The 134,399-nt window shown below is 43.1% G+C and overlaps 1 protein-coding gene and 91 non-coding genes across 92 annotated transcripts; 75 read left to right on the forward strand and 17 right to left on the reverse strand.

The window, feature by feature from the left end:
- Positions 1-312: 312 nt before the first annotated feature.
- trnar-ucu (transfer RNA arginine (anticodon UCU)) lies at positions 313-384 on the reverse strand. The gene has a single exon. It is a non-coding gene; the product is annotated as a tRNA-Arg (tRNA).
- Positions 385-14,816: 14,432 nt separating this feature from the next.
- On the forward strand, positions 14,817-17,676 carry LOC141326071 (uncharacterized). The gene is made up of 2 exons (XM_073834770.1): positions 14,817-15,883; positions 17,262-17,676. The coding sequence occupies exons 1-2, from the start codon at positions 14,817-14,819 to the stop codon at positions 17,674-17,676; spliced, it is 1,482 nt and encodes a 493-aa protein (XP_073690871.1).
- A 2,843-nt stretch (positions 17,677-20,519) lies between these two features.
- LOC141326999 (U4 spliceosomal RNA) lies at positions 20,520-20,660 on the forward strand. The gene has a single exon (XR_012354323.1). It is a non-coding gene; the product is annotated as a U4 spliceosomal RNA (small nuclear RNA).
- Positions 20,661-21,632: 972 nt separating this feature from the next.
- On the forward strand, positions 21,633-21,848 carry LOC141326938 (small nucleolar RNA U3). Its single transcript, XR_012354268.1, has one exon. It is a non-coding gene; the product is annotated as a small nucleolar RNA U3 (small nucleolar RNA).
- Positions 21,849-23,150: 1,302 nt separating this feature from the next.
- On the forward strand, positions 23,151-23,223 carry trnak-cuu (transfer RNA lysine (anticodon CUU)). The gene has a single exon. It is a non-coding gene; the product is annotated as a tRNA-Lys (tRNA).
- A 379-nt stretch (positions 23,224-23,602) lies between these two features.
- LOC141327070 (U4 spliceosomal RNA) lies at positions 23,603-23,742 on the forward strand. The gene has a single exon (XR_012354388.1). It is a non-coding gene; the product is annotated as a U4 spliceosomal RNA (small nuclear RNA).
- Positions 23,743-24,237: 495 nt separating this feature from the next.
- Positions 24,238-24,319, reverse strand: trnas-gcu (transfer RNA serine (anticodon GCU)). The gene has a single exon. It is a non-coding gene; the product is annotated as a tRNA-Ser (tRNA).
- Positions 24,320-24,811: 492 nt separating this feature from the next.
- On the forward strand, positions 24,812-24,952 carry LOC141327030 (U4 spliceosomal RNA). The gene has a single exon (XR_012354352.1). It is a non-coding gene; the product is annotated as a U4 spliceosomal RNA (small nuclear RNA).
- A 972-nt stretch (positions 24,953-25,924) lies between these two features.
- On the forward strand, positions 25,925-26,140 carry LOC141326946 (small nucleolar RNA U3). Its single transcript, XR_012354276.1, has one exon. It is a non-coding gene; the product is annotated as a small nucleolar RNA U3 (small nucleolar RNA).
- Positions 26,141-27,894: 1,754 nt separating this feature from the next.
- On the forward strand, positions 27,895-28,034 carry LOC141327071 (U4 spliceosomal RNA). The gene has a single exon (XR_012354389.1). It is a non-coding gene; the product is annotated as a U4 spliceosomal RNA (small nuclear RNA).
- A 495-nt stretch (positions 28,035-28,529) lies between these two features.
- trnas-gcu (transfer RNA serine (anticodon GCU)) lies at positions 28,530-28,611 on the reverse strand. Its single transcript has one exon. It is a non-coding gene; the product is annotated as a tRNA-Ser (tRNA).
- A 492-nt stretch (positions 28,612-29,103) lies between these two features.
- On the forward strand, positions 29,104-29,244 carry LOC141327031 (U4 spliceosomal RNA). The gene has a single exon (XR_012354353.1). It is a non-coding gene; the product is annotated as a U4 spliceosomal RNA (small nuclear RNA).
- A 972-nt stretch (positions 29,245-30,216) lies between these two features.
- On the forward strand, positions 30,217-30,432 carry LOC141326947 (small nucleolar RNA U3). The gene has a single exon (XR_012354277.1). It is a non-coding gene; the product is annotated as a small nucleolar RNA U3 (small nucleolar RNA).
- Positions 30,433-32,186: 1,754 nt separating this feature from the next.
- Positions 32,187-32,326, forward strand: LOC141327072 (U4 spliceosomal RNA). Its single transcript, XR_012354390.1, has one exon. It is a non-coding gene; the product is annotated as a U4 spliceosomal RNA (small nuclear RNA).
- Positions 32,327-32,821: 495 nt separating this feature from the next.
- trnas-gcu (transfer RNA serine (anticodon GCU)) lies at positions 32,822-32,903 on the reverse strand. Its single transcript has one exon. It is a non-coding gene; the product is annotated as a tRNA-Ser (tRNA).
- A 492-nt stretch (positions 32,904-33,395) lies between these two features.
- Positions 33,396-33,536, forward strand: LOC141327032 (U4 spliceosomal RNA). Its single transcript, XR_012354354.1, has one exon. It is a non-coding gene; the product is annotated as a U4 spliceosomal RNA (small nuclear RNA).
- A 972-nt stretch (positions 33,537-34,508) lies between these two features.
- On the forward strand, positions 34,509-34,724 carry LOC141326942 (small nucleolar RNA U3). Its single transcript, XR_012354272.1, has one exon. It is a non-coding gene; the product is annotated as a small nucleolar RNA U3 (small nucleolar RNA).
- A 1,298-nt stretch (positions 34,725-36,022) lies between these two features.
- Positions 36,023-36,095, forward strand: trnak-cuu (transfer RNA lysine (anticodon CUU)). Its single transcript has one exon. It is a non-coding gene; the product is annotated as a tRNA-Lys (tRNA).
- A 379-nt stretch (positions 36,096-36,474) lies between these two features.
- LOC141327073 (U4 spliceosomal RNA) lies at positions 36,475-36,614 on the forward strand. The gene has a single exon (XR_012354391.1). It is a non-coding gene; the product is annotated as a U4 spliceosomal RNA (small nuclear RNA).
- A 495-nt stretch (positions 36,615-37,109) lies between these two features.
- On the reverse strand, positions 37,110-37,191 carry trnas-gcu (transfer RNA serine (anticodon GCU)). The gene has a single exon. It is a non-coding gene; the product is annotated as a tRNA-Ser (tRNA).
- A 492-nt stretch (positions 37,192-37,683) lies between these two features.
- Positions 37,684-37,824, forward strand: LOC141327034 (U4 spliceosomal RNA). Its single transcript, XR_012354355.1, has one exon. It is a non-coding gene; the product is annotated as a U4 spliceosomal RNA (small nuclear RNA).
- A 972-nt stretch (positions 37,825-38,796) lies between these two features.
- LOC141326948 (small nucleolar RNA U3) lies at positions 38,797-39,012 on the forward strand. Its single transcript, XR_012354278.1, has one exon. It is a non-coding gene; the product is annotated as a small nucleolar RNA U3 (small nucleolar RNA).
- A 1,754-nt stretch (positions 39,013-40,766) lies between these two features.
- On the forward strand, positions 40,767-40,906 carry LOC141327075 (U4 spliceosomal RNA). The gene has a single exon (XR_012354393.1). It is a non-coding gene; the product is annotated as a U4 spliceosomal RNA (small nuclear RNA).
- A 495-nt stretch (positions 40,907-41,401) lies between these two features.
- On the reverse strand, positions 41,402-41,483 carry trnas-gcu (transfer RNA serine (anticodon GCU)). The gene has a single exon. It is a non-coding gene; the product is annotated as a tRNA-Ser (tRNA).
- Positions 41,484-41,975: 492 nt separating this feature from the next.
- Positions 41,976-42,116, forward strand: LOC141327035 (U4 spliceosomal RNA). The gene has a single exon (XR_012354356.1). It is a non-coding gene; the product is annotated as a U4 spliceosomal RNA (small nuclear RNA).
- Positions 42,117-43,088: 972 nt separating this feature from the next.
- LOC141326943 (small nucleolar RNA U3) lies at positions 43,089-43,304 on the forward strand. The gene has a single exon (XR_012354273.1). It is a non-coding gene; the product is annotated as a small nucleolar RNA U3 (small nucleolar RNA).
- A 1,298-nt stretch (positions 43,305-44,602) lies between these two features.
- On the forward strand, positions 44,603-44,675 carry trnak-cuu (transfer RNA lysine (anticodon CUU)). Its single transcript has one exon. It is a non-coding gene; the product is annotated as a tRNA-Lys (tRNA).
- A 379-nt stretch (positions 44,676-45,054) lies between these two features.
- On the forward strand, positions 45,055-45,194 carry LOC141327076 (U4 spliceosomal RNA). Its single transcript, XR_012354394.1, has one exon. It is a non-coding gene; the product is annotated as a U4 spliceosomal RNA (small nuclear RNA).
- A 1,069-nt stretch (positions 45,195-46,263) lies between these two features.
- LOC141327020 (U4 spliceosomal RNA) lies at positions 46,264-46,404 on the forward strand. The gene has a single exon (XR_012354342.1). It is a non-coding gene; the product is annotated as a U4 spliceosomal RNA (small nuclear RNA).
- A 972-nt stretch (positions 46,405-47,376) lies between these two features.
- LOC141326971 (small nucleolar RNA U3) lies at positions 47,377-47,592 on the forward strand. Its single transcript, XR_012354299.1, has one exon. It is a non-coding gene; the product is annotated as a small nucleolar RNA U3 (small nucleolar RNA).
- Positions 47,593-48,893: 1,301 nt separating this feature from the next.
- On the forward strand, positions 48,894-48,966 carry trnak-cuu (transfer RNA lysine (anticodon CUU)). Its single transcript has one exon. It is a non-coding gene; the product is annotated as a tRNA-Lys (tRNA).
- Positions 48,967-49,345: 379 nt separating this feature from the next.
- LOC141327077 (U4 spliceosomal RNA) lies at positions 49,346-49,485 on the forward strand. Its single transcript, XR_012354395.1, has one exon. It is a non-coding gene; the product is annotated as a U4 spliceosomal RNA (small nuclear RNA).
- A 495-nt stretch (positions 49,486-49,980) lies between these two features.
- On the reverse strand, positions 49,981-50,062 carry trnas-gcu (transfer RNA serine (anticodon GCU)). Its single transcript has one exon. It is a non-coding gene; the product is annotated as a tRNA-Ser (tRNA).
- Positions 50,063-50,554: 492 nt separating this feature from the next.
- LOC141327022 (U4 spliceosomal RNA) lies at positions 50,555-50,695 on the forward strand. The gene has a single exon (XR_012354344.1). It is a non-coding gene; the product is annotated as a U4 spliceosomal RNA (small nuclear RNA).
- Positions 50,696-51,667: 972 nt separating this feature from the next.
- On the forward strand, positions 51,668-51,883 carry LOC141326961 (small nucleolar RNA U3). Its single transcript, XR_012354290.1, has one exon. It is a non-coding gene; the product is annotated as a small nucleolar RNA U3 (small nucleolar RNA).
- A 1,302-nt stretch (positions 51,884-53,185) lies between these two features.
- Positions 53,186-53,258, forward strand: trnak-cuu (transfer RNA lysine (anticodon CUU)). Its single transcript has one exon. It is a non-coding gene; the product is annotated as a tRNA-Lys (tRNA).
- A 379-nt stretch (positions 53,259-53,637) lies between these two features.
- LOC141327078 (U4 spliceosomal RNA) lies at positions 53,638-53,777 on the forward strand. The gene has a single exon (XR_012354396.1). It is a non-coding gene; the product is annotated as a U4 spliceosomal RNA (small nuclear RNA).
- A 495-nt stretch (positions 53,778-54,272) lies between these two features.
- trnas-gcu (transfer RNA serine (anticodon GCU)) lies at positions 54,273-54,354 on the reverse strand. The gene has a single exon. It is a non-coding gene; the product is annotated as a tRNA-Ser (tRNA).
- Positions 54,355-54,846: 492 nt separating this feature from the next.
- LOC141327043 (U4 spliceosomal RNA) lies at positions 54,847-54,987 on the forward strand. The gene has a single exon (XR_012354364.1). It is a non-coding gene; the product is annotated as a U4 spliceosomal RNA (small nuclear RNA).
- A 972-nt stretch (positions 54,988-55,959) lies between these two features.
- LOC141326962 (small nucleolar RNA U3) lies at positions 55,960-56,175 on the forward strand. The gene has a single exon (XR_012354291.1). It is a non-coding gene; the product is annotated as a small nucleolar RNA U3 (small nucleolar RNA).
- A 1,753-nt stretch (positions 56,176-57,928) lies between these two features.
- Positions 57,929-58,068, forward strand: LOC141327079 (U4 spliceosomal RNA). Its single transcript, XR_012354397.1, has one exon. It is a non-coding gene; the product is annotated as a U4 spliceosomal RNA (small nuclear RNA).
- A 495-nt stretch (positions 58,069-58,563) lies between these two features.
- Positions 58,564-58,645, reverse strand: trnas-gcu (transfer RNA serine (anticodon GCU)). The gene has a single exon. It is a non-coding gene; the product is annotated as a tRNA-Ser (tRNA).
- A 492-nt stretch (positions 58,646-59,137) lies between these two features.
- LOC141327036 (U4 spliceosomal RNA) lies at positions 59,138-59,278 on the forward strand. The gene has a single exon (XR_012354357.1). It is a non-coding gene; the product is annotated as a U4 spliceosomal RNA (small nuclear RNA).
- A 972-nt stretch (positions 59,279-60,250) lies between these two features.
- Positions 60,251-60,466, forward strand: LOC141326945 (small nucleolar RNA U3). The gene has a single exon (XR_012354275.1). It is a non-coding gene; the product is annotated as a small nucleolar RNA U3 (small nucleolar RNA).
- Positions 60,467-61,764: 1,298 nt separating this feature from the next.
- Positions 61,765-61,837, forward strand: trnak-cuu (transfer RNA lysine (anticodon CUU)). The gene has a single exon. It is a non-coding gene; the product is annotated as a tRNA-Lys (tRNA).
- Positions 61,838-62,216: 379 nt separating this feature from the next.
- Positions 62,217-62,356, forward strand: LOC141327080 (U4 spliceosomal RNA). The gene has a single exon (XR_012354398.1). It is a non-coding gene; the product is annotated as a U4 spliceosomal RNA (small nuclear RNA).
- Positions 62,357-63,425: 1,069 nt separating this feature from the next.
- Positions 63,426-63,566, forward strand: LOC141327023 (U4 spliceosomal RNA). The gene has a single exon (XR_012354345.1). It is a non-coding gene; the product is annotated as a U4 spliceosomal RNA (small nuclear RNA).
- Positions 63,567-64,538: 972 nt separating this feature from the next.
- On the forward strand, positions 64,539-64,754 carry LOC141326972 (small nucleolar RNA U3). Its single transcript, XR_012354300.1, has one exon. It is a non-coding gene; the product is annotated as a small nucleolar RNA U3 (small nucleolar RNA).
- A 1,301-nt stretch (positions 64,755-66,055) lies between these two features.
- trnak-cuu (transfer RNA lysine (anticodon CUU)) lies at positions 66,056-66,128 on the forward strand. The gene has a single exon. It is a non-coding gene; the product is annotated as a tRNA-Lys (tRNA).
- Positions 66,129-66,507: 379 nt separating this feature from the next.
- LOC141327082 (U4 spliceosomal RNA) lies at positions 66,508-66,647 on the forward strand. The gene has a single exon (XR_012354399.1). It is a non-coding gene; the product is annotated as a U4 spliceosomal RNA (small nuclear RNA).
- Positions 66,648-67,142: 495 nt separating this feature from the next.
- Positions 67,143-67,224, reverse strand: trnas-gcu (transfer RNA serine (anticodon GCU)). The gene has a single exon. It is a non-coding gene; the product is annotated as a tRNA-Ser (tRNA).
- A 492-nt stretch (positions 67,225-67,716) lies between these two features.
- Positions 67,717-67,857, forward strand: LOC141327024 (U4 spliceosomal RNA). The gene has a single exon (XR_012354346.1). It is a non-coding gene; the product is annotated as a U4 spliceosomal RNA (small nuclear RNA).
- Positions 67,858-68,829: 972 nt separating this feature from the next.
- Positions 68,830-69,045, forward strand: LOC141326963 (small nucleolar RNA U3). Its single transcript, XR_012354292.1, has one exon. It is a non-coding gene; the product is annotated as a small nucleolar RNA U3 (small nucleolar RNA).
- A 1,302-nt stretch (positions 69,046-70,347) lies between these two features.
- Positions 70,348-70,420, forward strand: trnak-cuu (transfer RNA lysine (anticodon CUU)). Its single transcript has one exon. It is a non-coding gene; the product is annotated as a tRNA-Lys (tRNA).
- Positions 70,421-70,799: 379 nt separating this feature from the next.
- On the forward strand, positions 70,800-70,939 carry LOC141327083 (U4 spliceosomal RNA). The gene has a single exon (XR_012354400.1). It is a non-coding gene; the product is annotated as a U4 spliceosomal RNA (small nuclear RNA).
- Positions 70,940-71,434: 495 nt separating this feature from the next.
- Positions 71,435-71,516, reverse strand: trnas-gcu (transfer RNA serine (anticodon GCU)). The gene has a single exon. It is a non-coding gene; the product is annotated as a tRNA-Ser (tRNA).
- Positions 71,517-72,008: 492 nt separating this feature from the next.
- LOC141327044 (U4 spliceosomal RNA) lies at positions 72,009-72,149 on the forward strand. Its single transcript, XR_012354365.1, has one exon. It is a non-coding gene; the product is annotated as a U4 spliceosomal RNA (small nuclear RNA).
- A 972-nt stretch (positions 72,150-73,121) lies between these two features.
- On the forward strand, positions 73,122-73,337 carry LOC141326964 (small nucleolar RNA U3). The gene has a single exon (XR_012354293.1). It is a non-coding gene; the product is annotated as a small nucleolar RNA U3 (small nucleolar RNA).
- A 12,432-nt stretch (positions 73,338-85,769) lies between these two features.
- trnak-cuu (transfer RNA lysine (anticodon CUU)) lies at positions 85,770-85,842 on the forward strand. Its single transcript has one exon. It is a non-coding gene; the product is annotated as a tRNA-Lys (tRNA).
- A 379-nt stretch (positions 85,843-86,221) lies between these two features.
- On the forward strand, positions 86,222-86,361 carry LOC141327084 (U4 spliceosomal RNA). The gene has a single exon (XR_012354401.1). It is a non-coding gene; the product is annotated as a U4 spliceosomal RNA (small nuclear RNA).
- Positions 86,362-86,856: 495 nt separating this feature from the next.
- On the reverse strand, positions 86,857-86,938 carry trnas-gcu (transfer RNA serine (anticodon GCU)). The gene has a single exon. It is a non-coding gene; the product is annotated as a tRNA-Ser (tRNA).
- Positions 86,939-87,430: 492 nt separating this feature from the next.
- LOC141327025 (U4 spliceosomal RNA) lies at positions 87,431-87,571 on the forward strand. Its single transcript, XR_012354347.1, has one exon. It is a non-coding gene; the product is annotated as a U4 spliceosomal RNA (small nuclear RNA).
- A 972-nt stretch (positions 87,572-88,543) lies between these two features.
- LOC141326960 (small nucleolar RNA U3) lies at positions 88,544-88,759 on the forward strand. The gene has a single exon (XR_012354289.1). It is a non-coding gene; the product is annotated as a small nucleolar RNA U3 (small nucleolar RNA).
- A 1,737-nt stretch (positions 88,760-90,496) lies between these two features.
- LOC141327085 (U4 spliceosomal RNA) lies at positions 90,497-90,636 on the forward strand. Its single transcript, XR_012354402.1, has one exon. It is a non-coding gene; the product is annotated as a U4 spliceosomal RNA (small nuclear RNA).
- A 495-nt stretch (positions 90,637-91,131) lies between these two features.
- On the reverse strand, positions 91,132-91,213 carry trnas-gcu (transfer RNA serine (anticodon GCU)). The gene has a single exon. It is a non-coding gene; the product is annotated as a tRNA-Ser (tRNA).
- Positions 91,214-91,705: 492 nt separating this feature from the next.
- LOC141327048 (U4 spliceosomal RNA) lies at positions 91,706-91,846 on the forward strand. Its single transcript, XR_012354369.1, has one exon. It is a non-coding gene; the product is annotated as a U4 spliceosomal RNA (small nuclear RNA).
- Positions 91,847-92,818: 972 nt separating this feature from the next.
- On the forward strand, positions 92,819-93,034 carry LOC141326950 (small nucleolar RNA U3). Its single transcript, XR_012354280.1, has one exon. It is a non-coding gene; the product is annotated as a small nucleolar RNA U3 (small nucleolar RNA).
- Positions 93,035-94,335: 1,301 nt separating this feature from the next.
- On the forward strand, positions 94,336-94,408 carry trnak-cuu (transfer RNA lysine (anticodon CUU)). The gene has a single exon. It is a non-coding gene; the product is annotated as a tRNA-Lys (tRNA).
- Positions 94,409-94,787: 379 nt separating this feature from the next.
- LOC141327087 (U4 spliceosomal RNA) lies at positions 94,788-94,927 on the forward strand. Its single transcript, XR_012354404.1, has one exon. It is a non-coding gene; the product is annotated as a U4 spliceosomal RNA (small nuclear RNA).
- Positions 94,928-95,422: 495 nt separating this feature from the next.
- Positions 95,423-95,504, reverse strand: trnas-gcu (transfer RNA serine (anticodon GCU)). The gene has a single exon. It is a non-coding gene; the product is annotated as a tRNA-Ser (tRNA).
- A 492-nt stretch (positions 95,505-95,996) lies between these two features.
- On the forward strand, positions 95,997-96,137 carry LOC141327045 (U4 spliceosomal RNA). The gene has a single exon (XR_012354366.1). It is a non-coding gene; the product is annotated as a U4 spliceosomal RNA (small nuclear RNA).
- A 971-nt stretch (positions 96,138-97,108) lies between these two features.
- Positions 97,109-97,324, forward strand: LOC141326930 (small nucleolar RNA U3). Its single transcript, XR_012354261.1, has one exon. It is a non-coding gene; the product is annotated as a small nucleolar RNA U3 (small nucleolar RNA).
- Positions 97,325-99,061: 1,737 nt separating this feature from the next.
- LOC141327088 (U4 spliceosomal RNA) lies at positions 99,062-99,201 on the forward strand. The gene has a single exon (XR_012354405.1). It is a non-coding gene; the product is annotated as a U4 spliceosomal RNA (small nuclear RNA).
- A 495-nt stretch (positions 99,202-99,696) lies between these two features.
- Positions 99,697-99,778, reverse strand: trnas-gcu (transfer RNA serine (anticodon GCU)). Its single transcript has one exon. It is a non-coding gene; the product is annotated as a tRNA-Ser (tRNA).
- Positions 99,779-100,270: 492 nt separating this feature from the next.
- LOC141327050 (U4 spliceosomal RNA) lies at positions 100,271-100,411 on the forward strand. The gene has a single exon (XR_012354370.1). It is a non-coding gene; the product is annotated as a U4 spliceosomal RNA (small nuclear RNA).
- Positions 100,412-101,383: 972 nt separating this feature from the next.
- LOC141326951 (small nucleolar RNA U3) lies at positions 101,384-101,599 on the forward strand. The gene has a single exon (XR_012354281.1). It is a non-coding gene; the product is annotated as a small nucleolar RNA U3 (small nucleolar RNA).
- A 1,302-nt stretch (positions 101,600-102,901) lies between these two features.
- On the forward strand, positions 102,902-102,974 carry trnak-cuu (transfer RNA lysine (anticodon CUU)). The gene has a single exon. It is a non-coding gene; the product is annotated as a tRNA-Lys (tRNA).
- Positions 102,975-103,353: 379 nt separating this feature from the next.
- Positions 103,354-103,493, forward strand: LOC141327089 (U4 spliceosomal RNA). Its single transcript, XR_012354406.1, has one exon. It is a non-coding gene; the product is annotated as a U4 spliceosomal RNA (small nuclear RNA).
- A 495-nt stretch (positions 103,494-103,988) lies between these two features.
- On the reverse strand, positions 103,989-104,070 carry trnas-gcu (transfer RNA serine (anticodon GCU)). The gene has a single exon. It is a non-coding gene; the product is annotated as a tRNA-Ser (tRNA).
- Positions 104,071-104,562: 492 nt separating this feature from the next.
- Positions 104,563-104,703, forward strand: LOC141327046 (U4 spliceosomal RNA). The gene has a single exon (XR_012354367.1). It is a non-coding gene; the product is annotated as a U4 spliceosomal RNA (small nuclear RNA).
- Positions 104,704-105,674: 971 nt separating this feature from the next.
- On the forward strand, positions 105,675-105,890 carry LOC141326931 (small nucleolar RNA U3). The gene has a single exon (XR_012354262.1). It is a non-coding gene; the product is annotated as a small nucleolar RNA U3 (small nucleolar RNA).
- Positions 105,891-107,193: 1,303 nt separating this feature from the next.
- Positions 107,194-107,266, forward strand: trnak-cuu (transfer RNA lysine (anticodon CUU)). The gene has a single exon. It is a non-coding gene; the product is annotated as a tRNA-Lys (tRNA).
- Positions 107,267-107,645: 379 nt separating this feature from the next.
- Positions 107,646-107,785, forward strand: LOC141327090 (U4 spliceosomal RNA). The gene has a single exon (XR_012354407.1). It is a non-coding gene; the product is annotated as a U4 spliceosomal RNA (small nuclear RNA).
- Positions 107,786-108,280: 495 nt separating this feature from the next.
- On the reverse strand, positions 108,281-108,362 carry trnas-gcu (transfer RNA serine (anticodon GCU)). The gene has a single exon. It is a non-coding gene; the product is annotated as a tRNA-Ser (tRNA).
- Positions 108,363-108,854: 492 nt separating this feature from the next.
- On the forward strand, positions 108,855-108,995 carry LOC141327047 (U4 spliceosomal RNA). Its single transcript, XR_012354368.1, has one exon. It is a non-coding gene; the product is annotated as a U4 spliceosomal RNA (small nuclear RNA).
- Positions 108,996-109,967: 972 nt separating this feature from the next.
- On the forward strand, positions 109,968-110,183 carry LOC141326952 (small nucleolar RNA U3). Its single transcript, XR_012354282.1, has one exon. It is a non-coding gene; the product is annotated as a small nucleolar RNA U3 (small nucleolar RNA).
- A 1,294-nt stretch (positions 110,184-111,477) lies between these two features.
- trnak-cuu (transfer RNA lysine (anticodon CUU)) lies at positions 111,478-111,550 on the forward strand. Its single transcript has one exon. It is a non-coding gene; the product is annotated as a tRNA-Lys (tRNA).
- Positions 111,551-111,929: 379 nt separating this feature from the next.
- LOC141327099 (U4 spliceosomal RNA) lies at positions 111,930-112,069 on the forward strand. Its single transcript, XR_012354415.1, has one exon. It is a non-coding gene; the product is annotated as a U4 spliceosomal RNA (small nuclear RNA).
- Positions 112,070-112,662: 593 nt separating this feature from the next.
- Positions 112,663-112,736, forward strand: trnat-agu (transfer RNA threonine (anticodon AGU)). Its single transcript has one exon. It is a non-coding gene; the product is annotated as a tRNA-Thr (tRNA).
- A 602-nt stretch (positions 112,737-113,338) lies between these two features.
- Positions 113,339-113,428, forward strand: trnar-ucu (transfer RNA arginine (anticodon UCU)). Its single transcript is given in 2 exon segments — positions 113,339-113,375; positions 113,393-113,428. It is a non-coding gene; the product is annotated as a tRNA-Arg (tRNA).
- A 155-nt stretch (positions 113,429-113,583) lies between these two features.
- On the forward strand, positions 113,584-113,657 carry trnat-cgu (transfer RNA threonine (anticodon CGU)). Its single transcript has one exon. It is a non-coding gene; the product is annotated as a tRNA-Thr (tRNA).
- A 596-nt stretch (positions 113,658-114,253) lies between these two features.
- On the forward strand, positions 114,254-114,327 carry trnat-agu (transfer RNA threonine (anticodon AGU)). Its single transcript has one exon. It is a non-coding gene; the product is annotated as a tRNA-Thr (tRNA).
- The last annotated feature ends 20,072 nt before the right edge of the window (positions 114,328-134,399 follow it).

The raw sequence follows: 134,399 nt of genomic DNA on the forward strand, positions 1-134,399 counted from the left end.
ATGTGTAGCATTCAAGATATTGGGAGACTCAATAAGATCAAGGCAGGTTGATTTGGTTTTTTTTCATGGAGTAGTGGCTCCTTATGCTGATGTCGGTGAAGTCAAGTCGGCTGGGGGCGAAGAACAGTGGGTACAGCTTCTCGTTAGTATAGTGGACAGTATCTACGCCTGTCACGCGGAAGACCGGGGTTCAATTCCCCGAGGGGGAGAACAAGCTTTTTTCTGCTGTTGAACGACTCATCCAAAAGTGTTTGGTGCTGACAGAGGTCACAGAAGGAGTTCTGCTTCAACGTCAGCCAGAGCCAAAACTAATGCGTTGGCCGGGAATCGAAACCAGGTCAACTGCTTAGAAGGCAGCTATGCTCACCACTATACCACCAACGCAAGTGCCTGACTCCAGCTTTTAGCCATCTGAAAAGAATGCTTGAAATGCACAAGTCACTGATAGGGCAAAAGGAGCTGAAGCCATCTTTGTTTGTATCCCGTCATGTACGAGAGAGTGCTGTCTTTCCATGCAGGCTAAAGAAATCTGGAGCTGCGACACAGAAAGCGCAAAGGCCGCAAGTACAGAACGTGATGAGGCACGCTTCGTTCCACTGTCCATTGGCTGGTGGCCAGTTTCACTCTTGACACTCCAATACAGCTCAGTTGTAAGCAGGAACCCCAAAAGCAAAGATCACCCGCAAAGGCTCCTCTCCACGGAAACCTTTACTAAAAGGCAAATGATTAAAACTGCTCATTATGAACTTCTTGCACCATTTACTTCTCTGTCCAGGCTGAATAAATGTTAGCAAACTGTTGTGAAAAGAGTCCATTCTTTCAATGTCACTGTTCCAAACTTGCCAGGAGGAGCCTATCTGTCTCTGCCCTAATAGTCTGTGGCCTTCATCCTGTAGTGCCACAAACTGTAAGCAGACAGAGAATGCACATTTTCTGCTGTCGTGCAGTTGGCCCGGATAGCTCAGTCGGTAGAGCAACAGAGTTTTAATCTGAGGGTCCAGGGTTCAAGCCCCTGTGCGGGTGACAAGCTGTCAGTTTGCTGAGGCCTCCCCTCATGAACTGAATTAAAACATCTAACTCTTGAGAGGTACCTTAAATTTGAGGTCGCCCCTGAGCCAAGGGACCAGTGAACCTGTATGTTGGGGCACTGCTGAGCAGTATGCTTCGAATATGCCTACTTACCTACTATACAGTAGGAAAAAAGAGTACGTGAAGAAAGAAGTACGTTCGAAACCTCAGTTTTCATAAAAGAGTAGGCGAGAAATCCCCGGATGTCCTACTGCTTCAGCCCAGATTCTGAAGTGTTCATCTGATGCACACTTTTCAATCCCAGGAGGCCACAGGAGGCCAAAACGTCTTCATCGAACGTGATTGGGAACCGCAACGAGAGTGTTTACAAATGTGAGTATACAAACCAGAACACGGTTCCCTGTCTTAAAATCGTATTTGTTGAGCTACTCTATCGTAAACTGCTGATTTGCATTAGGTGTCAATACGTGTAACGTTAAAGTATATTTGTGATTTCGCTGTAAAACACGTTTTATTACGTATAGCGACCATAGGCATCTTAAAGATGATTACTAAATGTTTAACAACTGACAGGAACATGTTCTGAGAGAATTAAATGAGCACATCACAACACCAAACAGACATCTAAACGAGTGATGGACGTTGTGTGAGTTTATGTAGAATTCTCTGTTGTCAACACTGCTTTAGATTAATGTAATGTAAATAAACATATAGTTAGTAAACAAGTAAACATGAGTTATCTATTTCATTTGTCTAATAGTACTGTTGATAAATTCAGGAACATTTGTATTGGATACAAAGCCAATTAACACAACAGCTACCTCATAAATGTAGTATTGAGCACACGAATCAGAGGGAACTGAATCTTGTGTGGATGTTACAGTGACAGATGAGACAAGTATGCTTGTCCGGTGAAGAGTGACTGATGAAGCAGTGCTGCCAGATATTTTGCGGTGGAGCAGGACCTGAAAGGAAAGGTGACAGCAGCATTTGTGGGGAAAAAAGTTAAATCTGTAACTTAATATAAAGTTTGGTAATTTTGTTACTTCTAATACAGAGATCTAATGAAATTGTGCTGTTAAAATGACAACTTTTGTATTGTATTTGTGCATCTTTGTATGATCTGAAATGTCTGCTGCAGACTGGTGTGTGCATCGAGAAAAGAGAAATCCACAGCAGCATCCTGGAAATGGTCAAGTGCCATCGATGAGACCCTCCATCACTCCACCTGCCCTTTGTCTCATCTGGACCAGATGTTGCTGTGGTCTCTTCATCCTCAGAGACCAAAGAGCCAGCGAGAGCATCTAGAGAAAGACTAAAATACCAATATGTCTGAATAAAGCTTTGTTCCATGTGTCTTTATTTATGTACATGGTTACTTTATTATTTTACTCATATATCCATGTTGTTGTCAGTAAATAAAATTTAAGTTTAATCAACATATGCATTAATTAATTACTTGATTAAAAAAAACATGCTTGTTTTACTAAAAAATATAATTAATTATAGGTCAGCATTTATCATTATTATTGATCAGTGCATTCTGAGGTAATCTTAATTTCTAAGTAGTAATACTTACATTTTTTGAGTGTAAAATCCTCAAAAAACACCTCCAAACACAAGATCTTCAAGCAGCTGATCCACGTCTCCTTTGTGCAGATATTGCAAACATGGAGGAAGATGTACTAGGTAGGGTTGTTGTGTTACTGATGCTATGAGGTGTTTGAGCACCTGTTGTGCTTATTTTCATTTTATTACTAATACTACCTAACTTACAATTACAGGCTCAGGGAAAGATGGTATTTATCTTTAACAATGAACAATCATAATGAGAAAAACTAAAAACATAACTATTAGGCTTGCTTACATCATAGTATGCAATTATATACACGGGGAAATATGATTAAATATCTCTGAATAATCAAAATATTCACATCATCGTTTATCAAAAATTGGATTTGTTTTTGTTATTGATAAGCTTCAGGGATGAAAAGAGAAATTCAACAAGAATTTAAGCTAGCTTTGCGTGTGGATAAACAATTTTGAATACAAAACAAAATAAATAACTTTTTCAAAAAATAAAGAATTTGGGTTTTCCTGAAAAAAATTATTTCTTTAAGAATTAAAAAATACAAAAACCTAAATGAACCCAAAACGTATCTGTTATACTACAATCACAATAAAAGAACAACTGTTTCTTCAACATGACCACAAAATGAACAAATTTCAATATCAAAATATTTATAGAAAGATGAATTAAACCTGTCGCTATATGTTAAGTTGTTGCACTTGTTATAACGTCGTTGGTCACATGATAACGTCAACATGGCGGAAGACGTGCAGATCACATCCATACTCAACGAGATTTGGCTGTAGAGTACGTACTTTTTTAGCGCTCGTTAAGTAAGTACTTATTGAAATTAAGTACCTACTCATTGAGTATGCGGTTTCGAACGCAGCCGATATCTATCATGTGTCTCGTCTGGTACAACATTAAAATCCCCACCTACAACAATATTATCTGTAGGGTATACTCTCTTTAAATCAGAGATTACAGAAGAGACCTCATTAAGTAAATTATGGTTCATTTTAGAATTATTGTGGCCATATACGTAAACCAAAATTAAAAAAATATGTTCAATATCTAAAACAGCCACTAGCCAGTGTCCACTTAAATCAGTTCTAGAAGAAATAACCTTCATTGGACAGTTATTAAATAAAATTGCAGTACCTGCGGAGTGGGAGGAACCATGGCTAAGTAGCAACTTATCTCCCCATTGAGTAGACCAAAAAGCAGTATCCGTTAAAACAGAGTGTGTTTCTTGTAGAAAAATACAGTGAGAACCATTACTTTTACAAAATAAAAACATTGCTTTTCTTTTAACCTTATTTTGAATGCCCCTAACATTCAGTGACATTAAAGAAAATGGCAACTTAACTGGAAACAGAAAACAGAAAAGTGCAAACACTTGTATGAGAAAGAAAAGTTTCACTAGGTTGTATAACCACGAACCTAGAACAAACCTCACAACCTAGTGCTTCTCCAAAACAGTCTTAACTCATATCAATCTACCCTCAATCAGTTCACATGAATAATCATAGTAGAAACGGTAAGAGTAATATTTTAGTTTTCCACAAAATAACGTTTTTCATTGAAAATGCCTTGGTTATTTTGTCAAACAAGTTAGTATAACAGTGGTATACCCACAGCTAATATTCCTTCAGATTTTCAGTTTTTAGATTATTCTCTAACTAACTAAAATCTCCACTGTGTGTGTATACTTTCGTTGGAGGTGATTTTCAGCACACCATTTAACACCATTTCAGTATGTATTTCTCTAAGAACAATTCTCTGGGATGTTTTATTATTTGAATGTTCTTTACCTGTGCACTTTTTTGGACACAGCAGCGTGTGAACAGGACTTTTATTTTTGAGCTGGTGCTGTGACGTCATAGATCGGCGCCGCGTTCCTGCGTCTGTTTGAGCTGAAGAAAGGTTTGTGGTTTTAATCATTTAAAGTGTTTAAATTTAAAAACAACGTCGTCAGTCTGCTTTATAGTTTTTACAAACATTGTAAAGGCAGTTGATCATTCTTTTACACTAGTAATAGAAGAGGTGCCTCTCATTTCGGTCCGTATTTAGTGAATCAGATGATAAACACGGATTTATTCAGTAATGGAGAAACGGATCTTTTCATAACTCCAGTTCAACTGAATCAATTGCTTCACAAATGATTCACTGTTTTAAATCGCTCGAATCACAGCACAGACGACATCTGCTGCTCAAAACACTGGAAATACAACGAGAACTAATGATCTTTCACAAACAATAGCAGTTTGTTTTCTATGTCTTTAATGTAAACGCAGTTTAATCACTAAATACTTAATCTTAATTAAAACTAAATGGTAACTGTGTGTAATTTCTTTTATTTTATTTTCTGTGTTCAGTTATTATTTATTGGTAAAATTTCAGTATTGAGCAATAATCAGGCCATTAACTCTCACTCGCACCCACACCCTTGTCAGTGAAATAGCTCTGATTGAGACGCACACAGAGATTTAGTTTGCATTGATTTTCTTTGTTAATTGTTCACATCTTAAACAGGACAAAGTGTACAAACACAGAACAACTGGTGGAGCAACTGAGATCCACGTGACACACTATTATAAAGATGGAGTTTATTAAAGAGGAGAGTGAAGACATGAAGATTGAAGAAACGATCAGAGTCAAACATGAAGAAACTGATGAACAAACAAAGATGGTGTTTATTAAAGAGGAGAGTAAAAACTTGAAGATTGAAGAAATATTCAGAGTCAAACATGAAGATACTGAAGAACAAACAAAGATGGTGTTTATTAAAGAGGAGAGTGAAGAAACATTCAGAGTCAAGCATGAAGATACTGAGGAACAAACAGGTTGGTTTTCATTCTCAAACCTGAAATGAATTTTTATGAATAATGTCACACAGGTGTAGAAATATTGAGACATTCAACAGAAGTGTTGAGATCATATGCAAATACTAACACTGCCTTCAAGTGCAGCTGAGAATATCCTGCTTTCACACTGGCCATTTGTTATTATGAGATCATGCATTGAATTTGTACCAATAAGATGGAATTAGTAACATTAAACCTAATATCTGCTTCTAATATTAAACCATTGATTTCTAGCACTTATTATGCAAAAGTATCTAAGAAAATTACTTATTATGCACAAAGCAAATCTTGAAATGTGAGTGGTTACATTTGGCTACTGCATGCCATCTACATTCGTTCATTTAAAGCTATTTGTGATCCTGGACCACAAAATCAGTCATAAGGTTAAATTTTACAAAACTGAGATGTATACATCAAATACAAGCTCAATAAATAAGCTTTCTATTGACATATGGTTTGTTAGGATAGGAATATATATATAGAGATAGATAGAGATGTTGTGTGAGTTATTGTTTTTTAAAATGATGTCATCAGTCAACGCCTCTAGTCAGACACTGCTACATCACGTAACAAAAACATGAACAAACACTGAATGATTGTCTTTTTATTAAGTAACAAAAACAGATTAATTAATGTGGTTTTTTAATAAGTATACCAAGGTTTATACGCATAGCCAAAATCGTCTTTTCTGTTTTTAAGTGTATCTCTGTGGCAGAAATACAGCTCTACATACTTATCTGGCATATATACTACATATCTCCCTCTCGAGGGAACTTCGAACCGCATCCTCTAGGGGGCCCTATGAGGAACGCCATCCGTGTGGCTCGTGTCTGAAGAATACATACAAAAACGACAATGGCCGGCGACAGCTTATGATGTCACCATCGGCATGCCCAGTACAAAGGGGCAACGATAGGACACAACATCCTTTTCTTCAGTCAACGTTTTCAGCTCCTGAGGGAGTTTGTTGTGCAGAGAATTGAGTTTGTGATCATTGCATTCATTCCTTGTTTCTTGTGAAACAGGCACGCTCTGATAAGGCTAATCCCCTTGGAAGTACCCCCTTCAGTCTGAGGGCAGGGGAGATTGCAGTTTCTATGCAGCTATATGAGCGAAGGGTTGATGGATAGGGCGTGCTCCCCTTTCCGGGAAGGGTCCCTCATAGAGAGCCGTCTCTTAGTGGGTTAGGTTTTCCTCCCTGTCCCTCAGGGTTAGGCGCCTGTCCTTTCTGATGTCCAGGTTGATTCCCACTTATCAGGCCTCGTGGATAATGGCATGGTACCTTTCTACAGAAAGGTCACTTATAGAGTGCCACCTCTTGACGGGTCAGGAGTTCCTCCCTGTCTCTCTGGGTTAAGGGCCTGTCCTCCTCTATATCCACTATTAGAAAAGCGGTCAAGACTTCCGGTTCTGCTTAGCATGGAGAAAGACGCTTTCGTCTAAGCTCCTCTAATCCTCCAAATAATTTCGTAATAAGTGGAAGGAAGGAAGGAAGGAAAGGGGGTGAGTGAGGCCAAGTATGGTGACCCATACAAGGAATTTGTGCTCTGCATTTAACCCATCCAAGTGCACACACACAGTAGTGAACACACACACACCGTGAACACACACCCGGAGCAGTGGGCAGCCATTGCTGCGGCGCCCGGGGAGCAGTTGGGGGATCGGTGCCTTGCTCAAGGGACTCACCTCAGTCGTGGTATTGAGGGTGGAGAGAGTGCTGTACATTCACTCCCCCCACCTACAATCCCTGCCGGACCTGGGACTCGAACCTGCAACCTTTGGGTTACAAGTCCGACTCTCTAACCATTAGGCCACGGCTGCCCCTAAATCTGAAAACTAACTTTTAACTTTAAACGTAGTACAGTAGTAAGTCAATTAGTTAATAATCCACAACAATGCCAAAAAATTTGAAAAAAGACGGCAAACTACAGGAAGAAACCCGCGATCAGGCCAAGGCCTCGAGCAATGCTACAGGGGAGCCGACTCAACCGAGGCCAGCCACCGCTAACGATAGTGCATCTCCTCCTAGCACTCAAGATATCATGGACGCCATAACAGCTCTCAGTGCTTCATTTAGTCAGAAATTCGACACGTTCACGGAAGCTTTAACCGAGCTGCGATCGACGATGACATCCATGGCAGGGAGAGTCTCGACGATTGAAGAGGCTACTACGAACCAAGAAACCCGGCTGACGTGTGTAGAGAAACAGTGCGCAGAACTACTGGATGAATGCAAGAGACTCAAAGATAAATGTAACGACCTCGAGTCTCGCTCCAGACGCAATAACATTCGACTTATCGGAATTGCAGAGAAGGAAGAAAACGGAAGACCTACCGAGTTCATAGCAAAGTTACTTCCAAATCTGCTGGGTTCCGAAAACTTCAGTAAGCCTATCCAGATTGATCGTGCGCACAGGGCGCTGCGAAGACCGAGTGATGATCGTCCACGAGCGTTTGTCATCAGGGTACATCATTACCAGACGAAAGAGTTAATCATGAAGCTAGCCAGAGAGAAAACTCTAGAACATAACGGGAGAAGGGTGCACATTTTCCCAGATCTGACCTCAGATGTGTTGAAGCAGAGATACCGATTTGACGAGTTAAAGAAAAAATGCAAAAATCACGGCGTCAAGTACGGGTTTCGATTTCCATCTACATTCATCGTGACCGCCAAAGAAGGGGAGACGAAAACATTTGACACACCAGAGGAGGCTGGAAAATACTTGTCACGAGTTGTGGACAATTGGCCAGTGGACTAAATTGAAGGAACGGTTTGCCAAATTGGTCCAAATAAGACTTATTTAAATCTACTATGTTTGAATAATAGTGAACATTATGGACAATTAGGTTCACAAAACTGGTATTCAAGTTTATTCTATCTTAATGGAGGAAAATATTGTTTTGTTTTGTTTTGTTTTTCTCTTGTCGGAGGACACGGAAGATTACGTTGCATCGTTGGTGAGTGATCGATCCGACAGTAACGTGGAGCTAAGTCATTTGACTGATGGGAAAGGGTGGGAGGGAGTCAGGGGTTTTCTGTTTATATGTTCTTGTTCTGAATTGTTCTTGGTAAGGGGATATGGTTATGGTTCGTTTGAAAGGCTTGGTAAAATTGTACTTTTCATCGGATATCAGAAAAATAATTACTATTATATAAATATTTAGAATAAGTCAAACAATCAGAGAAGGCACAGTAAGGCTTCTGAGTTGGAATGTGAGAGGTATGAATCATCCAGTGAAAAGACGTAAAGTATATATTCATATTAAAAATTTACAAGCTGAAATTATATTCTTGCAGGAGACTCATATAAAACAGACAGCAAAGGCACTTCTTAATCCTGGATGGGCAGCTCAAATATATCAATCAAACTTCTCTACTAAATCAAGAGGAGTCGCGATTATCGTTAAGAAACAAGTACCATTTATACATAAACAGACAATATCTGATAAAAATGGCAGATATATAATTGTATGTGGTGAAATAAATTCAGTCCCTATTACATTGGTTAACCTGTATGGTCCTAATTATGATGACCCAAGTTTTTTTGAAAGAGTTATAGGCAAAATACCTGACTTTGCTTTATGTAACGTGATTATAGGGGGAGATTTTAATTGTATTATTGACCCAGTTAAAGATGCACGTCCTAGTCGTACTACAAAAAGTAAATCTGCAGCCATTTTACATAACTATTTGGGAAATTTCAACATGATAGACATCTGGCGGTGCTTAAACCCATCAGCTCGAGAATATTCTTTTTACTCATCAGTACATAAGTCCTATTCCAGGATTGACCTTTTTATTATAGATTCTAGTTTGTTAAAAATGGTTAAGTCCACTCAGTACCATAACAGATTAATATCAGATCATGCCCCATTATCTTTGGATCTAAAATTAAAGTCAGAAAAAGGGACGTATAATTGGAGATTTGACAACTCCCTTTTGAATGACGTTAAATTCCGTGATTACATAAAAGAAAAAATCGGGTACTTTTTGGCTGAAAATGATATTGGTAATGTAACAGACTCTGTACTTTGGGATTCAATGAAAGCTGTTATGAGGGGAGATATAATTTCATTTCAGATCAGAAAAAATAAAGAAGATAAAAAAAGATTAATTGAAATAGACAAACAAATGACTGAATTAGAGGAATGTTATAAGAAAAATTATTGTTCAACTACTTTAAAGAAAATTGTAACATTGAGAAGTGAATATAATTCTATTCTTGCTAAAAAAATTGCTAAACAACTTCATCAAATTAAACAACGTCATTTTGAATTAGGTGAAAAACCTCACAAACTTCTAGCTCGACAGCTTAAACAATCCCAAGCATCTAGAGCCATTCATAGGATTAAAACAGAGAGTGGAGAAATAATAACAGATCCAAAACGAATAAATAAATGTTTTGTAGACTTTTATAAAGAAGTATACACATCCAAAGGAAATATAGATATAAATGAAATAAATAAATTTTTATCTAATATTGATCTTCCTCAAATAAGTGAAGATGCTGTTGAAATGTTGGATAAAGAAATTACCTTGAAGGAGGTAAACGAAGTTGTTAAAAACCTCCCTAATAATAAATGTGCAGGCCCAGATGGGTTTAGTGCAGAATATTATAAAAAATTCTGGGAGCTCTTTGCCTCAGTCTTTCTTCGTATGATCAATCATTCATTCTCTCAATTGAAACTCCCACCAACACTGTATAATGCCAACATAGTATTAATACCTAAGCCCGGACGGGATAAAATGAAATTGTCATCGTATCGTCCAGTCTCTCTTATTCCAATAGAGGCAAAAATCATTAGCAAGGTCCTAGCTAATAGACTGAAACAATACATATGTACAATCATAAATCAGGATCAGACAGGATTTATGCCAAATCGGCACATACAATCAAACTTGAGAAGACTTTATAATATAATATATACAAAACATACAACAAAAGCATGTTTGATTTCCTTAGATGCACAACGTGCATTCGATCAAATTGAATGGCCTTATATATTCACAACTCTAAAAAGATTTGGATTTGGGGACAAATTCATTCAGTGGATTAAAATTCTGTACGCTAATCCAAAAGCTGCGGTCTTTACAAATTCTACACTTTCGACCTCATTCCCACTATATAGAGGAACACGCCAAGGCTGTCCTCTCTCCCCCTATCTATTTGCATTAGCAATGGAACCTTTGGCAGAGAGTGTCAGGCAGAATGGTGAAATTGACCCTATTTTAATAAATAATAGACCCCAATATATATCTTTATATGCAGACGATGTACTTTTGTATATAGCAAAGCCAGAGTTGTCTATTCCACCTCTTTTGAAACCTTTAGAATCATTTAATAACCTGTCAGGTTTTACAATAAATTGGGATAAAAGTGAGTTAATGCCCTTAACTGAGGATGTTGACGAGAATTGTTTAAGTTCTATACCATTTAAAATTTCTCATAATTCATTTAAGCATTTAGGAATCATAATTACAAGAAAACCAGAGGCACTTCTAAAGGTGAACTGGCAGGCGAAAGTGAATCAGCTAAAAGATAATATAAAATTTTGGAGGACTTTACCTATGTCTATGGCAGGAAAGATCAATGCAATTAAAATGGTAACGTTTCCTAGATTTTTATATTTATTCATTTCCATTCCGGCTCTGATACCAGCGAAACTATTTACAAAGTTAGAGTCTATAATTATTTCTTTTATATGGAATTATAAATCTATCAGAATATCTAAAAAACACTTATGCAAGCCAAAAGCAGAAGGAGGATTCAGTCTTCCTTCCTTCAGGTGTTACTACTGGGCTGCTAATTTACAGTTCCTTTCTTGGTGGAGACAAACTCCAGGAAATAAAGTGGAGATACCAGAATGGGTTTGGTTAGAAGAATCCTCTTGTAGGAGGATATCTTTAAAGGCTTTACTGAATAGTCCAATAAAAATTGAGTCAAGGTTTTATAACGGAAATATAGTAATAAATAACTCCCTAAAGATTTGGAAACAGATCAAATCATTTTTGGATCTTCCACATATTTATTTGGACACCCCAATTAGTAAAAACCACGCCTTTACCCCTGGTTTGCAAGATAAGGTTTTCTCCCAATGGAAACAAAAGGGTTTAATTTCTATAAGAGATCTATATATTGATAATAAATTTTGCTCATTTAGTCAACTTAAATTAAAATATGACCTTTTATCAACAGATTTTTTTCGGTATTTACAAATTAGAGATTTTACTAGGAAACATTTCACTGGTTTTGAAAACATGACTACACATCAAACTCTGGAAATTCTATGTAATCGCAGTCCAATAGAAAGAGGAGCTGTTTCTTTCTTTTATGCTTTACTATTGGAAAAGGTGAATGTAAACACTGATCATATTAAGAAAGAATGGGAAAAGGAACTGGGTATAGAATTGTCTAGCGAGTCATGGGAAAATTGTCTCAATGAAATTCATGAATGCTCTATTAACGCAAGGCATAGTGTGATCCAATTCAAAGTTATTCATAGACTTCATTATTCAAAGACCAAACTACATAAGATTTTCCCAAATGTATCCTCAGTATGTAACAAATGTAAAATCTCAGATGGCACGTTGTCTCATCTATTTTGGACATGTCATAAAATTAGACCTTTCTGGCGAAGTATATTCAGATTTATTTCAGAAGCATATAAAATTGATTTGTCACCTGAGCCAAAATTGGGCATTTTTGGAGATACCTCAGATATAGGAAGCAAATATGTGTCACAAGCTGTTTCTTTATGCATGATCTTAGCAAAAAAGGCAATTTTACAGAAATGGAAGTCTGAAGTTGTGCCTGTATTTGAAGTTTGGCTAAGAGACTTAAGTTATGTGTTACCCCTAGAAGAGCTGAGATATAATATAACAGATAGACAAAAAATATTTACAAGAATTTGGAATCCAATAAGATCCTTAATTAACAATTTTGAAGTATAACTTTGTATCAGCATAGGGGTCAAGATTAGGGGTACATTCTGAGTGTTTTAAATATTTTTTTATATTGTTAATTATTTTCCAATAAAGAACTGTAAGATATCCGGAAATTAGGTTATTGAATTACCGCCTTTGTTTAGTTCTTAGTTATTTGACTATGTAATGTTAAGGAATAAGAGACATATTTGGGATATAACCGACGCCTTCAAGAATTTGTGGGTATACGGGATAGGTGTGGACATGTAAAATGTGTATGTGTAAGAGGTTTGGAGGCAGATGTACCTTTGCATTTACTGGTATGTTTAATGTGGGATTATGTGTATGTATGTATGTATAGGTATGTAGGTGTATATATAGGTACGCAGTATACAATTGTATAGGTTATGTTCTCTGGAAACTTAAACAAAATGTTTGTTTTGTATAATAAAAAAAAAAAAAAAAAAAATAGAAAAGCGGTCAAGGCTAGCTCCATGGCAATACCGTCAGTCGATTAGCAAATTGCAAACTTGCTGATTGCCTATGCTGATTGAGTGCAGCATTGCTCCCCTCACAGTGAGGGTTGACCCTAGTATTTCCCGTCATGTGACAAGCATCTGGAACCCTGTCGAGTGTGACCTCTCTGGCACACCTTTTTCAAATCCATGTTATGGTAAGTGTGCACACTAGTCTCTGGGCACTTTCTAAAATCCGCAAGGGTGATAAGTGCATAGCAAGTGTTTGTGCACTTTTCTAAAATCCTGTATGGTATGTTATGTGCTAGACGTTGTTTCCATTTTTGAGTTAATTTAAAACCCCGGTCTCCTTGGCCCAACTACACTTAGGTATCATCACAGATACCTTTTGACCATCTGCTACCTAGGATAGAGAAATCCTAGAGGATGATCGTTTACTATCTCGGGGAACGTCTCAGGTTACGTATGTAACCCTGGTTCCCTGAGGGAACGAGACGTTGCGTCGAACGCTATGGGGAACGCCATTGGCAAAGCACACTCTGAACGTAGTCTGCAACCAATCAGATGCCCCCCTCGAGGGCTGACTGTGCATGCTCCGCTCTCAAGCAGACCACAAACAGACTGTGTGTATCCCCACCAACAATGAAGCGTTGGCAGGGAGGAACACATCGTCTGAAAGTTCCCCCTCTACAAATATCTCAAAACACTGAAGACGATTTTAAGGCTATAGAGAAGGGCTCTATAGCCAAAGTAAAAAGGAGAGGTGAGAGTGGACACCCTTGACGGGTGCTATGAGAAAATTAGAAATAAGGGGACTTTTCATAGTTTGTTTTCACGCAAGCTGAGTGAGTGGAATATAGTAAACACATCCATGAGATGAATTTAGATCCAAATCCAAATTTTTTAAAAATCATGAATAAGTAATCCCACTCTACCCGGTCAAAGGCCTTCTCTGCATCAAGAGAAATAACCATTTCTGGTCTTGAAGACCGGGATGGAGTAAAGATTACATTCAAAATTCTACGTATATTGGACGTTAACTGACGGCCCAGTATAAAGCCAGTTTCATCATCTGATATGATGGATGGAAGATGAGTCTCTAATCGTTTGGCCAAACGCCCATTAGGCTAACTGGTCAATAGCTTCCGCAAAGTTTAGGGTCCTTATCTTTCTTTAATATTAATGAAATCAAAGCTTGGTTCAGGGATGATGATAAACAAAACTTGGTCTAGGGAGTGACTGTATAGCTGGAATAACATAGGGGATAGCTAATCAGAAAACCTTTTTAAAAATTCATCAGTGAAGCCATCAGGGCTGGGATTTGAGATGACAGTTTTCCACCATTTATTATCCTCTGACAGTCTGTTTTGGTGTTTTCCATTTGAAATGTCAAGTGTAACAGCCAACTTTTATGATTGCTAACACAATTGCCCCCTTAATAAAAACCTCAGAAAGAACTATTTTATGATGAATTTTTCATCTGATGGGTAAGTGGGGAGTTTGTCCCCTTTCTTTTTTCCTAGTCTCTCTCTAAATTTGTTAAATTTTATTCCCTAGGAGACATAAAAATAATATATAATAATTTAGATCAGTCTATATAGATTTTCTAGATTTAATTAATTGTATAACAGACAACTTAATCTCTGTAGGGTACCGGCCGACCTGGATCAGGTTTGGAGACCCTGGAATAGGATCTAGCATACATGCATTACTTATCTACATGTTGTGATGTTAATTGCTTTGTGCCATTAAACTGGGGTTAACTTTTATCTCTTTGTATTTCCACCTTAAACCTAACAGCACTGAAAAAGGAGAGAGAAGTACTGAATGAAACTGAAGAGAAAGATCAGTTTGAGAATCTTAATAATTTGATATCTGGAGAAAAATCTTTTTGTTCTTTAGAGTCTGAAAAGACTTCTAACCAAAAAAGTGCTCAAAAGACAGAAACTATGAGTATTTTCACTTGCTGTGAGTGTGGAAGGAATTTCAAACAACAAAGACGCCTTAAAAAGCTGATGATTCACACTGAAGAGAAGCCTTACACGTGCAAACAGTGTAGAAAGAGTTTTATTGAAAAAGGAAGCCTTAACAGACACATGAGATGTCACACTGGAGAGAAGCCTTACTCATGCAAACAGTGTGGAAATAGTTTCAAACAACAAGCACACCTTAAAAGTCACATGAGAATTCACACTGGGGAGAAGCCTTACACATGCAAACAGTGTGGAAAGAGTTGCACTGAAAAAGGAAGCCTTAACAGACACATGAGATGCCACACTGGAGAGAAGCCTTACACATGCCAAAAGTGTGGAAAGAGTTTCACTGAAAAAGGAAGCCTTAACAGACACATGAGATTTCACACTGGAGAGAAGCCTTACTCATGCAAACAGTGTGGAAAGAGTTTCAAACAACAAGCACCCCCAAAAAGTCACATGAGAATACACACTGGAGAGAAGCCTTACACATGCAAACAGTGTGGAAAGAGTTTCACTGAAAAAAGAAGCCTTAACAGACACATGAGATTTCACACTGGAGAGAAGCCTCACACGTGCCAACAGTGTGGAAAGAGCTTTACTGATAAAGGAAACCTTAACAGACACATGAGATTTCACACTGGAGAGAAACCTTACACATGCAAACAGTGTGGAAAGAGTTTCACTGAAAAAGAACACCTTAACAGACATATGACAATTCACACTGGAGAAAAGCCTTACTCATGCAAACAGTGTGAAAAGAGTTTCACTGATAAAGGAAACCTTAACAGACACATGAGATTACACACTGGAGAGAAGCCTTACTCATGCAAACAGTGTGGAAAGAGTTTCACTGAAAAAGTAAACCTTAACAGACACATGAGATTTCACACTGGAGAGAAGCCTTACACATGCCAACAGTGTGGAAAGAGTTTCACTCAAAAAAGATACCTTAACATTGACATGAGAATTCACACTGGTGAGAAGCCTTACACATGCAAACAGTGTGGAAACAGTTTCAGTCAAAAAGGAAGCATTGACAGGCACATTAAAAATTTACAATAAAGAGAAGCCTAACAGATCCCCTTAGTATGGACAGAGTTTCAAACAAAATTTCTAGAACGGATAGTTCCGGTCCTTGATTCTGATTGATTGAGCCACAATCAAAAATGCTGTAAATTACTCTACAAACATAGACCTCTTTGTTTCTCGGCAACCACATTGTTGCAACTACAATTACAGTTGAGGTCAAAAGTGTACATCCCCCTTTCAGAATCTGCAAAATATACCCTTGTCAAAACAATCTTAAAGGATTCCAATAAGAATCCTATACGAGGCTCCTACAATGATAGAAATTCTAATTCACATTATAAAGCAATGTGTTTTGTCCATGGTACACTTTACTGTTGTAGGATTTCGGTTATGCAAAGCGCAAATAACGATCAAGTCATCACACTCCGAGGAAGAACAAAGAATCTTTTATCCTGACCAATTGGCATCAGAAAACTGTGAGAAGCGCCACTCTGTCTACGCCAAACTTCGTCTGCTGATCGCGCTATCACCCCAGGGAACAAAGCAGCAATAAAAGATAATCCCATCAGGGGGATAACGAGTGATTTGTGCTGGGAGACTTGTTAGGGCAAATGGAAAACTGTCACCCCTGGCCAAACTCATGACCCCCCCCCCCCCCTCTGAGAACTTCCAAAAGAACCAGTTGTCCACTCACTCGTGACCTAAGTTATCACAAATTGAGTTAGGAATGAACAAAGGAAAATGATTGACTCCAGACTGGCCATCCCGGCCGCTGAACTCCCCCTGACCCCTTTTTGAGCAGCATGGTGTTTCCCCCACCTTCTTCAAAACAGGACTCACAACATGCGCTCAACAAATGCGCTAGCAAATATGATTCAAAAGGGAAAGAAACAAAGAATGCTATTTCAATCAATCGAACTTACTATGCAAAGGGATAGGGCATCCACCTTACTGTCTATTCAATGCTTGCGATGTAATCGTGTCTTTTTCTATGCCTTGCGTACCTTAGCAACACAAGTTGCCAAATGTGTATCCTATATGTAACATGTACCCATGTTTGGTGTTGAATGAATGATCTTGACGAATGCAGCTTGTCTGAATGAATGAGAAATTGATATTGTGTATATTTTATGCATTGCAATAGTTTATTGAAGTTAATAACAAAACTTGCAGAGATAGTGTCATTTTGAGTTATACCTCAGAAGGAACAGCCCAGGGGCGTAGCTCTGCCCCGCAGCAATATCCAATTGGATCCTAGCATCATGGGACGTGCTTAGCGGCCCGTTTCAAATCCCATGCTCTAAATAGTTCTGGGCCTTGTGTCTCGCTCAATGCCTTTCATCTCTTGTGGTTTGAGTGCTTTTCATCTGCACTCGCCCTCTGACCAAGCACGGGATTGTGTCAGCAAACTCTACAGAACTATCTAGTGCTCAAACTGCCTGAACAGAGCGAGAAGCGTCCAAGCGCCCTGAAAAGACTTGTAGCTCTCCTCTGCAGAAGATCGCCTGCTCATTCCAACTACAAGAACTCCAGAACTCTCCATAAACCGCAAAGACTTCGTGACCCGCCTTGCAACTCAGGCGGCCACCGAACTCTGAGCGCAACAACACGTGTAACCAGGCAACCGCGGCCCGGATACCGGTATAGCAACTCCCGTTGCCCAACCCCCAACTTCGAAGGATACCCGACGACATCATCCAAAGACCGACCAGCAACCAACCAGAATCTCTGCCGAGACGAGCCCACAGAGGGAATCCCCATTCTGGCACGAGCGCAAGTAAACAAGGTCTCCCATTCTTGTTGAATCTGGTACCTAGTCATTTAAGTGAAATCTTTGCTTTTGTGGTTTTCTAAGGTTGCGATTTGAGAACTAGTAGCAATACTACGACTTTGGGGTTCTTAAAATCCGTAGTTTACCATCTTTGAAACTGTATGAGTGCGCGTGTGAATGTCTGTGTATGTGTGTGTTTATGTTTTAGTAGAATAGATTTTGTATCCTAGAGTAGTTCAATAAATCATTGTTTCATTTAAAAGAGGTGTCTTGACTTTTATGTTCACAAAGTTTCATCTTTGCCCAGATCAAGCTACCTGGCTTTAATTTCCTAAAGTAATAATTTAGTTTATTTATGCTCCTGACCATGAGCATAATATAAACCTCGGAATTGAGAAGGTATATTGAGTTAACCACTTCGGTGGATGAATGGTTAAGAAACATAAACTATTATTTCTAAATCAATTTTCCTGAATTTTAGATTTGATTCTTTATCAGAATCAATTTTTAAATTTGAGTTAATTCAGTGTGCATGGATTTAATTTGCACAGATCAGTTACTTGCTCACTTCTTCCACCAACATTGGCGGCTTTGTGGAAGGCGGTAGTAATCATATTTTAGAACCATTCCTAAAGGATTGTATTAGGGATTGCCTCATAGGATTGTCTTATAGGACAAGGCATAAATATGATGTATGATCATTTCAACAGGAGTTTAATGGGATTCGATTTCATCCTGAATTTTGAAGAATTCTTCTTATTCATTGCATCTATTACTAACCAATAGTTTTTGCAGTTTACTTTGTATTGTAGCCATATAAGGGGAAGTTTATTTATATGATTGCTTGCCAATAAGAAGGCAATAAGTGTCTATTATGTTTATTGCTTTACCCTGTGTGCTGTTATCTCCCCTGGCCCCTGTTATCGTCACATGACGTTGCGTCATCTAGGCAGGAATTGTTTTGCGTTATGCATATATGGAACAGGCATTCAGCAGAGGCATCGCTCAAAAAGTTTAGAAACAGTACCTGTTGACTGATCCTGTGGATTACTTCTTTTGTTGACTATTTTTTCTCCCCCTGTGACTGAGTCATCTTGTGGAGTATACTTTTTTTGTTTTGGGGAAACTAACCTTGAAGGACATTTAAACAGTCAGCGCTTTGTAAATTTGGCTCTTGGAAGATAAAAAGACTTCTGGTGAAACCGATCTGAACTCTTGTATATACTGTACAGTACGCTGAGAGACTACACACACACACACACACACACACACACACACCATCAGATTGCACTAATTCAACTTGCTCTGACACTTTGTAATTATTATTTGCATAATACACCTGGTTTGGAAACGGTGGCTGTCTTTACTACGTTCCTACATTTACTCAAAAAAAAATCTCCTGTTCCAATATAGTTGGCAGAACCTGCTGGATTACGATAAGAAGAGAGTGATGTTTGCTGCCAGACACCAGAGCAGGCTGGACACAGGTTCACTCCAGGGGTGGAGAGCGTGAAGAGGCATACATTCACCACCACTGCCCCACTTGCCCAGTGGCCAGATTGTTGTCGCCTGATAGAGACCATTTCAAGCTCTGTGCCATCCATAAGAGTCCAAAAAATAAAGGGGATAAAGTTTTATTTATGTGTATTGTTTTCTGCTTTCTGTTCTTTTGCACTTGCAATGAATGCACTAGTGCCATGGACATTAAGACAGTTTTATTTAAAAGTATAGTTTTGTTTTCTGTTCTTTAGCACTTGCAAAACATGCACAGGAGTCATTAATATTTTAAAGTTTTATTCATTTGTATTGTTCTGTGCTTTCTGTTCTTTTCACTTGCAGTTAATGCACAAGAGCCATGGACATTGGACAGTTTTATTTGTATGTATAGTTCTGTTTTCTGCAAATGCAACATAGTAACTATAAGAATAAAAATGTAAAAAAAGGAATAATGAATAATTGGCTGTGACTGATTGAAAAATAAAAGTTTGTTCTTGATTAAATAACTCTTTTTGTTCGTCATTGTTACAGTATCATTAAACAGTTATAGGCCCACTTAAAAATGTTGATAAATTTGAGGATTATTTAATAAATAAATTGACTATTTTTGTACTGTAAGTTTTAGAACATAACTACAGCAGAAATATATTTAAACTAAAAGTGCAAAAACTGAATATAATATCAATAATCAGTAATAAAAATCTAATTTAATATTAATTTGTCATTTCAGAAATAATTTCATTCATATGGACATCATTTATGGGATAATTACTGATAAATAAAACATTCAGTAAACACTTTAATTTATGGCAACAGTGTAATATGAACTGGGAATTTGTGATCAACCTTACTCCCATATAAATGTATAGGAAAATAGAGAAAAGATATTTTTTTCAGATAATTTATTGTAAATATACACTCCAAAAATATTGCTTTGAAGGACAAAGGGATAAAATTTCCTTTTATTTATTTTCTCTTCATTTTTTCCTTTTTCCTCTCTTTTTTCTTTCTTTTTCTCTTTTTCCCCCTCTTCAATAAGCTGGCTCGTTTTAAAAGAAGTCAGCGGCGGGTGTTTGATGAACATTTTCACCAGCTCGAGTTTGCTGTGGCATGTGGATTCATTCTTTACTGATGATCTGTCTCTAGGGCTCATCTAGTTGACATGGTATCCGCTGACATTCGGCTGAAGGTGCTGATCCACCATCTGCTCTTGGTACGGACTGGATCCGGGGGACTGCAGTGACCATCTGATCGGAATACAGAATGGATCTGGCGGCTACGGTGACCTCAGAATAAGAAGAAACAGACTAATATTAATGTAGATGCAAAAGTTCCATGTTGCCACAGTGTCAGATTGGACGGTCACGACCGTCGCTGGCATTCTTTCGCAGAGGCAATATTGTAGCCTATGAGGTTTATCCGAGGCGCGATCATTGCTGGTTGAAAACTTTACCCAATACCCCGCCAGGATGACTTGAAATACAGTTAGCTTTGGCAATTTTTGCTAGCCTCTCTGGAGGCTTAGAGTTTTGTTGAGAAATATAGCCTTGTTTCGTTTAGGTTTTTTTTTCCTCGCCAAAAAGCTGTCTACTGATGATAGAGCGCCAGAGCCAGAGGGCTTGTTGTTTTTTCAATATGTTCTCAAGACAGGTATCGTTAAACTGCCGCGCAATTACAGATCACCGTTACCCATCGTAAACAGGTTGGTCCTGTCTGGTCCGGTGGGCTCTCAGTGGCGCTAAAGCTTCCAATGCGTGTCGAGCACAATGTATTAGCCTTCCACCGCCTTAACCACTGGACCACCTCGTCATCTTGCAGGGTTTCTTTATTTAACACTCCTGATTCATGTGCATGTGGATGCATTCTTCGTCTTTTCTTTCAGCCGCCGAGGGCCTGTTTTCCACTGAGGCCCTGCGCCAAACTCCCTATGAGACACAATCGAACGTTAGTAGTAACCTCCGATTACGGCCGAATGTGGATTCTGCTCGGACGACGGGGCACCGGTACATCCTTTGTAGCTTTAGCTTATTAGCCAAACGCTACACCAGTTTGCCATTTCCCTTGAAATCATCCTTGATTTCCATAAGAAAGGTGCCCCAAATTGGTGGAAAATCACAACTCAACCATACGCTGTCCAAAGCATTGAACCGCCTTCACGCGGCAAAACAGAACATGTTGTTGGCCCGCACTGCTGGGTCAAACTGCGCTTCCCAAAAACAGATTGGGTCAAAACTGACAGAAGAAATCTCTAAGCCTGCTTTAAGCCCTACCTACGGGACGGGTTGACAGTCTCGCACAACGCGAGAGCCTCAGTTTCGCCTGTGTAATTTGGGGGCCGATGAAAACTGCATCCGACTAAAATTACAAAAAAATTTTTAGGACTCTAATGATGTTTCAGATGTAACTTTTCTCATCTCTGTTGTTAGGTTGTCACCATCTCTGAGACTCAAAGTGTCAGAAGTCGCCTAAGCTGGTTTTGCAAAATGGAGGTCAAGATTATACTTCCAGGGATCATTTCTATAGTTTTTAACTAGGAAATGTGTTTCAAAAGTGTAGTGTCTCCCAAACTACGATGATGAGCTTTGATACTCTTTTCTGAGCGTGAATCGGGTGTGGAGTAATTGTTTATTTCATATGCTCCACACCATTGATGAACGTTCTGTGTGGCATTTATGCCGCATAGAAGAAGAGAGTATGATCAGAGTGGTCTTTGAAAATTGTAAATATCAGATTAAAAATCTTGTGAGTAGGTGCGATCGATTGAACATCGGATATGATTCTGTTTGTAATTAATTGTTTAGCTCATAATTGGTGTATATCTGATGAAACTACTTTTTTTTTTTTTTTTTTTACATTTTTGTTGGTGGGTGTCACCATCCTTGAGATTCAGAATGTCAGGATAAGATGTCAGCTGGTTCTATCAACTTAAAGTTGCCATAAAATGCATTGAGAGAATATTTTAATTTGTTCTTTGATATCTACATAGAAGGTATATGGCATAGGAAAGGGCAAACAATCTCCAGAAACGGTTTTACAGGACCATTTACAACCCTAGGATTTGTCCCTAGAATGAAATGCTCTGTTATTGCCTTTTTTGGAAGCTTCATGAATATTAATGAGCTCTGCTCCGATTGGCTGTTTCACAGAGCTGCTCATCTCTATAGCTGGCACATTGATAAAAAATATATATTTAATTAGGAGCTCTAGCCGCTTTTAATATGTGGTTTGTTGAATCTGCCGTTTTGAATCGCAGACATTTTAGTCTCATTACTGTGATCCATGTGCTCTGTGTAAAGTTATAATGCAGACGGAGCTCTTCTTACCACACAAGTTTAGCTGCTTCTCGGTGATACTCTGGATCTGTAAATCATTCGCCATCATCAGCGCAGTTATTTCTCCATCATTCACCATCATCAGCACAGTCATCTCTCTGTTTATGTGGTAAGTGATATCTTTTGTACTGCAATGTAACAGGCTAGTGCTAGCATTAAGCTAACCGTGTCCCTTCAGTGGCTTGCCTTGTTTTACTGATGTACTGACGTTACCGATGATTGGGCGATGCAAATGTTGGAGGCGTAACTATTAACGATCCCGGGACTGTTGCGTAACAGTCGGTGTTATGTTGGACTTGACATATAAATCTAGTGTTCTCAAAAGACCACCGAAAAATAGAAGATTTATCCTTATCCTTATATAGATTTATCCTTGATTTCCATAAGAAAGGTGCCCCAAATTGGTGGAAAATCACATCTCAACCATACGCTGCCCAAAACATTGAACCGCCTTCACGCGGCAAGACAGAACATGTTGTTGGCCTGCACTGCTGGGTCAAACTGCGCTTCCCAAAAACAGATTGGGTCAAAACTGACAGAAGAAAACTCTAAGCCTGCTCTAAGCCCTACCCACGGGACGGCTCGACAGTCTCGCACAACGCGAGAGCCTCCGTTTTGCCTGTGTCATTTGGGAGCCGATGAAAACTGCCTCCGACCCGGTGAAGGAAGCCACAACCAGCCCGGCTAGCTCAGTCGGTAGAGCATGAGACTCTTAATCTCAGGGTCGTGGGTTCGAGCCCCACGTTGGGCGCCTCTGTTGGCTCTCTTTCTTCCCAACAGGGTGGCGGGCTCCAGCGTGCCCATTTGCCGCACAGGCTAAGTGGATTTTGCAAGCTCCGGAACTGGATCCGGGGGACTGCAGTGACCATCTGATCGGAATACAGAATGGATCTGGCGGCTACGGTGACCTCAGAATAAGAAGAAACAGACTAATATTAATGTAGATGCAAAAGTTCCATGTTGCCACAGTGTCAGATTGGAGAGGATCTGGTTTTCACAGTCTTGCGTCGATGGCCGTCTAGGTGAAGAGGTCTTCACTGATGATCTGTCTCTGGGGCCCATCCAGCTTGCTACCACCTTGTCGGTTCACATCCACGTAGGTCCACGAAAAGGTCATGACCTTCACCGGTATTCTATCGCAGAGGCAATGTTGTAGCTTGTGTGGTTTATCTGAGGTGTGATCATTGCTGGTTGAAAACTTTCCCCGATATCCCATCGGGATGATTTGAAATACAGTCAGCTTCGACAGTTTTTGCCGGTCTCTCTGGACGCTTCTTGAAAAAGATAGTTTTGCTTCGTTTTGTTTCCTTTTGTTGGAGTGGCTGGTTGTTGGTCCTCGTCAAAGAGGTGTCTACAGATCATAGCGTGCCGGAGCCAGAAGATTTGTTGTTTTGTCAATATGTTCTCAAGACTTCGCTGCAGGTATCATTAAAGTACAGCACAATTACAGCTCACCGCTACCCATCGTAAACAGGTTGGGCCTGTCTGTTCCGGTGGGCTCTCAGTGGTGCTAAATCATCAAATGAAGAGGATGGGATTCAAACCCACACAAACCAAGGTGTGCCCAGCACAACGGATTAGCCTTGCATCGCCTTAACCACTCGACCACCTCGTCACTTTCCGTGGTCCTTTTATTTAACACTCCCGATTCAGACCATCAGCTCATTAGTAGAGCACTCAGTGAACTGAACTGAGTGTGTCAGATAAGGAGGACACTCAAAAAGTGCAGAGTGGGGTCCCCAGGACTACTGCTAAAGGAGCCGAACGACGAGGATGGGATTCGAACCCACGCGTGCAGAGCACAATGGATTAGCAGTCCATCGCCTTAACCACTCGGCCACCTCGTCATTTTACGTGGCATTTTTTATTTAGCACTCCTGATTCAGATCATCAGTTCATTAGTAGAGAACTCTAAGAACTGAACTGAGTGTGTTAGATAAGGAGGACACACAAAAAGTTTAGCATGGGGTCCCCAGGACCTGGATTAAGGTCCAGTGCTAAAGGAACCGAACGACAAGAATGGGATTCCAACCATTGCACAGAGCACAATGGATTAGCAGTCCATCGCTTTAACCACTCGGCCACCCCGTCCCCTTGCTGACCGAGACAGGCCATGCTGCGGACCTTTTCAGCTGCTGCTGCCGTGCTTTCAGCAGGCTGTTTTGAGCACAGAGGGAATAGTGAATGAGCCGTCTTTTACACACCTCTAATCTGTTCCGTGGAAACACGGTGCAGCAACCCGTGCCAGGAGACTGTTTGTGCGTCATGTTTAAAGCTTGCTGCCACCTTGTCGGTTCACATCCACGTAGGTGCACGAAAAGGTCACGACCGTCGCTGGCATTCTTTCGCAGAGGCAATATTGTAGCCTATAAGGTTTATCCGAGGCGCGGTCATTGCTGGTTGAAAACTTTACCCAATACCCCGCCAGGATGACTTGAAATACAGTTAGCTTTGGCAATTTTTGCTAGCCTCTCTGGAGGCTTAGAGTTTTGTTGAGAAATATAACCTTGTTTCGTTTAGGTTTTTTTTTCCTCGCCAAAAAGCTGTCTACTGATGATAGAGCGCCAGAGCCAGAGGGCTTGTTGTTTTTTCAATATGTTCTCAAGACAGGTATCGTTAAACTGCCGCGCAATTACAGATCACCGTTACCCATCGTAAACAGGTTGGTCCTGTCTGGTCCGGTGGGCTCTCAGTGGCGCTAAAGCTTCCAATGCGTGTCGAGCACAATGTATTAGCCTTCCACCGCCTTAACCACTGGACCACCTCGTCATCTTGCAGGGTTTCTTTATTTAACACTCCTGATTCATGTGCATGTGGATGCATTCTTCGTCTTTTCTTTCAGCCGCCGAGGGCCTGTTTTCCACTGAGGCCCTGCGCCAAACTCCCTATGAGACACAATCGAACGTTAGTAGTAACCTCCGATTACGGCCGAATGTGGATTCTGCTCGGACGACGGGGCACCGGTACATCCTTTGTAGCTTTAGCTTATTAGCCAAACGCTACACCAGTTTGCCATTTCCCTTGAAATCATCCTTGATTTCCATAAGAAAGGTGCCCCAAATTGGTGGAAAATCACAACTCAACCATACGCTGTCCAAAGCATTGAACCGCCTTCACGCGGCAAAACAGAACATGTTGTTGGCCCGCACTGCTGGGTCAAACTGCGCTTCCCAAAAACAGATTGGGTCAAAACTGACAGAAGAAATCTCTAAGCCTGCTTTAAGCCCTACCCACGGGACGGGTTGACAGTCTCGCACAACGCGAGAGCCTCAGTTTCGCCTGTGTAATTTGGGGGCCGATGAAAACTGCATCCGACTAAAATTACAAAAAAATTTTTAGGACTCTAATGATGTTTCAGATGTAACTTTTCTCATCTCTGTTGTTAGGTTGTCACCATCTCTGAGACTCAAAGTGTCAGAAGTCGCCTAAGCTGGTTTTGCAAAATGGAGGTCAAGATTATACTTTCAGGGATCATTTCTATAGTTTTTAACTAGGAAATGTGTTTCAAAAGTGTAGTGTCTCCCAAACTACGATGATGAGCTTTGATACTCTTTTCTGAGCGTGAATCGGGTGTGTAGTAATTGTTCATTTCATATGCTCCACACCATTGATGAACGTTCTGTGTGGCATTTATGCCGCATAGAAGAAGAGAGTATGATCAGAGTGGTCTTTGAAAATTGTAAATATCAGATTAAAAATCTTGTGAGTAGGTGCGATCGATTGAACATCGGATATGATTCTGTTTGTAATTAATTGTTTAGCTCATAATTGGTGTATATCTGATGAAACTACTTTTTTTTTTTTTTTTTTTACATTTTTGTTGGTGGGTGTCACCATCCTTGAGATTCAGAATGTCAGGATAAGATGTCAGCTGGTTCTATCAACTTAAAGTTGCCATAAAATGCATTGAGAGAATATTTTAATTTTTTCTTTGATATCTACATAGAAGGTATATGGCATAGGAAAGGGCAAACAATCTCCAGAAACGGTTTTACAGGACCATTTACAACCCTAGGATTTGTCCCTAGAATGAAATGCTCTGTTATTGCCTTTTTTGGAAGCTTCATGAATATTAATGAGCTCTGCTCCGATTGGCTGTTTCACAGAGCTGCTCATCTCTATAGCTGGCACATTGATAAAAAATATATATTTAATTAGGAGCTCTAGCCGCTTTTAATATGTGGTTTGTTGAATCTGCCGTTTTGAATCGCAGACATTTTAGTCTCATTACTGTGATCCATGTGCTCTGTGTAAAGTTATAATGCAGACGGAGCTCTTCTTACCACACAAGTTCAGCTGCTTCTCGGTGATACTCTGGATCTGTAAATCATTCGCCATCATCAGCGCAGTTATTTCTCCATCATTCACCATCATCAGCACAGTCATCTCTCTGTTTATGTGGTAAGTGATATCTTTTGTACTGCAATGTAACAGGCTAGTGCTAGCATTAAGCTAACCGTGTCCCTTCAGTGGCTTGCCTTGTTTTACTGATGTACTGACGTTACCGATGATTGGGCGATGCAAATGTTGGAGGCGTAACTATTAACGACCCCGGGACTGTTGCGTAACAGTCGGTGTTATGTTGGACTTGACATATAAATCTAGTGTTCTCAAAAGACCACCGAAAAATAGAAGATTTATCCTTATCCTTATATAGATTTATCCTTGATTTCCATAAGAAAGGTGCCCCAAATTGGTGGAAAATCACATCTCAACCATACGCTGCCCAAAGCATTGAACCGCCTTCACGCGGCAAGACAGAACATGTTGTTGGCCTGCACTGCTGGGTCAAACTGCGCTTCCCAAACACAGATTGGGTCAAAACTGACAGAAGAAAACTCTAAGCCTGCTCTAAGCCCTACCCACGGGACGGCTCGACAGTCTCGCACAACGCGAGAGCCTCCGTTTCGCCTGTGTCATTTGGGAGCCGATGAAAACTGCCTCCGACCCGGTGAAGGAAGCCACAACCAGCCCGGCTAGCTCAGTCGGTAGAGCATGAGACTCTTAATCTCAGGGTCTTGGGTTCGAGCCCCACGTTGGGCGCCTCTGTTGGCTCTCTTTCTTCCCAACAGGGTGGCGGGCTCCAGCGTGCCCATTCGCCGCACAGGCTAAGTGGATTTTGCGAGCTCCGGAACTGGATCCGGGGGACTGCAGTGACCATCTGATCGGAATACAGAATGGATCTGGTGGCTACGGTGACCTCAGAATAAGAAGAAACAGACTAATATTAATGTAGATGCAAAAGTTCCATGTTGCCACAGTGTCAGATTGGAGAGGATCTGGTTTTCACAGTCTTGCGTCGATGGCCGTCTAGGTGAAGAGGTCTTCACTGATGATCTGTCTCTGGGGCCCATCCAGCTTGCTACCACCTTGTCGGTTCACATCCACGTAGGTCCACGAAAAGGTCACGACCGTCACCGGTATTCTATCGCAGAGGCAATGTTGTAGCTTGTGTGGTTTATCTGAGGTGTGATCATTGCTGGTTGAAAACTTTCCCCGATATCCCATCGGGATGATTTGAAATACAGTCAGCTTCGACAGTTTTTGCCGGTCTCTCTGGACGCTTCTTGAAAAAGATAGTTTTGCTTCGTTTTGTTTCCTTTTGTTGGAGTGGCTGGTTGTTGGTCCTCGTCAAAGAGGTGTCTACAGATCATAGCGTGCCGGAGCCAGAAGATTTGTTGTTTTGTCAATATGTTCTCAAGACTTCGCTGCAGGTATCATTAAAGTACAGCACAATTACAGCTCACCGCTACCCATCGTAAACAGGTTGGGCCTGTCTGTTCCGGTGGGCTCTCAGTGGTGCTAAATCATCAAATGAAGAGGATGGGATTCAAACCCACACAAACCAAGGTGTGCCCAGCACAACGGATTAGCCTTGCATCGCCTTAACCACTCGACCACCTCGTCACTTTCCGTGGTCCTTTTATTTAACACTCCCGATTCAGACCATCAGCTCATTAGTAGAGCACTCAGTGAACTGAACTGAGTGTGTCAGATAAGGAGGACACTCAAAAAGTGCAGAGTGGGGTCCCCAGGACTACTGCTAAAGGAGCCGAACGACGAGGATGGGATTCGAACCCACGCGTGCAGAGCACAATGGATTAGCAGTCCATCGCCTTAACCACTCGGCCACCTCGTCATTTTACGTGGCATTTTTTATTTAGCACTCCTGATTCAGATCATCAGTTCATTAGTAGAGAACTCTAAGAACTGAACTGAGTGTGTTAGATAAGGAGGACACACAAAAAGTTTAGCATGGGGTCCCCAGGACCTGGATTAAGGTCCAGTGCTAAAGGAACCGAACGACAAGAATGGGACTCCAACCATTGCACAGAGCACAATGGATTAGCAGTCCATCGCTTTAACCACTCGGCCACCCCGTCCCCTTGCTGACCGAGACAGGCCATGCTGCGGACCTTTTCAGCTGCTGCTGCCGTGCTTTCAGCAGGCTGTTTTGAGCACAGAGGGAATAGTGAATGAGCCGTCTTTTACACACCTCTAATCTGTTCCGTGGAAACACGGTGCAGCAACCCGTGCCAGGAGACTGTTTGTGCGTCATGTTTAAAGCTTGCTGCCACCTTGTCGGTTCACATCCACGTAGGTGCACGAAAAGGTCACGACCGTCGCTGGCATTCTTTCGCAGAGGCAATATTGTAGCCTATAAGGTTTATCCGAGGCGCGGTCATTGCTGGTTGAAAACTTTACCCAATACCCCGCCAGGATGACTTGAAATACAGTTAGCTTTGGCAATTTTTGCTAGCCTCTCTGGAGGCTTAGAGTTTTGTTGAGAAATATAGCCTTGTTTCGTTTAGGTTTTTTTTTCCTCGCCAAAAAGCTGTCTACTGATGATAGAGCGCCAGAGCCAGAGGGCTTGTTGTTTTTTCAATATGTTCTCAAGACAGGTATCGTTAAACTGCCGCGCAATTACAGATCACCGTTACCCATCGTAAACAGGTTGGTCCTGTCTGGTCCGGTGGGCTCTCAGTGGCGCTAAAGCTTCCAATGCGTGTCGAGCACAATGTATTAGCCTTCCACCGCCTTAACCACTGGACCACCTCGTCATCTTGCAGGGTTTCTTTATTTAACACTCCTGATTCATGTGCATGTGGATGCATTCTTCGTCTTTTCTTTCAGCCGCCGAGGGCCTGTTTTCCACTGAGGCCCTGCGCCAAACTCCCTATGAGACACAATCGAACGTTAGTAGTAACCTCCGATTACGGCCGAATGTGGATTCTGCTCGGACGACGGGGCACCGGTACATCCTTTGTAGCTTTAGCTTATTAGCCAAACGCTACACCAGTTTGCCATTTCCCTTGAAATCATCCTTGATTTCCATAAGAAAGGTGCCCCAAATTGGTGGAAAATCACAACTCAACCATACGCTGTCCAAAGCATTGAACCGCCTTCACGCGGCAAAACAGAACATGTTGTTGGCCCGCACTGCTGGGTCAAACTGCGCTTCCCAAAAACAGATTGGGTCAAAACTGACAGAAGAAATCTCTAAGCCTGCTTTAAGCCCTACCCACGGGACGGGTTGACAGTCTCGCACAACGCGAGAGCCTCAGTTTCGCCTGTGTAATTTGGGGGCCGATGAAAACTGCATCCGACTAAAATTACAAAAAAATTTTTAGGACTCTAATGATGTTTCAGATGTAACTTTTCTCATCTCTGTTGTTAGGTTGTCACCATCTCTGAGACTCAAAGTGTCAGAAGTCGCCTAAGCTGGTTTTGCAAAATGGAGGTCAAGATTATACTTTCAGGGATCATTTCTATAGTTTTTAACTAGGAAATGTGTTTCAAAAGTGTAGTGTCTCCCAAACTACGATGATGAGCTTTGATACTCTTTTCTGAGCGTGAATCGGGTGTGTAGTAATTGTTCATTTCATATGCTCCACACCATTGATGAACGTTCTGTGTGGCATTTATGCCGCATAGAAGAAGAGAGTATGATCAGAGTGGTCTTTGAAAATTGTAAATATCAGATTAAAAATCTTGTGAGTAGGTGCGATCGATTGAACATCGGATATGATTCTGTTTGTAATTAATTGTTTAGCTCATAATTGGTGTATATCTGATGAAACTACTTTTTTTTTTTTTTTTTTTACATTTTTGTTGGTGGGTGTCACCATCCTTGAGATTCAGAATGTCAGGATAAGATGTCAGCTGGTTCTATCAACTTAAAGTTGCCATAAAATGCATTGAGAGAATATTTTAATTTTTTCTTTGATATCTACATAGAAGGTATATGGCATAGGAAAGGGCAAACAATCTCCAGAAACGGTTTTACAGGACCATTTACAACCCTAGGATTTGTCCCTAGAATGAAATGCTCTGTTATTGCCTTTTTTGGAAGCTTCATGAATATTAATGAGCTCTGCTCCGATTGGCTGTTTCACAGAGCTGCTCATCTCTATAGCTGGCACATTGATAAAAAATATATATTTAATTAGGAGCTCTAGCCGCTTTTAATATGTGGTTTGTTGAATCTGCCGTTTTGAATCGCAGACATTTTAGTCTCATTACTGTGATCCATGTGCTCTGTGTAAAGTTATAATGCAGACGGAGCTCTTCTTACCACACAAGTTCAGCTGCTTCTCGGTGATACTCTGGATCTGTAAATCATTCGCCATCATCAGCGCAGTTATTTCTCCATCATTCACCATCATCAGCACAGTCATCTCTCTGTTTATGTGGTAAGTGATATCTTTTGTACTGCAATGTAACAGGCTAGTGCTAGCATTAAGCTAACCGTGTCCCTTCAGTGGCTTGCCTTGTTTTACTGATGTACTGACGTTACCGATGATTGGGCGATGCAAATGTTGGAGGCGTAACTATTAACGACCCCGGGACTGTTGCGTAACAGTCGGTGTTATGTTGGACTTGACATATAAATCTAGTGTTCTCAAAAGACCACCGAAAAATAGAAGATTTATCCTTATCCTTATATAGATTTATCCTTGATTTCCATAAGAAAGGTGCCCCAAATTGGTGGAAAATCACATCTCAACCATACGCTGCCCAAAGCATTGAACCGCCTTCACGCGGCAAGACAGAACATGTTGTTGGCCTGCACTGCTGGGTCAAACTGCGCTTCCCAAACACAGATTGGGTCAAAACTGACAGAAGAAAACTCTAAGCCTGCTCTAAGCCCTACCCACGGGACGGCTCGACAGTCTCGCACAACGCGAGAGCCTCCGTTTCGCCTGTGTCATTTGGGAGCCGATGAAAACTGCCTCCGACCCGGTGAAGGAAGCCACAACCAGCCCGGCTAGCTCAGTCGGTAGAGCATGAGACTCTTAATCTCAGGGTCTTGGGTTCGAGCCCCACGTTGGGCGCCTCTGTTGGCTCTCTTTCTTCCCAACAGGGTGGCGGGCTCCAGCGTGCCCATTCGCCGCACAGGCTAAGTGGATTTTGCGAGCTCCGGAACTGGATCCGGGGGACTGCAGTGACCATCTGATCGGAATACAGAATGGATCTGGTGGCTACGGTGACCTCAGAATAAGAAGAAACAGACTAATATTAATGTAGATGCAAAAGTTCCATGTTGCCACAGTGTCAGATTGGAGAGGATCTGGTTTTCACAGTCTTGCGTCGATGGCCGTCTAGGTGAAGAGGTCTTCACTGATGATCTGTCTCTGGGGCCCATCCAGCTTGCTACCACCTTGTCGGTTCACATCCACGTAGGTCCACGAAAAGGTCACGACCGTCACCGGTATTCTATCGCAGAGGCAATGTTGTAGCTTGTGTGGTTTATCTGAGGTGTGATCATTGCTGGTTGAAAACTTTCCCCGATATCCCATCGGGATGATTTGAAATACAGTCAGCTTCGACAGTTTTTGCCGGTCTCTCTGGACGCTTCTTGAAAAAGATAGTTTTGCTTCGTTTTGTTTCCTTTTGTTGGAGTGGCTGGTTGTTGGTCCTCGTCAAAGAGGTGTCTACAGATCATAGCGTGCCGGAGCCAGAAGATTTGTTGTTTTGTCAATATGTTCTCAAGACTTCGCTGCAGGTATCATTAAAGTACAGCACAATTACAGCTCACCGCTACCCATCGTAAACAGGTTGGGCCTGTCTGTTCCGGTGGGCTCTCAGTGGTGCTAAATCATCAAATGAAGAGGATGGGATTCAAACCCACACAAACCAAGGTGTGCCCAGCACAACGGATTAGCCTTGCATCGCCTTAACCACTCGACCACCTCGTCACTTTCCGTGGTCCTTTTATTTAACACTCCCGATTCAGACCATCAGCTCATTAGTAGAGCACTCAGTGAACTGAACTGAGTGTGTCAGATAAGGAGGACACTCAAAAAGTGCAGAGTGGGGTCCCCAGGACTACTGCTAAAGGAGCCGAACGACGAGGATGGGATTCGAACCCACGCGTGCAGAGCACAATGGATTAGCAGTCCATCGCCTTAACCACTCGGCCACCTCGTCATTTTACGTGGCATTTTTTATTTAGCACTCCTGATTCAGATCATCAGTTCATTAGTAGAGAACTCTAAGAACTGAACTGAGTGTGTTAGATAAGGAGGACACACAAAAAGTTTAGCATGGGGTCCCCAGGACCTGGATTAAGGTCCAGTGCTAAAGGAACCGAACGACAAGAATGGGACTCCAACCATTGCACAGAGCACAATGGATTAGCAGTCCATCGCTTTAACCACTCGGCCACCCCGTCCCCTTGCTGACCGAGACAGGCCATGCTGCGGACCTTTTCAGCTGCTGCTGCCGTGCTTTCAGCAGGCTGTTTTGAGCACAGAGGGAATAGTGAATGAGCCGTCTTTTACACACCTCTAATCTGTTCCGTGGAAACACGGTGCAGCAACCCGTGCCAGGAGACTGTTTGTGCGTCATGTTTAAAGCTTGCTGCCACCTTGTCGGTTCACATCCACGTAGGTGCACGAAAAGGTCACGACCGTCGCTGGCATTCTTTCGCAGAGGCAATATTGTAGCCTATAAGGTTTATCCGAGGCGCGGTCATTGCTGGTTGAAAACTTTACCCAATACCCCGCCAGGATGACTTGAAATACAGTTAGCTTTGGCAATTTTTGCTAGCCTCTCTGGAGGCTTAGAGTTTTGTTGAGAAATATAGCCTTGTTTCGTTTAGGTTTTTTTTTCCTCGCCAAAAAGCTGTCTACTGATGATAGAGCGCCAGAGCCAGAGGGCTTGTTGTTTTTTCAATATGTTCTCAAGACAGGTATCGTTAAACTGCCGCGCAATTACAGATCACCGTTACCCATCGTAAACAGGTTGGTCCTGTCTGGTCCGGTGGGCTCTCAGTGGCGCTAAAGCTTCCAATGCGTGTCGAGCACAATGTATTAGCCTTCCACCGCCTTAACCACTGGACCACCTCGTCATCTTGCAGGGTTTCTTTATTTAACACTCCTGATTCATGTGCATGTGGATGCATTCTTCGTCTTTTCTTTCAGCCGCCGAGGGCCTGTTTTCCACTGAGGCCCTGCGCCAAACTCCCTATGAGACACAATCGAACGTTAGTAGTAACCTCCGATTACGGCCGAATGTGGATTCTGCTCGGACGACGGGGCACCGGTACATCCTTTGTAGCTTTAGCTTATTAGCCAAACGCTACACCAGTTTGCCATTTCCCTTGAAATCATCCTTGATTTCCATAAGAAAGGTGCCCCAAATTGGTGGAAAATCACAACTCAACCATACGCTGTCCAAAGCATTGAACCGCCTTCACGCGGCAAAACAGAACATGTTGTTGGCCCGCACTGCTGGGTCAAACTGCGCTTCCCAAAAACAGATTGGGTCAAAACTGACAGAAGAAATCTCTAAGCCTGCTTTAAGCCCTACCCACGGGACGGGTTGACAGTCTCGCACAACGCGAGAGCCTCAGTTTCGCCTGTGTAATTTGGGGGCCGATGAAAACTGCATCCGACTGAAATTACAAAAAAATTTTTAGGACTCTAATGATGTTTCAGATGTAACTTTTCTCATCTCTGTTGTTAGGTTGTCACCATCTCTGAGACTCAAAGTGTCAGAAGTCGCCTAAGCTGGTTTTGCAAAATGGAGGTCAAGATTATACTTTCAGGGATCATTTCTATAGTTTTTAACTAGGAAATGTGTTTTAAAAGTGTAGTGTCTCCCAAACTACGATGATGAGCTTTAATACTCTTTTCTGAGCGTGAATCGGGTGTGGAGTAATTGTTTATTTCATATGCTCCACACCATTGATGAATGTTCTGTGTGGCATTTATGCCGCATAGAAGAAGAGAGTATGATCAGAGTGGTCTTTGAAAATTGTAAATATCAGATTAAAAATCTTGTGAGTAGGTGCGATCGATTGAACATCGGATATGATTCTGTTTGTAATTAATTGTTTAGCTCATAATTGGTGTATATCTGATGAAACTACTTTTTTTTTTTTTTTACATTTTTGTTGGTGGGTGTCACCATCCTTGAGATTCAGAATGTCAGGATAAGATGTCAGCTGGTTCTATCAACTTAAAGTTGACATAAAATGCATTGAGAGAATATTTTAATTTGTTCTTTGATATCTACATAGAAGGTATATGGCATAGGAAAGGGCAAACAATCTCCAGAAACGGTTTTACAGGACCATTTACAACCCTAGGATTTGTCCCTAGAATGAAATGCTCTGTTATTGCCTTTTTTGGAAGCTTCATGAATATTAATGAGCTCTGCTCCGATTGGCTGTTTCACAGAGCTGCTCATCTCTATAGCTGGCACATTGATAAAAAATATATATTTAATTAGGAGCTCTAGCCGCTTTTAATATGTGGTTTGTTGAATCTGCCGTTTTGAATCGCAGACATTTTAGTCTCATTACTGTGATCCATGTGCTCTGTGTAAAGTTATAATGCAGACGGAGCTCTTCTTACCACACAAGTTCAGCTGCTTCTCGGTGATACTCTGGATCTGTAAATCATTCGCCATCATCAGCGCAGTTATTTCTCCATCATTCACCATCATCAGCACAGTCATCTCTCTGTTTATGTGGTAAGTGATATCTTTTGTACTGCAATGTAACAGGCTAGTGCTAGCATTAAGCTAACCGTGTCCCTTCAGTGGCTTGCCTTGTTTTACTGATGTACTGACGTTACCGATGATTGGGCGATGCAAATGTTGGAGGCGTAACTATTAACGATCCCGGGACTGTTGCGTAACAGTCGGTGTTATGTTGGACTTGACATATAAATCTAGTGTTCTCAAAAGACCACCGAAAAATAGAAGATTTATCCTTATCCTTATATAGATTTATCCTTGATTTCCATAAGAAAGGTGCCCCAAATTGGTGGAAAATCACATCTCAACCATACGCTGCCCAAAGCATTGAACCGCCTTCACGCGGCAAGACAGAACATGTTGTTGGCCTGCACTGCTGGGTCAAACTGCGCTTCCCAAAAACAGATTGGGTCAAAACTGACAGAAGAAAACTCTAAGCCTGCTCTAAGCCCTACCCACGGGACGGCTCGACAGTCTCGCACAACGCGAGAGCCTCCGTTTTGCCTGTGTCATTTGGGAGCCGATGAAAACTGCCTCCGACCCGGTGAAGGAAGCCACAACCAGCCCGGCTAGCTCAGTCGGTAGAGCATGAGACTCTTAATCTCAGGGTCGTGGGTTCGAGCCCCACGTTGGGCGCCTCTGTTGGCTCTCTTTCTTCCCAACAGGGTGGCGGGCTCCAGCGTGCCCATTCGCCGCACAGGCTAAGTGGATTTTGCAAGCTCCGGAACTGGATCCGGGGGACTGCAGTGACCATCTGATCGGAATACAGAATGGATCTGGCGGCTACGGTGACCTCAGAATAAGAAGAAACAGACTAATATTAATGTAGATGCAAAAGTTCCATGTTGCCACAGTGTCAGATTGGAGAGGATCTGGTTTTCACAGTCTTGCGTCGATGGCCGTCTAGGTGAAGAGGTCTTCACTGATGATCTGTCTCTGGGGCCCATCCAGCTTGCTACCACCTTGTCGGTTCACATCCACGTAGGTCCACGAAAAGGTCACGACCTTCACCGGTATTCTATCGCAGAGGCAATGTTGTAGCTTGTGTGGTTTATCTGAGGTGTGATCATTGCTGGTTGAAAACTTTCCCCGATATCCCATCGGGATGATTTGAAATACAGTCAGCTTCGACAGTTTTTGCCGGTCTCTCTGGACGCTTCTTGAAAAAGATAGTTTTGCTTCGTTTTGTTTCCTTTTGTTGGAGTGGCTGGTTGTTGGTCCTCGTCAAAGAGGTGTCTACAGATCATAGCGTGCCGGAGCCAGAAGATTTGTTGTTTTGTCAATATGTTCTCAAGACTTCGCTGCAGGTATCATTAAAGTACAGCACAATTACAGCTCACCGCTACCCATCGTAAACAGGTTGGGCCTGTCTGTTCCGGTGGGCTCTCAGTGGTGCTAAATCATCAAATGAAGAGGATGGGATTCAAACCCACACAAACCAAGGTGTGCCCAGCACAACGGATTAGCCTTGCATCGCCTTAACCACTCGACCACCTCGTCACTTTCCGTGGTCCTTTTATTTAACACTCCCGATTCAGACCATCAGCTCATTAGTAGAGCACTCAGTGAACTGAACTGAGTGTGTCAGATAAGGAGGACACTCAAAAAGTGCAGAGTGGGGTCCCCAGGACTACTGCTAAAGGAGCCGAACGACGAGGATGGGATTCGAACCCACGCGTGCAGAGCACAATGGATTAGCAGTCCATCGCCTTAACCACTCGGCCACCTCGTCATTTTACGTGGCATTTTTTATTTAGCACTCCTGATTCAGATCATCAGTTCATTAGTAGAGAACTCTAAGAACTGAACTGAGTGTGTTAGATAAGGAGGACACACAAAAAGTTTAGCATGGGGTCCCCAGGACCTGGATTAAGGTCCAGTGCTAAAGGAACCGAACGACAAGAATGGGATTCCAACCATTGCACAGAGCACAATGGATTAGCAGTCCATCGCTTTAACCACTCGGCCACCCCGTCCCCTTGCTGACCGAGACAGGCCATGCTGCGGACCTTTTCAGCTGCTGCTGCCGTGCTTTCAGCAGGCTGTTTTGAGCACAGAGGGAATAGTGAATGAGCCGTCTTTTACACACCTCTAATCTGTTCCGTGGAAACACGGTGCAGCAACCCGTGCCAGGAGACTGTTTGTGCGTCATGTTTAAAGCTTGCTGCCACCTTGTCGGTTCACATCCACGTAGGTGCACGAAAAGGTCACGACCGTCGCTGGCATTCTTTCGCAGAGGCAATATTGTAGCCTATAAGGTTTATCCGAGGCGCGGTCATTGCTGGTTGAAAACTTTACCCAATACCCCGCCAGGATGACTTGAAATACAGTTAGCTTTGGCAATTTTTGCTAGCCTCTCTGGAGGCTTAGAGTTTTGTTGAGAAATATAGCCTTGTTTCGTTTAGGTTTTTTTTTCCTCGCCAAAAAGCTGTCTACTGATGATAGAGCGCCAGAGCCAGAGGGCTTGTTGTTTTTTCAATATGTTCTCAAGACAGGTATCGTTAAACTGCCGCGCAATTACAGATCACCGTTACCCATCGTAAACAGGTTGGTCCTGTCTGGTCCGGTGGGCTCTCAGTGGCGCTAAAGCTTCCAATGCGTGTCGAGCACAATGTATTAGCCTTCCACCGCCTTAACCACTGGACCACCTCGTCATCTTGCAGGGTTTCTTTATTTAACACTCCTGATTCATGTGCATGTGGATGCATTCTTCGTCTTTTCTTTCAGCCGCCGAGGGCCTGTTTTCCACTGAGGCCCTGCGCCAAACTCCCTATGAGACACAATCGAACGTTAGTAGTAACCTCCGATTACGGCCGAATGTGGATTCTGCTCGGACGACGGGGCACCGGTACATCCTTTGTAGCTTTAGCTTATTAGCCAAACGCTACACCAGTTTGCCATTTCCCTTGAAATCATCCTTGATTTCCATAAGAAAGGTGCCCCAAATTGGTGGAAAATCACAACTCAACCATACGCTGTCCAAAGCATTGAACCGCCTTCACGCGGCAAAACAGAACATGTTGTTGGCCCGCACTGCTGGGTCAAACTGCGCTTCCCAAAAACAGATTGGGTCAAAACTGACAGAAGAAATCTCTAAGCCTGCTTTAAGCCCTACCCACGGGACGGGTTGACAGTCTCGCACAACGCGAGAGCCTCAGTTTCGCCTGTGTAATTTGGGGGCCGATGAAAACTGCATCCGACTAAAATTACAAAAAAATTTTTAGGACTCTAATGATGTTTCAGATGTAACTTTTCTCATCTCTGTTGTTAGGTTGTCACCATCTCTGAGACTCAAAGTGTCAGAAGTCGCCTAAGCTGGTTTTGCAAAATGGAGGTCAAGATTATACTTTCAGGGATCATTTCTATAGTTTTTAACTAGGAAATGTGTTTCAAAAGTGTAGTGTCTCCCAAACTACGATGATGAGCTTTGATACTCTTTTCTGAGCGTGAATCGGGTGTGTAGTAATTGTTCATTTCATATGCTCCACACCATTGATGAACGTTCTGTGTGGCATTTATGCCGCATAGAAGAAGAGAGTATGATCAGAGTGGTCTTTGAAAATTGTAAATATCAGATTAAAAATCTTGTGAGTAGGTGCGATCGATTGAACATCGGATATGATTCTGTTTGTAATTAATTGTTTAGCTCATAATTGGTGTATATCTGATGAAACTACTTTTTTTTTTTTTTTTTTTACATTTTTGTTGGTGGGTGTCACCATCCTTGAGATTCAGAATGTCAGGATAAGATGTCAGCTGGTTCTATCAACTTAAAGTTGCCATAAAATGCATTGAGAGAATATTTTAATTTTTTCTTTGATATCTACATAGAAGGTATATGGCATAGGAAAGGGCAAACAATCTCCAGAAACGGTTTTACAGGACCATTTACAACCCTAGGATTTGTCCCTAGAATGAAATGCTCTGTTATTGCCTTTTTTGGAAGCTTCATGAATATTAATGAGCTCTGCTCCGATTGGCTGTTTCACAGAGCTGCTCATCTCTATAGCTGGCACATTGATAAAAAATATATATTTAATTAGGAGCTCTAGCCGCTTTTAATATGTGGTTTGTTGAATCTGCCGTTTTGAATCGCAGACATTTTAGTCTCATTACTGTGATCCATGTGCTCTGTGTAAAGTTATAATGCAGACGGAGCTCTTCTTACCACACAAGTTCAGCTGCTTCTCGGTGATACTCTGGATCTGTAAATCATTCGCCATCATCAGCGCAGTTATTTCTCCATCATTCACCATCATCAGCACAGTCATCTCTCTGTTTATGTGGTAAGTGATATCTTTTGTACTGCAATGTAACAGGCTAGTGCTAGCATTAAGCTAACCGTGTCCCTTCAGTGGCTTGCCTTGTTTTACTGATGTACTGACGTTACCGATGATTGGGCGATGCAAATGTTGGAGGCGTAACTATTAACGACCCCGGGACTGTTGCGTAACAGTCGGTGTTATGTTGGACTTGACATATAAATCTAGTGTTCTCAAAAGACCACCGAAAAATAGAAGATTTATCCTTATCCTTATATAGATTTATCCTTGATTTCCATAAGAAAGGTGCCCCAAATTGGTGGAAAATCACATCTCAACCATACGCTGCCCAAAGCATTGAACCGCCTTCACGCGGCAAGACAGAACATGTTGTTGGCCTGCACTGCTGGGTCAAACTGCGCTTCCCAAACACAGATTGGGTCAAAACTGACAGAAGAAAACTCTAAGCCTGCTCTAAGCCCTACCCACGGGACGGCTCGACAGTCTCGCACAACGCGAGAGCCTCCGTTTCGCCTGTGTCATTTGGGAGCCGATGAAAACTGCCTCCGACCCGGTGAAGGAAGCCACAACCAGCCCGGCTAGCTCAGTCGGTAGAGCATGAGACTCTTAATCTCAGGGTCTTGGGTTCGAGCCCCACGTTGGGCGCCTCTGTTGGCTCTCTTTCTTCCCAACAGGGTGGCGGGCTCCAGCGTGCCCATTCGCCGCACAGGCTAAGTGGATTTTGCGAGCTCCGGAACTGGATCCGGGGGACTGCAGTGACCATCTGATCGGAATACAGAATGGATCTGGTGGCTACGGTGACCTCAGAATAAGAAGAAACAGACTAATATTAATGTAGATGCAAAAGTTCCATGTTGCCACAGTGTCAGATTGGAGAGGATCTGGTTTTCACAGTCTTGCGTCGATGGCCGTCTAGGTGAAGAGGTCTTCACTGATGATCTGTCTCTGGGGCCCATCCAGCTTGCTACCACCTTGTCGGTTCACATCCACGTAGGTCCACGAAAAGGTCACGACCGTCACCGGTATTCTATCGCAGAGGCAATGTTGTAGCTTGTGTGGTTTATCTGAGGTGTGATCATTGCTGGTTGAAAACTTTCCCCGATATCCCATCGGGATGATTTGAAATACAGTCAGCTTCGACAGTTTTTGCCGGTCTCTCTGGACGCTTCTTGAAAAAGATAGTTTTGCTTCGTTTTGTTTCCTTTTGTTGGAGTGGCTGGTTGTTGGTCCTCGTCAAAGAGGTGTCTACAGATCATAGCGTGCCGGAGCCAGAAGATTTGTTGTTTTGTCAATATGTTCTCAAGACTTCGCTGCAGGTATCATTAAAGTACAGCACAATTACAGCTCACCGCTACCCATCGTAAACAGGTTGGGCCTGTCTGTTCCGGTGGGCTCTCAGTGGTGCTAAATCATCAAATGAAGAGGATGGGATTCAAACCCACACAAACCAAGGTGTGCCCAGCACAACGGATTAGCCTTGCATCGCCTTAACCACTCGACCACCTCGTCACTTTCCGTGGTCCTTTTATTTAACACTCCCGATTCAGACCATCAGCTCATTAGTAGAGCACTCAGTGAACTGAACTGAGTGTGTCAGATAAGGAGGACACTCAAAAAGTGCAGAGTGGGGTCCCCAGGACTACTGCTAAAGGAGCCGAACGACGAGGATGGGATTCGAACCCACGCGTGCAGAGCACAATGGATTAGCAGTCCATCGCCTTAACCACTCGGCCACCTCGTCATTTTACGTGGCATTTTTTATTTAGCACTCCTGATTCAGATCATCAGTTCATTAGTAGAGAACTCTAAGAACTGAACTGAGTGTGTTAGATAAGGAGGACACACAAAAAGTTTAGCATGGGGTCCCCAGGACCTGGATTAAGGTCCAGTGCTAAAGGAACCGAACGACAAGAATGGGATTCCAACCATTGCACAGAGCACAATGGATTAGCAGTCCATCGCTTTAACCACTCGGCCACCCCGTCCCCTTGCTGACCGAGACAGGCCATGCTGCGGACCTTTTCAGCTGCTGCTGCCGTGCTTTCAGCAGGCTGTTTTGAGCACAGAGGGAATAGTGAATGAGCCGTCTTTTACACACCTCTAATCTGTTCCGTGGAAACACGGTGCAGCAACCCGTGCCAGGAGACTGTTTGTGCGTCATGTTTAAAGCTTGCTGCCACCTTGTCGGTTCACATCCACGTAGGTGCACGAAAAGGTCACGACCGTCGCTGGCATTCTTTCGCAGAGGCAATATTGTAGCCTATAAGGTTTATCCGAGGCGCGGTCATTGCTGGTTGAAAACTTTACCCAATACCCCGCCAGGATGACTTGAAATACAGTTAGCTTTGGCAATTTTTGCTAGCCTCTCTGGAGGCTTAGAGTTTTGTTGAGAAATATAGCCTTGTTTCGTTTAGGTTTTTTTTTCCTCGCCAAAAAGCTGTCTACTGATGATAGAGCGCCAGAGCCAGAGGGCTTGTTGTTTTTTCAATATGTTCTCAAGACAGGTATCGTTAAACTGCCGCGCAATTACAGATCACCGTTACCCATCGTAAACAGGTTGGTCCTGTCTGGTCCGGTGGGCTCTCAGTGGCGCTAAAGCTTCCAATGCGTGTCGAGCACAATGTATTAGTCTTCCACCGCCTTAACCACTGGACCACCTCGTCATCTTGCAGGGTTTCTTTATTTAACACTCCTGATTCATGTGCATGTGGATGCATTCTTCGTCTTTTCTTTCAGCCGCCGAGGGCCTGTTTTCCACTGAGGCCCTGCGCCAAACTCCCTATGAGACACAATCGAACGTTAGTAGTAACCTCCGATTACGGCCGAATGTGGATTCTGCTCGGACGACGGGGCACCGGTACATCCTTTGTAGCTTTAGCTTATTAGCCAAACGCTACACCAGTTTGCCATTTCCCTTGAAATCATCCTTGATTTCCATAAGAAAGGTGCCCCAAATTGGTGGAAAATCACAACTCAACCATACGCTGTCCAAAGCATTGAACCGCCTTCACGCGGCAAAACAGAACATGTTGTTGGCCCGCACTGCTGGGTCAAACTGCGCTTCCCAAAAACAGATTGGGTCAAAACTGACAGAAGAAATCTCTAAGCCTGCTTTAAGCCCTACCCACGGGACGGGTTGACAGTCTCGCACAACGCGAGAGCCTCAGTTTCGCCTGTGTAATTTGGGGGCCGATGAAAACTGCATCCGACTGAAATTACAAAAAAATTTTTAGGACTCTAATGATGTTTCAGATGTAACTTTTCTCATCTCTGTTGTTAGGTTGTCACCATCTCTGAGACTCAAAGTGTCAGAAGTCGCCTAAGCTGGTTTTGCAAAATGGAGGTCAAGATTATACTTTCAGGGATCATTTCTATAGTTTTTAACTAGGAAATGTGTTTTAAAAGTGTAGTGTCTCCCAAACTACGATGATGAGCTTTAATACTCTTTTCTGAGCGTGAATCGGGTGTGGAGTAATTGTTTATTTCATATGCTCCACACCATTGATGAATGTTCTGTGTGGCATTTATGCCGCATAGAAGAAGAGAGTATGATCAGAGTGGTCTTTGAAAATTGTAAATATCAGATTAAAAATCTTGTGAGTAGGTGCGATCGATTGAACATCGGATATGATTCTGTTTGTAATTAATTGTTTAGCTCATAATTGGTGTATATCTGATGAAACTACTTTTTTTTTTTTTTTACATTTTTGTTGGTGGGTGTCACCATCCTTGAGATTCAGAATGTCAGGATAAGATGTCAGCTGGTTCTATCAACTTAAAGTTGACATAAAATGCATTGAGAGAATATTTTAATTTGTTCTTTGATATCTACATAGAAGGTATATGGCATAGGAAAGGGCAAACAATCTCCAGAAACGGTTTTACAGGACCATTTACAACCCTAGGATTTGTCCCTAGAATGAAATGCTCTGTTATTGCCTTTTTTGGAAGCTTCATGAATATTAATGAGCTCTGCTCCGATTGGCTGTTTCACAGAGCTGCTCATCTCTATAGCTGGCACATTGATAAAAAATATATATTTAATTAGGAGCTCTAGCCGCTTTTAATATGTGGTTTGTTGAATCTGCCGTTTTGAATCGCAGACATTTTAGTCTCATTACTGTGATCCATGTGCTCTGTGTAAAGTTATAATGCAGACGGAGCTCTTCTTACCACACAAGTTCAGCTGCTTCTCGGTGATACTCTGGATCTGTAAATCATTCGCCATCATCAGCGCAGTTATTTCTCCATCATTCACCATCATCAGCACAGTCATCTCTCTGTTTATGTGGTAAGTGATATCTTTTGTACTGCAATGTAACAGGCTAGTGCTAGCATTAAGCTAACCGTGTCCCTTCAGTGGCTTGCCTTGTTTTACTGATGTACTGACGTTACCGATGATTGGGCGATGCAAATGTTGGAGGCGTAACTATTAACGATCCCGGGACTGTTGCGTAACAGTCGGTGTTATGTTGGACTTGACATATAAATCTAGTGTTCTCAAAAGACCACCGAAAAATAGAAGATTTATCCTTATCCTTATATAGATTTATCCTTGATTTCCATAAGAAAGGTGCCCCAAATTGGTGGAAAATCACATCTCAACCATACGCTGCCCAAAGCATTGAACCGCCTTCACGCGGCAAGACAGAACATGTTGTTGGCCTGCACTGCTGGGTCAAACTGCGCTTCCCAAAAACAGATTGGGTCAAAACTGACAGAAGAAAACTCTAAGCCTGCTCTAAGCCCTACCCACGGGACGGCTCGACAGTCTCGCACAACGCGAGAGCCTCCGTTTTGCCTGTGTCATTTGGGAGCCGATGAAAACTGCCTCCGACCCGGTGAAGGAAGCCACAACCAGCCCGGCTAGCTCAGTCGGTAGAGCATGAGACTCTTAATCTCAGGGTCGTGGGTTCGAGCCCCACGTTGGGCGCCTCTGTTGGCTCTCTTTCTTCCCAACAGGGTGGCGGGCTCCAGCGTGCCCATTCGCCGCACAGGCTAAGTGGATTTTGCAAGCTCCGGAACTGGATCCGGGGGACTGCAGTGACCATCTGATCGGAATACAGAATGGATCTGGCGGCTACGGTGACCTCAGAATAAGAAGAAACAGACTAATATTAATGTAGATGCAAAAGTTCCATGTTGCCACAGTGTCAGATTGGAGAGGATCTGGTTTTCACAGTCTTGCGTCGATGGCCGTCTAGGTGAAGAGGTCTTCACTGATGATCTGTCTCTGGGGCCCATCCAGCTTGCTACCACCTTGTCGGTTCACATCCACGTAGGTCCACGAAAAGGTCACGACCTTCACCGGTATTCTATCGCAGAGGCAATGTTGTAGCTTGTGTGGTTTATCTGAGGTGTGATCATTGCTGGTTGAAAACTTTCCCCGATATCCCATCGGGATGATTTGAAATACAGTCAGCTTCGACAGTTTTTGCCGGTCTCTCTGGACGCTTCTTGAAAAAGATAGTTTTGCTTCGTTTTGTTTCCTTTTGTTGGAGTGGCTGGTTGTTGGTCCTCGTCAAAGAGGTGTCTACAGATCATAGCGTGCCGGAGCCAGAAGATTTGTTGTTTTGTCAATATGTTCTCAAGACTTCGCTGCAGGTATCATTAAAGTACAGCACAATTACAGCTCACCGCTACCCATCGTAAACAGGTTGGGCCTGTCTGTTCCGGTGGGCTCTCAGTGGTGCTAAATCATCAAATGAAGAGGATGGGATTCAAACCCACACAAACCAAGGTGTGCCCAGCACAACGGATTAGCCTTGCATCGCCTTAACCACTCGACCACCTCGTCACTTTCCGCGGTCCTTTTATTTAACACTCCCGATTCAGACCATCAGCTCATTAGTAGAGCACTCAGTGAACTGAACTGAGTGTGTCAGATAAGGAGGACACTCAAAAAGTGCAGAGTGGGGTCCCCAGGACTACTGCTAAAGGAGCCGAACGACAAGGATGGGATTCGAACCCACGCGTGCAGAGCACAATGGATTAGCAGTCCATCGCCTTAACCACTCGGCCACCTCGTCATTTTACGTGGCATTTTTTATTTAGCACTCCTGATTCAGATCATCAGTTCATTAGTAGAGAACTCTAAGAACTGAACTGAGTGTGTTAGATAAGGAGGACACACAAAAAGTTTAGCATGGGGTCCCCAGGACCTGGATTAAGGTCCAGTGCTAAAGGAACCGAACGACAAGAATGGGATTCCAACCATTGCACAGAGCACAATGGATTAGCAGTCCATCGCTTTAACCACTCGGCCACCCCGTCCCCTTGCTGACCGAGACAGGCCATGCTGCGGACCTTTTCAGCTGCTGCTGCCGTGCTTTCAGCAGGCTGTTTTGAGCACAGAGGGAATAGTGAATGAGCCGTCTTTTACACACCTCTAATCTGTTCCGTGGAAACACGGTGCAGCAACCCGTGCCAGGAGACTGTTTGTGCGTCATGTTTAAAGCTTGCTGCCACCTTGTCGGTTCACATCCACGTAGGTGCACGAAAAGGTCACGACCGTCGCTGGCATTCTTTCGCAGAGGCAATATTGTAGCCTATAAGGTTTATCCGAGGCGCGATCATTGCTGGTTGAAAACTTTACCCAATACCCCGCCAGGATGACTTGAAATACAGTTAGCTTTGGCAATTTTTGCTAGCCTCTCTGGAGGCTTAGAGTTTTGTTGAGAAATATAGCCTTGTTTCGTTTAGGTTTTTTTTTCCTCGCCAAAAAGCTGTCTACTGATGATAGAGCGCCAGAGCCAGAGGGCTTGTTGTTTTTTCAATATGTTCTCAAGACAGGTATCGTTAAACTGCCGCGCAATTACAGATCACCGTTACCCATCGTAAACAGGTTGGTCCTGTCTGGTCCGGTGGGCTCTCAGTGGCGCTAAAGCTTCCAATGCGTGTCGAGCACAATGTATTAGCCTTCCACCGCCTTAACCACTGGACCACCTCGTCATCTTGCAGGGTTTCTTTATTTAACACTCCTGATTCATGTGCATGTGGATGCATTCTTCGTCTTTTCTTTCAGCCGCCGAGGGCCTGTTTTCCACTGAGGCCCTGCGCCAAACTCCCTATGAGACACAATCGAACGTTAGTAGTAACCTCCGATTACGGCCGAATGTGGATTCTGCTCGGACGACGGGGCACCGGTACATCCTTTGTAGCTTTAGCTTATTAGCCAAACGCTACACCAGTTTGCCATTTCCCTTGAAATCATCCTTGATTTCCATAAGAAAGGTGCCCCAAATTGGTGGAAAATCACAACTCAACCATACGCTGTCCAAAGCATTGAACCGCCTTCACGCGGCAAAACAGAACATGTTGTTGGCCCGCACTGCTGGGTCAAACTGCGCTTCCCAAAAACAGATTGGGTCAAAACTGACAGAAGAAATCTCTAAGCCTGCTTTAAGCCCTACCCACGGGACGGGTTGACAGTCTCGCACAACGCGAGAGCCTCAGTTTCGCCTGTGTAATTTGGGGGCCGATGAAAACTGCATCCGACTAAAATTACAAAAAAATTTTTAGGACTCTAATGATGTTTCAGATGTAACTTTTCTCATCTCTGTTGTTAGGTTGTCACCATCTCTGAGACTCAAAGTGTCAGAAGTCGCCTAAGCTGGTTTTGCAAAATGGAGGTCAAGATTATACTTTCAGGGATCATTTCTATAGTTTTTAACTAGGAAATGTGTTTCAAAAGTGTAGTGTCTCCCAAACTACGATGATGAGCTTTGACACTCTTTTCTGAGCATGAATCGGGTGTGTAGTAATTGTTCATTTCATATGCTCCACACCATTGATGAACGTTCTGTGTGGCATTTATGCCGCATAGAAGAAGAGAGTATGATCAGAGTGGTCTTTGAAAATTGTAAATATCAGATTAAAAATCTTGTGAGTAGGTGCGATCGATTGAACATCGGATATGATTCTGTTTGTAATTAATTGTTTAGCTCATAATTGGTGTATATCTGATGAAACTACTTTTTTTTTTTTTTTTTTACATTTTTGTTGGTGGGTGTCACCATCCTTGAGATTCAGAATGTCAGGATAAGATGTCAGCTGGTTCTATCAACTTAAAATTGCCATAAAATGCATTGAGAGAATATTTTAATTTTTTCTTTGATATCTACATAGAAGGTATATGGCATAGGAAAGGGCAAACAATCTCCAGAAACGGTTTTACAGGACCATTTACAACCCTAGGATTTGTCCCTAGAATGAAATGCTCTGTTATTGCCTTTTTTGGAAGCTTCATGAATATTAATGAGCTCTGCTCCGATTGGCTGTTTCACAGAGCTGCTCATCTCTATAGCTGGCACATTGATAAAAAATATATATTTAATTAGGAGCTCTAGCCGCTTTTAATATGTGGTTTGTTGAATCTGCCGTTTTGAATCGCAGACATTTTAGTCTCATTACTGTGATCCATGTGCTCTGTGTAAAGTTATAATGCAGACGGAGCTCTTCTTACCACGCAAGTTCAGCTGCTTCTCGGTGATACTCTGGATCTGTAAATCATTCGCCATCATCAGCGCAGTTATTTCTCCATCATTCACCATCATCAGCACAGTCATCTCTCTGTTTATGTGGTAAGTGATATCTTTTGTACTGCAATGTAACAGGCTAGTGCTAGCATTAAGCTAACCGTGTCCCTTCAGTGGCTTGCCTTGTTTTACTGATGTACTGACGTTACCGATGATTGGGCGATGCAAATGTTGGAGGCGTAACTATTAACGATCCCGGGACTGTTGCGTAACAGTCGGTGTTATGTTGGACTTGACATATAAATCTAGTGTTCTCAAAAGACCACCGAAAAATAGAAGATTTATCCTTATCCTTATATAGATTTATCCTTGATTTCCATAAGAAAGGTGCCCCAAATTGGTGGAAAATCACATCTCAACCATACGCTGCCCAAAGCATTGAACCGCCTTCACGCGGCAAGACAGAACATGTTGTTGGCCTGCACTGCTGGGTCAAACTGCGCTTCCCAAACACAGATTGGGTCAAAACTGACAGAAGAAAACTCTAAGCCTGCTCTAAGCCCTACCCACAGGACGGCTCGACAGTCTCGCACAACGCGAGAGCCTCCGTTTCGCCTGTGTCATTTGGGAGCCGATGAAAACTGCCTCCGACCCGGTGAAGGAAGCCACAACCAGCCCGGCTAGCTCAGTCGGTAGAGCATGAGACTCTTAATCTCAGGGTCGTGGGTTCGAGCCCCACGTTGGGCGCCTCTGTTGGCTCTCTTTCTTCCCAACAGGGTGGCGGGCTCCAGCGTGCCCATTCGCCGCACAGGCTAAGTGGATTTTGCGAGCTCCGGAACTGGATCCGGGGGACTGCAGTGACCATCTGATCGGAATACAGAATGGATCTGGCGGCTACGGTGACCTCAGAATAAGAAGAAACAGACTAATATTAATGTAGATGCAAAAGTTCCATGTTGCCACAGTGTCAGATTGGAGAGGATCTGGTTTTCACAGTCTTGCGTCGATGGCCGTCTAGGTGAAGAGGTCTTCACTGATGATCTGTCTCTGGGGCCCATCCAGCTTGCTACCACCTTGTCGGTTCACATCCACGTAGGTCCACGAAAAGGTCATGACCGTCACCGGTATTCTATCGCAGAGGCAATGTTGTAGCTTGTGTGGTTTATCTGAGGTGTGATCATTGCTGGTTGAAAACTTTCCCCGATATCCCATCGGGATGATTTGAAATACAGTCAGCTTCGACAGTTTTTGCCGGTCTCTCTGGACGCTTCTTGAAACAGATAGTTTTGCTTCGTTTTGTTTCCTTTTGTTGGAGTGGCTGGTTGTTGGTCCTCGTCAAAGAGGTGTCTACAGATCATAGCGTGCCGGAGCCAGAAGATTTGTTGTTTTGTCAATATGTTCTCAAGACTTCGCTGCAGGTATCATTAAAGTACAGCACAATTACAGCTCACCGCTACCCATCGTAAACAGGTTGGGCCTGTCTGTTCCGGTGGGCTCTCAGTGGTGCTAAATCATCAAATGAAGAGGATGGGATTCAAACCCACACAAACCAAGGTGTGCCCAGCACAACAGATTAGCCTTGCATCGCCTTAACCACTCGACCACCTCGTCACTTTCCGTGGTCCTTTTATTTAACACTCCCGATTCAGACCATCAGCTCATTAGTAGAGCACTCAGTGAACTGAACTGAGTGTGTCAGATAAGGAGGACACTCAAAAAGTGCAGAGTGGGGTCCCCAGGACTACTCCTAAAGGAGCCGAACGACGAGGATGGGATTCGAACCCACGCGTGCAGAGCACAATGGATTAGCAGTCCATCGCCTTAACCACTCGGCCACCTCGTCATTTTACGTGGCAATTTTTATTTAGCACTCCTGATTCAGATCATCAGTTCATTAGTAGAGAACTCTAAGAACTGAACTGAGTGTGTTAGATAAGGAGGACACACAAAAAGTTTAGCATGGGGTCCCCAGGACCTGGATTAAGGTCCAGTGCTAAAGGAACCGAACGACAAGAATGGGATTCCAACCATTGCACAGAGCACAATGGATTAGCAGTCCATCGCTTTAACCACTCGGCCACCCCGTCCCCTTGCTGACCGAGACAGGCCATGCTGCGGACCTTTTCAGCTGCTGCTGCCGTGCTTTCAGCAGGCTGTTTTGAGCACAGAGGGAATAGTGAATGAGCCGTCTTTTACACACCTCTAATCTGTTCCGTGGAAACACGGTGCAGCAACCCGTGCCAGGAGACTGTTTGTGCGTCATGTTTAAAGCTTGCTGCCACCTTGTCGGTTCACATCCACGTAGGTGCACGAAAAGGTCACGACCGTCGCTGGCATTCTTTCGCAGAGGCAATATTGTAGCCTATAAGGTTTATCCGAGGCGCGATCATTGCTGGTTGAAAACTTTACCCAATACCCCGCCAGGATGACTTGAAATACAGTTAGCTTTGGCAATTTTTGCTAGCCTCTCTGGAGGCTTAGAGTTTTGTTGAGAAATATAGCCTTGTTTCGTTTAGGTTTTTTTTTCCTCGCCAAAAAGCTGTCTACTGATGATAGAGCGCCAGAGCCAGAAGGCTTGTTGTTTTTTCAATATGTTCTCAAGACAGGTATCGTTAAACTGCCGCGCAATTACAGATCACCGTTACCCATCGTAAACAGGTTGGTCCTGTCTGGTCCGGTGGGCTCTCAGTGGCGCTAAAGCTTCCAATGCGTGTCGAGCACAATGTATTAGCCTTCCACCGCCTTAACCACTGGACCACCTCGTCATCTTGCAGGGTTTCTTTATTTAACACTCCTGATTCATGTGCATGTGGATGCATTCTTCGTCTTTTCTTTCAGCCGCCGAGGGCCTGTTTTCCACTGAGGCCCTGCGCCAAACTCCCTATGAGACACAATCGAACGTTAGTAGTAACCTCCGATTACGGCCGAATGTGGATTCTGCTCGGACGACGGGGCACCGGTACATCCTTTGTAGCTTTAGCTTATTAGCCAAACGCTACACCAGTTTGCCATTTCCCTTGAAATCATCCTTGATTTCCATAAGAAAGGTGCCCCAAATTGGTGGAAAATCACAACTCAACCATACGCTGTCCAAAGCATTGAACCGCCTTCACGCGGCAAAACAGAACATGTTGTTGGCCCGCACTGCTGGGTCAAACTGCGCTTCCCAAAAACAGATTGGGTCAAAACTGACAGAAGAAATCTCTAAGCCTGCTTTAAGCCCTACCCACGGGACGGGTTGACAGTCTCGCACAACGCGAGAGCCTCAGTTTCGCCTGTGTAATTTGGGGGCCGATGAAAACTGCATCCGACTAAAATTACAAAAAAATTTTTAGGACTCTAATGATGTTTCAGATGTAACTTTTCTCATCTCTGTTGTTAGGTTGTCACCATCTCTGAGACTCAAAGTGTCAGAAGTCGCCTAAGCTGGTTTTGCAAAATGGAGGTCAAGATTATACTTTCAGGGATCATTTCTATAGTTTTTAACTAGGAAATGTGTTTCAAAAGTGTAGTGTCTCCCAAACTACGATGATGAGCTTTGACACTCTTTTCTGAGCGTGAATCGGGTGTGTAGTAATTGTTCATTTCATATGCTCCACACCATTGATGAACGTTCTGTGTGGCATTTATGCCGCATAGAAGAAGAGAGTATGATCAGAGTGGTCTTTGAAAATTGTAAATATCAGATTAAAAATCTTGTGAGTAGGTGCGATCGATTGAACATCGGATATGATTCTGTTTGTAATTAATTGTTTAGCTCATAATTGGTGTATATCTGATGAAACTACTTTTTTTTTTTTTTTTTTTACATTTTTGTTGGTGGGTGTCACCATCCTTGAGATTCAGAATGTCAGGATAAGATGTCAGCTGGTTCTATCAACTTAAAGTTGCCATAAAATGCATTGAGAGAATATTTTAATTTTTTCTTTGATATCTACATAGAAGGTATATGGCATAGGAAAGGGCAAACAATCTCCAGAAACGGTTTTACAGGACCATTTACAACCCTAGGATTTGTCCCTAGAATGAAATGCTCTGTTATTGCCTTTTTTGGAAGCTTCATGAATATTAATGAGCTCTGCTCCGATTGGCTGTTTCACAGAGCTGCTCATCTCTATAGCTGGCACATTGATAAAAAATATATATTTAATTAGGAGCTCTAGCCGCTTTTAATATGTGGTTTGTTGAATCTGCCGTTTTGAATCGCAGACATTTTAGTCTCATTACTGTGATCCATGTGCTCTGTGTAAAGTTATAATGCAGACGGAGCTCTTCTTACCACACAAGTTCAGCTGCTTCTCGGTGATACTCTGGATCTGTAAATCATTCGCCATCATCAGCGCAGTTATTTCTCCATCATTCACCATCATCAGCACAGTCATCTCTCTGTTTATGTGGTAAGTGATATCTTTTGTACTGCAATGTAACAGGCTAGTGCTAGCATTAAGCTAACCGTGTCCCTTCAGTGGCTTGCCTTGTTTTACTGATGTACTGACGTTACCGATGATTGGGCGATGCAAATGTTGGAGGCGTAACTATTAACGATCCCGGGACTGTTGCGTAACAGTCGGTGTTATGTTGGACTTGACATATAAATCTAGTGTTCTCAAAAGACCACCGAAAAATAGAAGATTTATCCTTATCCTTATATAGATTTATCCTTGATTTCCATAAGAAAGGTGCCCCAAATTGGTGGAAAATCACATCTCAACCATACGCTGCCCAAAGCATTGAACCGCCTTCACGCGGCAAGACAGAACATGTTGTTGGCCTGCACTGCTGGGTCAAACTGCGCTTCCCAAACACAGATTGGGTCAAAACTGACAGAAGAAAACTCTAAGCCTGCTCTAAGCCCTACCCACGGGACGGCTCGACAGTCTCGCACAACGCGAGAGCCTCCGTTTCGCCTGTGTCATTTGGGAGCCGATGAAAACTGCCTCCGACCCGGTGAAGGAAGCCACAACCAGCCCGGCTAGCTCAGTCGGTAGAGCATGAGACTCTTAATCTCAGGGTCGTGGGTTCGAGCCCCACGTTGGGCGCCTCTGTTGGCTCTCTTTCTTCCCAACAGGGTGGCGGGCTCCAGCGTGCCCATTCGCCGCACAGGCTAAGTGGATTTTGCGAGCTCCGGAACTGGATCCGGGGGACTGCAGTGACCATCTGATCGGAATACAGAATGGATCTGGCGGCTACGGTGACCTCAGAATAAGAAGAAACAGACTAATATTAATGTAGATGCAAAAGTTCCATGTTGCCACAGTGTCAGATTGGAGAGGATCTGTTTTTCACAGTCTTGCGTCGATGGCCGTCTAGGTGAAGAGGTCTTCACTGATGATCTGTCTCTGGGGCCCATCCAGCTTGCTACCACCTTGTCGGTTCACATCCACGTAGGTCCACGAAAAGGTCACGACCGTCACCGGTATTCTATCGCAGAGGCAATGTTGTAGCTTGTGTGGTTTATCTGAGGTGTGATCATTGCTGGTTGAAAACTTTCCCCGATATCCCATCGGGATGATTTGAAATACAGTCAGCTTCGACAGTTTTTGCCGGTCTCTCTGGACGCTTCTTGAAACAGATAGTTTTGCTTCGTTTTGTTTCCTTTTGTTGGAGTGGCTGGTTGTTGGTCCTCGTCAAAGAGGTGTCTACAGATCATAGCGTGCCGGAGCCAGAAGATTTGTTGTTTTGTCAATATGTTCTCAAGACTTCGCTGCAGGTATCATTAAAGTACAGCACAATTACAGCTCACCGCTACCCATCGTAAACAGGTTGGGCCTGTCTGTTCCGGTGGGCTCTCAGTGGTGCTAAATCATCAAATGAAGAGGATGGGATTCAAACCCACACAAACCAAGGTGTGCCCAGCACAACGGATTAGCCTTGCATCGCCTTAACCACTCGACCACCTCGTCACTTTCCGCGGTCCTTTTATTTAACACTCCCGATTCAGACCATCAGCTCATTAGTAGAGCACTCAGTGAACTGAACTGAGTGTGTCAGATAAGGAGGACACTCAAAAAGTGCAGAGTGGGGTCCCCAGGACTACTGCTAAAGGAGCCGAACGACGAGGATGGGATTCGAACCCACGCGTGCAGAGCACAATGGATTAGCAGTCCATCGCCTTAACCACTCGGCCACCTCGTCATTTTACGTGGCATTTTTTATTTAGCACTCCTGATTCAGATCATCAGTTCATTAGTAGAGAACTCTAAGAACTGAACTGAGTGTGTTAGATAAGGAGGACACACAAAAAGTTTAGCATGGGGTCCCCAGGACCTGGATTAAGGTCCAGTGCTAAAGGAACCGAACGACAAGAATGGGATTCCAACCATTGCACAGAGCACAATGGATTAGCAGTCCATCGCTTTAACCACTCGGCCACCCCGTCCCCTTGCTGACCGAGACAGGCCATGCTGCGGACCTTTTCAGCTGCTGCTGCCGTGCTTTCAGCAGGCTGTTTTGAGCACAGAGGGAATAGTGAATGAGCCGTCTTTTACACACCTCTAATCTGTTCCGTGGAAACACGGTGCAGCAACCCGTGCCAGGAGACTGTTTGTGCGTCATGTTTAAAGCTTGCTGCCACCTTGTCGGTTCACATCCACGTAGGTGCACGAAAAGGTCACGACCGTCGCTGGCATTCTTTCGCAGAGGCAATATTGTAGCCTATAAGGTTTATCCGAGGCGCGATCATTGCTGGTTGAAAACTTTACCCAATACCCCGCCAGGATGACTTGAAATACAGTTAGCTTTGGCGATTTTTGCTAGCCTCTCTGGAGGCTTAGAGTTTTGTTGAGAAATATAGCCTTGTTTCGTTTAGGTTTTTTTTTCCTCGCCAAAAAGCTGTCTACTGATGATAGAGCGCCAGAGCCAGAGGGCTTGTTGTTTTTTCAATATGTTCTCAAGACAGGTATCGTTAAACTGCCGCGCAATTACAGATCACCGTTACCCATCGTAAACAGGTTGGTCCTGTCTGGTCCGGTGGGCTCTCAGTGGCGCTAAAGCTTCCAATGCGTGTCGAGCACAATGTATTAGCCTTCCACCGCCTTAACCACTGGACCACCTCGTCATCTTGCAGGGTTTCTTTATTTAACACTCCTGATTCATGTGCATGTGGATGCATTCTTCGTCTTTTCTTTCAGCCGCCGAGGGCCTGTTTTCCACTGAGGCCCTGCGCCAAACTCCCTATGAGACACAATCGAACGTTAGTAGTAACCTCCGATTACGGCCGAATGTGGATTCTGCTCGGACGACGGGGCACCGGTACATCCTTTGTAGCTTTAGCTTATTAGCCAAACGCTACACCAGTTTGCCATTTCCCTTGAAATCATCCTTGATTTCCATAAGAAAGGTGCCCCAAATTGGTGGAAAATCACAACTCAACCATACGCTGTCCAAAGCATTGAACCGCCTTCACGCGGCAAAACAGAACATGTTGTTGGCCCGCACTGCTGGGTCAAACTGCGCTTCCCAAAAACAGATTGGGTCAAAACTGACAGAAGAAATCTCTAAGCCTGCTTTAAGCCCTACCCACGGGACGGGTTGACAGTCTCGCACAACGCGAGAGCCTCAGTTTCGCCTGTGTAATTTGGGGGCCGATGAAAACTGCATCCGACTAAAATTACAAAAAAATTTTTAGGACTCTAATGATGTTTCAGATGTAACTTTTCTCATCTCTGTTGTTAGGTTGTCACCATCTCTGAGACTCAAAGTGTCAGAAGTCGCCTAAGCTGGTTTTGCAAAATGGAGGTCAAGATTATACTTTCAGGGATCATTTCTATAGTTTTTAACTAGGAAATGTGTTTCAAAAGTGTAGTGTCTCCCAAACTACGATGATGAGCTTTGACACTCTTTTCTGAGCGTGAATCGGGTGTGTAGTAATTGTTCATTTCATATGCTCCACACCATTGATGAACGTTCTGTGTGGCATTTATGCCGCATAGAAGAAGAGAGTATGATCAGAGTGGTCTTTGAAAATTGTAAATATCAGATTAAAAATCTTGTGAGTAGGTGCGATCGATTGAACATCGGATATGATTCTGTTTGTAATTAATTGTTTAGCTCATAATTGGTGTATATCTGATGAAACTACTTTTTTTTTTTTTTTTTTACATTTTTGTTGGTGGGTGTCACCATCCTTGAGATTCAGAATGTCAGGATAAGATGTCAGCTGGTTCTATCAACTTAAAGTTGCCATAAAATGCATTGAGAGAATATTTTAATTTTTTCTTTGATATCTACATAGAAGGTATATGGCATAGGAAAGGGCAAACAATCTCCAGAAACGGTTTTACAGGACCATTTACAACCCTAGGATTTGTCCCTAGAATGAAATGCTCTGTTATTGCCTTTTTTGGAAGCTTCATGAATATTAATGAGCTCTGCTCCGATTGGCTGTTTCACAGAGCTGCTCATCTCTATAGCTGGCACATTGATAAAAAATATATATTTAATTAGGAGCTCTAGCCGCTTTTAATATGTGGTTTGTTGAATCTGCCGTTTTGAATCGCAGACATTTTAGTCTCATTACTGTGATCCATGTGCTCTGTGTAAAGTTATAATGCAGACGGAGCTCTTCTTACCACACAAGTTCAGCTGCTTCTCGGTGATACTCTGGATCTGTAAATCATTCGCCATCATCAGCGCAGTTATTTCTCCATCATTCACCATCATCAGCACAGTCATCTCTCTGTTTATGTGGTAAGTGATATCTTTTGTACTGCAATGTAACAGGCTAGTGCTAGCATTAAGCTAACCGTGTCCCTTCAGTGGCTTGCCTTGTTTTACTGATGTACTGACGTTACCGATGATTGGGCGATGCAAATGTTGGAGGCGTAACTATTAACGACCCCGGGACTGTTGCGTAACAGTCGGTGTTATGTTGGACTTGACATATAAATCTAGTGTTCTCAAAAGACCACCGAAAAATAGAAGATTTATCCTTATCCTTATATAGATTTATCCTTGATTTCCATAAGAAAGGTGCCCCAAATTGGTGGAAAATCACATCTCAACCATACGCTGCCCAAAGCATTGAACCGCCTTCACGCGGCAAGACAGAACATGTTGTTGGCCTGCACTGCTGGGTCAAACTGCGCTTCCCAAACACAGATTGGGTCAAAACTGACAGAAGAAAACTCTAAGCCTGCTCTAAGCCCTACCCACGGGACGGCTCGACAGTCTCGCACAACGCGAGAGCCTCCGTTTCGCCTGTGTCATTTGGGAGCCGATGAAAACTGCCTCCGACCCGGTGAAGGAAGCCACAACCAGCCCGGCTAGCTCAGTCGGTAGAGCATGAGACTCTTAATCTCAGGGTCTTGGGTTCGAGCCCCACGTTGGGCGCCTCTGTTGGCTCTCTTTCTTCCCAACAGGGTGGCGGGCTCCAGCGTGCCCATTCGCCGCACAGGCTAAGTGGATTTTGCGAGCTCCGGAACTGGATCCGGGGGACTGCAGTGACCATCTGATCGGAATACAGAATGGATCTGGTGGCTACGGTGACCTCAGAATAAGAAGAAACAGACTAATATTAATGTAGATGCAAAAGTTCCATGTTGCCACAGTGTCAGATTGGAGAGGATCTGGTTTTCACAGTCTTGCGTCGATGGCCGTCTAGGTGAAGAGGTCTTCACTGATGATCTGTCTCTGGGGCCCATCCAGCTTGCTACCACCTTGTCGGTTCACATCCACGTAGGTCCACGAAAAGGTCACGACCGTCACCGGTATTCTATCGCAGAGGCAATGTTGTAGCTTGTGTGGTTTATCTGAGGTGTGATCATTGCTGGTTGAAAACTTTCCCCGATATCCCATCGGGATGATTTGAAATACAGTCAGCTTCGACAGTTTTTGCCGGTCTCTCTGGACGCTTCTTGAAAAAGATAGTTTTGCTTCGTTTTGTTTCCTTTTGTTGGAGTGGCTGGTTGTTGGTCCTCGTCAAAGAGGTGTCTACAGATCATAGCGTGCCGGAGCCAGAAGATTTGTTGTTTTGTCAATATGTTCTCAAGACTTCGCTGCAGGTATCATTAAAGTACAGCACAATTACAGCTCACCGCTACCCATCGTAAACAGGTTGGGCCTGTCTGTTCCGGTGGGCTCTCAGTGGTGCTAAATCATCAAATGAAGAGGATGGGATTCAAACCCACACAAACCAAGGTGTGCCCAGCACAACGGATTAGCCTTGCATCGCCTTAACCACTCGACCACCTCGTCACTTTCCGTGGTCCTTTTATTTAACACTCCCGATTCAGACCATCAGCTCATTAGTAGAGCACTCAGTGAACTGAACTGAGTGTGTCAGATAAGGAGGACACTCAAAAAGTGCAGAGTGGGGTCCCCAGGACTACTGCTAAAGGAGCCGAACGACGAGGATGGGATTCGAACCCACGCGTGCAGAGCACAATGGATTAGCAGTCCATCGCCTTAACCACTCGGCCACCTCGTCATTTTACGTGGCATTTTTTATTTAGCACTCCTGATTCAGATCATCAGTTCATTAGTAGAGAACTCTAAGAACTGAACTGAGTGTGTTAGATAAGGAGGACACACAAAAAGTTTAGCATGGGGTCCCCAGGACCTGGATTAAGGTCCAGTGCTAAAGGAACCGAACGACAAGAATGGGATTCCAACCATTGCACAGAGCACAATGGATTAGCAGTCCATCGCTTTAACCACTCGGCCACCCCGTCCCCTTGCTGACCGAGACAGGCCATGCTGCGGACCTTTTCAGCTGCTGCTGCCGTGCTTTCAGCAGGCTGTTTTGAGCACAGAGGGAATAGTGAATGAGCCGTCTTTTACACACCTCTAATCTGTTCCGTGGAAACACGGTGCAGCAACCCGTGCCAGGAGACTGTTTGTGCGTCATGTTTAAAGCTTGCTGCCACCTTGTCGGTTCACATCCACGTAGGTGCACGAAAAGGTCACGACCGTCGCTGGCATTCTTTCGCAGAGGCAATATTGTAGCCTATAAGGTTTATCCGAGGCGCGGTCATTGCTGGTTGAAAACTTTACCCAATACCCCGCCAGGATGACTTGAAATACAGTTAGCTTTGGCAATTTTTGCTAGCCTCTCTGGAGGCTTAGAGTTTTGTTGAGAAATATAGCCTTGTTTCGTTTAGGTTTTTTTTTCCTCGCCAAAAAGCTGTCTACTGATGATAGAGCGCCAGAGCCAGAGGGCTTGTTGTTTTTTCAATATGTTCTCAAGACAGGTATCGTTAAACTGCCGCGCAATTACAGATCACCGTTACCCATCGTAAACAGGTTGGTCCTGTCTGGTCCGGTGGGCTCTCAGTGGCGCTAAAGCTTCCAATGCGTGTCGAGCACAATGTATTAGCCTTCCACCGCCTTAACCACTGGACCACCTCGTCATCTTGCAGGGTTTCTTTATTTAACACTCCTGATTCATGTGCATGTGGATGCATTCTTCGTCTTTTCTTTCAGCCGCCGAGGGCCTGTTTTCCACTGAGGCCCTGCGCCAAACTCCCTATGAGACACAATCGAACGTTAGTAGTAACCTCCGATTACGGCCGAATGTGGATTCTGCTCGGACGACGGGGCACCGGTACATCCTTTGTAGCTTTAGCTTATTAGCCAAACGCTACACCAGTTTGCCATTTCCCTTGAAATCATCCTTGATTTCCATAAGAAAGGTGCCCCAAATTGGTGGAAAATCACAACTCAACCATACGCTGTCCAAAGCATTGAACCGCCTTCACGCGGCAAAACAGAACATGTTGTTGGCCCGCACTGCTGGGTCAAACTGCGCTTCCCAAAAACAGATTGGGTCAAAACTGACAGAAGAAATCTCTAAGCCTGCTTTAAGCCCTACCCACGGGACGGGTTGACAGTCTCGCACAACGCGAGAGCCTCAGTTTCGCCTGTGTAATTTGGGGGCCGATGAAAACTGCATCCGACTGAAATTACAAAAAAATTTTTAGGACTCTAATGATGTTTCAGATGTAACTTTTCTCATCTCTGTTGTTAGGTTGTCACCATCTCTGAGACTCAAAGTGTCAGAAGTCGCCTAAGCTGGTTTTGCAAAATGGAGGTCAAGATTATACTTTCAGGGATCATTTCTATAGTTTTTAACTAGGAAATGTGTTTTAAAAGTGTAGTGTCTCCCAAACTACGATGATGAGCTTTAATACTCTTTTCTGAGCGTGAATCGGGTGTGGAGTAATTGTTTATTTCATATGCTCCACACCATTGATGAATGTTCTGTGTGGCATTTATGCCGCATAGAAGAAGAGAGTATGATCAGAGTGGTCTTTGAAAATTGTAAATATCAGATTAAAAATCTTGTGAGTAGGTGCGATCGATTGAACATCGGATATGATTCTGTTTGTAATTAATTGTTTAGCTCATAATTGGTGTATATCTGATGAAACTACTTTTTTTTTTTTTTTACATTTTTGTTGGTGGGTGTCACCATCCTTGAGATTCAGAATGTCAGGATAAGATGTCAGCTGGTTCTATCAACTTAAAGTTGACATAAAATGCATTGAGAGAATATTTTAATTTGTTCTTTGATATCTACATAGAAGGTATATGGCATAGGAAAGGGCAAACAATCTCCAGAAACGGTTTTACAGGACCATTTACAACCCTAGGATTTGTCCCTAGAATGAAATGCTCTGTTATTGCCTTTTTTGGAAGCTTCATGAATATTAATGAGCTCTGCTCCGATTGGCTGTTTCACAGAGCTGCTCATCTCTATAGCTGGCACATTGATAAAAAATATATATTTAATTAGGAGCTCTAGCCGCTTTTAATATGTGGTTTGTTGAATCTGCCGTTTTGAATCGCAGACATTTTAGTCTCATTACTGTGATCCATGTGCTCTGTGTAAAGTTATAATGCAGACGGAGCTCTTCTTACCACACAAGTTCAGCTGCTTCTCGGTGATACTCTGGATCTGTAAATCATTCGCCATCATCAGCGCAGTTATTTCTCCATCATTCACCATCATCAGCACAGTCATCTCTCTGTTTATGTGGTAAGTGATATCTTTTGTACTGCAATGTAACAGGCTAGTGCTAGCATTAAGCTAACCGTGTCCCTTCAGTGGCTTGCCTTGTTTTACTGATGTACTGACGTTACCGATGATTGGGCGATGCAAATGTTGGAGGCGTAACTATTAACGATCCCGGGACTGTTGCGTAACAGTCGGTGTTATGTTGGACTTGACATATAAATCTAGTGTTCTCAAAAGACCACCGAAAAATAGAAGATTTATCCTTATCCTTATATAGATTTATCCTTGATTTCCATAAGAAAGGTGCCCCAAATTGGTGGAAAATCACATCTCAACCATACGCTGCCCAAAGCATTGAACCGCCTTCACGCGGCAAGACAGAACATGTTGTTGGCCTGCACTGCTGGGTCAAACTGCGCTTCCCAAAAACAGATTGGGTCAAAACTGACAGAAGAAAACTCTAAGCCTGCTCTAAGCCCTACCCACGGGACGGCTCGACAGTCTCGCACAACGCGAGAGCCTCCGTTTTGCCTGTGTCATTTGGGAGCCGATGAAAACTGCCTCCGACCCGGTGAAGGAAGCCACAACCAGCCCGGCTAGCTCAGTCGGTAGAGCATGAGACTCTTAATCTCAGGGTCGTGGGTTCGAGCCCCACGTTGGGCGCCTCTGTTGGCTCTCTTTCTTCCCAACAGGGTGGCGGGCTCCAGCGTGCCCATTCGCCGCACAGGCTAAGTGGATTTTGCAAGCTCCGGAACTGGATCCGGGGGACTGCAGTGACCATCTGATCGGAATACAGAATGGATCTGGCGGCTACGGTGACCTCAGAATAAGAAGAAACAGACTAATATTAATGTAGATGCAAAAGTTCCATGTTGCCACAGTGTCAGATTGGAGAGGATCTGGTTTTCACAGTCTTGCGTCGATGGCCGTCTAGGTGAAGAGGTCTTCACTGATGATCTGTCTCTGGGGCCCATCCAGCTTGCTACCACCTTGTCGGTTCACATCCACGTAGGTCCACGAAAAGGTCACGACCTTCACCGGTATTCTATCGCAGAGGCAATGTTGTAGCTTGTGTGGTTTATCTGAGGTGTGATCATTGCTGGTTGAAAACTTTCCCCGATATCCCATCGGGATGATTTGAAATACAGTCAGCTTCGACAGTTTTTGCCGGTCTCTCTGGACGCTTCTTGAAAAAGATAGTTTTGCTTCGTTTTGTTTCCTTTTGTTGGAGTGGCTGGTTGTTGGTCCTCGTCAAAGAGGTGTCTACAGATCATAGCGTGCCGGAGCCAGAAGATTTGTTGTTTTGTCAATATGTTCTCAAGACTTCGCTGCAGGTATCATTAAAGTACAGCACAATTACAGCTCACCGCTACCCATCGTAAACAGGTTGGGCCTGTCTGTTCCGGTGGGCTCTCAGTGGTGCTAAATCATCAAATGAAGAGGATGGGATTCAAACCCACACAAACCAAGGTGTGCCCAGCACAACGGATTAGCCTTGCATCGCCTTAACCACTCGACCACCTCGTCACTTTCCGCGGTCCTTTTATTTAACACTCCCGATTCAGACCATCAGCTCATTAGTAGAGCACTCAGTGAACTGAACTGAGTGTGTCAGATAAGGAGGACACTCAAAAAGTGCAGAGTGGGGTCCCCAGGACTACTGCTAAAGGAGCCGAACGACAAGGATGGGATTCGAACCCACGCGTGCAGAGCACAATGGATTAGCAGTCCATCGCCTTAACCACTCGGCCACCTCGTCATTTTACGTGGCATTTTTTATTTAGCACTCCTGATTCAGATCATCAGTTCATTAGTAGAGAACTCTAAGAACTGAACTGAGTGTGTTAGATAAGGAGGACACACAAAAAGTTTAGCATGGGGTCCCCAGGACCTGGATTAAGGTCCAGTGCTAAAGGAACCGAACGACAAGAATGGGATTCCAACCATTGCACAGAGCACAATGGATTAGCAGTCCATCGCTTTAACCACTCGGCCACCCCGTCCCCTTGCTGACCGAGACAGGCCATGCTGCGGACCTTTTCAGCTGCTGCTGCCGTGCTTTCAGCAGGCTGTTTTGAGCACAGAGGGAATAGTGAATGAGCCGTCTTTTACACACCTCTAATCTGTTCCGTGGAAACACGGTGCAGCAACCCGTGCCAGGAGACTGTTTGTGCGTCATGTTTAAAGCTTGCTGCCACCTTGTCGGTTCACATCCACGTAGGTGCACGAAAAGGTCACGACCGTCGCTGGCATTCTTTCGCAGAGGCAATATTGTAGCCTATAAGGTTTATCCGAGGCGCGATCATTGCTGGTTGAAAACTTTACCCAATACCCCGCCAGGATGACTTGAAATACAGTTAGCTTTGGCAATTTTTGCTAGCCTCTCTGGAGGCTTAGAGTTTTGTTGAGAAATATAGCCTTGTTTCGTTTAGGTTTTTTTTTCCTCGCCAAAAAGCTGTCTACTGATGATAGAGCGCCAGAGCCAGAGGGCTTGTTGTTTTTTCAATATGTTCTCAAGACAGGTATCGTTAAACTGCCGTGCAATTACAGATCACCGTTACCCATCGTAAACAGGTTGGTCCTGTCTGGTCCGGTGGGCTCTCAGTGGCGCTAAAGCTTCCAATGCGTGTCGAGCACAATGTATTAGCCTTCCACCGCCTTAACCACTGGACCACCTCGTCATCTTGCAGGGTTTCTTTATTTAACACTCCTGATTCATGTGCATGTGGATGCATTCTTCGTCTTTTCTTTCAGCCGCCGAGGGCCTGTTTTCCACTGAGGCCCTGCGCCAAACTCCCTATGAGACACAATCGAACGTTAGTAGTAACCTCCGATTACGGCCGAATGTGGATTCTGCTCGGACGACGGGGCACCGGTACATCCTTTGTAGCTTTAGCTTATTAGCCAAACGCTACACCAGTTTGCCATTTCCCTTGAAATCATCCTTGATTTCCATAAGAAAGGTGCCCCAAATTGGTGGAAAATCACAACTCAACCATACGCTGTCCAAAGCATTGAACCGCCTTCACGCGGCAAAACAGAACATGTTGTTGGCCCGCACTGCTGGGTCAAACTGCGCTTCCCAAAAACAGATTGGGTCAAAACTGACAGAAGAAATCTCTAAGCCTGCTTTAAGCCCTACCCACGGGACGGGTTGACAGTCTCGCACAACGCGAGAGCCTCAGTTTCGCCTGTGTAATTTGGGGGCCGATGAAAACTGCATCCGACTAAAATTACAAAAAAATTTTTAGGACTCTAATGATGTTTCAGATGTAACTTTTCTCATCTCTGTTGTTAGGTTGTCACCATCTCTGAGACTCAAAGTGTCAGAAGTCGCCTAAGCTGGTTTTGCAAAATGGAGGTCAAGATTATACTTTCAGGGATCATTTCTATAGTTTTTAACTAGGAAATGTGTTTCAAAAGTGTAGTGTCTCCCAAACTACGATGATGAGCTTTGACACTCTTTTCTGAGCATGAATCGGGTGTGTAGTAATTGTTCATTTCATATGCTCCACACCATTGATGAACGTTCTGTGTGGCATTTATGCCGCATAGAAGAAGAGAGTATGATCAGAGTGGTCTTTGAAAATTGTAAATATCAGATTAAAAATCTTGTGAGTAGGTGCGATCGATTGAACATCGGATATGATTCTGTTTGTAATTAATTGTTTAGCTCATAATTGGTGTATATCTGATGAAACTACTTTTTTTTTTTTTTTTTTACATTTTTGTTGGTGGGTGTCACCATCCTTGAGATTCAGAATGTCAGGATAAGATGTCAGCTGGTTCTATCAACTTAAAATTGCCATAAAATGCATTGAGAGAATATTTTAATTTTTTCTTTGATATCTACATAGAAGGTATATGGCATAGGAAAGGGCAAACAATCTCCAGAAACGGTTTTACAGGACCATTTACAACCCTAGGATTTGTCCCTAGAATGAAATGCTCTGTTATTGCCTTTTTTGGAAGCTTCATGAATATTAATGAGCTCTGCTCCGATTGGCTGTTTCACAGAGCTGCTCATCTCTATAGCTGGCACATTGATAAAAAATATATATTTAATTAGGAGCTCTAGCCGCTTTTAATATGTGGTTTGTTGAATCTGCCGTTTTGAATCGCAGACATTTTAGTCTCATTACTGTGATCCATGTGCTCTGTGTAAAGTTATAATGCAGACGGAGCTCTTCTTACCACGCAAGTTCAGCTGCTTCTCGGTGATACTCTGGATCTGTAAATCATTCGCCATCATCAGCGCAGTTATTTCTCCATCATTCACCATCATCAGCACAGTCATCTCTCTGTTTATGTGGTAAGTGATATCTTTTGTACTGCAATGTAACAGGCTAGTGCTAGCATTAAGCTAACCGTGTCCCTTCAGTGGCTTGCCTTGTTTTACTGATGTACTGACGTTACCGATGATTGGGCGATGCAAATGTTGGAGGCGTAACTATTAACGATCCCGGGACTGTTGCGTAACAGTCGGTGTTATGTTGGACTTGACATATAAATCTAGTGTTCTCAAAAGACCACCGAAAAATAGAAGATTTATCCTTATCCTTATATAGATTTATCCTTGATTTCCATAAGAAAGGTGCCCCAAATTGGTGGAAAATCACATCTCAACCATACGCTGCCCAAAGCATTGAACCGCCTTCACGCGGCAAGACAGAACATGTTGTTGGCCTGCACTGCTGGGTCAAACTGCGCTTCCCAAACACAGATTGGGTCAAAACTGACAGAAGAAAACTCTAAGCCTGCTCTAAGCCCTACCCACAGGACGGCTCGACAGTCTCGCACAACGCGAGAGCCTCCGTTTCGCCTGTGTCATTTGGGAGCCGATGAAAACTGCCTCCGACCCGGTGAAGGAAGCCACAACCAGCCCGGCTAGCTCAGTCGGTAGAGCATGAGACTCTTAATCTCAGGGTCGTGGGTTCGAGCCCCACGTTGGGCGCCTCTGTTGGCTCTCTTTCTTCCCAACAGGGTGGCGGGCTCCAGCGTGCCCATTCGCCGCACAGGCTAAGTGGATTTTGCGAGCTCCGGAACTGGATCCGGGGGACTGCAGTGACCATCTGATCGGAATACAGAATGGATCTGGCGGCTACGGTGACCTCAGAATAAGAAGAAACAGACTAATATTAATGTAGATGCAAAAGTTCCATGTTGCCACAGTGTCAGATTGGAGAGGATCTGGTTTTCACAGTCTTGCGTCGATGGCCGTCTAGGTGAAGAGGTCTTCACTGATGATCTGTCTCTGGGGCCCATCCAGCTTGCTACCACCTTGTCGGTTCACATCCACGTAGGTCCACGAAAAGGTCATGACCGTCACCGGTATTCTATCGCAGAGGCAATGTTGTAGCTTGTGTGGTTTATCTGAGGTGTGATCATTGCTGGTTGAAAACTTTCCCCGATATCCCATCGGGATGATTTGAAATACAGTCAGCTTCGACAGTTTTTGCCGGTCTCTCTGGACGCTTCTTGAAACAGATAGTTTTGCTTCGTTTTGTTTCCTTTTGTTGGAGTGGCTGGTTGTTGGTCCTCGTCAAAGAGGTGTCTACAGATCATAGCGTGCCGGAGCCAGAAGATTTGTTGTTTTGTCAATATGTTCTCAAGACTTCGCTGCAGGTATCATTAAAGTACAGCACAATTACAGCTCACCGCTACCCATCGTAAACAGGTTGGGCCTGTCTGTTCCGGTGGGCTCTCAGTGGTGCTAAATCATCAAATGAAGAGGATGGGATTCAAACCCACACAAACCAAGGTGTGCCCAGCACAACAGATTAGCCTTGCATCGCCTTAACCACTCGACCACCTCGTCACTTTCCGTGGTCCTTTTATTTAACACTCCCGATTCAGACCATCAGCTCATTAGTAGAGCACTCAGTGAACTGAACTGAGTGTGTCAGATAAGGAGGACACTCAAAAAGTGCAGAGTGGGGTCCCCAGGACTACTCCTAAAGGAGCCGAACGACGAGGATGGGATTCGAACCCACGCGTGCAGAGCACAATGGATTAGCAGTCCATCGCCTTAACCACTCGGCCACCTCGTCATTTTACGTGGCAATTTTTATTTAGCACTCCTGATTCAGATCATCAGTTCATTAGTAGAGAACTCTAAGAACTGAACTGAGTGTGTTAGATAAGGAGGACACACAAAAAGTTTAGCATGGGGTCCCCAGGACCTGGATTAAGGTCCAGTGCTAAAGGAACCGAACGACAAGAATGGGATTCCAACCATTGCACAGAGCACAATGGATTAGCAGTCCATCGCTTTAACCACTCGGCCACCCCGTCCCCTTGCTGACCGAGACAGGCCATGCTGCGGACCTTTTCAGCTGCTGCTGCCGTGCTTTCAGCAGGCTGTTTTGAGCACAGAGGGAATAGTGAATGAGCCGTCTTTTACACACCTCTAATCTGTTCCGTGGAAACACGGTGCAGCAACCCGTGCCAGGAGACTGTTTGTGCGTCATGTTTAAAGCTTGCTGCCACCTTGTCGGTTCACATCCACGTAGGTGCACGAAAAGGTCACGACCGTCGCTGGCATTCTTTCGCAGAGGCAATATTGTAGCCTATAAGGTTTATCCGAGGCGCGATCATTGCTGGTTGAAAACTTTACCCAATACCCCGCCAGGATGACTTGAAATACAGTTAGCTTTGGCAATTTTTGCTAGCCTCTCTGGAGGCTTAGAGTTTTGTTGAGAAATATAGCCTTGTTTCGTTTAGGTTTTTTTTTCCTCGCCAAAAAGCTGTCTACTGATGATAGAGCGCCAGAGCCAGAAGGCTTGTTGTTTTTTCAATATGTTCTCAAGACAGGTATCGTTAAACTGCCGCGCAATTACAGATCACCGTTACCCATCGTAAACAGGTTGGTCCTGTCTGGTCCGGTGGGCTCTCAGTGGCGCTAAAGCTTCCAATGCGTGTCGAGCACAATGTATTAGCCTTCCACCGCCTTAACCACTGGACCACCTCGTCATCTTGCAGGGTTTCTTTATTTAACACTCCTGATTCATGTGCATGTGGATGCATTCTTCGTCTTTTCTTTCAGCCGCCGAGGGCCTGTTTTCCACTGAGGCCCTGCGCCAAACTCCCTATGAGACACAATCGAACGTTAGTAGTAACCTCCGATTACGGCCGAATGTGGATTCTGCTCGGACGACGGGGCACCGGTACATCCTTTGTAGCTTTAGCTTATTAGCCAAACGCTACACCAGTTTGCCATTTCCCTTGAAATCATCCTTGATTTCCATAAGAAAGGTGCCCCAAATTGGTGGAAAATCACAACTCAACCATACGCTGTCCAAAGCATTGAACCGCCTTCACGCGGCAAAACAGAACATGTTGTTGGCCCGCACTGCTGGGTCAAACTGCGCTTCCCAAAAACAGATTGGGTCAAAACTGACAGAAGAAATCTCTAAGCCTGCTTTAAGCCCTACCCACGGGACGGGTTGACAGTCTCGCACAACGCGAGAGCCTCAGTTTCGCCTGTGTAATTTGGGGGCCGATGAAAACTGCATCCGACTAAAATTACAAAAAAATTTTTAGGACTCTAATGATGTTTCAGATGTAACTTTTCTCATCTCTGTTGTTAGGTTGTCACCATCTCTGAGACTCAAAGTGTCAGAAGTCGCCTAAGCTGGTTTTGCAAAATGGAGGTCAAGATTATACTTTCAGGGATCATTTCTATAGTTTTTAACTAGGAAATGTGTTTCAAAAGTGTAGTGTCTCCCAAACTACGATGATGAGCTTTGACACTCTTTTCTGAGCGTGAATCGGGTGTGTAGTAATTGTTCATTTCATATGCTCCACACCATTGATGAACGTTCTGTGTGGCATTTATGCCGCATAGAAGAAGAGAGTATGATCAGAGTGGTCTTTGAAAATTGTAAATATCAGATTAAAAATCTTGTGAGTAGGTGCGATCGATTGAACATCGGATATGATTCTGTTTGTAATTAATTGTTTAGCTCATAATTGGTGTATATCTGATGAAACTACTTTTTTTTTTTTTTTTTTTACATTTTTGTTGGTGGGTGTCACCATCCTTGAGATTCAGAATGTCAGGATAAGATGTCAGCTGGTTCTATCAACTTAAAGTTGCCATAAAATGCATTGAGAGAATATTTTAATTTTTTCTTTGATATCTACATAGAAGGTATATGGCATAGGAAAGGGCAAACAATCTCCAGAAACGGTTTTACAGGACCATTTACAACCCTAGGATTTGTCCCTAGAATGAAATGCTCTGTTATTGCCTTTTTTGGAAGCTTCATGAATATTAATGAGCTCTGCTCCGATTGGCTGTTTCACAGAGCTGCTCATCTCTATAGCTGGCACATTGATAAAAAATATATATTTAATTAGGAGCTCTAGCCGCTTTTAATATGTGGTTTGTTGAATCTGCCGTTTTGAATCGCAGACATTTTAGTCTCATTACTGTGATCCATGTGCTCTGTGTAAAGTTATAATGCAGACGGAGCTCTTCTTACCACACAAGTTCAGCTGCTTCTCGGTGATACTCTGGATCTGTAAATCATTCGCCATCATCAGCGCAGTTATTTCTCCATCATTCACCATCATCAGCACAGTCATCTCTCTGTTTATGTGGTAAGTGATATCTTTTGTACTGCAATGTAACAGGCTAGTGCTAGCATTAAGCTAACCGTGTCCCTTCAGTGGCTTGCCTTGTTTTACTGATGTACTGACGTTACCGATGATTGGGCGATGCAAATGTTGGAGGCGTAACTATTAACGATCCCGGGACTGTTGCGTAACAGTCGGTGTTATGTTGGACTTGACATATAAATCTAGTGTTCTCAAAAGACCACCGAAAAATAGAAGATTTATCCTTATCCTTATATAGATTTATCCTTGATTTCCATAAGAAAGGTGCCCCAAATTGGTGGAAAATCACATCTCAACCATACGCTGCCCAAAGCATTGAACCGCCTTCACGCGGCAAGACAGAACATGTTGTTGGCCTGCACTGCTGGGTCAAACTGCGCTTCCCAAACACAGATTGGGTCAAAACTGACAGAAGAAAACTCTAAGCCTGCTCTAAGCCCTACCCACGGGACGGCTCGACAGTCTCGCACAACGCGAGAGCCTCCGTTTCGCCTGTGTCATTTGGGAGCCGATGAAAACTGCCTCCGACCCGGTGAAGGAAGCCACAACCAGCCCGGCTAGCTCAGTCGGTAGAGCATGAGACTCTTAATCTCAGGGTCGTGGGTTCGAGCCCCACGTTGGGCGCCTCTGTTGGCTCTCTTTCTTCCCAACAGGGTGGCGGGCTCCAGCGTGCCCATTCGCCGCACAGGCTAAGTGGATTTTGCGAGCTCCGGAACTGGATCCGGGGGACTGCAGTGACCATCTGATCGGAATACAGAATGGATCTGGCGGCTACGGTGACCTCAGAATAAGAAGAAACAGACTAATATTAATGTAGATGCAAAAGTTCCATGTTGCCACAGTGTCAGATTGGAGAGGATCTGTTTTTCACAGTCTTGCGTCGATGGCCGTCTAGGTGAAGAGGTCTTCACTGATGATCTGTCTCTGGGGCCCATCCAGCTTGCTACCACCTTGTCGGTTCACATCCACGTAGGTCCACGAAAAGGTCACGACCGTCACCGGTATTCTATCGCAGAGGCAATGTTGTAGCTTGTGTGGTTTATCTGAGGTGTGATCATTGCTGGTTGAAAACTTTCCCCGATATCCCATCGGGATGATTTGAAATACAGTCAGCTTCGACAGTTTTTGCCGGTCTCTCTGGACGCTTCTTGAAACAGATAGTTTTGCTTCGTTTTGTTTCCTTTTGTTGGAGTGGCTGGTTGTTGGTCCTCGTCAAAGAGGTGTCTACAGATCATAGCGTGCCGGAGCCAGAAGATTTGTTGTTTTGTCAATATGTTCTCAAGACTTCGCTGCAGGTATCATTAAAGTACAGCACAATTACAGCTCACCGCTACCCATCGTAAACAGGTTGGGCCTGTCTGTTCCGGTGGGCTCTCAGTGGTGCTAAATCATCAAATGAAGAGGATGGGATTCAAACCCACACAAACCAAGGTGTGCCCAGCACAACGGATTAGCCTTGCATCGCCTTAACCACTCGACCACCTCGTCACTTTCCGCGGTCCTTTTATTTAACACTCCCGATTCAGACCATCAGCTCATTAGTAGAGCACTCAGTGAACTGAACTGAGTGTGTCAGATAAGGAGGACACTCAAAAAGTGCAGAGTGGGGTCCCCAGGACTACTGCTAAAGGAGCCGAACGACGAGGATGGGATTCGAACCCACGCGTGCAGAGCACAATGGATTAGCAGTCCATCGCCTTAACCACTCGGCCACCTCGTCATTTTACGTGGCATTTTTTATTTAGCACTCCTGATTCAGATCATCAGTTCATTAGTAGAGAACTCTAAGAACTGAACTGAGTGTGTTAGATAAGGAGGACACACAAAAAGTTTAGCATGGGGTCCCCAGGACCTGGATTAAGGTCCAGTGCTAAAGGAACCGAACGACAAGAATGGGATTCCAACCATTGCACAGAGCACAATGGATTAGCAGTCCATCGCTTTAACCACTCGGCCACCCCGTCCCCTTGCTGACCGAGACAGGCCATGCTGCGGACCTTTTCAGCTGCTGCTGCCGTGCTTTCAGCAGGCTGTTTTGAGCACAGAGGGAATAGTGAATGAGCCGTCTTTTACACACCTCTAATCTGTTCCGTGGAAACACGGTGCAGCAACCCGTGCCAGGAGACTGTTTGTGCGTCATGTTTAAAGCTTGCTGCCACCTTGTCGGTTCACATCCACGTAGGTGCACGAAAAGGTCACGACCGTCGCTGGCATTCTTTCGCAGAGGCAATATTGTAGCCTATAAGGTTTATCCGAGGCGCGATCATTGCTGGTTGAAAACTTTACCCAATACCCCGCCAGGATGACTTGAAATACAGTTAGCTTTGGCGATTTTTGCTAGCCTCTCTGGAGGCTTAGAGTTTTGTTGAGAAATATAGCCTTGTTTCGTTTAGGTTTTTTTTTCCTCGCCAAAAAGCTGTCTACTGATGATAGAGCGCCAGAGCCAGAGGGCTTGTTGTTTTTTCAATATGTTCTCAAGACAGGTATCGTTAAACTGCCGCGCAATTACAGATCACCGTTACCCATCGTAAACAGGTTGGTCCTGTCTGGTCCGGTGGGCTCTCAGTGGCGCTAAAGCTTCCAATGCGTGTCGAGCACAATGTATTAGCCTTCCACCGCCTTAACCACTGGACCACCTCGTCATCTTGCAGGGTTTCTTTATTTAACACTCCTGATTCATGTGCATGTGGATGCATTCTTCGTCTTTTCTTTCAGCCGCCGAGGGCCTGTTTTCCACTGAGGCCCTGCGCCAAACTCCCTATGAGACACAATCGAACGTTAGTAGTAACCTCCGATTACGGCCGAATGTGGATTCTGCTCGGACGACGGGGCACCGGTACATCCTTTGTAGCTTTAGCTTATTAGCCAAACGCTACACCAGTTTGCCATTTCCCTTGAAATCATCCTTGATTTCCATAAGAAAGGTGCCCCAAATTGGTGGAAAATCACAACTCAACCATACGCTGTCCAAAGCATTGAACCGCCTTCACGCGGCAAAACAGAACATGTTGTTGGCCCGCACTGCTGGGTCAAACTGCGCTTCCCAAAAACAGATTGGGTCAAAACTGACAGAAGAAATCTCTAAGCCTGCTTTAAGCCCTACCCACGGGACGGGTTGACAGTCTCGCACAACGCGAGAGCCTCAGTTTCGCCTGTGTAATTTGGGGGCCGATGAAAACTGCATCCGACTAAAATTACAAAAAAATTTTTAGGACTCTAATGATGTTTCAGATGTAACTTTTCTCATCTCTGTTGTTAGGTTGTCACCATCTCTGAGACTCAAAGTGTCAGAAGTCGCCTAAGCTGGTTTTGCAAAATGGAGGTCAAGATTATACTTTCAGGGATCATTTCTATAGTTTTTAACTAGGAAATGTGTTTCAAAAGTGTAGTGTCTCCCAAACTACGATGATGAGCTTTGACACTCTTTTCTGAGCGTGAATCGGGTGTGTAGTAATTGTTCATTTCATATGCTCCACACCATTGATGAACGTTCTGTGTGGCATTTATGCCGCATAGAAGAAGAGAGTATGATCAGAGTGGTCTTTGAAAATTGTAAATATCAGATTAAAAATCTTGTGAGTAGGTGCGATCGATTGAACATCGGATATGATTCTGTTTGTAATTAATTGTTTAGCTCATAATTGGTGTATATCTGATGAAACTACTTTTTTTTTTTTTTTTTTTTACATTTTTGTTGGTGGGTGTCACCATCCTTGAGATTCAGAATGTCAGGATAAGATGTCAGCTGGTTCTATCAACTTAAAGTTGCCATAAAATGCATTGAGAGAATATTTTAATTTTTTCTTTGATATCTACATAGAAGGTATATGGCATAGGAAAGGGCAAACAATCTCCAGAAACGGTTTTACAGGACCATTTACAACCCTAGGATTTGTCCCTAGAATGAAATGCTCTGTTATTGCCTTTTTTGGAAGCTTCATGAATATTAATGAGCTCTGCTCCGATTGGCTGTTTCACAGAGCTGCTCATCTCTATAGCTGGCACATTGATAAAAAAATATATATTTAATTAGGAGCTCTAGCCGCTTTTAATATGTGGTTTGTTGAATCTGCCGTTTTGAATCGCAGACATTTTAGTCTCATTACTGTGATCCATGCCCTAGTGAAAAAAAAGTACATTTTTGTGTATTTGTATCATATTTCTTGTTGCAACAGTACATTGCAAATATACTAGCAAAAAGTGTACTAATTTTAAATATATAAAAAGTATATTACCACAATGCTTTTACCTATTTTTACAATACAACTTCTAACACACTTTTAAATAATTGTAATTTAATATATTTCCTTAAAAATATATTTTACAAAAATATACTTAAATTGAAAGTTGTTTATTTTTTTAAAAGTGTGTTTATTTGCACTTTATGTAAATATATTTTAATATTATTTTTAAACGTGTGCTGAAAATGACAGTTTTCACAATTGTCACGAATGAGACCTCTGTGGCTGATAATAAATGCTTTGAAAGCCCATTTAAAACATTTTAAAGTGTATGCACTGCACAAAAGGTTACTCTTGTAATTGTGATTTAAGTTTTTTAATAAATTTACAGTGTCACAGAGTCCAATGTATAAGCATCAATCCATGACTACCTTTATACCAACAGCACACCATACGAACACAAGAAAATGTGTTCTACTGGACAAGAAGTTCAGCTACTGGATTGCGATATCATAAGTATATAGCAAAGTAAACAGTCTATATTGCATGGCCAAAAAATGAATTTCACTCACACTGCTTTAACACATAATATCATAATAATTGTTCAAAAACTCTTAACATATTATTAATTTTAGGGAGAAATAAAGGTGAAAAACAGCAATTCGCATTGATGTCCGTAACGCAACAGAAGTAGTTCCCCTAGGGGTCAGTTTTAGTCTCTTTCAATGCTGTTTGGAAGTGGAATAACATACAGTTTGTCCTTAGACTTAATCATTACACATTTACGTTTGAGTGACTGAGGAGGGACAGCAAACACATTATTGGTCTGAGACACTTCATATAGAAATGTTGATGATATTTGTAGCTGAACATCTCTACACAACTCTCCTCCACTCTTGGCAAGCTCTTTAACTAAAACACAAAATCTGTTGTTGCTTGATGCAGAAGATGGCCAATCCTCACATGCAAAATCCACCAGGGTCATAATTTCACATAATGTTCCGTCATTTAACTGTACAACTGAATTGTTTCTCTTTTTAAGAGTTGTGTTCTTGCAGGAATGATAAAGAACTCCGCTACAAGTGAAACGGTCATAAAAGAAACCTGAATTGACTATGTCACCAGTAAATCTTTCAATAGCCATCCTCTGCAACACAGATGTGGTACCTTTCTTCGGGCAGCCAAAGCATCTTACTTTATCTTGAAACTTCTTTGACTTTTGTGTTAAGCCAGATCTACTTTGGAGCTTGTCAAAAAAATTTCGGATGTTTTCATTCGCATTTGCCATTGTACTCCCTGCTCTTGCTGAGAGAGCCCTCCACCTCAGGAATCTCTTAACTATTTGATCTAGCACATGCGTTGTTCCATTGAAAAACTTAAGCAATGTTCCATTAAATGATTCGAATGGAAATGTGGATGTTGCCCATAGTGGTCCCCAGTTGCGCACACTTGCTGCTAAGTGCATTAATAAATGCACGTTGAAAGAAACATTAGCAGCACCATAAAGTTTCTCAAAGTTACGCACAAACTTTCGAAGAGCTTGTTCTGCCATATTCACATGGTTTCCTTTGATGGCATCATGAAGAAGAGTGTGCATTGAAAACACTAATAAAAAAAGATGATTCCAGTACTTCTGTTTTAAAATACCACTCAAAACAGGCAAAGAATAAAACAGCAAAAAAGACCTCCATTCAGAAGCTTTCCAAAATTTTCGGTCTTTCACTGATCTTGGGGCCCTTGTGACTTCCAAAGGTGGGTTGATGGCCATGAGTCCCTGGTCTATGTCATTGATCTTCGAGCCCAAGTACCAGTCTTCCTTATGGTGTTTACTGTCCAGCCACAGAGATGTTATCTGTTTAGTTACACCAAGGCAGACACTGTGCTGGTACTCTGGAACAAATCCTGTGATCATGTTAAAGTTCTGAAGTTCCATCAGAGGTGATGGTCCTTTTACACCCATTACCGGTTGAGCAGGTGTAGCCAGCATAGCATGCCGGAAATGATCTGTCTCTGTCCTTAAAGGTGGTTCTGGTGTTTCCCAAATATATGGGCCACCACCATAGTGGAGGCAAAAGTCACATCCATATTTTCCATTAAACTGCTTCGTGTTTCTCAGGAGGGGCCGGGCAATTGAATCAGAAGAGCAGAGGAGTGAATGAACCTTGCTTGTATGTTCTACGTTTTCAGAGTCCATCCATTTGATTCCAATCTGCTGTAGTTCCTTGAGTTGTGCCACAAAAGCAGTTAAAAATGTCATCATATTTGGCTTGCTGTTACCAACCCATAAGCATGGTACGCATATGTTCCTTTCACGATCACTTGGTGACAGCTCAATAATTTGACACTGGATTGGCCATATCTGAACATTATTACTTTTAAAAACAGGAATTCCATCACAATTCCACAAGATTGATATGTCATCAGGCCCCATTTTTCCACTCTGCTTGATCTTTTGATATTCTGCCCCACACTGAATATCAGAAACAATGCCTGGAATTGATTCTGCTTTATTCAAGCAAATGTCTGGTTTTTCCAAAATGTTAATTATTTGGGCTGATAAACTAAGTACTAGAAAGTAAGATCCAGCCCTTAGGTTTTTCTCTGCATCGAATTCAGCTTCACAAGAAGTACAGTTTTGTTGTGCCGTCTCAGTAGGTCCCAAGTAACTTTCACAGTTGATACAATAAAAATGTGGCACATACTGACCAAATTGTCCATATGCTTTATGGAAAAGATATGAAGTTGCTGGCACCGAGCCAGGAAAATGTTCATTAAACATAGTAAGAAGATCCTGAAGAGCTACTTCTGTCAAATTGTGGCGCAGTACATACGACATGAGTAAGAGCAGACTCTGTCCCTTTGTGAGAGGAGCACCAGGGTATACAGGATCATCCTCCTGTTGTTTCTGTGAAAAAAGACAAGGCAGATCACATTACAGTTATTTGTCAACTGCTTACACACAAAATCTTTACTTTACACACAATTTCTGAAACCTGACACTCAAATGCCAGAATGACACACCAAATCTGCAAAACCTTATGCTAATTCCCGGCCTTGAACTCAATTTCCCTGTTTTCAATTTCATGAAACATATACAGACAACATAAATTATTATCTACGCACCTTCCTTTGGTTTGAGGAAGTACGTTCCTCTCTGTCCTCTTTTGATGGTCTCTGTCCTTGTTTACTTCTAGTCTCTTCTTCTCTCTCCTCTTGTTCATTTCCATCTTCAAGATCTTTTGGTTCACTTCCATCATCTTCCTCTCTGTCCTCTTGTCCATCTCTATTATCTTCTTCTCCTTCCTCATTTCCACTTCCATCATCTTCCTCTTTGTCCTCTTGTCCATCTCTATTATCTTCTTCTCCTTCCTCATTTCCACTTCCATCATCTTCCTCTCTGTCCTCTTGTCCATCTCTATTATCTTCTTCTCCTTCCTCATTTCCACTTCCATCTTCCTCTTTGTCCTCTTGTCCATCTCTATTATCTTCTTCTCCTTCCTCATTTCCACTTCCATCATCTTCCTCTCTGTCCTCTTGTCCATCTCTATTATCCTCTTCTCCTTCCTCATTTCCACTTCCATCATCTTCCTCTTTGTCCTCTTGTCCATCTCTATTATCTTCTTCTCCTTCCTCATTTCCACTTCCATCATCTTCCTCTTTGTCCTCTTGTCCATCTCTATTATCTTCTTCTCCTTCCTCATTTCCACTTCCATCATCTTCCTCTTTGTCCTCTTGTCCATCTCTATTATCTTCTTCTCCTTCCTCATTTCCACTTCCATCATCTTCCTCTCTGTCCTCTTGTCCATCTCCATAGTCTTCCTCTCCTTCCTCATTTGCATTTACATAATCTATCTGTCTCTCCTCTTGTTCACTTTCTTTTGTGCTTTCAAGTTCGTTCTTCTCTTCAGTTGCATTTGTGAGAGGAATCTGAACAAATGTACACAAAAGGTAAGTGCAGCTTAACTAAATAAATGCAAAACAAAACTGCAGTATTTAAATGCAGGCTGAATGTAATGAAATGTAAATATCAATAAATAAACAGCCAACTAACAGTCTGGGGCACTGAAGCTGTGCGAGGCCCATCTGAACACAAACGTGTGGTTCATTTTGTTTATCATAATTATCTTTTACAATACATAACATACTGTTTTTCAAAATTACGTACCTTTTTGTGAACTACTCTTCTGTAAGTAGTTGTTAGGGAAATTTGAGATGTATGAAGAAATTTCTTGTATAACAATTTCGTCCTTTTCTGTGGATACAGTACAACCAAAATTAAATAACTTAAAGTAACTGCTATCTAATAGTTCAGTACATGTGTTGTCTCCTGTTTAACAGTTTTGAAGTACAGTGATCTAAAGTAAACATATAAAATCCATGCATCATTTGTTCAGGCAAAAAATATTTTTGTACACAAAAGTAAAAAATATTGTAATATTGTAACATAAAAATATCCTCCCAGGAATAAACTGTTGTCCAGTGCAGTAGACATTGTATTTTAGTGAATTTCTCTGACCCTACACATGTTGACTAATTCAATTAAATATAAATCATTGAATTAGAATAATTAAAATAGATAATACAGCAAAATAAAAAAAATAAGTTTTTATGTTTACCTTTTTCTGTTGAAGTTTTCTGTATTTTGAGCTTCTTGGTGTATCTGGTTGAGTCCCATCAGAATTCAAAAGTGCCTTATACTGTCTTTTTGATGCCATCATGATGCCACTGTATTCTATGCTGGATTCTACAACTTTTATTTTGAGAAAATCCGCGCCACGGTATGTGACCAATCAAGTGTCTTAGTGTTGCATTCAGCCAATCAAAGCGAAGTTTTTCATCCAATCAGAGCAGCATATGGTATTCGCTTCAATTGATGCTCCGGCGCTACGTGACGTTTTTCAGCAGGAGACGTTATAACGAAAAGATGCCGTTCCAGTTTGCAATTTATTACTTGTATGATAAGTCATTAAAAGTGGAGAGTACATCGATCCTTCAAGCTAATATAGACCAGCTTAGTCAAGTTACGTCAAAACCTGATCTGGATGGAGACGACGATTGGATAGAAATAAAGTGGCCGACACGTAAGGAACCAGAGAAGACGGTGCCTGCAAAAGTCCTACTGTTTGGAGGTCAGTCTGATTTTTTTTTTCTTGTATAACGTTACACTTTTGAGTGTTTAATTGCGCTATTGTGTCATTTTTTTGGTAGCATGTGTAGGCTAAACTTTTCTTGCTCTTGTTATATCAGATTCGTTCAAAGACCTCGTCCTGAAGAAAAACCTAATTCTTTTGGGAAAGGACATATGGAACATGGATGAGAGCAGGGGTTTTCATGTCAAAAAGAAAACGTTGGACACCAACAACGAGGTGAAGGCTAAAAAAGCCAGGCTGGTGAGTGGTAAAATTGACGATTCGATCTAATAGTGATAATAATTTCTTAATTTTAAAGATATGCTAAATGTAAAATTGACTCCATGCATGTAATATTGCATATTAGCCTATCTACACATCCATTGGGCAAGAATCTCCCATATACTTGTCATTAGAGTGCCTAACTAAACTCTGTATTTCAGGTAGTTCACAACTGTGCTTGCAATAAATAAATAAATAAATAAAAATGTGAAGAGTACTTTAGTTTTTTGTATTTGTACTCAAATGGGGGATATTGTACACATTATGGAGCAAGAAACACTATTGTTTCATCCATCGCTGAAGCCACAGAGAACTCTCTTATATTAAGTCCAAAAGTAACTTACAGTAAAATACAGTTTACCAAAAATACAGTATTTTTTTATTTCAAGGCCATTTTTTTATAGGAAGTTATGAAGTTTGCAGACAAAGATACATTGTGCCTGCTGCCAAAATATTTTCTAATCAGAAAAAAAAATATGCATCAAATTTGAGCTTATCCACATGAATGTGACATTGTGAAGATGTTAAAAGAATTTACCCCCTAATTTTTTTTTTCAGGTCAAGCAATCTCAGATAAAAGAGGCAGCCAGAGACAAGATGTTAGACAAACTGAAGAATTCCCTTTCTCAGGGCAGGGCCGTAGACACACAAGATCAGTGCACCAGTTCTGAGGATGAAGTGCCACAATGTCTTCAAAATGTAATGCATATGCTCTTATTGAGGATTTGGCTTCATTTTTATTGTTTAAATGTTTTATAAACAGGACCACAATAAAAAAAATGGAGAAATAAATTGATCAATTAAATCAGAATAAATGAAGCATTTATATAGCATAGCAGTTTAATATGTACTAATTTACATCCATAGTGCTTTACAGTGTTATAAAGACCCTGTCGCCAACCACCTTTTGTGAACCTAGCAGTTCTTTACAGGTAAAGCAAGCAAAGACTAAGAAGGCTGCCAGACCCCTGGCATTCACTTCCAATGATCATATCAGTTCTGATGAGGCCACAAACACAGCGTGCCCACTCCGTCCAGAACATCACACCAGTTCTGATGATGCTACAAATATAGAGAGTCCTGAAATGGTAAGTGATTTTTCTCTTAGCTTTTATCTATGTACTCTGCCGTATAGAAAAATTGTTTCTATATTACTATTGACACATCTCTTTTAATTTTTTTTTAGTTTCAGGCCAATGACTCAGCTGAAGAGTTTGGTCTAACCTCAACCCAGAGAAAGGCAAGTTGATTTTAGTTATTTTTATCCATTTCTGTCATCTGATGGGTTTTGTGCTCCCTTGGCTTAGGTAGTCATGGACAATTTACATTTAGCAATACTGTTGATTTGACTTGTGGTCCACTGATATGGTTTTTTTTTTTACATCTGATGCCAATGCTGATATCGTGGAAAGCAGGGTGGCCCAGATAAATTAAGTATAATTTTATTTATTTAAATTTATATTTAAGAAATTTTAAAACAGATTGAAAATAATTGTGTAAAATAAACATACTTATACTTTAGAGGATAAAGCATTTTCACAAATAAATATTTAGCGAAATTTAAAAAAAGAAGGTAAACACTGTAACCAGCAGGGCACTCAGTATTCTGGGATGTTTGTGTGCATTTTCAAATAAAGCCACAGTAACTAGTAAATGTAAATGCATAAAGCACAGCATAATTTGAAATCACAAGTTTAAATTTATTTGATAGCGCATCTCCTTGTTTTTGTTGAAATGTGAGCGCTTTCTGTCCCTCTGTTGACAGCTACACAATTGACACTTTAACGCTTCAAAAAGTTCAGAGAGATTGTCAAGCTAATCAAGCTAGTAGTGTTTTAGATATTTTCTGAAGAGACTTAATCATGTTTTACCATGAACAGATTTCATTTAGGCTGTTACCCACATATAAACATTGTAAACAAACGTAAACAGAAGCTCAACTGAACATGAGGCGCAAGAAAAAAACGCTTCCAGAATATTAACCATGCTGTGTAACCAATGTGTGTTTTGCAGCATGTTTGACCTTATGTTTTGAGTTTATGTTTACTGTTATATACAAAATAAAAGATCTTCATTTCTGTTCAAAACATGAATAAAGGTCTTAGGGATTTCGGACTATATGAGGTGGTGTAATTAAGGAAACACGTTTTTTGTCTTTTTAATTATGTCGTTACTTTGATTTTGGGTGGGACCAGTGAATTTGTGGCAGGTCAAGCTAGAATTTAAAGCATAGATCCTTAGCATTAAAAATGGAATGGAATTTAAATTTGAACATCATTTTCCTGTTTCTTTCCTGACTTGTTTTTTATGGTAACAAACATGTTAATATGTGACTTTAAGAAAAGCTATAAATGTGCTTGTATTTCATTGTTTGTTTGCAGATGAATGACTCTAACACTGGACAGGCAATTCTGTCCCAAATGGATGAAGAAATTATAACATCTCTTCGTGGTAGGTATTCATGTCGGCATTGGAGGGACTGACATTACAGTGCAAAGTGCATGACTACAATATGCATGACTGCCCTGCACTGAACATTAGTACCAATATTTCTGTAATGCTTGCCAGCTTTTACATTTCATCTATCTGTCAAGTGCCACAGATACACAAGACGAATGTCCTTATTATTCAAACAACTCTAATTTACCTTTTACTGTCACATAGAGCTCCCAGAAATGATTAAATTAATGAAGGAGTGTGTGCAGTGTGTCCGGTCATTGATTCCATCACCTGGTGGGACCCCCTCATCATCAGTGTCATCTGTCTCTGGTACTGTGGCCAGTGAAATTGAAATGGTATGTTACAATTAAGGGATAACACCCACAGTGAATTCATAGATGTTTAGAATGCAGAATCTCCACCATGTAACTTTATGGTAAAATGTAAAATATTAAAGTTATTCATCTATCAGAACAGCAAGCAAGTGAAAGCCCCTTTCACGTTGATTGCCTTTAAATGATGTAAAATTTATTGAAAGTTTATTGTCAAAGTTTAAAAAAAATGTAAGACAAACTAGGCAAGACAAACTAAAATGAAAATTCACCACTGTAAAGTTACAAGTTTCCAAAAAAAGAACTTGTTTTATGCACATTACTTTCATATTGGAATTAAATGTAATCCTCATAGATCATATGTAATAATTTGTCAATTGAGTCTCTCTCATTCTCTCCCCCTCTTGCTCTTTATTCAGCACTCCTTGGCTGGAAGTGCAGTGAGTGTTCCGAAGAGGGCCTTCCAGCGGCTGAACAGATCTCGCATGAGCATTTTTGCCCAGGAGCTGGTTGTTCTGGTGTTCACAAAGGAACTGCTGGCAGAGTCCACCCTAACAGGAAAATCTGGGAGAGGGGGGCGCCCCAAAAAACAGCTGGATGTTGAAAAAGTCCAGGCCATAACAGGTCTACAATTTTCTTGAGTTATTTATTTGTCTGTTAAATTGTTACTGAAAATGTTAATTGTATAGCAGGAGGATTGCATGGATGGCGGTGGGGGGATGTAAATGTTATGGCAGAGTATTGACACTAATTTCATGCTTCGATTTTGATTCACAAGCTTGCGATTCAGTTCAAATTATGATACAATTATATACTGATTAATTGGGATATATTTTGGACAGTAATAAAAAGATTTCTGAAAGATTAAAAACTATTTTAGTGCAATATTACTACAATTAAGCTTAAAATTAATTTTTAGCTTTGTAATGACAAAAATATTGGTTTGATCACATGCAGTTTGAACTCTCACACCAAAGTGGTATTTATTATTTTAAATTCATAATAAAATGGAAAGAATTTGAGATGGACATTTCTTAAAGGGGGAAAAAGCACAAAGCTTGTTGCTGAATAAGAGGGATGCTTCATGTTCATTCATCAGCTGAAAACAGCTATTTATATGATTTTATTACAAATACAGTACAGACCAAAAGTTTGGACACACCTTTGAACCAAAGTTTTCTTTATTTTCATGACAATGAAAATTGTAGATTCACACTGAAGGCATCAAAACTATGAATTAACACATGTGGAATTATATACATAACAAAAAAGTGTGAAACAACTGAAAATATGTCATATTCTAGGTTCTTCAAATAGCCACCTTTTGCTTTGATTACTGCTTTGCACACTCTTGGCTTTCTCTTGATGAGCTTCAAGAGGTAGTCACCTGAAATGGTTTTCACTTCACAGGTGTGCCCTGTCAGGTTTAATAAATGGCATTTCTTGTAAATGGGGTTGGGACCTTCAGTTGTGTTGTGCAGAAGTATATATAGTATACATAGAATTAAATATAATTCCACATGTGTTAATTAGTTATAGTTTTGATGCCTTCAGTGTGAATCTACAATTGTCATAGTCATGAAAATAAAGAAAACTCTTTGAATAAGAAGGTGTGTCCAAACTTTTGGTCTGTACTAACAGTATGAATTTTGCAACCACAGTAAGTACTTCTGCAGACTGGTAGTTATCATGTCAGCCAGCATTTTGGTGTATCCAAAGACATCCATGCAAATTTGTTTCGTACTTCCTGCAGGTGTATTTTCAGTTATTTCTGCTATGCTTCCAATAGACTTTTTTACATCTCTCTTTTTTGGTCATAAAATAAAGTACTTCTCTGGTATACTCCGTTTGATTTGTACGCTTGAAGCAATATTGGCATGACATACATTCACGATGTACTTTTATAATTAATTTGGGTTTAATGCATGATGTTTATTGTCTGATGATATGCAAAGAATAAGTTGTATGAACATGCCCTCTAACCTTACCTCTTTTACTTTAACAGATGCTGTTCTTGTGGAGTTCCCAAACACAAGCGCATCTGATGTGCGAGCTGCCATCAGACGCAAATGCAACAATGAGCAGTTCAGCAAGAAAAATTAAAGTTTATTTGTTGTTCCACATTGTTTCAATTATGGTTCCTTTCAGCATTATTGTCATATAAAAACATGGTGCATTTTGTTTTGTTTTGCAATGCTATAATGTGAGATTTTAATAAACACAAGAGCATCTGATGTGCGAACTGCCATTAGACGCAAGTGCAACAATGAGCAGTTCAACAAGAAAAATTGAGGTTTATTTGTTGTTCCACATTGTTTCAATTTTGGTTTCTTTCAGCATTATTTTCATAAAAAAACATGGTGCATTTTGTTTTGCAATGCTATAATGTGAGATTTTAATAAACACTGTTTGAGTTGTTCATTATGTGCATCTGTCTGTTATTGAAGTTATGTATTTATTGTAATGACCCTGATAAGTCCATTCAGCATTGGGGGTTAGCATATTTTTACTTACAAATAATATATTTATGGTTTATTGTTTGTGTGTTTTGAAGACACTCATAATTAATTCATAATATACTTGTAATACAATAGAAATACACTTTAATATCACTAATCAAGCATGCAATAATCTTACACAGGCATATACTTAAAGTGTACTAATTATACTTAAAGTTGTCTCAATTTAGCACATAAAAGTACACTAAATACACTTAAAGTTATGCTTTACTACAACTTAATTACAATTAAAATATATTTAACACAAAATTAATATGTCGAAAATAGCACACTTCAAATTAACTAATCATTAATACACTAAAGGTATACTGACAATTAGTATGGCTGCAAGTATACTTAGCATATTTTTTTTTCACAAGGGTGTGCTCTGTGTAAAGTTATAATGCAGACGGAGCTCTTCTTACCACACAAGTTCAGCTGCTTCTCGGTGATACTCTGGATCTGTAAATCATTCGCCATCATCAGCGCAGTTATTTCTCCATCATTCACCATCATCAGCACAGTCATCTCTCTGTTTATGTGGTAAGTGATATCTTTTGTACTGCAATGTAACAGGCTAGTGCTAGCATTAAGCTAACCGTGTCCCTTCAGTGGCTTGCCTTGTTTTACTGATGTACTGACGTTACCGATGATTGGGCGATGCAAATGTTGGAGGCGTAACTATTAACGATCCCGGGACTGTTGCGTAACAGTCGGTGTTATGTTGGACTTGACATATAAATCTAGTGTTCTCAAAAGACCACCGAAAAATAGAAGATTTATCCTTATCCTTATATAGATTTATCCTTGATTTCCATAAGAAAGGTGCCCCAAATTGGTGGAAAATCACATCTCAACCATACGCTGCCCAAAGCATTGAACCGCCTTCACGCGGCAAGACAGAACATGTTGTTGGCCTGCACTGCTGGGTCAAACTGCGCTTCCCAAACACAGATTGGGTCAAAACTGACAGAAGAAAACTCTAAGCCTGCTCTAAGCCCTACCCACGGGACGGCTCGACAGTCTCGCACAACGCGAGAGCCTCCGTTTCGCCTGTGTCATTTGGGAGCCGATGAAAACTGCCTCCGACCCGGTGAAGGAAGCCACAACCAGCCCGGCTAGCTCAGTCGGTAGAGCATGAGACTCTTAATCTCAGGGTCGTGGGTTCGAGCCCCACGTTGGGCGCCTCTGTTGGCTCTCTTTCTTCCCAACAGGGTGGCGGGCTCCAGCGTGCCCATTCGCCGCACAGGCTAAGTGGATTTTGCGAGCTCCGGAACTGGATCCGGGGGACTGCAGTGACCATCTGATCGGAATACAGAATGGATCTGGCGGCTACGGTGACCTCAGAATAAGAAGAAACAGACTAATATTAATGTAGATGCAAAAGTTCCATGTTGCCACAGTGTCAGATTGGAGAGGATCTGTTTTTCACAGTCTTGCGTCGATGGCCGTCTAGGTGAAGAGGTCTTCACTGATGATCTGTCTCTGGGGCCCATCCAGCTTGCTACCACCTTGTCGGTTCACATCCACGTAGGTCCACGAAAAGGTCATGACCGTCACCGGTATTCTATCGCAGAGGCAATGTTGTAGCTTGTGTGGTTTATCTGAGGTGTGATCATTGCTGGTTGAAAACTTTCCCCGATATCCCATCGGGATGATTTGAAATACAGTCAGCTTCGACAGTTTTTGCCGGTCTCTCTGGACGCTTCTTGAAACAGATAGTTTTGCTTCGTTTTGTTTCCTTTTGTTGGAGTGGCTGGTTGTTGGTCCTCGTCAAAGAGGTGTCTACAGATCATAGCGTGCCGGAGCCAGAAGATTTGTTGTTTTGTCAATATGTTCTCAAGACTTCGCTGCAGGTATCATTAAAGTACAGCACAATTACAGCTCACCGCTACCCATCGTAAACAGGTTGGGCCTGTCTGTTCCGGTGGGCTCTCAGTGGTGCTAAATCATCAAATGAAGAGGATGGGATTCAAACCCACACAAACCAAGGTGTGCCCAGCACAACGGATTAGCCTTGCATCGCCTTAACCACTCGACCACCTCGTCACTTTCCGTGGTCCTTTTATTTAACACTCCCGATTCAGACCATCAGCTCATTAGTAGAGCACTCAGTGAACTGAACTGAGTGTGTCAGATAAGGAGGACACTCAAAAAGTGCAGAGTGGGGTCCCCAGGACTACTGCTAAAGGAGCCGAACGACGAGGATGGGATTCGAACCCACGCGTGCAGAGCACAATGGATTAGCAGTCCATCGCCTTAACCACTCGGCCACCTCGTCATTTTACGTGGCATTTTTTATTTAGCACTCCTGATTCAGATCATCAGTTCATTAGTAGAGAACTCTAAGAACTGAACTGAGTGTGTTAGATAAGGAGGACACACAAAAAGTTTAGCATGGGGTCCCCAGGACCTGGATTAAGGTCCAGTGCTAAAGGAACCGAACGACAAGAATGGGATTCCAACCACTGCACAGAGCACAATGGATTAGCAGTCCATCGCTTTAACCACTCGGCCACCCCGTCCCCTTGCTGACCGAGACAGGCCATGCTGCGGACTTTTTCAGCTGCTGCTGCCGTGCTTTCAGCAGGCTGTTTTGAGCACAGAGGGAATAGTGAATGAGCCGTCTTTTACACACCTCTAATCTGTTCCGTGGAAACACGGTGCAGCAACCCGTGCCAGGAGACTGTTTGTGCGTCATGTTTAAAGCTTGCTGCCACCTTGTCGGTTCACATCCACGTAGGTGCACGAAAAGGTCACGACCGTCGCTGGCATTCTTTCGCAGAGGCAATATTGTAGCCTATAAGGTTTATCCGAGGCGCGATCATTGCTGGTTGAAAACTTTACCCAATACCCCGCCAGGATGACTTGAAATACAGTTAGCTTTGGCAATTTTTGCTAGCCTCTCTGGAGGCTTAGAGTTTTGTTGAGAAATATAGCCTTGTTTCGTTTAGGTTTTTTTTTCCTTGCCAAAAAGCTGTCTACTGATGATAGAGCGCCAGAGCCAGAGGGCTTGTTGTTTTTTCAATATGTTCTCAAGACAGGTATCGTTAAACTGCCGCGCAATTACAGATCACCGTTACCCATCGTAAACAGGTTGGTCCTGTCTGGTCCGGTGGGCTCTCAGTGGCGCTAAAGCTTCCAATGCGTGTCGAGCACAATGTATTAGCCTTCCACCGCCTTAACCACTGGACCACCTCGTCATCTTGCAGGGTTTCTTTATTTAACACTCCTGATTCATGTGCATGTGGATGCATTCTTCGTCTTTTCTTTCAGCCGCCGAGGGCCTGTTTTCCACTGAGGCCCTGCGCCAAACTCCCTATGAGACACAATCGAACGTTAGTAGTAACCTCCGATTACGGCCGAATGTGGATTCTGCTCGGACGACGGGGCACCGGTACATCCTTTGTAGCTTTAGCTTATTAGCCAAACGCTACACCAGTTTGCCATTTCCCTTGAAATCATCCTTGATTTCCATAAGAAAGGTGCCCCAAATTGGTGGAAAATCACAACTCAACCATACGCTGTCCAAAGCATTGAACCGCCTTCACGCGGCAAAACAGAACATGTTGTTGGCCCGCACTGCTGGGTCAAACTGCGCTTCCCAAAAACAGATTGGGTCAAAACTGACAGAAGAAATCTCTAAGCCTGCTTTAAGCCCTACCCACGGGACGGGTTGACAGTCTCGCACAACGCGAGAGCCTCAGTTTCGCCTGTGTAATTTGGGGGCCGATGAAAACTGCATCCGACTAAAATTACAAAAAAAATTTTAGGACTCTAATGATGTTTCAGATGTAACTTTTCTCATCTCTGTTATTAGGTTGTCACCATCTCTGAGACTCAAATTGTCAGAAGTCGCCTAAGCTGGTTTTGCAAAATGGAGGTCAAGATTATACTTTCAGGGATCATTTCTATAGTTTTTAACTAGGAAATGTGTTTCAAAAGTGTAGTGTCTCCCAAACTACGATGATGAGCTTTGATACTCTTTTCTGAGCATGAATCGGGTGTGGAGTAATTGTTCATTTCATATGCTCCACACCATTGATGAACGTTCTGTGTGGCATTTATGCCGCATAGAAGAAGAGAGTATGATCAGAGTGGTCTTTGAAAATTGTAAATATCAGATTAAAAATCTTGTGAGTAGGTGCGATCGATTGAACATCGGATATGATTCTGTTTGTAATTAATTGTTTAGCTCATAAGCACTACTTTTTTTTTTTTTTTTTTTACATTTTTGTTGGTGGGTGTCACCATCCTTGAGATTCAGAATGTCAGGATAAGATGTCAGCTGGTTCTATCAACTTAAAGTTGCCATAAAATGCATTGAGAGAATATTTTAATTTTTTCTTTGATATCTACATAGAAGGTATATGGCATAGGAAAGGGCAAACAATCTCCAGAAACGGTTTTACAGGACCATTTACAACCCTAGGATTTGTCCCTAGAATGAAATGCTCTGTTATTGCCTTTTTTGGAAGCTTCATGAATATTAATGAGCTCTGCTCCGATTGGCTGTTTCACAGAGCTGCTCATCTCTATAGCTGGCACATTGATAAAAAATATATATTTAATTAGGAGCTCTAGCCGCTTTTAATATGTGGTTTGTTGAATCTGCCGTTTTGAATCGCAGACATTTTAGTCTCATTACTGTGATCCATGTGCTCTGTGTAAAGTTATAATGCAGACGGAGCTCTTCTTACCACACAAGTTCAGCTGCTTCTCGGTGATACTCTGGATCTGTAAATCATTCGCCATCATCAGCGCAGTTATTTCTCCATCATTCACCATCATCAGCACAGTCATCTCTCTGTTTATGTGGTAAGTGATATCTTTTGTACTGCAATGTAACAGGCTAGTGCTAGCATTAAGCTAACCGTGTCCCTTCAGTGGCTTGCCTTGTTTTACTGATGTACTGACGTTACCGATGATTGGGCGATGCAAATGTTGGAGGCGTAACTATTAACGATCCCGGGACTGTTGCGTAACAGTCGGTGTTATGTTGGACTTGACATATAAATCTAGTGTTCTCAAAAGACCACCGAAAAATAGAAGATTTATCCTTATCCTTATATAGATTTATCCTTGATTTCCATAAGAAAGGTGCCCCAAATTGGTGGAAAATCACGTCTCAACCATACGCTGCCCAAAGCATTGAACCGCCTTCACGCGGCAAGACAGAACATGTTGTTGGCCTGCACTGCTGGGTCAAACTGCGCTTCCCAAACACAGATTGGGTCAAAACTGACAGAAGAAAACTCTAAGCCTGCTCTAAGCCCTACCCACGGGACGGCTCGACAGTCTCGCACAACGCGAGAGCCTCCGTTTCGCCTGTGTCATTTGGGAGCCGATGAAAACTGCCTCCGACCCGGTGAAGGAAGCCACAACCAGCCCGGCTAGCTCAGTCGGTAGAGCATGAGACTCTTAATCTCAGGGTCTTGGGTTCGAGCCCCACGTTGGGCGCCTCTGTTGGCTCTCTTTCTTCCCAACAGGGTGGCGGGCTCCAGCGTGCCCATTCGCCGCACAGGCTAAGTGGATTTTGCGAGCTCCGGAACTGGATCCGGGGGACTGCAGTGACCATCTGATCGGAATACAGAATGGATCTGGTGGCTACGGTGACCTCAGAATAAGAAGAAACAGACTAATATTAATGTAGATGCAAAAGTTCCATGTTGCCACAGTGTCAGATTGGAGAGGATCTGGTTTTCACAGTCTTGCGTCGATGGCCGTCTAGGTGAAGAGGTCTTCACTGATGATCTGTCTCTGGGGCCCATCCAGCTTGCTACCACCTTGTCGGTTCACATCTACGTAGGTCCACGAAAAGGTCACGACCGTCACCGGTATTCTATCGCAGAGGCAATGTTGTAGCTTGTGTGGTTTATCTGAGGTGTGATCATTGCTGGTTGAAAACTTTCCCCGATATCCCATCGGGATGATTTGAAATACAGTCAGCTTCGACAGTTTTTGCCGGTCTCTCTGGACGCTTCTTGAAAAAGATAGTTTTGCTTCGTTTTGTTTCCTTTTGTTGGAGTGGCTGGTTGTTGGTCCTCGTCAAAGAGGTGTCTACAGATCATAGCGTGCCGGAGCCAGAAGATTTGTTGTTTTGTCAATATGTTCTCAAGACTTCGCTGCAGGTATCATTAAAGTACAGCACAATTACAGCTCACCGCTACCCATCGTAAACAGGTTGGGCCTGTCTGTTCCGGTGGGCTCTCAGTGGTGCTAAATCATCAAATGAAGAGGATGGGATTCAAACCCACACAAACCAAGGTGTGCCCAGCACAACGGATTAGCCTTGCATCGCCTTAACCACTCGACCACCTCGTCACTTTCCGTGGTCCTTTTATTTAACACTCCCGATTCAGACCATCAGCTCATTAGTAGAGCACTCAGTGAACTGAACTGAGTGTGTCAGATAAGGAGGACACTCAAAAAGTGCAGAGTGGGGTCCCCAGGACTACTGCTAAAGGAGCCGAACGACGAGGATGGGATTCGAACCCACGCGTGCAGAGCACAATGGATTAGCAGTCCATCGCCTTAACCACTCGGCCACCTCGTCATTTTACGTGGCATTTTTTATTTAGCACTCCTGATTCAGATCATCAGTTCATTAGTAGAGAACTCTAAGAACTGAACTGAGTGTGTTAGATAAGGAGGACACACAAAAAGTTTAGCATGGGGTCCCCAGGACCTGGATTAAGGTCCAGTGCTAAAGGAACCGAACGACAAGAATGGGATTCCAACCATTGCACAGAGCACAATGGATTAGCAGTCCATCGCTTTAACCACTCGGCCACCCCGTCCCCTTGCTGACCGAGACAGGCCATGCTGCGGACCTTTTCAGCTGCTGCTGCCGTGCTTTCAGCAGGCTGTTTTGAGCACAGAGGGAATAGTGAATGAGCCGTCTTTTACACACCTCTAATCTGTTCCGTGGAAACACGGTGCAGCAACCCGTGCCAGGAGACTGTTTGTGCGTCATGTTTAAAGCTTGCTGCCACCTTGTCGGTTCACATCCACGTAGGTGCACGAAAAGGTCACGACCGTCGCTGGCATTCTTTCGCAGAGGCAATATTGTAGCCTATAAGGTTTATCCGAGGCGCGGTCATTGCTGGTTGAAAACTTTACCCAATACCCCGCCAGGATGACTTGAAATACAGTTAGCTTTGGCGATTTTTGCTAGCCTCTCTGGAGGCTTAGAGTTTTGTTGAGAAATATAGCCTTGTTTCGTTTAGGTTTTTTTTTCCTCGCCAAAAAGCTGTCTACTGATGATAGAGCGCCAGAGCCAGAGGGCTTGTTGTTTTTTCAATATGTTCTCAAGACAGGTATCGTTAAACTGCCGCGCAATTACAGATCACCGTTACCCATCGTAAACAGGTTGGTCCTGTCTGGTCCGGTGGGCTCTCAGTGGCGCTAAAGCTTCCAATGCGTGTCGAGCACAATGTATTAGCCTTCCACCGCCTTAACCACTGGACCACCTCGTCATCTTGCAGGGTTTCTTTATTTAACACTCCTGATTCATGTGCATGTGGCTGCATTCTTCGTCTTTTCTTTCAGCCGCCGAGGGCCTGTTTTCCACTGAGGCCCTGCGCCAAACTCCCTATGAGACACAATCGAACGTTAGTAGTAACCTCCGATTACGGCCGAATGTGGATTCTGCTCGGACGACGGGGCACCGGTACATCCTTTGTAGCTTTAGCTTATTAGCCAAACGCTACACCAGTTTGCCATTTCCCTTGAAATCATCCTTGATTTCCATAAGAAAGGTGCCCCAAATTGGTGGAAAATCACAACTCAACCATACGCTGTCCAAAGCATTGAACCGCCTTCACGCGGCAAAACAGAACATGTTGTTGGCCCGCACTGCTGGGTCAAACTGCGCTTCCCAAAAACAGATTGGGTCAAAACTGACAGAAGAAATCTCTAAGCCTGCTTTAAGCCCTACCCACGGGACGGGTTGACAGTCTCGCACAACGCGAGAGCCTCAGTTTCGCCTGTGTAATTTGGGGGCCGATGAAAACTGCATCCGACTAAAATTGCAAAAAAAAATTTAGGACTCTAATGATGTTTCAGATGTAACTTTTCTCATCTCTGTTGTTAGGTTGTCACCATCTCTGAGACTCAAAGTGTCAGAAGTCGCCTAAGCTGGTTTTGCAAAATGGAGGTCAAGATTATACTTTCAGGGATCATTTCTATAGTTTTTAACTAGGAAATGTGTTTCAAAAGTGTAGTGTCTCCCAAACTACGATGATGAGCTTTGATACACTTTTCTGAGCGTGAATCGGGTGTGGAGTAATTGGTTATTTCATATGCTCCACACCATTGATGAACGTTCTGTGTGGCACTTATGCCGCATAGAAGAAGAGAGTATGATCAGAGTGGTCTTTGAAAATTGTAAATATCAGATTAAAAATCTTGTGAGTAGTTGCGATCGATTGAACATCGGATATGATTCTGTTTGTAATTAATTGTTTAGCTCATAATTGGTGTATATCTGATGAAACTACTTTTTTTTTTTTTTTTTTACATTTTTGTTGGTGGGTGTCACCATCCTTGAGATTCAGAATGTCAGGATAAGATGTCAGCTGGTTCTATCAACTTAAAGTTGCCATAAAATGCATTGAGAGAATATTTTAATTTGTTCTTTGATATCTACATAGAAGGTATATGGCATAGGAAAGGGCAAACAATCTCCAGAAACGGTTTTACAGGACCATTTACAACCCTAGGATTTGTCCCTAGAATGAAATGCTCTGTTATTGCCTTTTTTGGAAGCTTCATGAATATTAATGAGCTCTGCTCCGATTGGCTGTTTCACAGAGCTGCTCATCTCTATAGCTGGCACATTGATAAAAAATATATATTTAATTAGGAGCTCTAGCTGCTTTTAATATGTGGTTTGTTGAATCTGCCGTTTTGAATCGCAGACATTTTAGTCTCATTACTGTGATCCATGTGCTCTGTGTAAAGTTATAATGCAGACGGAGCTCTTCTTACCACACAAGTTCAGCTGCTTCTCGGTGATACTCTGGATCTGTAAATCATTCGCCATCATCAGCGCAGTTATTTCTCCATCATTCACCATCATCAGCACAGTCATCTCTCTGTTTATGTGATAAGTGATATCTTTTGTACTGCAATGTAACAGGCTAGTGCTAGCATTAAGCTAACCGTGTCCCTTCAGTGGCTTGCCTTGTTTTACTGATGTACTGACGTTACCGATGATTGGGCGATGCAAATGTTGGAGGCGTAACTATTAACGATCCCGGGACTGTTGCGTAACATTCGGTGTTATGTTGGAATTGACATATAAATCTAGTGTTCTCAAAAGACCACCGAAAAATAGAAGATTTATCCTTATCCTTATATAGATTTATCCTTGATTTCCATAAGAAAGGTGCCCCAAATTGGTGGAAAATCACATCTCAACCATACACTGCCCAAAGCATTGAACCGCCTTCACGCGGCAAGACAGAACATGTTGTTTGCCTGCACTGCTGGGTCAAACTGCGCTTCCCAAAAACAGATTGGGTCAAAACTGACAGAAGAAAACTCTAAGCCTGCTCTAAGCCCTACCCACGGGACGGCTCGACAGTCTCGCACAACGCGAGAGCCTCCGTTTCGCCTGTGTCATTTGGGAGCCGATGAAAACTGCCTCCGACCCGGTGAAGGAAGCCACAACCAGCCCGGCTAGCTCAGTCGGTAGAGCATGAGACTCTTAATCTCAGGGTCGTGGGTTCGAGCCCCACGTTGGGCGCCTCTGTTGGCTCTCTTTCTTCCCAACAGGGTGGCGGGCTCCAGCGTGCCCATTCGCTGCACAGGCTAAGTGGATTTTGCGAGCTCCGGAACTGGATCCGGGGGACTGCAGTGACCATCTGATCGGAATACAGAATGGATCTGGCGGCTACGGTGACCTCAGAATAAGAAGAAACAGACTAATATTAATGTAGATGCAAAAGTTCCATGTTGCCACAGTGTCAGATTGGAGAGGATCTGGTTTTCACAGTCTTGCGTCGATGGCCGTCTAGGTGAAGAGGTCTTCACTGATGATCTGTCTCTGGGGCCCATCCAGCTTGCTACCACCTTGTCGGTTCACATCCACGTAGGTCCACGAAAAGGTCACGACCGTCACCGGTATTCTATCGCAGAGGCAATGTTGTAGCTTGTGTGGTTTATCTGAGGTGTGATCATTGCTGGTTGAAAACTTTCCCCGATATCCCATCGGGATGATTTGAAATACAGTCAGCTTCGACAGTTTTTGCCGGTCTCTCTGGACGCTTCTTGAAAAAGATAGTTTTGCTTCGTTTTGTTTCCTTTTGTTGGAGTGGCTGGTTGTTGGTCCTCGTCAAAGAGGTGTCTACAGATCATAGCGTGCCGGAGCCAGAAGATTTGTTGTTTTGTCAATATGTTCTCAAGACTTTGCTGCAGGTATCATTAAAGTACAGCACAATTACAGCTCACCGCTACCCATCGTAAACAGGTTGGGCCTGTCTGTTCCGGTGGGCTCTCAGTGGTGCTAAATCATCAAATGAAGAGGATGGGATTCAAACCCACACAAACCAAGGTGTGCCCAGCACAACGGATTAGCCTTGCATCGCCTTAACCACTCGACCACCTCGTCACTTTCCGCGGTCCTTTTATTTAACACTCCCGATTCAGACCATCAGCTCATTAGTAGAGCACTCAGTGAACTGAACTGAGTGTGTCAGATAAGGAGGACACTCAAAAAGTGCAGAGTGGGGTCCCCAGGACTACTGCTAAACGAGCCGAACGACGAGGATGGGATTCGAACCCACGCGTGCAGAGCACAATGGATTAGCAGTCCATCGCCTTAACCACTCGGCCACCTCGTCATTTTACGTGGCATTTTTTATTTAGCACTCCTGATTCAGATCATCAGTTCATTAGTAGAGAACTCTAAGAACTGAACTGAGTGTGTTAGATAAGGAGGACACACAAAAAGTTTAGCATGGGGTCCCCAGGACCTGGATTAAGGTCCAGTGCTAAAGGAACCGAACGACAAGAATGGGATTCCAACCATTGCACAGAGCACAATGGATTAGCAGTCCATCGCTTTAACCACTCGGCCACCCCGTCCCCTTGCTGACCGAGACAGGCCATGCTGCGGACCTTTTCAGCTGCTGCTGCCGTGCTTTCAGCAGGCTGTTTTGAGCACAGAGGGAATAGTGAATGAGCCGTCTTTTACACACCTCTAATCTGTTCCGTGGAAACACGGTGCAGCAACCCGTGCCAGGAGACTGTTTGTGCGTCATGTTTAAAGCTTGCTGCCACCTTGTCGGTTCACATCCACGTAGGTGCACGAAAAGGTCACGACCGTCGCTGGCATTCTTTCGCAGAGGCAATATTGTAGCCTATAAGGTTTATCCGAGGCGCGATCATTGCTGGTTGAAAACTTTACCCAATACCCCGCCAGGATGACTTGAAATACAGTTAGCTTTGGCGATTTTTGCTAGCCTCTCTGGAGGCTTAGAGTTTTGTTGAGAAATATAGCCTTGTTTCGTTTAGGTTTTTTTTCCTCGCCAAAAAGCTGTCTACTGATGATAGAGCGCCAGAGCCAGAGGGCTTGTTGTTTTTTCAATATGTTCTCAAGACAGGTATCGTTAAACTGCCGTGCAATTACAGATCACCGTTACCCATCGTAAACAGGTTGGTCCTGTCTGGTCCGGTGGGCTCTCAGTGGCGCTAAAGCTTCCAATGCGTGTCGAGCACAATGTATTAGCCTTCCACCGCCTTAACCACTGGACCACCTCGTCATCTTGCAGGGTTTCTTTATTTAACACTCCTGATTCATGTGCATGTGGATGCATTCTTCGTCTTTTCTTTCAGCCGCCGAGGGCCTGTTTTCCACTGAGGCCCTGCGCCAAACTCCCTATGAGACACAATCGAACGTTAGTAGTAACCTCCGATTACGGCCGAATGTGGATTCTGCTCGGACGACGGGGCACCGGTACATCCTTTGTAGCTTTAGCTTATTAGCCAAACGCTACACCAGTTTGCCATTTCCCTTGAAATCATCCTTGATTTCCATAAGAAAGGTGCCCCAAATTGGTGGAAAATCACAACTCAACCATACGCTGTCCAAAGCATTGAACCGCCTTCACGCGGCAAAACAGAACATGTTGTTGGCCCGCACTGCTGGGTCAAACTGCGCTTCCCAAAAACAGATTGGGTCAAAACTGACAGAAGAAATCTCTAAGCCTGCTTTAAGCCCTACCCACGGGACGGGTTGACAGTCTCGCACAACGCGAGAGCCTCAGTTTCGCCTGTGTAATTTGGGGGCCGATGAAAACTGCATCCGACTAAAATTACAAAAAAAATTTTAGGACTCTAATGATGTTTCAGATGTAACTTTTCTCATCTCTGTTGTTAGGTTGTCACCATCTCTGAGACTCAAAGTGTCAGAAGTCGCCTAAGCTGGTTTTGCAAAATGGAGGTCAAGATTATACTTTCAGGGATCATTTCTATAGTTTTTAACTAGGAAATGTGTTTCAAAAGTGTAGCGTCTCCCAAACTACGATGATGAGCTTTGATACTCTTTTCTGAGCGTGAATCGGGTGTGGAGTAATTGTTTATTTCATATGCTCCACACCATTGATGAACGTTTTGTGTGGCATTTATGCCGCATTGAAGAAGAGAGTATGATCAGAGTGGTCTTTGAAAATTGTAAATATCAGATTAAAAATCTTGTGAGTAGGTGCGATCGATTGAACATCGGATATGATTCTGTTTGTAATTAATTGTTTAGCTCATAAGCACTACTTTTTTTTTTTTTTTTTTTACATTTTTGTTGGTGGGTGTCACCATCCTTGAGATTCAGAATGTCAGGATAAGATGTCAGCTGGTTCTATCAACTTAAAGTTGCCATAAAATGCATTGAGAGAATATTTTAATTTTTTCTTTGATATCTACATAGAAGGTATATGGCATAGGAAAGGGCAAACAATCTCCAGAAACGGTTTTACAGGACCATTTACAACCCTAGGATTTGTCCCTAGAATGAAATGCTCTGTTATTGCCTTTTTTGGAAGCTTCATGAATATTAATGAGCTCTGCTCCGATTGGCTGTTTCACAGAGCTGCTCATCTCTATAGCTGGCACATTGATAAAAAATATATATTTAATTAGGAGCTCTAGCCGCTTTTAATATGTGGTTTGTTGAATCTGCCGTTTTGAATCGCAGACATTTTAGTCTCATTACTGTGATCCATGTGCTCTGTGTAAAGTTATAATGCAGACGGAGCTCTTCTTACCACACAAGTTCAGCTGCTTCTCGGTGATACTCTGGATCTGTAAATCATTCGCCATCATCAGCGCAGTTATTTCTCCATCATTCACCATCATCAGCACAGTCATCTCTCTGTTTATGTGGTAAGTGATATCTTTTGTACTGCAATGTAACAGGCTAGTGCTAGCATTAAGCTAACCGTGTCCCTTCAGTGGCTTGCCTTGTTTTACTGATGTACTGACGTTACCGATGATTGGGCGATGCAAATGTTGGAGGCGTAACTATTAACGATCCCGGGACTGTTGCGTAACAGTCGGTGTTATGTTGGACTTGACATATAAATCTAGTGTTCTCAAAAGACCACCGAAAAATAGAAGATTTATCCTTATCCTTATATAGATTTATCCTTGATTTCCATAAGAAAGGTGCCCCAAATTGGTGGAAAATCACGTCTCAACCATACGCTGCCCAAAGCATTGAACCGCCTTCACGCGGCAAGACAGAACATGTTGTTGGCCTGCACTGCTGGGTCAAACTGCGCTTCCCAAACACAGATTGGGTCAAAACTGACAGAAGAAAACTCTAAGCCTGCTCTAAGCCCTACCCACGGGACGGCTCGACAGTCTCGCACAACGCGAGAGCCTCCGTTTCGCCTGTGTCATTTGGGAGCCGATGAAAACTGCCTCCGACCCGGTGAAGGAAGCCACAACCAGCCCGGCTAGCTCAGTCGGTAGAGCATGAGACTCTTAATCTCAGGGTCTTGGGTTCGAGCCCCACGTTGGGCGCCTCTGTTGGCTCTCTTTCTTCCCAACAGGGTGGCGGGCTCCAGCGTGCCCATTCGCCGCACAGGCTAAGTGGATTTTGCGAGCTCCGGAACTGGATCCGGGGGACTGCAGTGACCATCTGATCGGAATACAGAATGGATCTGGTGGCTACGGTGACCTCAGAATAAGAAGAAACAGACTAATATTAATGTAGATGCAAAAGTTCCATGTTGCCACAGTGTCAGATTGGAGAGGATCTGGTTTTCACAGTCTTGCGTCGATGGCCGTCTAGGTGAAGAGGTCTTCACTGATGATCTGTCTCTGGGGCCCATCCAGCTTGCTACCACCTTGTCGGTTCACATCTACGTAGGTCCACGAAAAGGTCACGACCGTCACCGGTATTCTATCGCAGAGGCAATGTTGTAGCTTGTGTGGTTTATCTGAGGTGTGATCATTGCTGGTTGAAAACTTTCCCCGATATCCCATCGGGATGATTTGAAATACAGTCAGCTTCGACAGTTTTTGCCGGTCTCTCTGGACGCTTCTTGAAAAAGATAGTTTTGCTTCGTTTTGTTTCCTTTTGTTGGAGTGGCTGGTTGTTGGTCCTCGTCAAAGAGGTGTCTACAGATCATAGCGTGCCGGAGCCAGAAGATTTGTTGTTTTGTCAATATGTTCTCAAGACTTCGCTGCAGGTATCATTAAAGTACAGCACAATTACAGCTCACCGCTACCCATCGTAAACAGGTTGGGCCTGTCTGTTCCGGTGGGCTCTCAGTGGTGCTAAATCATCAAATGAAGAGGATGGGATTCAAACCCACACAAACCAAGGTGTGCCCAGCACAACGGATTAGCCTTGCATCGCCTTAACCACTCGACCACCTCGTCACTTTCCGTGGTCCTTTTATTTAACACTCCCGATTCAGACCATCAGCTCATTAGTAGAGCACTCAGTGAACTGAACTGAGTGTGTCAGATAAGGAGGACACTCAAAAAGTGCAGAGTGGGGTCCCCAGGACTACTGCTAAAGGAGCCGAACGACGAGGATGGGATTCGAACCCACGCGTGCAGAGCACAATGGATTAGCAGTCCATCGCCTTAACCACTCGGCCACCTCGTCATTTTACGTGGCATTTTTTATTTAGCACTCCTGATTCAGATCATCAGTTCATTAGTAGAGAACTCTAAGAACTGAACTGAGTGTGTTAGATAAGGAGGACACACAAAAAGTTTAGCATGGGGTCCCCAGGACCTGGATTAAGGTCCAGTGCTAAAGGAACCGAACGACAAGAATGGGATTCCAACCATTGCACAGAGCACAATGGATTAGCAGTCCATCGCTTTAACCACTCGGCCACCCCGTCCCCTTGCTGACCGAGACAGGCCATGCTGCGGACCTTTTCAGCTGCTGCTGCCGTGCTTTCAGCAGGCTGTTTTGAGCACAGAGGGAATAGTGAATGAGCCGTCTTTTACACACCTCTAATCTGTTCCGTGGAAACACGGTGCAGCAACCCGTGCCAGGAGACTGTTTGTGCGTCATGTTTAAAGCTTGCTGCCACCTTGTCGGTTCACATCCACGTAGGTGCACGAAAAGGTCACGACCGTCGCTGGCATTCTTTCGCAGAGGCAATATTGTAGCCTATAAGGTTTATCCGAGGCGCGGTCATTGCTGGTTGAAAACTTTACCCAATACCCCGCCAGGATGACTTGAAATACAGTTAGCTTTGGCGATTTTTGCTAGCCTCTCTGGAGGCTTAGAGTTTTGTTGAGAAATATAGCCTTGTTTCGTTTAGGTTTTTTTTTCCTCGCCAAAAAGCTGTCTACTGATGATAGAGCGCCAGAGCCAGAGGGCTTGTTGTTTTTTCAATATGTTCTCAAGACAGGTATCGTTAAACTGCCGCGCAATTACAGATCACCGTTACCCATCGTAAACAGGTTGGTCCTGTCTGGTCCGGTGGGCTCTCAGTGGCGCTAAAGCTTCCAATGCGTGTCGAGCACAATGTATTAGCCTTCCACCGCCTTAACCACTGGACCACCTCGTCATCTTGCAGGGTTTCTTTATTTAACACTCCTGATTCATGTGCATGTGGCTGCATTCTTCGTCTTTTCTTTCAGCCGCCGAGGGCCTGTTTTCCACTGAGGCCCTGCGCCAAACTCCCTATGAGACACAATCGAACGTTAGTAGTAACCTCCGATTACGGCCGAATGTGGATTCTGCTCGGACGACGGGGCACCGGTACATCCTTTGTAGCTTTAGCTTATTAGCCAAACGCTACACCAGTTTGCCATTTCCCTTGAAATCATCCTTGATTTCCATAAGAAAGGTGCCCCAAATTGGTGGAAAATCACAACTCAACCATACGCTGTCCAAAGCATTGAACCGCCTTCACGCGGCAAAACAGAACATGTTGTTGGCCCGCACTGCTGGGTCAAACTGCGCTTCCCAAAAACAGATTGGGTCAAAACTGACAGAAGAAATCTCTAAGCCTGCTTTAAGCCCTACCCACGGGACGGGTTGACAGTCTCGCACAACGCGAGAGCCTCAGTTTCGCCTGTGTAATTTGGGGGCCGATGAAAACTGCATCCGACTAAAATTGCAAAAAAAAATTTAGGACTCTAATGATGTTTCAGATGTAACTTTTCTCATCTCTGTTGTTAGGTTGTCACCATCTCTGAGACTCAAAGTGTCAGAAGTCGCCTAAGCTGGTTTTGCAAAATGGAGGTCAAGATTATACTTTCAGGGATCATTTCTATAGTTTTTAACTAGGAAATGTGTTTCAAAAGTGTAGTGTCTCCCAAACTACGATGATGAGCTTTGATACACTTTTCTGAGCGTGAATCGGGTGTGGAGTAATTGGTTATTTCATATGCTCCACACCATTGATGAACGTTCTGTGTGGCACTTATGCCGCATAGAAGAAGAGAGTATGATCAGAGTGGTCTTTGAAAATTGTAAATATCAGATTAAAAATCTTGTGAGTAGCTGCGATCGATTGAACATCGGATATGATTCTGTTTGTAATTAATTGTTTAGCTCATAATTGGTGTATATCTGATGAAACTACTTTTTTTTTTTTTTTTTTTACATTTTTGTTGGTGGGTGTCACCATCCTTGAGATTCAGAATGTCAGGATAAGATGTCAGCTGGTTCTATCAACTTAAAGTTGCCATAAAATGCATTGAGAGAATATTTTAATTTGTTCTTTGATATCTACATAGAAGGTATATGGCATAGGAAAGGGCAAACAATCTCCAGAAACGGTTTTACAGGACCATTTACAACCCTAGGATTTGTCCCTAGAATGAAATGCTCTGTTATTGCCTTTTTTGGAAGCTTCATGAATATTAATGAGCTCTGCTCCGATTGGCTGTTTCACAGAGCTGCTCATCTCTATAGCTGGCACATTGATAAAAAATATATATTTAATTAGGAGCTCTAGCTGCTTTTAATATGTGGTTTGTTGAATCTGCCGTTTTGAATCGCAGACATTTTAGTCTCATTACTGTGATCCATGTGCTCTGTGTAAAGTTATAATGCAGACGGAGCTCTTCTTACCACACAAGTTCAGCTGCTTCTCGGTGATACTCTGGATCTGTAAATCATTCGCCATCATCAGCGCAGTTATTTCTCCATCATTCACCATCATCAGCACAGTCATCTCTCTGTTTATGTGATAAGTGATATCTTTTGTACTGCAATGTAACAGGCTAGTGCTAGCATTAAGCTAACCGTGTCCCTTCAGTGGCTTGCCTTGTTTTACTGATGTACTGACGTTACCGATGATTGGGCGATGCAAATGTTGGAGGCGTAACTATTAACGATCCCGGGACTGTTGCGTAACAGTCGGTGTTATGTTGGAATTGACATATAAATCTAGTGTTCTCAAAAGACCACCGAAAAATAGAAGATTTATCCTTATCCTTATATAGATTTATCCTTGATTTCCATAAGAAAGGTGCCCCAAATTGGTGGAAAATCACATCTCAACCATACACTGCCCAAAGCATTGAACCGCCTTCACGCGGCAAGACAGAACATGTTGTTTGCCTGCACTGCTGGGTCAAACTGCGCTTCCCAAAAACAGATTGGGTCAAAACTGACAGAAGAAAACTCTAAGCCTGCTCTAAGCCCTACCCACGGGACGGCTCGACAGTCTCGCACAACGCGAGAGCCTCCGTTTCGCCTGTGTCATTTGGGAGCCGATGAAAACTGCCTCCGACCCGGTGAAGGAAGCCACAACCAGCCCGGCTAGCTCAGTCGGTAGAGCATGAGACTCTTAATCTCAGGGTCGTGGGTTCGAGCCCCACGTTGGGCGCCTCTGTTGGCTCTCTTTCTTCCCAACAGGGTGGCGGGCTCCAGCGTGCCCATTCGCTGCACAGGCTAAGTGGATTTTGCGAGCTCCGGAACTGGATCCGGGGGACTGCAGTGACCATCTGATCGGAATACAGAATGGATCTGGCGGCTACGGTGACCTCAGAATAAGAAGAAACAGACTAATATTAATGTAGATGCAAAAGTTCCATGTTGCCACAGTGTCAGATTGGAGAGGATCTGGTTTTCACAGTCTTGCGTCGATGGCCGTCTAGGTGAAGAGGTCTTCACTGATGATCTGTCTCTGGGGCCCATCCAGCTTGCTACCACCTTGTCGGTTCACATCCACGTAGGTCCACGAAAAGGTCACGACCGTCACCGGTATTCTATCGCAGAGGCAATGTTGTAGCTTGTGTGGTTTATCTGAGGTGTGATCATTGCTGGTTGAAAACTTTCCCCGATATCCCATCGGGATGATTTGAAATACAGTCAGCTTCGACAGTTTTTGCCGGTCTCTCTGGACGCTTCTTGAAAAAGATAGTTTTGCTTCGTTTTGTTTCCTTTTGTTGGAGTGGCTGGTTGTTGGTCCTCGTCAAAGAGGTGTCTACAGATCATAGCGTGCCGGAGCCAGAAGATTTGTTGTTTTGTCAATATGTTCTCAAGACTTTGCTGCAGGTATCATTAAAGTACAGCACAATTACAGCTCACCGCTACCCATCGTAAACAGGTTGGGCCTGTCTGTTCCGGTGGGCTCTCAGTGGTGCTAAATCATCAAATGAAGAGGATGGGATTCAAACCCACACAAACCAAGGTGTGCCCAGCACAACGGATTAGCCTTGCATCGCCTTAACCACTCGACCACCTCGTCACTTTCCGCGGTCCTTTTATTTAACACTCCCGATTCAGACCATCAGCTCATTAGTAGAGCACTCAGTGAACTGAACTGAGTGTGTCAGATAAGGAGGACACTCAAAAAGTGCAGAGTGGGGTCCCCAGGACTACTGCTAAACGAGCCGAACGACGAGGATGGGATTCGAACCCACGCGTGCAGAGCACAATGGATTAGCAGTCCATCGCCTTAACCACTCGGCCACCTCGTCATTTTACGTGGCATTTTTTATTTAGCACTCCTGATTCAGATCATCAGTTCATTAGTAGAGAACTCTAAGAACTGAACTGAGTGTGTTAGATAAGGAGGACACACAAAAAGTTTAGCATGGGGTCCCCAGGACCTGGATTAAGGTCCAGTGCTAAAGGAACCGAACGACAAGAATGGGATTCCAACCATTGCACAGAGCACAATGGATTAGCAGTCCATCGCTTTAACCACTCGGCCACCCCGTCCCCTTGCTGACCGAGACAGGCCATGCTGCGGACCTTTTCAGCTGCTGCTGCCGTGCTTTCAGCAGGCTGTTTTGAGCACAGAGGGAATAGTGAATGAGCCGTCTTTTACACACCTCTAATCTGTTCCGTGGAAACACGGTGCAGCAACCCGTGCCAGGAGACTGTTTGTGCGTCATGTTTAAAGCTTGCTGCCACCTTGTCGGTTCACATCCACGTAGGTGCACGAAAAGGTCACGACCGTCGCTGGCATTCTTTCGCAGAGGCAATATTGTAGCCTATAAGGTTTATCCGAGGCGCGATCATTGCTGGTTGAAAACTTTACCCAATACCCCGCCAGGATGACTTGAAATACAGTTAGCTTTGGCGATTTTTGCTAGCCTCTCTGGAGGCTTAGAGTTTTGTTGAGAAATATAGCCTTGTTTCGTTTAGGTTTTTTTTCCTCGCCAAAAAGCTGTCTACTGATGATAGAGCGCCAGAGCCAGAGGGCTTGTTGTTTTTTCAATATGTTCTCAAGACAGGTATCGTTAAACTGCCGCGCAATTACAGATCACCGTTACCCATCGTAAACAGGTTGGTCCTGTCTGGTCCGGTGGGCTCTCAGTGGCGCTAAAGCTTCCAATGCGTGTCGAGCACAATGTATTAGCCTTCCACCGCCTTAACCACTGGACCACCTCGTCATCTTGCAGGGTTTCTTTATTTAACACTCCTGATTCATGTGCATGTGGATGCATTCTTCGTCTTTTCTTTCAGCCGCCGAGGGCCTGTTTTCCACTGAGGCCCTGCGCCAAACTCCCTATGAGACACAATCGAACGTTAGTAGTAACCTCCGATTACGGCCGAATGTGGATTCTGCTCGGACGACGGGGCACCGGTACATCCTTTGTAGCTTTAGCTTATTAGCCAAACGCTACACCAGTTTGCCATTTCCCTTGAAATCATCCTTGATTTCCATAAGAAAGGTGCCCCAAATTGGTGGAAAATCACAACTCAACCATACGCTGTCCAAAGCATTGAACCGCCTTCACGCGGCAAAACAGAACATGTTGTTGGCCCGCACTGCTGGGTCAAACTGCGCTTCCCAAAAACAGATTGGGTCAAAACTGACAGAAGAAATCTCTAAGCCTGCTTTAAGCCCTACCCACGGGACGGGTTGACAGTCTCGCACAACGCGAGAGCCTCAGTTTCGCCTGTGTAATTTGGGGGCCGATGAAAACTGCATCCGACTAAAATTACAAAAAAAATTTTAGGACTCTAATGATGTTTCAGATGTAACTTTTCTCATCTCTGTTGTTAGGTTGTCACCATCTCTGAGACTCAAAGTGTCAGAAGTCGCCTAAGCTGGTTTTGCAAAATGGAGGTCAAGATTATACTTTCAGGGATCATTTCTATAGTTTTTAACTAGGAAATGTGTTTCAAAAGTGTAGCGTCTCCCAAACTACGATGATGAGCTTTGATACTCTTTTCTGAGCGTGAATCGGGTGTGGAGTAATTGTTTATTTCATATGCTCCACACCATTGATGAACGTTTTGTGTGGCATTTATGCCGCATTGAAGAAGAGAGTATGATCAGAGTGGTCTTTGAAAATTGTAAATATCAGATTAAAAATCTTGTGAGTAGGTGCGATCGATTGAACATCGGATATGATTCTGTTTGTAATTAATTGTTTAGCTCATAATTGGTGTATATCTGATGAAACTACTTTTTTTTTTTTTTTTTTTTACATTTTTGTTGGTGGGTGTCACCATCCTTGAGATTCAGAATGTCAGGATAAGATGTCAGCTGGTTCTATCAACTTAAAGTTGCCATAAAATGCATTGAGAGAATATTTTAATTTGTTCTTTGATATCTACATAGAAGGTATATGGCATAGGAAAGGGCAAACAATCTCCAGAAACGGTTTTACAGGACCATTTACAACCCTAGGATTTGTCCCTAGAATGAAATGCTCTGTTATTGCCTTTTTTGGAAGCTTTATGAATATTAATGAGCTCTGCTCCGATTGGCTGTTTCACAGAGCTGCTCATCTCTATAGCTGGCACATTGATAAAAAATATATATTTAATTAGGAGCTCTAGCCGCTTTTAATATGTGGTTTGTTGAATCTGCCGTTTTGAATCGCAGACATTTTAGTCTCATTACTGTGATCCATGTGCTCTGTGTAAAGTTATAATGCAGACGGAGCTCTTCTTACCACACAAGTTCAGCTGCTTCTCGGTGATACTCTGGATCTGTAAATCATTCGCCATCATCAGCGCAGTTATTTCTCCATCATTCACCATCATCAGCACAGTCATCTCTCTGTTTATGTGGTAAGTGATATCTTTTGTACTGCAATGTAACAGGCTAGTGCTAGCATTAAGCTAACCGTGTCCCTTCAGTGGCTTGCCTTGTTTTACTGATGTACTGACGTTACCGATGATTGGGCGATGCAAATGTTGGAGGCGTAACTATTAACGATCCCGGGACTGTTGCGTAACAGTCGTTGTTATGTTGGACTTGACATATAAATCTAGTGTTCTCAAAAGACCACCGAAAAATAGAAGATTTATCCTTATCCTTATATAGATTTATCCTTGATTTCCATAAGAAAGGTGCCCCAAATTGGTGGAAAATCACATCTCAACCATACGCTGCCCAAAGCATTGAACCGCCTTCACGCGGCAAGACAGAACATGTTGTTGGCCTGCACTGCTGGGTCAAACTGCGCTTCCCAAAAACAGATTGGGTCAAAACTGACAGAAGAAAACTCTAAGCCTGCTCTAAGCCCTACCCACGGGACGGCTCGACAGTCTCGCACAACGCGAGAGCCTCCGTTTTGCCTGTGTTATTTGGGAGCCGATGAAAACTGCCTCCGACCCGGTGAAGGAAGCCACAACCAGCCCGGCTGGCTCAGTCGGTAGAGCATGAGACTCTTAATCTCAGGGTCGTGGGTTCGAGCCCCACGTTGGGCGCCTCTGTTGGCTCTCTTTCTTCCCAACAGGGTGGCGGGCTCCAGCGTGCCCATTCGCCGCACAGGCTAAGTGGATTTTGCAAGCTCCGGAACTGGATCCGGGGGACTGCAGTGACCATCTGATCGGAATACAGAATGGATCTGGCGGCTACGGTGACCTCAGAATAAGAAGAAACAGACTAATATTAATGTAGATGCAAAAGTTCCATGTTGCCACAGTGTCAGATTGGAGAGGATCTGGTTTTCACAGTCTTGCGTCGATGGCCGTCTAGGTGAAGAGGTCTTCACTGATGATCTGTCTCTGGGGCCCATCCAGCTTGCTACCACCTTGTCGGTTCACATCCACGTAGGTCCACGAAAAGGTCACGACCGTCACCGGTATTCTATCGCAGAGGCAATGTTGTAGCTTGTGTGGTTTATCTGAGGTGTGATCATTGCTGGTTGAAAACTTTCCCCGATATCCCATCGGGATGATTTGAAATACAGTCAGCTTCGACAGTTTTTGCCGGTCTCTCTGGACGCTTCTTGAAAAAGATAGTTTTGCTTCGTTTTGTTTCCTTTTGTTGGAGTGGCTGGTTGTTGGTCCTCGTCAAAGAGGTGTCTACAGATCATAGCGTGCCGGAGCCAGAAGATTTGTTGTTTTGTCAATATGTTCTCAAGACTTTGCTGCAGGTATCATTAAAGTACAGCACAATTACAGCTCACCGCTACCCATCGTAAACAGGTTGGGCCTGTCTGTTCCGGTGGGCTCTCAGTGGTGCTAAATCATCAAATGAAGAGGATGGGATTCAAACCCACACAAACCAAGGTGTGCCCAGCACAACGGATTAGCCTTGCATCGCCTTAACCACTCGACCACCTCGTCACTTTCCGCGGTCCTTTTATTTAACACTCCCGATTCAGACCATCAGCTCATTAGTAGAGCACTCAGTGAACTGAACTGAGTGTGTCAGATAAGGAGGACACTCAAAAAGTGCAGAGTGGGGTCCCCAGGACTACTGCTAAAGGAGCCGAACGACGAGGATGGGATTCGAACCCACGCGTGCAGAGCACAATGGATTAGCAGTCCATCGCCTTAACCACTCGGCCACCTCGTCATTTTACGTGGCATTTTTTATTTAGCACTCCTGATTCAGATCATCAGTTCATTAGTAGAGAACTCTAAGAACTGAACTGAGTGTGTTAGATAAGGAGGACACACAAAAAGTTTAGCATGGGGTCCCCAGGACCTGGATTAAGGTCCAGTGCTAAAGGAACCGAACGACAAGAATGGGATTCCAACCATTGCACAGAGCACAATGGATTAGCAGTCCATCGCTTTAACCACTCGGCCACCCCGTCCCCTTGCTGACCGAGACAGGCCATGCTGCGGACCTTTTCAGCTGCTGCTGCCGTGCTTTCAGCAGGCTGTTTTGAGCACAGAGGGAATAGTGAATGAGCCGTCTTTTACACACCTCTAATCTGTTCCGTGGAAACACGGTGCAGCAACCCGTGCCAGGAGACTGTTTGTGCGTCATGTTTAAAGCTTGCTGCCACCTTGTCGGTTCACATCCACGTAGGTGCACGAAAAGGTCACGACCGTCGCTGGCATTCTTTCGCAGAGGCAATATTGTAGCCTATAAGGTTTATCCGAGGCGCGATCATTGCTGGTTGAAAACTTTACCCAATACCCCGCCAGGATGACTTGAAATACAGTTAGCTTTGGCGATTTTTGCTAGCCTCTCTGGAGGCTTAGAGTTTTGTTGAGAAATATAGCCTTGTTTCGTTTAGGTTTTTTTTTCCTCGCCAAAAAGCTGTCTACTGATGATAGAGCGCCAGAGCCAGAGGGCTTGTTGTTTTTTCAATATGTTCTCAAGACAGGTATCGTTAAACTGCCGCGCAATTACAGATCACCGTTACCCATCGTAAACAGGTTGGTCCTGTCTGGTCCGGTGGGCTCTCAGTGGCGCTAAAGCTTCCAATGCGTGTCGAGCACAATGTATTAGCCTTCCACCGCCTTAACCACTGGACCACCTCGTCATCTTGCAGGGTTTCTTTATTTAACACTCCTGATTCATGTGCATGTGGCTGCATTCTTCGTCTTTTCTTTCAGCCGCCGAGGGCCTGTTTTCCACTGAGGCCCTGCGCCAAACTCCCTATGAGACACAATCGAACGTTAGTAGTAACCTCCGATTACGGCCGAATGTGGATTCTGCTCGGACGACGGGGCACCGGTACATCCTTTGTAGCTTTAGCTTATTAGCCAAACGCTACACCAGTTTGCCATTTCCCTTGAAATCATCCTTGATTTCCATAAGAAAGGTGCCCCAAATTGGTGGAAAATCACAACTCAACCATACGCTGTCCAAAGCATTGAACCGCCTTCACGCGGCAAAACAGAACATGTTGTTGGCCCGCACTGCTGGGTCAAACTGCGCTTCCCAAAAACAGATTGGGTCAAAACTGACAGAAGAAATCTCTAAGCCTGCTTTAAGCCCTACCCACGGGACGGGTTGACAGTCTCGCACAACGCGAGAGCCTCAGTTTCGCCTGTGTAATTTGGGGGCCGATGAAAACTGCATCCGACTAAAATTGCAAAAAAAAATTTAGGACTCTAATGATGTTTCAGATGTAACTTTTCTCATCTCTGTTGTTAGGTTGTCACCATCTCTGAGACTCAAAGTGTCAGAAGTCGCCTAAGCTGGTTTTGCAAAATGGAGGTCAAGATTATACTTTCAGGGATCATTTCTATAGTTTTTAACTAGGAAATGTGTTTCAAAAGTGTAGTGTCTCCCAAACTACGATGATGAGCTTTGATACACTTTTCTGAGCGTGAATCGGGTGTGGAGTAATTGGTTATTTCATATGCTCCACACCATTGATGAACGTTCTGTGTGGCACTTATGCCGCATAGAAGAAGAGAGTATGATCAGAGTGGTCTTTGAAAATTGTAAATATCAGATTAAAAATCTTGTGAGTAGTTGCGATCGATTGAACATCGGATATGATTCTGTTTGTAATTAATTGTTTAGCTCATAATTGGTGTATATCTGATGAAACTACTTTTTTTTTTTACATTTTTGTTGGTGGGTGTCACCATCCTTGAGATTCAGAATGTCAGGATAAGATGTCAGCTGGTTCTATCAACTTAAAGTTGCCATAAAATGCATTGAGAGAATATTTTAATTTGTTCTTTGATATCTACATAGAAGGTATATGGCATAGGAAAGGGCAAACAATCTCCAGAAACGGTTTTACAGGACCATTTACAACCCTAGGATTTGTCCCTAGAATGAAATGCTCTGTTATTGCCTTTTTTGGAAGCTTCATGAATATTAATGAGCTCTGCTCCGATTGGCTGTTTCACAGAGCTGCTCATCTCTATAGCTGGCACATTGATAAAAAATATATATTTAATTAGGAGCTCTAGCCGCTTTTAATATGTGGTTTGTTGAATCTGCCGTTTTGAATCGCAGACATTTTAGTCTCATTACTGTGATCCATGTGCTCTGTGTAAAGTTATAATGCAGACGGAGCTCTTCTTACCACACAAGTTCAGCTGCTTCTCGGTGATACTCTGGATCTGTAAATCATTCGCCATCATCAGCGCAGTTATTTCTCCATCATTCACCATCATCAGCACAGTCATCTCTCTGTTTATGTGGTAAGTGATATCTTTTGTACTGCAATGTAACAGGCTAGTGCTAGCATTAAGCTAACCGTGTCCCTTCAGTGGCTTGCCTTGTTTTACTGATGTACTGACGTTACCGATGATTGGGCGATGCAAATGTTGGAGGCGTAACTATTAACGATCCCGGGACTGTTGCGTAACAGTCTGTGTTATGTTGGAATTGACATATAAATCTAGTGTTCTCAAAAGACCACCGAAAAATAGAAGATTTATCCTTATCCTTATATAGATTTATCCTTGATTTCCATAAGAAAGGTGCCCCAAATTGGTGGAAAATCACATCTCAACCATACGCTGCCCAAAGCATTGAACCGCCTTCACGCGGCAAGACAGAACATGTTGTTGGCCTGCACTGCTGGGTCAAACTGCGCTTCCCAAAAACAGATTGGGTCAAAACTGACAGAAGAAAACTCTAAGCCTGCTCTAAGCCCTACCCACGGGACGGCTCGACAGTCTCGCACAACGCGAGAGCCTCCGTTTCGCCTGTGTCATTTGGGAGCCGATGAAAACTGCCTCCGACCCGGTGAAGGAAGCCACAACCAGCCCGGCTAGCTCAGTCGGTAGAGCATGAGACTCTTAATCTCAGGGTCGTGGGTTCGAGCCCCACGTTGGGCGCCTCTGTTGGCTCTCTTTCTTCCCAACAGGGTGGCGGGCTCCAGCGTGCCCATTCGCCGCACAGGCTAAGTGGATTTTGCGAGCTCCGGAACTGGATCCGGGGGACTGCAGTGACCATCTGATCGGAATACAGAATGGATCTGGCGGCTGCGGTGACCTCAGAATAAGAAGAAACAGACTAATATTAATGTAGATGCAAAAGTTCCATGTTGCCACAGTGTCAGATTGGAGAGGATCTGGTTTTCACAGTCTTGCGTCGATGGCCGTCTAGGTGAAGAGGTCTTCACTGATGATCTGTCTCTGGGGCTCATCCAGCTTGCTACCACCTTGTCGGTTCACATCCACGTAGGTGCACGAAAAGGTCACGACCATCACCGGTATTCTATCGCAGAGGAAATGTTGTAGCTTGTGTGGTTTATCTGAGGTGTGATCATTGCTGGTTGAAAACTTTCCCAGATGTCCCATCGGGATGTTTTGAAATACAGTCAGCTTCGACAGTTTTTGCCGGTCTCTCTGGACGCTTCTTGAAAAAGATAGTTTTGCTTCGTTTTGTTTCCTTTTGTTGGAGTGGCTGGTTGTTGGTCCTCGTCAAAGAGGTGTCTACAGATCATAGCGTGCCGGAGCCAGAAGATTTGTTGTTTTGTCAATATGTTCTCAAGACTTCGCTGCAGGTATCATTAAACTACAGCACAATTACAGCTCACCGCTACCCATCGTAAACAGGTTGGGCCTGTCTGTTCCTGTGGGCTCTCAGTGGTGCTAAATCATCAAATGAAGAGGATGGGATTCAAACCCACACAAACCAAGGTGTGCCCAGTACAACGGATTAGCCTTGCATCGCCTTAACCACTCGTGCTTTTTACCATTTTGTTAAGCCCATCATGCGCAATGTTGCAATCGGACAGCAGAAACCATTTGGAGGCCTCCTGTTCTCAGCGTAAATTGATTTAAAGAAAATGTCAATCATATTTAAAAGGTAGCAAAACATGCCCAAGAACCAATTCAGTGAGGTATGGCAATCACTGTCTTGCATTAAGTGGAGGCAGCAGGACGTACGAAGTGTTTATTCATGCATCGTCTAAGACGCCATCCCCACAATTTGCATGCGGGTTGGCGCCGTGGCTTAGTTGGTTAAAGCGCCTGTCTAGTAAACAGGAGATCCTGGGTTCGAATCCCAGCGGTGCCTTGCAAATGGCAGCTTGGACCTTTTTGCCCTCCCTTGGACCTGAGGCCCTTACAGTGCCTCTGCCTTTCAAATGACACTGGACACTGCAATTGTGCAGAGACCCGAGGGCCTGTCCGTCCTGCAGAGAGAGAACGCGCTCTCTTACCGTTGGACGGCCACAGACCAAGGTCAAGGTCAGCCTGGGTTTGAATCCGAGCAATGCCTCTGGTTGCGCGCCACAATACAGCCAACGTCGTGCTTTACGGCGAATGGACGGCGAATGGAGACACATAGAAGCTCGAGGACAGCGGGCGGTTTCCCTTGCAAAACTACCCTCTCACCTGCTTTTGAAGGATAGGATCCTAGGCTAACTGGTCCCACCAAGGAGGCGCCGTGGCTTAGCTGGTCAAAGCGCATCCCAGCGGTGCCTTTCCATCAGTGGCTCTCTCTGGCCTCGTTGTTGGATGGGAGATCCCGACGAGACTCTGTTTTTGAGCCATGCCTAAATTGTGCAAAGACCTGAGGACCTGTCTTTCTGCCCACACAGCGTGCCACTCAGCCGAGCTGGACAGGCACAAATCTGTAAGAAAAGGGCTCAGTGGCCCAGCCTGGCATACCTACAGGGCTCTGTGGCGCAATGGATAGCGCATTGGACTTCTAGACTGCCAGATGAGGCCATTCAAAGGTTGTGGGTTCGAGTCCCACCAGAGTCGTGGCTTTTGGCTTTCTTGTAACTCTCATACTGTGCAGAGTTGCCCTCAGGGAGTAGAAATTTGTAGACATTCTCTTTTATGCGTACCAGCACCTGGCCAGCCTCTGGATGTTTTGACCCTTGGAGTAACCCTTCCGACAGCCTTGCATGCGGTTTGGCGCCGTGGCTTAGTTGGTTAAAGTGCCTGTCTCGTAAACAGGAGATCCTGGGTTCAAATTCCAGCGGTGCCTTGGACGATTTTCCAGTCCAGCAAGCGTAAGCTTTTCAAAAGCGACCTGCAAACAGGGATAGCGAGTGGTTAATTTTGCAAACCACCCCGACTCAGTTGTCGGCAAACGCCTTAAAGCTGTCCAGCACCCGGTCAGCCAACCCCTGGCCTATTCTCTGGAAGCCTGGATCGTCTGAGTCGCCCTCCCGGAGGGCGAACGTGCTGCCCGGCTAGTCTAGTAAACAGGAGATCCTGCGTTCGAATCCCAGCGATGCCTTTGGTAGCGCGCCACAGTACAGCCGAGCTTGTGTTTACCAAAAAAATGGACGGCAAATGGGGACACAGAGGAGCTCGAGTCGTGCTTTTTACCATTTTGTTAAGCCCATCATGCGCAATGTTGCAATCGGACAGCAGAAACCATTTGGAGGCCTCTTGTTCTCAGCGTAAATTGATTTAAAGAAAAGGTCAATCATATTTAAAAGGTAGCAAAACATGCCCAAGAACCAATTCAGTGAGGTATGGCAATCACTGTCTTGCATCAAGTGGAGGCAGCAGGACGTACGAAGTGTTTATTCATGCATCGTCTAAGACGCCATCCCCACAGTTAGCATGCGGGTTGGCGCCGTGGCTTAGTTGGTTAAAGCGCCTGTCTAGTAAACAGGAGATCCTGGGTTCGAATCCCAGCGGTGCCTTGCAAATGGCAGCTTGGACCTTTTTGCCCTCCCTTGGACCTGAGGCCCTTACAGTGCCTCTGCCTTTCAAACGACACTGGACACTGCAATTGTGCAGAATTGATCAGAATCGTAAAGGGACATTAATTTAAAAGGCAGAATCAGAAACTCATGTAATTTGTGCACAGTAGTTTTATTAATTAACTATTATCTATGACTAACACATGACTAATCTAAACAACAAACATACAATCACTCATACATGGAGGAAGGGCATCTAAGATTGGATAAATGGAGCCATTAGAGAAACAAGAAAAATGACGAGATGAGAAAAATCACTTAACCACCTGAATGAAACCATCAGTGCCATTTTACAACAGGGTTTACAAATTAAACTAAACCTCTGTTTTGTTTTGTTTTTTGTTTTTTTGTTAAATGTATGATACTTGCATTGCCTTGGTCGTTGACGAGTGTTTGGATGCAGTCTCCGATGAAAGTCTTGATGGTTTCAAGGTTTTGGACTTGGGATCAAGTTTTTCTGGGTTTGAAGAGCGATGAGTTTCAAAGGTGTCCCCACTCTGTGGTGATTGGGAGTTTCTTCCAACATGGAAAGTGAAGAAGAATGATGAGAGAGAGAGAGAGAGAGAGAGACCCAGCTGAAATCCTGTGATCTTTGGGGCATGAAAAGACAAGGTTGCAGGGCCTGGCACAGGCTTAGGGTTCTGGAGAGTTTCCTCATCTTCCTAGGAGTTCAAGGCCTCCCAGGTTCAGAAGCATCGGCTCTGGGACTCATCAACCAGAAGAAGGCAAGGTGATGAGATACGGGACTAAAAGAACTGAGAAAAGCCAGGAGAACCGAGACGAGTCACTGTGTGAAGCCCTTTTCTCTTATGGGGGTCACAGTTAGGAGATAAAGGTAATTGGGAGGCCAGGGTAATTTATCTTTGGGAAGCTAGAGAGCCAATGGTGACTTTCGCTTTTGGAGGGAAAGTTTCCCACTCTTTGTCTGTAAGCATGGTATTTGCATATGTTCTGGGATTGGTTGTTCATGCAAAAACTAAAGATTTGTAAAACACTAATATGTTGCATAGGTATCAAAAGACAACATAAACCATCTTCTAGATCATCAAAATACAAATTCAATGAGACCAAACATCTTATATGTGTGGTTATACACCATAGTGATCTATCATAACACACGGATACAATTTTTACATTTCACAGTACAAAAGACAAAATAAATGAACAGTAATTATATACACAATGATCCAAGGATATGTGTGTTCGTTCACAGAAAGGTTTTTCTAAGAATTAATAAAAGTTTTTTTAGAGTATTAGTTGGGGAAAATTCTCTTTACATAGTTTTGAGTCGTAAAGATTATCTGGTCTGGCAGAGGAGTCCTGGATGCCATAGTAATACCATTTGTAGACATCATGGCAGCCAGTGTTGTGGATTGAGTGAGGGGGGTCTGTGATCATGTGTTAATCTAATGAAAAATTGATTATTTGGTAAATCTAATGAATTGTGTCTGATTGGTCTGGACCCTAAATGGGTTTTTTTCTGAGCAATACAAAGGCAACAAAGAATGTCGGTTTGTAGAGTAATTTATAACAGCTTCAGATGTGGGTCAACCAATCAGAATCAAGGACCGAACTGTCTGTTTTACACATTTTGGCTGAAACTCTTTCCAGACTGAGGGGATCTGTCAGTCTTCTATCTATTGTGGATCCTCATGTGCTTGTCAAGGTGTCCTCGTTGACTGAAACTCTTTCCACACTCTTTGCAGGCGTAAGGCTTCTCTCCAGGGTGAACTCTCAGGTGGACTCTAAGGTATCCAGGATTGCTGAAACTTCTTCCACACCGTTTGCAGATAAAACACCTCTCTTTTGTGTGAGTTCTCATGTGCCTTTTAAGGTTTCTATTTTCACTGAAACTCTTTCCACACTGTTGGCAGAAAAAAGGCTTCTCTCCTGTGTGAATTATCATGTGCCTTTTAAGGTTTCTATTTTCACTGAAACTCTTTCCACAATGTTGGCAGATGAAAGGCTTCTCTCCTGTGTGAATTCTCATGTGCCTTTCAAGGTTTCCTTGTTGACTGAAACTCTTTCCACATTGACGGCACGTGAAAGTCTTCTCTCCTGTGTGAATTTTCATGTGGACTTTAAGGGTTTCTTTTTGATTGAAACTCTTTCCACACTGTTGGCAGATGAAAGGCTTCTCTCCAGTGTGAATTATCATGTGCCTTTTAAGGTTTCTATTTTGACTGAAACTCTTTCCACACTGACAGCACATGAAAGACTTCTCTCCAGTGTGAATTTTCTTGTGGACTTTAACTTGTCCTTGTTCACTGAAACTCTTTCCACGCTGAAAGCAAGTGAAAAAACTCCTAGTTATTGCCTTTTGAGCTCTTTTTTGTGTAGATGTATTTTCTGACTGTAAGGAACTAAATGATTTTTTTCCAGTTATGATATCATGAAGATTCTCAGACTGATCTTTCTCTTCAGTTTCATTCAGTACTTCCCTCTCCTCTTTCAGTGCTGTTGGGCCTAAGGTGAAAGAACAAAGAAATAAAAGTTAACCCCAGTTTAATGCCACAAAGCAGGTAACACCAATCATGTAGATTTGTAATGCATGTATGCTAGATCTCATATCATGGTGTCCAAACCTGATCATAGTCTGGTGTCCTATAGAGTTTAAGCTGGCTGCTATACAGTTTATTCAATCTAATAATAGTTTAGGAAACCTAGATAAAGACTGATCTCAATTATGATGTACCATTTTTTTAATGTCTTCTAGGGGATCAAATGCAACAAATATAAGAAAGGCTAGGAAAATGGACAAACTCCCCACTCAACCATCAGATGAACAAACGTGGCTGACGTTTTATGGTCATAGCAGCGTCAGCCAATGAAATGCTGCTCTTGAACAGGATGAACGTGATTGGCTGCCACCTGGCCGCTCTATTTGCATTGAGCGATCCTGATTGGCTTACGCTTCCGTCGGCGGCGCTTCACTGGTGTTGCTCGCGGCAGAGTGAAGCGCCGCCGACGGATCCACAATTTTTTTTCCGGCAACGCTTGACGTCACCCATTCAAAATCAATGGGAAGCGTTGACGCTTACGCCCCGTGTGAACACACCGTAAGAGAGGCAAAAGTGGACTAACAATTTTTGGTGCCTCACAAAACTTGAGACAGCAGAGGACTCAACTCTCAGAAATCAGAGGAGAACTTAGAGGCTCACCTTGGGAGCGACATGATCATAGGCAACCCTCTAAATTGAGTTAGGATAGCACTACCAACTAAGTCATAAGGGCAGTCACATTATGGGAGAAGCATGCAGAAGCATAAGACACCTGGTATGATTGCCTCACGAAGTTCCATGGAGTAGAGAACTTCATTCTCATAGATAAGAGGTGAGCCCAGATGTTTTCTTTGGGAGCGGTGTGCTAATCAGAGAACCTCAAGAGCAGGGTGGCGAACATCTGCCCTGGAGAGCCACAGCCTCACAGAGTTTTGCTTTAACCCCTAATCAAACACACCTGAACAACATTATCAAGGTCTTAAGGGTTACTAGAAGGTAGGTGAGTTTTAATTAGGGTTGGAGCTGAATTCTGTAGGATGGTAGCTCTCCAGGGCCGGATTTTGTTTCCTGACTCCAGTCCTCGCTGCTCTAGAGTGAAGGGAACACTGCCAAGTTCAAAGACAGGAGCAGACTAACAAGGAAGGGGAAAAAGGCCAAAGAACCTGATATGACTGCACACAGAGCTCATGGAGAAAAGTCCTTAGCTCTCAGAATGAGAGAACTCACATGCTACATCCGAGACTAGTAGCTTTATCAGGCATTACATGCAGACAAAATGAAAATGACAATTAAAATTTGAAAGCTACAGATTTGTTTACTAATGAGATGCTGCTGTTTCTTGGAGACTCACACCAGTTCTATTGTGGATTTCGTTGGGTCTATTATTGCTTTGTTGTAAAATCTGACAATATTGACAGTGTAGTGTTTAAAATGTAAAATGTTCACTTAATATTACCTTTTTGTTTAACTTATGAAATCAACATTTGAAATCATTTGAATATTCAGAGAAAATTGCACTTTTTTTATCGAAGAGAGTTTCTTAAATCAGTCGCTCTGTACAGTCTGTCAACATTTGATCTTCATGCTATTAAGTGCTACAATTCTATTTTAAAGACACAATGAACAGCAGCATGATTTACTAAAGCAGCACTCTGTGGGCATTCAATCATACGTACGCTGCTGGTGTGGATCCAGTCAGATTTCACCGCAAAATTCATGTAAGTTAATGTCATTTGACCATTAACTCACATTTAACTGTTTTTATAATAAAAGTATAAGTTTGCTTGTCAGAAATACTTGCTTTAATGTTACTTTAAGTTGGGGTAGAAATAAACAAATGCCAAAGCTCAGCATTTTGTTCACGTTCTCCTTCATCAGTTTGAGAAGCACTGGTTTATATCGTTCTCATGGTAAAATACAGTACCTTCTTTATAACTGTGACCTACTGCTCCACTCTGATGCTCCTGAACAGCGCACATCTATTTATTTACTTATTTACTTAATTGTATTGATATTATTTGAATTATTTTCTTAAATTCTTCTATTTATTTATTTATTTATTTATTTTATATATTTTGTTCCAACTTCTTTCCCTTTTTTCCTATTTTCCCTCCTTTTTTTATATTTTTATATATAGAAGTGTACAACTAATACATTACAATCTTACACCTCACATAGTTACAACTAAACGTAACTTGTTTGTGCTGTTTTTTATTATTATTATTATTGTCAGACTTGCTTTATATTTAGAGCACTGTTTGTAGACAGCATGCAGTAGCCAAATACAATTACTCACATTTCAAGGTTTGCTTTGTGCAAAATTTATTATTTTCTTAGAGACTTTTGCATATTTACCAAAGTGCTAGAAATCAACCGTTTTAAAATTAGAAGCAAATATCGGATTTAATGTTACAGAAAAAATGTAAAAAACCAACCAACCTGTTTGTTCATCAGTATCTTCATGCTTGACTCTAAATATGTCTTCACTCTCCTCTTTAATTAACTCCATCTTTGTTTGTTCCTCAGTATCTTCATGCTTGACTCTGAATGTTTCTTCAATCTTCATGTCTTCACTCTCCTCTTTAATAAACACCATTTTTTCAAAGTGTGTCAGATGGATCTCTGTTGATTCTTCAGGAGTTTTTCTGTGTGTTTGTACACTTTGTCCTGTTTAATGAGAATAATTAACAGAAAGAACAATCAAAGCAAACTAAATCTCTGGGTGCGTCTCAATCAGCTGCTAGTTCAGTAGTCAGTGCACTAGTAAGACAGTCACAGAGTTAATAGACTAATATGTAAAAAAAGTATTCGAATTACCCATAAGGTTCATATTTAGGTAGACTATTTTTGATTTAGATATGGTATTCAATTATCTGCACATCATATCTAATATATTACACTTTAATGAAATCATTCTCGGTTGTGATTCACTCGTTTGTGTTTGTTGTTGTCGTTTGTAGTCCGCGTGCCGCTGAATCGAATCACTGAATCATTTCACAAATGATTCGATTCAAATGATTCGGATTCTCAGTTTCTCTCATCACTTCTTATCATCACACGATTGATTCATGATATAGAGAGAAAAACGGAACGCACTTTCTCTGTTACTAAAGGCTAACATTTTCAGTAACACCAAATAAAGCATTATATTTATTTTATATAGATTGTAAAAACGCTTTATTGATACAACAATGTCTATTGACTTAAAAACTTTAAAACCACAAACCTTTCTTCAGGCGACTCACAACAGATGAAGAGCGAGGCGCAGATTTATGACGTCACACCCCCAGAGCAAAACAAAAGTCCCATTGGTGCACTGCTCTCTAGAATCACAAATATATCATAGAAATGTTGTATATAATATAATTTCGTACCCATATTATGATGCATTTCTAAAGTTACTAACTTCGTAAATCGATTAATATTATTCTCAATTTTATGTACATTTATAACAGTTTTATGTTGATATACCTTGCCATTAAATTCACATTAAACTAGTTAATCCCAGGTAGCCAGTGGAATCGGCTGAGTGCCGGCTCACTCGGCTGTGTTCTGGCAGCGGCTCGCCAGGAGTGAGCCGGCTCTGGCCCAGCAATGGTTGCCGGACTTGGCTAGGCTTTGGATCTGCGGATCTGGCCCGATTCTGGTTGAGAAACGGCACATTTAGACACATTCAGCCTGACTATGGGCCATAAGTGTAAGTCCCAAAAATGTCAAAAATTCAGGTTTTACTCCTTGTGTAAATATTTGGTGCCCACAATACAGATCAAAACACATAAACACTTTTTTTTTAACAAAATGCCCGAGATGTCAAATCTTTTCCCTGTCAATGTTATTTATTTAATTGTATTACTATTTTAAATAATATTCTATTATTTTTGTGAGGCCAACCATGGACTTTGTTTATAATTTAAAAATGTTCACTTCATCTAAATTATGACACTTTCATGTTGTTCTGCACCCCAAAAATAGAACAGTATCTGTCTGTAACAGAGCTAATAAAAAAGGTTTCCCCTTTATAACACCATTTTCAGGCTTGATAATCATAATGTGGCATAATTGCAAAAACTTTTTGCAAAATTTTATTTGAAATGTTATAACTGTGATTTTATGGCCAAACACAAATCCAAAAGCAAAATTTAAGGAGTAGTATGAACCAATAATTGACCTTCAGCTGACATCTTCTGGTTATGAAATAAGTGAGTGACACTGTTATGATATTTTATTAATAACTGATATGTTATATATTTAAAAATAATTGTACACTGTAAAAAACAACCTATAGAATCTACTCAATACAATGGGGTAAACTGATGTAACAATTTGCACAGTTTGTTTGGGTAGATTTTATCCTATATATCTGAGTAAAGAATACCTGAATTGATCAGCTAAGACAAACTAAAAAAAGTAGGTAAAGTCTACGCAGCAAAAAGCCCAGTATTAAATGAACTCTCCCAATAGTTTGAGTCCATACTCAAGAGTATTAAAATGAACACTGAAGCAGTGTTAGAGTTATTGAGGTAATTATGTGATTCATTGAGTGGTGATTGACCATCATTAAAGACCTGATGTTAAAAAGCAGAATCACCAAAAGGAGAAGATCTAATTTTGTAAATCACCATTATAGAGGTCAGTGTTAGCATTAGTTTAGCTCTTTATCATTAACTTCATAACATTAGGTTTATTTGGGTGTTCTAATTGAATTATAATGGTCAGACAAACCAGAAGAAATTAGATTATGTGGTGTTGAACATGCTTTGACAAAGTCACAATGTAGTGACCTGAATAACTGAGTTATATTTTATTTATTAATCACGCTGGATTAAGCAGAGAGGTGTTTTTGAAACTTATTTTGACAAAAATATACACATTTTTTAGATATAGACACACAGACATCACCAATTAGCATGTGAATCACAACAATGGTGACCATCAAAAACGTATGTTGTAGCCAATCAAAACTCATCCGTGTCTCCCATCATGCATTGCGGCATGAATAAATTATGAGCTGATGATTTCCGTGATGTTTAGCGTTGATCTGTTTCTGAATATGCTGTTTGTCACCATTGTTGAGATTCATATGCTGATTCCTGATGTCTGTGTGTGCCTAAAAGCGTGACTTTTAAAAAAATTTTGATCAGAGGAGCTCGCAAAAAAAGGCCAATAATAAAAAAAAAACAAGCAATATTTTTTGCTGCTGTGAAACCCCAATGCAGTTATAATAAATAAAGGATATAGAACTGAAAGACTACACTTTAAACGATTTCAGTGGCTCAAATTAAGCTTATTTTAAACCAGAATTATCACCACTGCATGACTTTTGCTCTTTAGCTTGTCTGGCTGGTTTAGTTAAACAGCTAAACAAAACTTAATGCTAAAACGCTACAGGTCAAGAGCCCAACTAATGCTAACACTGACCACTATAATGGTGACATAAAAATTTTGGTGTCTTCAATCATTTTCAATCACCACTCAATGAATCACTTAATTACCTGATTAGCTTTGACACTGCTTCAGTGTTGATTTTAACACTCTGAGTATGGACTCAAATAAACTCCCGGGAGAGTTCATTTAATACTGCGCTTTTTGCTGTGTAGACTTTACCTACTTTTTTTTTTCTTAGCTGATAAATTCAGGTATTCTTTACTCAGATATATAGGACAGAATCTACCCAAACAAACTGTGTAAATTGTTTCCTCAGTTTACCCCATTTTATTGAGTAGATTCTTAAATTCAGGTATTCTTTACTCAGATATATAGGATAGAATCTACCCAAACAAACTGAGTGCAAATTGTTTCCTCAGTTTACCCCATTTTATTGAGTAGATTCTTAAATTCAGGTATTCTTTACTCAGATATATAGGATAGAATCTACCCAAACAAACTGAGTGCAAATTGTTACATCAGTTTACCCCATTTTATTGAGTAGATTCTATAGGTTGTTTTTTACAGTGTACATACATTTTCTCTCTCTCTCTCTCTCTCTCTCTCTCTTTATATATATATATATATATATATATATATATATATATATATATATGTATATCTGTGTGTGTGTGTGTGTGTGTGTGTGTTTATTTATTTATTTTTTGGGGGGCCAGGGAAATATAACAAGGTATAATTAACTACATGTACACCTCAGATGATAAAAATTAAATGAATAAAATTGTTATAAATATAACTTTGACTATTTTACACCTCACGTGCGAAGCCCGCGAAAGAACCAGAGGCTATATAAGCTGCGATCAGTTCACATCAGGCGCACAGCCGGACTCCCTTTGATTGAGTGGACATCGCTCGACGGAAGAGCTTTCTTCAGGTAAAGTATTTTTGTGTACATAAGTGTAAAATCAACGGACTGTTATTTAAATGTACAATATCTAAAACTACTGTTCACATAAACGAGTCTTTCCATCTTTATTTTTTATGGCCCGCTCTTCAGCACCGTTGACCGTTAATGCCGTTATCTGTATGACGTCATTTGCGCAGATCTGCTTGTAGCGTCTGCCTATTTTCAATGATAATAGTTAGGCCGTTGGCCTTAGAGACCCTTTTAGCCTTTTGACATTTGCATATAAATTAAAGAGATAGCTTGTCCCTCTACATTTATATGGGTGTTAAATGGCCCATGGTTCCCTATTCACTGCCACGTAGTTGCTAAACAGACTAACTCTTGTCTCCCAATGGGACTTCAAAGGGATACCAACGAGGAGACAACAGGCAACTCGGTGCCAGGCAGGAGATGCCTGGCCACAGACAACCATTACAAAACACAAACACACATACACAAAGACTTTTTCCTTATTTAGCCTATAATTAATCGATCACAAATGTATCTGGTATATGCATGTGTTGTTTGTATGTTTCTCTATCATATTTGCCTAGTTACCTAATTATCTGTATCAGTTAACCCTGCGAATACTTTTATTCCTGTGTATTAATGTATCTTTGGTTTAATATCTTCTAGACTGTTCGTTCTTGGTACCAAAATGATCTGCTCTTCATTTTGTAAACAATTTTGTACGCTATGTGATTAGAAGATGCATCATATTGTTTACACTGTATTTTGGGTAAAACTGAAACAATTTCACAGACCAGCCATAGACATGCAAATGGACCATAAAGTGAAAACAAAGAAAGTTGTCCCGCTCAAAAATCCAAGCTTTGGATTGGCCGGTCCTCCCAAACGTGGGTGTGACAGAGAACATTTGAAAAGTTCTGGGCTCAAGCAGATCTGGGCTTTTTCTTTTTTTCTTCAGCAGTCTCTTCAGCTTTTCTTCAACCTTCTGGATCTTCTCCAAGACTCATCACTGAGTCTAACTTTCGGTAGTTTTATCTTCAAATAACTTTGTAGACTCGTTGTGGATTTCCCTATCTTCAGAAGAACTACAGAAACTTCCAGCTCACTCTCTTAACGGAATCCATCAAGAATCTCCATTGTTTACCGCATCAAGACTCTTGTTCAGCAAACAAAGCCAATGCAAGTATCTATTTACCGCTATTTTAGATGCGTTTAAGTTGAGCCCCTTTTTAAGGTGAATTGATTCTTTGATGATTCTCATTAGGTTGTGGTTATTTGATACTAAATACTACCATTCTTCTTCTTCTTCTTCTCTCTCTCTCTCTCTCTCTCTTTCCTCATTTAATTCCTTTCTTTGTATATATATGTGTTTTTATTAGTAGTTGTACGTTCACCGTAGATTCATTTATTAAATACCCTATATTTCACAATTTATTGTCCCTGAGTGCTGCTCATAATCCGAGGTCCCTGAATGTCTGATTTTGCTACATGCTATATGTGGATCTCACTGAATTATTGCTAGTACTGACTAAAGTAGGAAAGTTACTCTTTCTTGGCCAGAAACGTAATTCTTCCTAGAATTGATAAATGATTATACTATCTATTCGGCGGACGAACAGATCAAATAATTGTAATATTAATTCTGCTACGGTTAATTCTGAGATCTGATCTAAATATTTGTAATTAATTATAACCAGTTATAATTAATCATAAATATTTTCCCTTTTGAGCTATAAAACGCTACATATTATTTGGTGGAGAATGCGGGCATTCAAACATTGTTTTGTGAGCAAACTCTGGGTCAATCTAATTGTGTGTTTGTTTTATTTTAATTTTTTTTTTTTTGCGCGCTTAGAGTGAGACAAGTCGCAAAGCGAACTCACTCTTCTGATTGGATGGCTTAAAGCCACCTCCAGAACTGAAAGTTAACAGCCTCTATTTGAACAGCATTTAGTCACTGTTAACTCTGTAAGTAAACTGCAGTTTCATAATATTAAAACAGTTCTGTAAAGACGAAGAAATCTCTTTCCTGGACATTTTAATATTATCAAAATCGCCTGTTGGAACGAAGCAATCTTCCCTCAGTGCGATAAAGATTGATTTGAGCGATGTTCCTCTTTTCATCTTTGCCTTATTTGATTGTATCGCTAGATTGAAGTCTCTACATGTGAGTTTATTCAACTAGACGATCTCACTCCCTTTAGGTTCAATAATTAGAGTAGCTTACTAATTTTGGCCTAATGTACATATCTGATCACAAGAACACTGCAGGTCGGTAACTGATTGGAATGTAAATGGGAGATTTGAAACCTTGATCAAGTGATAAATTTGTAACAGCGAAGGAAACCTGTTATGTTTTGTGTACTGGCAGCGAAGGAATCCTGCTAGACAACTGCGCAGTTAAGTTGCACAAATTGAATCAAGTGATAAATTTGTAACAGTGAAGGAAAACTGTTATTTTTGTGTACTGGCAGCGAAGGAATCCTGCTAGTCGATTGTGCAGTTAAGTTGCACAAACTCTAAGAATTCACTGGGTTCTAAATCACATTGTTCTTGTGATGGTTGCAATAAATCGGCCGTTAGATCTTAACGTTTTCAGATTTAATCACAACCGAAGTTAGGGCACAGTACTTGTGACTAACACTAGAGGGCAGGCTGTTTAAGTTTCTTACTAACACTTCTTAAACTCCACCCCTACCCTTTTGATTTCACCTTGTTTACATTCTCAGCTAAGGCGACTTCTCTCTCCTTAAGCATTTGTATTTAATTTTGTTTTATGTTTTAATTTTCCTTCTATTTATTTTTAATTTTTTATCATTCTCACCATTCTGGTTACCTCTCGTTTTATTTAGTTGTTTTATTACCTTTTTTTTCTTCTTAATTTTCTGTTATTACATTTATTTTATTTGCATTTTTTTTTCCTATTTTAGTTTATTACGTCTTTCTCTTTTGTCTCACTTAACCGCTCACCTATTTAAATTTAATTTAAACAGAGTTTAAATCTAAATTTAAAAGCTGATTTCTGTATCTAGCCATTTGTGTGATCTATAGGTATCACTCCCCCTAGAGCTTAGTTGGTGAAGTGAGTGGACCACTCAATTCGTAACTAAGCCTAGCCAATAGAATACAGATCCACCCAGCTGGTGAAACCCCACTTAGGTTTTCTTCTCAGTCCTTCAGGAATTTAGTCTGCTCCTGCTACAAGGCCAAAAGCCTAGATGTTATGATCCAGCAGCGCCCCCTACTTTGTAGTCCCTATCATAACCCTTAACAGCAGCGAAAGGCTTAAACCTGCTCTCTTCTCTACCTTTCTCTGTGTTCTGATTTATTGGTTTGTTTTATTTCTAATTTTGTTCTGTTTTGTTTGTCTTGAGAAAGAACCTTTGAGAATCATCAAGGAAGGCTGAGTAATAGATTGGCGACCCAAGCTACCAAAATCGCTGTCAACAATCTTTAGTTAGAACCTTCCAGGTGCTCCCCACAACAATTAGACACACCTGGCCATTCACGGCATAGATAACAGGTGCCCGGTCTACACTCCGCTAATTGTTTGTACTCAAACCGTACAAAGAAAATATAGTTAATATAGTTAAAATATAGAAATTATAGTTAATTATTGCAGCCCGTTCAAACTGTAAGGACTTGCATTGGCCCTTTGTGCTGTCTTTCTCTCTTCTCCAGTGAGCCACCATGTCTCGGTCGTCCAGTCCTAATGCCCACTGGGATCGCCTAGAGGCCTGGCTGAGTGTCATGACGGGTACCCTCCTGCCTGGAGCCACCAGGGGCCTGCAGCACCTGAGCCGGGAACAGCTGGACGACAACCTGAATGGCCTCATGTCGCATGATCCTATGCAGGACTACAGCCACAAAGAGCTCGCCAAGATCGTCGGATCGCTAGCCCACAACCTCCTCGCTCAGGCAAAGTTGAGTGAAGCAAGCATCTTCCGACTGGAACGGGAAGCAGCAGCGCTAAAGCTCCAGGCTGAAGTGGCTCAGGAGGACCTGACACTTGCTCAAAGTCAAATGGACCAGCTAAAGACTCGCGGGATGGCGGACGAGAAGGACTCAGAGCTACAAGAGGAAGTAGAAAGACTCCAAAATGCCTTGACTGATCTCCGTGTAGACACCGTACGCCGAGAGCAGCAGGAAAAGGACGCCAGAGAGGAGCTAAGTGAACGACTCCAGCAAGCTGAGTCTCTCTTAACGAGAGCAGAGACTGAACTCAAAGAACGAGAAGCCAAGGCCAAGGCCTGTGAAGGCCATCTGCAAAGTGCCCGGGCTGGAATCACGGCTCTGTCCCAGCAAAGAGACTTTTTGAAAGAAGAACTTGACATAGTTCAAAGAGAACTGAAACACGCCTATAGACTGCAAAGTGACTCTGAAAGGGAAATGTACAGCACCGAATTTCCCCTAATCAGGAGACCAATGCCTCCTAGTCAAGAATTCTCAGCCCCGAAGGGGGGTGAAAGCCCTCTTCTCAAGACATCACCTGCCAGCATCCTAGAACCCGCAACAGCAGAAAGGGGGTGGGGGCCTTTCCAAAGAACATTGTCTTCCAGTCACGGTGTGGCCCCCAAAGAACTGGATAAGCTGGCCAGAAATATTCCCATGTTCACACCAAACCCTGCCGGAGGCCATGATGTGCATGCGTTTCTGAAAGACATAGATTTCCACTTGCAAGCTGTGGCCAATGTGACCACACGAGACAGACTGTATCTGCTCAGAATCACTTCCAGCCGTGAGGTGCGGAGCTTCCTTGACCGGCAGCCAGAAGCTGTCAAAGAAGATTACCAGCAGCTACAACAGGCTTTGATCAAAGAGTTTTCTGACCCCGAGTCAGAACAAGGACTGATTATTGCCATGGACCTTAAACAGGCCCGACTAGAAACCACGCAGGCATACTACAATAGACTGCGGCAAGCCTACTTCGGAGCACGGAACGAGCCCGGGATGGAGAATGACTTCAATTTTAAATCATTGTTCCTTCGGAACCTGCACCCCACTGTGAGCCACCACTTGGGGGTCCTCGCCTGTCCACGAAGCATGTCCATTCAACAGCTGCGAGACTTAGCCCACAAAGCCTATGTCAAACAAAGGGCTGTTTCTGAAAAGACTGTGAAAAACCCCACGATCTACTCGGTCACTGACCAAAGATCAGAACTAGCCCTAGAGGGCACCCAACAACACTACAGTGACAGCTTTTCCTACGACATGACAAGGCCATTCCCCACCAGCAGAGAGCAGCATGGCCACGGTGGTGCCCGTCCTAAGCACTGGACAGGGCGCCCTGAGACAGCCTGGGACAAGCAACAGCAATTGTCAAACACAAAGGGTGGAGCCACTTGGGAAGGCAAGAGACGGTACAAGGGGAGCCGAACTTCATCGACTCGAGCAGCCAACTCGAACCGCCAGCAGCAGAGCCCCTCTCAACGTACACTAGACAAGCCCAAATCTGTACAATCAGCCGCGCCGGACAGAGCTGATGTGTCTGAATCAGCAGAGATCATGAGACTTTTAAGGGAGCTCATCCATAACAAGCCCCACAAGGAAGATAAAAGGGACAAGTCAGATCAATTATGACTAGGCATAGAATCCGACCTCACCTCTCACACAGAAAACTCACAAACTGAACCTCACAACCAGATCAGTGCCAACCCACTGTCAACCACAAAACAAGACATCCCCTCACCAAGTGATGACATCATTCAACCATCTCAGCTGACTGCTAAACCACCAGAGCCAGCTGATATCCAGAACCACGCCTCCAGCCAGGACCACAAGGTTCCAGAGAGCGCAGTTTTGGTGGTCTGCCTCCCTGACGAGCCACATGAGACTGGCCCCGACTGCCTGTCCCCGTCACCACACAAGCCCCAGTGCCAAGACTCCTGGGAAACCTAATCGAACGGGGGGTGGCCAAGAAACTATACCTGGCCATCACATTAGAAAAGGAGGTGAGACTGGAAGCTCTTGTTGACACTGGAGCTGATCTGACTTTAATGTCAATCCAACTTTTTGACAGGCTTCAGACCGAAGCCAAGAGACAGAATCGAACTCTTAAATATCAGAGGTGTGTTCTAAATGTACAGTCGTACAGCCAAAATGAGGTCCAACTTGAGCAGGTAGCTCCAATTCACCTGTCCATCGGCCCTATGAGTGTAGTGCACCCCGTGTACATATCTCCAATGGACTCATATCCTCTCCTCATTGGCAAAGATCTGCTAGACCGCTTCGAACCCTTGTTAGATTTCAAACAGCTGAAAATCTGGGCTCAAGTACGAGAACCTCTGCCTCCCCAGTCACCAAAGTCACCCCAGACAGACTGTCAGGTCACAAATGTCACGGGAAGTCCTGCCACCAGCCGCGGGAACGTCTCAAGCCAAGACCCAGGCTCAAGGTCACTGCTCTGTGCTCTCCAGTTAGCCAAAGACTCTGACTCAGGCAACACCCAAGTTATGGCACACCTACAGCTAAATGATGTCACAACAACAAACCTCATTCTAGCACTGTGGGCAGACAACTCTGCTATCAGCCTCACAATGTTTGACACTCTTAAGAGACACACAACAGACATTCCCTTTGCTAACAAGCGTACGCGATTTGCTTTGAACCCCGGCCTGTCCACCCTGGTGACCGCCAAGAGCATCTGCGCCTTGAACTTGAAGTGGAATGACAGGTGCCTAACCCATAACATCAGAGACCTGCTCATTTGCACAGACTCTAACTATGCCAGACTTAGTTTCACATGCCACCTTCCGAACTGGAAACAGAATGGTTTCAAGACGGCAAACAACAAACCAGTGAAACACCAATTCCTGTTCCAGACATGTGACAACATCACAAGTAAACATGACATGACCATCTACTGGAAGAAGGTGAAGGGACACTCAAAGCAACCTGGCACTGACAAGGACCTCAATGACCAAGCAGATGCCCTTGCCAAAACAGGTGCGCTACACGGCGAGCTATGGTCTCCACCACCCCACCCACCCACCCTTAACGTGGCAGCCATAACTCGCAGCAAACGGACTCAACCCAACACCATTCCTGACCCACAGCCACTTACACTGGCTCCCCAAATCTACACTAATGACATAGCTGACATGCAAGCTTCTGACCTCACAATACAAACTATTCTTGACCACCTCTCTGACCCCTCCAACCACCCTATCACACCTGCTCAAATTGCTAACGATCCAACCCTCAAACGGCTACATGCCCTGAAACCCATGCTGTGTGTACTGGACAACATTCTGTTGTTTGTCCCTGATGACCTCACTGCGCCTAGGCTTGAGTTGCCACAGGGCCAAAGGGGGGTTTGGTTAATGAATGCCCACGACACAGCCTGGGCGGGACACCATGGCACAAAACCCACTTATGAGACACTTAAACAAGTGGCATACTGGCCTGGCATGCAGCAAGATGTAGCAGAGTATGTGAAAGGAAGCCTCATTTGTTGTCAATTCCAACCGACAAACCCAAACCACAGAGCCCCACTGCAGCGCAGAGGAGTCACATTTCCTTGGTCAAACCTGCAAATAGACTGTGTCGGACCCATACCCAGGTCAACAAGAGGACAGCCACAACCTGACATCACCTCACCGGGTCCAGCATCAGGCATTGTTCTGAGGGATCAGCCCGGACTGTTCATCACCAACTGCAGGACTCACACCCAGAAAGTGTTCATCAGACTTGACCCGCGAAATGTCTACAAAACACACTATCCCCAGGCACCTGCACACTACAGTAGGAGAGGTGCCAGATGGACTGAGGATGCCCTTGTTCACGCTGAGGCTGACACCAAACACATGCTCACTCGGCTGCAGAAAATGACTGTTGCCCAGGCAGATTTAAGTGGACACAACAGGCAAAACAAACGGTTCCTCGGAGCGTTGCTCGGGGCCGCTATTGCTGTTGGGACCCTATTCAACCTGGGGGTCACCAGCATTAATTCTGTGAGTCTGTCTACCCTGAGGCAACACATGAAGGAGATCCAGACTGAGATTCCCCAGCTGAGAGAACAACTCACACTACAGGGCAAAACCCTACAGACTATAGGCAAATCATTAAAAGGCACCCTGGTGGTTCTCAACACCCACGGTGTCCTGTTGAACCAAACTGTGAACTCCATGAAGCAGTTATTCTCAGGTATTCCAGGTAATCAGTGGTTTGTCAACACGCTCATCCATACTGCCACTCTGACTTATGACCAGCACGACCCTGCAACCCGTGTCAGCCGGTCCAACCAGACTATGTGGATTCAAGTACCCAAGGGTGCCATCCTCCACCTCGGGGACCTGGCACTGGATCATCTCCCAAGTGAAGAGTACCAGTCTGAGGTGGAAATCCCAGGCTTCTTCATGAACTACAATCTCACCCTGGAACCTGAACTGGAGCTGAGCATTAAGGAAGGGGGGTCCCAGGTGATCGACATCACCCCAAACGACATGGCTCTCCAAGCACTGTCTCGGCTGCCGGTCCAGATCAACTTTCCCGTTGCCCGAGCCTGAACTGCCGCAGACACGGCTCTGTGCATCGCCACAGCAATCGGGTACACCCTAACCATCGGCCTTGCCTTTGTCCTGCTCAACAGAGTCAACGGGGTGCAAAGGTCCATGAACAGGTGCATGGCTGCCCTTCCTCGGACCTTCAAGTGGAACCTTCAGAAAAGAGGGACCCAGACCAGAGACAATGCTGAACCTGACCAAGAGTAACACCCAGGCTGAGGATCCACCTGCTATCTGACTACCTGATCCACCTGCCATCTGACCATTATGATCCACCTGTCATTTGATCATCGTAATCCACCTGCTACCCGACCATCACGGCAACTGTTGTCTGACGATGTTTTCCTACAAACTTCGTCAGCCAAAAGGGGGGAATTCTGTAGCGTCTGCCTATTTTCAATGATAATAGTTAGGCCGTTGGCCTTAGAGACCCTTTTAGCCTTTTGACATTTGCATATAAATTAAAGAGATAGCTTGTCCCTCTACATTTATATGGGTGTTAAATGGCCCATGGTTCCCTATTCACTGCCACGTAGTTGCTAAACAGACTAACTCTTGTCTCCCAATGGGACTTCAAAGGGATACCAACGAGGAGACAACAGGCAACTCGGTGCCAGGCAGGAGATGCCTGGCCACAGACAACCATTACAAAACACAAACACACATACACAAAGACTTTTTCCTTATTTAGCCTATAATTAATCGATCACAAATGTATCTGGTATATGCATGTGTTGTTTGTATGTTTCTCTATCATATTTGCCTAGTTACCTAATTATCTGTATCAGTTAACCCTGCGAATACTTTTATTCCTGTGTATTAATGTATCTTTGGTTTAATATCTTCTAGACTGTTCGTTCTTGGTACCAAAATGATCTGCTCTTCATTTTGTAAACAATTTTGTACGCTATGTGATTAGAAGATGCATCATATTGTTTACACTGTATTTTGGGTAAAACTGAAACAATTTCACAGACCAGCCATAGACATGCAAATGGACCATAAAGTGAAAACAAAGAAAGTTGTCCCGCTCAAAAATCCAAGCTTTGGATTGGCCGGTCCTCCCAAACGTGGGTGTGACAGAGAACATTTGAAAAGTTCTGGGCTCAAGCAGATCTGGGCTTTTTCTTTTTTTCTTCAGCAGTCTCTTCAGCTTTTCTTCAACCTTCTGGATCTTCTCCAAGACTCATCACTGAGTCTAACTTTCGGTAGTTTTATCTTCAAATAACTTTGTAGACTCGTTGTGGATTTCCCTATCTTCAGAAGAACTACAGAAACTTCCAGCTCACTCTCTTAACGGAATCCATCAAGAATCTCCATTGTTTACCGCATCAAGACTCTTGTTCAGCAAACAAAGCCAATGCAAGTATCTATTTACCGCTATTTTAGATGCGTTTAAGTTGAGCCCCTTTTTAAGGTGAATTGATTCTTTGATGATTCTCATTAGGTTGTGGTTATTTGATACTAAATACTACCATTCTTCTTCTTCTTCTTCTCTCTCTCTCTCTCTCTCTCTTTCCTCATTTAATTCCTTTCTTTGTATATATATGTGTTTTTATTAGTAGTTGTACGTTCACCGTAGATTCATTTATTAAATACCCTATATTTCACAATTTATTGTCCCTGAGTGCTGCTCATAATCCGAGGTCCCTGAATGTCTGATTTTGCTACATGCTATATGTGGATCTCACTGAATTATTGCTAGTACTGACTAAAGTAGGAAAGTTACTCTTTCTTGGCCAGAAACGTAATTCTTCCTAGAATTGATAAATGATTATACTATCTATTCGGCGGACGAACAGATCAAATAATTGTAATATTAATTCTGCTACGGTTAATTCTGAGATCTGATCTAAATATTTGTAATTAATTATAACCAGTTATAATTAATCATAAATATTTTCCCTTTTGAGCTATAAAACGCTACATGCTAGAATTGAGAAAACCTCACATTCATGTCGGTCAAGGTAACGTTAGTTAAAAAATATATTAATTTTACAATTATCAACAATAACATTATCAGATTTAAGTTGTGTTGTCTCAGATTTGAGAGAGCGCGCGACACTGACGCACACTGAACGCGCGCGCTCTCTCTCTCTCGCTGTATGTGAGATAGAGCGAGCAAGAGACAGAAAGACTTAACAAGCCAATGTAGCCTATCCTTATGAGAATAATAATTATTATTATTTTTTTTATAACGAATTACAATAAAAGTAAAACATTAGGATTGCATATACAGGGAATAAAAGTCATATACAAGTAAAATAATTAATTTTAATAATGAAAACATTTCTTTTTCTTTTTTTTTTGTCAGATTGTCATCCGATTGTTGTAAGTGATCAACTCATTCTGCATCTTGGATTTGCCATGTTCAACACACTGATGAGTAAGTAATAACCTATTAAAAATCAATACATTTCAATTTGTACAGATATATGCCATACCTGCAAACTTGTCGCTTTTCGGCGACAATCGCCGTTTTCATTGTCAATTGGGTCATTCACGTGAATCGTGTAGAACCGGAGAGTTTTTTTGAGGAGGAGGGGGGGGGGGTTGGTTGGGCTTGCGTTAATTGACATCTGGGCCGATCGGAATCTCAACTGAGCTCGCGCCTGTCAAGAGAGGGAGGTGGGGTTGGGCTTGCGTGCCATGTAGGCCATTATTGGACAATTCTTATAAATGACACTTTTCCTGGACCAATCTCAG

This window comes from Garra rufa, chromosome 2, assembly GCF_049309525.1.
Source record: "Garra rufa chromosome 2, GarRuf1.0, whole genome shotgun sequence".
NCBI classification, from domain to species: Eukaryota; Metazoa; Chordata; class Actinopteri; order Cypriniformes; family Cyprinidae; genus Garra; species Garra rufa.

Bases quoted from the DNA above. Each gene is read 5' to 3' on its own strand.
- LOC141326071 (XM_073834770.1), top strand. From the start codon at position 14,817: ATGAGTATTTTCACTTGCTGTGAGTGTGGAAGGAATTTCAAACAACAA. The intron at 15,884-17,261 runs GCACATTAAAAA...CCTCTGACCAAG, and splicing joins CAAAAAGGAAGCATTGACAG to CACGGGATTGTGTCAGCAAA.